The sequence below is a fragment of the Bombina bombina genome, chromosome 1, assembly GCF_027579735.1.
Source record: "Bombina bombina isolate aBomBom1 chromosome 1, aBomBom1.pri, whole genome shotgun sequence".
NCBI classification, from domain to species: Eukaryota; Metazoa; Chordata; class Amphibia; order Anura; family Bombinatoridae; genus Bombina; species Bombina bombina.
Genome location: NC_069499.1, coordinates 1100117196 through 1100261374, shown reverse-complemented (window position 1 = coordinate 1100261374; position 144179 = coordinate 1100117196). Strand labels below are relative to the sequence as shown.

Here is a 144179-nt window from a genome sequence, read left to right as displayed (position 1 = left end):
TACCAGCGTTGTCTTAAGTGAGCGGTGAGAAAAAAAGGCTCATTAGCAACGCAAGCCTTACCGACAGAAACTCGTAATCTAGCCGATTATTTACTCCTCTGATTATATATATCTTTTTTTTATTTTTAAAGATTAAGATCTCAAAGCTTCTTAGTCTACACCTTTGTGCTTCAGAACATGGCTAGCATATGTTTCTTTTTAGTATAAATTTAGACAACAATCATCAAGTGATACACACATGAGAACTTTTAAATGTTCCATGTACTCAGCTTTTAAGAATATTTTAAAAATACAGACACTAAAATGTAATTATTACTCATCGATAATTAGAAATCTTATTTCATTTGTATGCTCCATCAAAATGATGTAATTCCTAACTTTGGTTCAGTATCTCTTTAATGCAACATTGATGTGTGTGCTTGAGCAACAGTAACATATGTTAGAATATAAGATTTTAACGTGTACACAACATATTATGTTTTACAGAGATGGAGGAGGAAGTGGCTCCTTTGGAGTCTAATGGTATGTCAAATATATCTAACATGTATCGAACATGTATTATTGTTTAAAAAAGACATTCTGTTGAAGAAAAAGAAAGCCTACAGCTTTGGCACTTTAAAATTTATTATTCCATTATTTTTCCAATACACTACTGCCCCCCCTTCTATATCATGCAGCATGAACATGTGTTTGTATTTTTCGTAAATTTATGTATGATTTGTCATTAATGACATCATGATTTCACATGCATATTCCATGCAAAACCACAATAATCATCTTCTGATTGTCCAGACAGTCATTGCTATTCATCTGAGTGCATAGATGCAGACCATATCTTTATGTCATCATTGTTTATAAATTGTAAACCACTTCTAGTATACATAAAACATAATCATGTTGAAATTCCTTGATTTAATTTCATGATGTATGAGATGTAAATATATTTAAAATATATTTATGTGTAGACTGTCCATTTCAATCCAACAAACATTAATATTCCATAAAATTAAAGCATGCATTGATGAATGTGTCTATTAATATTGGGATGACATACATTTAATCCTAATGTAAAAGAGAGATTCACAAAATTAATCGGAAATTTGAATCAGATAGAGAAGATTATATTCTTTTTTTTTAACTTTATTTTTTTTATTGAGGTTTAGTAACAAATACAACATTGCATATTGACACTTAAAGATGTAAATTCAGGATATGGCATAAATTCTAGCTGACAATTTCAAGATATGCGGGGTAGCAAACATTGGAGGGTGATTTTACATATCAATTATGTGCGTGGCATACCATCAGAAAGATAGAACAAAAATTTCAATAAATAGTTACAAGAGACAAAAGAGCTAAAACAGTAAAAGACTGCATAAGGCAACAGTAAAGGTAAAATGAGCTATGATGCAGTGACCCTTGCCGGTGAGTGTAAAGGATATAGGGATAGATAAAGAGTTACCTATGAGTTTGCATTCTGTAACTATATCAGCTATTAAGTAATAATTTGATTGGTGAGGAATTACGGTGGTCTGTTGTTGTAGAATAGGATAAGGAAGAGCTTGGCGTGCTATACTAAGTTGATGAGTTAGTAGCAATAAGTGTCAATTAATTCAGGGACCTCATTTTGCAATATATTGGGTCAGGGGTAGGGGTAATCAGCGGTCTAGAGCCGCTCTAGTTTGGGAAAGGGAGTTTTAATGTAAGGATAGTATCTGATCTCAGCAGGGGTGAGTATTTCTGGTGGGGGAGTTTTACTACTTGTTGTAGCGATTTGTAAACTTAAGTAAGGTCTGCTAGAGGTGAGGCATATAGTGAACCAGGTAATCTAGAGTTCCAAAATATTAATGCTATAGGAGGGGGCTAATGGAATAAGAGGAGAGAGGGAAATGTCTTATGAGGGAGTGGCGTGTTCTTGCTATGTAGGGTTGTTATATTAAAAAAAAAAAAAAAAAGGATGGATGGATGGACAAATCTGCTTTTTAGTAACTAATCAACCGAGGGGCATGATGATAACAGCTCGAAAGGGATGGGATTCAGCTTGTCGGTTATATGAGTGGACTTCTCTACCTAGGCTGTACTAGGCGAGAATAACTATCTAAGACAAGTACTAGGGCTAGGCCAAGGGACTATGTTTATAAGGTAGGAGAGGAAAGGTCAATAAAGGAAGGGAATTAGAGAAGGTGTGTACTGACTGCAATAAACGGAATAAACACTAGGGCCAGGGTGTGCATAAAGATTACAGGTAAATACTAACCTAGATGGATCAGTCTATTGTTTAGGTTTCCTAAATGTAATGTTAAGTGGCAGTTATAGAGAAGGTGGGTCTCCCTCTTAACTATTAATGGAGAGGTGGGTCTAATACTGTATGGGTTTCTAGGGAGTTCGCCGAGTTCTGCATCTCTGGGCTGGTTCAAGTATATGCAATATATCAAATCAATGAATATACTGGTGGTAATGCAGGGAATGAAAGGTCTAACTGGTAGCCATGCAAAAATTAAGTAACAAATTTCCAGTGTCCTAACTACCAGCAGCATAAACAACACTATTCCAATAAGTTAGTCCAGAGTCAGAATCTTAATGTGACATACAAAACCCCACACTATATATAAAGAGGAGGATTCTATGCAATTAGAAAAAACAAGGGGAAAAATAAGAAAAAAAAAGAACTATGCAAACAATAACATGAGATACTAAGAGAAAAAGAGGCAACAATACAAATATAACGCCTCAATACAATATGATATCATTAACTTGTATTGAGAGACAATAGTCCCATACAAAGGGCAGCAGACGTCTCTCCTTGGGAGCTTAAGTACCTTTCTCTCTAGCCCACACCACTTCTGTTAAGATTGTTCAATGGAGAGAGAGCCTTGCTTCTGCAGCGGGGCTGCGGCGTGTGCAACATCCGTAGAGAGAGGCCTGCCGTCTCCCGACAGAGATGGTGCTTGGGTGTAAGAGGTATGGGTGAGGAGAGTAAAAGTCTGATGTCGTGGGGAGCTACTGTGGAGTTCTGCAGCTGCACTGTCCACTGTAATTTAAATCCAGAAAGACCGGTAGTTAAACTATTGTCGGCTGGTCGGATCGAGGTTGCTGTGAAGGGATCTGCCATTGTGGATTCCAGTACATTCCGGTACTCAGGAGGAGAGTGGGGGAGCCAGGGGCAATGATCATTCAGGTCGCCCCTCTGGAAGCCGGCCGCATCCTCCCGAGGAACCACCGCTAGTAAGTCCTCTCCCCCAGACCGGGAATTATGTCTGACAGCTGGAGCGGCAGAGTGATCCATGTCAGCAGCTAGTTCCGTGAAGCCTTGGGTATTGAATAGGTGCGGATCAAATGGGCATTGGTTACTTAGCGCTGACACTAGTACTTCGGTCTCTAAGGCAGTGGTCTCGGGTTCCCCCCATCTTGCTATTGCGCTGTCAGGGGTAGAGTGCTTCATCGCTACTGACCGAGGGTATAAGGCCTCCATTTTAGCTTGGGACTGGGTGTCGGGAGGCACAGCGAGGGCTCTGTTAGCAGGCTGCAGTGGTGCCTTTTCACTTGCACTCCCTTTGAGCACTGAAGATAGATCGCTGAAGCAGTTTTCCATTTGTTGTTCGAAACCAGAAAGAAGCATATTTAATGTGGTGTAGAAGTCTTCCCTGCTGAGAGAGGGCATGATGTGCTTGTTTTACCCAGTGCTCCGGGGGGGTTCCATTGTGATGTGAGATAGGCCGCAGGTTGATTTAAGCACCAGGCAAGTGCAGATATGAGGATTCTAGTATGAATCTAATCAGCAAGTCTTTAGAAAGCCGATGATGTGCTTTGTGGTGGGTAATGCTGAGTAAATCATGCGGTATATCTTAAATCCAGAAGATTTTTGTTAGAGGTTTAAAATATGCGACCTATCATGGCCGCTGCTTAGACACGCCCCCAGAAGATTATATTCCTAATCAATAATATGAATGGTAGTATCTACTGTGTATATATTCTGAAGAGTAATTGATTGAAGCATCAAGCTTAAAATTAGACCATTAAAGATTACAAAGGCAATCAGCAAACTATATATGTAAATCAGTGTTTACCTGGTTTAAAACTCTAGGTGGAGTGGCCATTTCAATTTCATAATATTACTCACTCCCATATTAATCAATTTTTTAATATTCTGAAATCAATCCACGGGCATGTGTCTAAAATAACTCTATTGCATTTAAATCTCAAATGCATACATGCATACCGAAATATTATACAAAATATAAATATATTATCAATTCATAAATATTAGCACATAATGTTGACTTTGATAAATATGATTTGTAATCTATTTATGAAATGTTACATGAAAAATAACAGTGAACATTCTGAGTTTAAAGGATCTATTAAATATTCTAAGTAATTATATTTGATTCCAATCAATCAATAACTTAAAACATAGTAATTATTGTGACTTTGTATCAATATTTTATGAGAACAAGAATCCAGACTTTAACTAATGTAGAATCTTTATTTCTTTCAAGATAATAATATTTATTGATATAATATCTGTCTATTTTTTATATATTTCAGATGGACCTTCCACTTCTGGGCATCAGCTTCCTGCCCCTCCCCAGTCAGAAGCACCTCCCCAGTCAGAAGCTCCTCCCCAGTCAGAAGCCCCTCCCGGCCCTTCCCATTCCTCCTGTCCCTCCCAAAAAACACCCCTTTGCCCCCCCTCGCTGCTCTCCCCGTATTGCTGCCCGTACAGCTCCCCCACCTGCCTAGCCCCCAACTCACAGGGCCCCTGACTCCCCAGCTGTACGGGCTATCCCAGAGTGGCAGCCCAATCCCATCCCTCCCCTCTCCCCTCCCGCTCCAGACTTTTACCCCAGTCCCCACCTTCATTGTCCTGGTTGTCGGATTGTCCTTCCCAGCCGCAGATGTATCATTACAAATCCACATTATAACATACTTTCTTAAAGGGACATCATAGTGATATAATTAGACATAAATTGATATTTTAAATCAAAAAAGTTTTGAAAAACCTTTTCTTTATTTGATTAATCTGTTTCTGATCTTCAGTTTTGTGAAATCAACATCCACATTTTCGAATATAGAAATGATATTGCTTAGATGTTGTATATATATTCTGTATATATGACAATATTTTGAATTTGTCATCACTGTCCTTTTCATAGTGTGTCATAAACCAAAGAAATATATTTTTCAAGATTGAGAGGGTTTTGATTTGTGTTAAGATCTTAAAGGGACAGTATACTATAAATTAGTTTTTCCCTTAATGTGTTTACAATTAGTTTTTGTACCAGCTGCAGTATAAAATGTATGCGATTTGCTTGTTAAGGCTTCTTTGTGTATATGAATTAGCTGATTTTGTGTTTTGAAGCCACAACTTAATAAAATGGTTTGAACTTCTAGGTATTATCAGATCTCATTAATTTCTCCGATTTAGAAAATATACATGATTCTTTATCTCATATCACTCCATATACCAATCACCAATACTTGGATAGAACAATTAAAAATTAACTTTTTCTTACCTTATCTCTTCTAAAACCCACTGGTAGTGTAATTTCTTCTGTTTTCTGTGTTTACACAGCTTGGCCTCAAGGCCAAAATATTTAAGGATAGGTGTGGATACCACAGGCTAAATAAACTATTTCAGATGCCAATGTAAGGACAATGGAAATACTTATAAAGAATTTAATACACTCCAGCAAGTAAAGTGGATCATTGTGAAACAATTAAAGGGGAGAACATTTTTGAGTAAACTGTACCTTTAATGGTTTATCTATGAAGAACATATTTAATGTGTAAATATTATATATAGAATATTTAATTATAATAATGATTTGTCTTTTTATTATTACAATGTCTCTTTGCTCTCTTTTTATTATGTGCTTGAATAATTTTCATACTTTATTTTTGTTTAGGTTGTGACTCAGCATGGTTAACGCTAGAGGCTCTAGCACGTATAGAGCAGACCATGCTGAGGAACAGTGTGTTGCTGGGAAGGATGCATGACACCATGCATACCCAGCTGCAGATGCAGCGCTTGACTCTAGAGCACGTTCTGCATCTAGAGTCAATGCATGGATCCGCAGCTGGTAATGCACAGGACGATGAGGGTGATGCTGATGCCCAATAAGTGGAGGATCCGGAGATGCTCCGAGGGCATATATACGAATCTTCCGTCCACATGTTACTTTGTTTGTTTGGTTTTATTGTTGCCATTTGGCCGTTTTGTTTTTTTTGTTGTGCCTGTTGCACTCTTTCACCTTGTCAAACAGCTCCAATGGGTCTGTGTTGACCCTTGTCAACTCCTTCCAAGGACTGTGATACACTATGGCACCTTGTCAGATGGCTCCAATGGGGCTGTGTTGGCCCTTGTCAACTCCCTCCAAGGACTGTGATACACTATGGCACCTTGTCAGATGGCTCCAATGGGGCTGTGTTGGCCCTTGTCAACTCCCTCCAAGGACTGTGATACACTATGGCACCTTGTTAGATGGCTCCAATGGGGCTGTGTTGGCCCTTGTCAACTCCCTACAAGGACTGTGATGCATTCTTTCACCTTTTACAAATAGTAAGTGTAGCGCCCAATGGCTAACCCCTATGCTCCTTTACAAGTGATCTTCCCCAAAATCACTAATAGGTTAAAAGACTAAAAAAGGATATTGGTAGTGCAGGATCGCTAGAAAAGCTCTAAGGTTTATATGGAATAATGAAATGTATCAGTTTTAAATCACAAATATATGTGCAGTTTTATTGTATAAAAGATATATATATGTGTACACACCCTTTCATTTAGGGACGTCTCCCTTTACAGTATAGTATAATTTTCATAACATATTCAAAATAAAAACATAATAATAAAAATTGTATCAATCTTATGTAACAATTAGTTATGTATCTCTAAAAATATTTTCTCAGAATAAAAATGATAGATAATATTACAACAATATATATATATATATGACTGCTATTGCTGATAATTCCACCTTAAACCAGATTTTAGAAACTTGTGTCGGAAATTTTTTTTTAAATTTTTTTTGTGCTTAGATTTGGAGAGTTTCAATGTATCTTTAAAATTGGCGATTTAGATAAAAATTAAAAGTACATAGTTTCCTCTAGGAATCAAATGCCCATATTTTGTATGAATAAAAGTCAGTAAGAGGTTCAATTTAGCTTACCGGTAAAGTGTCAGAAGATCCGGTAAGCTAAATTGAACCTCTTACTGACTTTTATTCATACAAAATATGGGCATTTGATTCCTAGAGGAAACTATGTACTTTTAATTGTATCTAAATCGCCAATTTAAAGATACATTGAAACTCTCCAAATCTAAGCACAAAAAAATTTTTCTGACACAAGTTTCTAAAATCTGATTTAAGGTGGAATTATCAGCAATAGCAGAGTCATATATATATTGTTGTAATATTATCAATGCACTCTTTCACCTTGTCAGATGGCTCCAATGGGGCTGTGTTTGCCCTGTCAATTCCTTACAAGGACTGTGATACACTATGGCACCTTGTCAAATGGCTCCCATGGGGCTGTGTTGGCCCTTGTCAACTCCCTCCAAGGACTGTGATACACTATGGCACCTTGTCAGATGGCTCCAATTGGGCTGTGTTGGCCCTTGTCAACTCGCTCCAAGGACTGTGATACACTATGGCACCTTGTCAGATGGCTCCAATGGGGCTGTGTTGGCCCTTGTCAACTCCCTCCAAGGACTGTGATACACTATGGCACCTTGTTCAGATGGCTCCAATGGGGCTGTGTTGGCCCTTGTCAACTCCCTCCAAAGACTGTGATACACTCTTTCACCTTGTCAGATGGCTCCAATGGGGCTGTGTTGGCCCTTGTCAACTCCCTCCAAGGACTGTTATAAACTATGGCACCTTGTCAGATGGCTCCAATGGGGCTATGTTGGCCCTTGTAAACTTCCTCCAAGGACTGTGATACACTATGGCACCTTGTCAGATGGCTCCAATGGGGCGGTGTTGGCCCTTGTCAACTCCCTCCAAGGACTGTGATAACCTATGGCACCTTGTCAGATGGCTCCAATGGAGCTGTGTTGGACCTTGTCAACTCGCTCCAAGGACTGTGATACACTATGGGCACCTTGTCAGATGGCTCCAATGGGGCTGTGTTGGCCCTTGTCAACTCCCTCCAAGGACTGTGGATACCACTATGGCACCTTGTCAGATGGCTCCAATGGGGATGTGTTGGCCCTTGTCAACTCCCTCCAAGGACTGTGATACACTATGGCACCTTGTCAGATGGCTCCAATGGGGCTGTGTTGGCCCTTGTCAACTCCCTACAAGGACTGTGATGCACTCTTTCACCTTGTCAGATGGCTCCAATGGGGCTGTGTTTGCCCTGTCAATTCCTTCCAAGGACTGTGATACACTATGGCACCTTGTCAAATGGCTCCCATGGGGCTGTGTTGGCCCTTGTCAACTCCCTCCAAGGACTGTGGTGCACTATGGCACCTTGTCAAATGGCTCCCATGGGGCTGTGTTGGCCCTTGTCAACTCCCTCCAAGGACTGTGATATACTCTTATACCTTGTCAAATGGCTCCAATGGGGCTGTGTTGGCCCTTGTCAACTTCCTCCAAAAACTGTGATACACTATGGCACCTTGTCAGATGGCTCCAATGGGGCTGTGTTGGCCCTTGTCAACTCCTTACAAGGACTGTGATACACTATGGCACCTTGTCAGATGGCTCCAATGGGGCTGTGTTGACCCTTTTCAACTCCCTCCAAGGGACTGTTATACACTATGGCACCTTGTCAGATGGCTCCAATGGGGCTGTGTTGGCCCTTGTCAACTCCCTCCAAGGACTGTGATACACTATGGCACCTTGTCAGATGGCTCCAATGGGGCTGATTTATCAATATGACTTTTTGTAACGTTATCTTATTTCTTTATGTTTTATGACATAATAATAAAATAAATGTCATTAATATATTTATGTCCTCTTTATTCATGTCATTTATTAAAATATATATTTTATGTGAGTTAATCCTTAAAGGGACATGAAACCAAAAAAATGGTTTTCATGATTCAGATATATAATCATGAAAACCATATTTTGGTTTCATGATGTATATATATAATATTTACATCTCGTATTTAATTTGCTTCATTTCTTGATATACTTTGCAGAAAGGTTTATCTTTGCAAGATCATAATTAGCAGAGAACTGAGGTTCTAGATGTAGATTGTTGGTTGTATATATATATATATATATTATTAGGGATTTACTGATACTGATACTAGTATCGGTATTGGTACCGATACCAAGTATTTGCATGAGTACTTGTACTCGTGCAAATGCACCGATACTTAAACCGATACCTCTACTTCCTACCCATATGCTATCTTGTGGGCGTTTTTTTCAAACTGCATGTTCTCATTTCATTTTAAACTGGAATGGAGACTAAACTAAAAATTGTTTACTACTGTTCTGACAATACAAATTGTGTTATTTGTATTATTGTAGGAGAGCAGTTAATAAACAGATTTCCATTTCTGGCTAAAATGGGCCAAAAATATATTTCTGCCCCATGCAGAAGTGTGGAAAGTGAAAGACTGTTCAACTTAGAGTCACCTCCATACAAATGTCAGATTGATGTTATATAACAGCCCTACAAGCCAATTGTATCACCCCTTTAAATGTAATATTTTATTGTAATATTTTTTATTTATAAACATGTTCAGTGAACTTTTTTATTATTTCATAATTTCTTTTGAATTACAGCCCTTTATAATTATAAAGAAGGAATCTTAAAAAAATTAGTCTGTATTGTAGTTGGCAAACTGTCACATGACATTAAAAAAAAAGTATCGGTAATTGGTATCGGCGAGTATTTGAAAAACAAGTATCTGTACTTGTACTCAGTCATAAAAAAATGGTATCGGTGCAACCCTAATATATATATATATATATATATATATATATATATGTTGTTTTTGGCACATCCATGTGTTCATTTATAAACTATTCATGAATTGATGCACCTTTAACAAATGATCCCAGGATTATTAAAATGAGATAATCGATGTAAATTATGAATTTGATGGAAATAGTATCCTCTCTGTGAATCCTGAACTTAATTGTTTATATTTCATGTCCCTTTAAGTGATGCTGACCACAATTCTTAAGGAAGTGGATATTCATTTCTAAGGTATTTTTGTCCTTTTTACATCAACATAGACATATAATTGTTTTTAAAAAAAGACTATTTTTTGAATGTTGAACAGCACATGTATTCCAATTTTACTTATATCTTATTGTAGTAGTCTAACAAAAGCAATCACTGTGTGTAATGCACATATTTTAGCTGATTAATATCTTTCTCTTATTATTGTTTCTGTTTAATGATCCAACGATATATTGCTATAGGTAGGCTGACCATATTTCAACTTGAATAAGTGATACATCTGATAAATACATGTGTAATTATTCTTATTCCAAAAAAAATCTTTAAACATATCTAAAAAAACATCCCTGACATATGTATTTCTCATGTGTCCCTTTTAAAGCGTAAAGATGGAACACCATAGCTATAAGTAACATATAATGTATAACCAATCCCTATTTTCATAATGTATCTCGTAACATTTATTTATGATTTAAAGGGACATTGAAACACAATCTATTTTCTCATTTATGTCTAACATATGATTTTTAATTAATTTTCTTTCCATAAATTTCTAGAATATGCTTCAGTCTCTTTGTATCATTTGTTTAAGGAGCAGCAGGGCACTACTGTTTTCTAAATGAACACATAGGTGGGACGAATGACAATCGGTATATATATGTAGCCACCAATCAGCAGTTACCACATCGTATTTTTCTGCTCTTGAGATTACCTCTAAACACATTTCATCAAAAGATTAAAATTAAATTTGAAAATGAAGTTTCAAATTGAAATGTCGTACATAATCGTGTAACATAAAATGCTTGCTAAATAGTTAATAATCCTCCGATTCTAATGAAATATATCCTTATTACCAACAATGGATTCTATTTTCATATATCACAGTATACGTTATCTAGCGTGGACATTCATAGATAACAATATAGTACATACTAGTTTTTAAAATATAAATACATTTCTTATTGACATGCAAAGATGTAAAATTAGTCCTTGGATTGGATACCGTTTTCACGCAATCTTGGATGCGCCTTTGATTGGCTGACGTTGTTACGCAATCTCGGATGCGCCATGTTGGCTTAAGACATCACATGCCACACTGTAAAATTATTCCTTGTATTGTCTGAAGTTTTTACGCGACCTCGGATGCGCCTTTGATTGGCTGACGTTGTTACGCGATCTCGGATGCGCCATGTTGCTTAAGACATCCCATGCCACGCTGTAAAAATGAGTCCTTGTATTGGCTGACGTTTTTACCGCGATCTCGGATGCGCCTTTGATTGGCTGACGTTTTTACGCGATCTCGGATGCGCCATGTTGCTTAAGATGTCACCGCTGTAAAATTAGTCACTTATTGGCTGACGTTTTACGCGATCTCGGATGCGCCTTTGATTGGCTGACGTTTTTACGCAATCTCGGATGCGCCATGTTGCTTAAGGACGTCACATGCCAAGCTGTAAAATGAGTTATTGGATGCCGTTTTTACACGATCTTGGATGCGCCTTTGATTGGATGACGTTTTTACGCGATCTCGGATGCGCCATGTTGCTTAAAGGGACACTAAACCCAACATTTTTATTTCATTATTCAGATAGATAATACAAATTTAAACAACAATCCAATTTAACTTCTTATATTTATTTTGCTTCTTTTTTTGGATATCCTTTGTTGAAGAAAAAGCAATGCACATGGGTGAGCCAATCACATGAAGCTTCTATGTGCAGCAGCCAATCAGCAGCTAATGAGCCTATCTAGATATGCTTGTCAGCAAAGAATATTAAGAGAATAAAACAAATTAGATAATTGAAGTCAATTAGAAAGTTGTTTTAAATTGCATGCTCTTTCTAAATCATGAATGAAAAATTTTGGGTATCATGTCCTTTTAAGACGTCACATGCCAAGGTGTTAAATCCGTCTGATTGGATTATGTTGTCCCGCAATATTTGATTTTGCACGTAACCCACGTTTGTGAATGAGAAGACAAGTTTAAAACCATGACGGAGTATGGATTGTGTCAATCATGTAGCATTGTTGAACCATAGCTGATAAAGAACACAAAAAATCTCTTTTGTTGGCTGACTTGTTGAAGAAACGAATTAAAAAAATATGTTTTTCATGCATAATATATTTTGAGGCAAGTGCAAATCCATGAATATACTCCATCTTGTTTAATATGTTCGTCAACAATATTTTCCTTTTTATAAATAATTACTGTGTTGTGTTGAATTTTCTACATATCTAATTCCTAAAGATGTGCTATTGTATTTGAATCAAGTAAACAATATGCATTGACCTTTATCATATGCTAAATATATGAGATGCCTACTTATTCTAGATGTTATGTCCTGGTCTTTTTTCTTAAAGCGACATTATACACTAATTTTTTCGTAGCATATATGTTTTGTAGATGATCTATCTATATAGGCCATAATGTTTTTAAAATGTATAGTTTTGCTTATTTTTAAATACCATTGCTATGATTTTCTGACTCCTAACCAAGCCCCAAAGTTTGATGTGAATACCATTAGCTACCTTCTCCAGCTTGCTCCTATTTTTGTAAAGAGTATTTTCATATGCAAAAGAAGGGGGAGTGGGGAGTGTCTTATTTCCTGCTCGCAATGGGCTTTCCAGCTAACTTTTCAACATAGCTAAACTGAGAGTTTCTAAGTAACGGCTAGATTTAGAGTTTGGCGTTAGCTGTCAAAACCAGCGTTAGAGGCTTCTAACGCTGGTTTTGGGCTACCGCTGGTATTTAGAGTTTTGTAGGTAAGGGTCTAACTTTCCAGCTGTGACTTTTCCATACCGCAGATCCCCTTACGTCAATTGTGTATCCTATATTTTCAATGGGATCTTTCTAACACTGGTATTTAGAGTCTTGGCTGAAGTGAGCGTTAGAAATCCAACGACAAAACTCCAGCCGCAGAAAAAAGTCAGGAGTTAAGAGCTTTATGGGCTAACGCCGGTTCATAAGCTAAAGATACCCCTTTAAAGCTTGACAATTAGTTAAAAACTAATAATTGACCAGGGACTTGGATAGACTATATATAAATTTTATAAGTATCAGACTAAACAAACACAAAATTAAAAGCAACACACAAAAAATATATTTAAAAGGGACGTCTCCCTATAACTTCACAAATACACTTGTATCAATGAAACAATGTATATAAAGATAGCAGAGTGCAATAGTGGTAGATACTGTAATATTAAAAAAGGTTCACTCCTTAGGACATTGCCGTTTATCGGATAATGTCTATCTTTGGTTTCATATGTCAAGTCTATAAAACTCTTGATAACCAGTCTATAAATTACTTGCAGGTATAAGCCTCTGCACTTTATCTGAGGTTAAGCAAGTTAAAACGTCTTATATTTGTGGTAACACTTTACCGGTAGTCGATCTCTGTTTAGTGTGCTTTGTGGGTGTTCATCGAGATCTCGGCGTCTGACGTCACAGTTCCTGAAACAAGGGCTCGTCTCTCTCAGCCAACCAGAGCCTCCGTGGGTTCCGGTCTATTTATCTTTTGTTGTCCGGTCCGTCTCTTAATGTTTGAATAGTAGTTGGAGATTGCTCTTATTGCTCAGCATGCAACCTCTATTGGTGCTATCCGCCAGGGGATAGAAAAGGGATAGAATTACAACCCGGGTTGATAACTTTTCCTCTGTCTGATGGTGATTCAATATGTGGTACTAGTGTTTTCTACGCGTTTCACTCCTTTCAGAGCAGATTGAGCTCGCATTCTATTGGCTGTTCCGATCAGCCAATAGAATGCGAGCTCAATCTGATTGGCTGATTGGATCAGCCAATCGGATTGAACTTGAATCTGATTGGCTGATTCCATCAGCCAATCAGAATTTTCCTATCTTAATTCCGATTGGCTGATAGAATCCTATCAGCCAATCGGAATTCGAGGGACGCCATCTTGGATGACGTCCCTTAAAGGAGCCTTCATTCGTCGGTAGTCCGTCGGGGAAGAAGGATGTTCCGCGTCGGCGGAATAAAGATGGATCCTGAAGAAAGAAGATTGAAGACCCCGCTTGGAAGATGACATCGTCCTGATGGAAGACTTCTTCAGCGCCGCTTGGAGGATCACTTCATCGGATGGAGACTTCTTCAGCGCCACTTGGAGGATCACTTCATCGGATGGAAGACTTCTTCAGCGCCCCTTGGAGGATCACTTCTGCCGCTCCGGATCTCCTCTTCAGTTCCATCGGGTGGCTCGGCTGAGTGAAGACTGACTCAAGGTAGGATGATCTTCAGGGGGATAGTGTTAGGTTTTTTTAAGGGAGTTTGGGTTAGATTAGGGGTATGTGGATGGTGGGTTTTAATGTTGGGGGGGGGGGGGTTGAATTTTTCTTTTACAGGCAAAAGAGCAGTTTTTCTTTGGGGCATGCTCCGCAAAAAGGCCCTTTTAAGGGCTGGTAAGGTAAACGAGCTATTGAACTTTTTAAATTTAGAATAGGGTAGGGCATTTTTTTATTTTGGGGGGCTTTGTTATTTTATTAGGGGGCTTAGATTAGGTGTAATTAGCTTAAAATTGTTGTAATATTTTTTAAATGTTTGTAACTTTTTTTTTATTTTTTGTAACTTAGCTTTTTTTATTTTTTGTACTTTAGTTAGTTTATGTAATTGTATTTAATTGTAGTTATTTGTAGTTAATTTATTTAATTAATTTAATGATAGTGTAGTGTTAGGTTTAATTGTAACTTAGGTTAGGATTTATTTTACAGGTAATTTTGTATTTCTTTTAGCTAGGTAGTTATTAAATAGTTAATAACTATTTAATAACTATTCTAACTAGCTAAAATAAATACAAAGTTACCTGTAAAATAAATATAAATCCTAAAATAGCTACAATGTAATTATTAATTACATTGTAGCTATCTTTGGGTTTATTTAACAGGTAAGTATTTAGTTTTAAATAGGAATAATTTATTAAAGTATAGTGTAGTGTTAGGTGTAATTGTAACTTAGGTTAGTTTTTATTTTACAGGTACATTTCTCTTTATTTTAGCTAGGTAACTATTAAATAGTTAAAAACTATTTAATAGCTATTGTACCTAGTTAAAATAAATTGAAAGTTGCCTGTAAAAATAAATATAAATCCTAAAATAGCTACAATATAATTATTATTTATATTGTAGCTATATTAGGGTTTATTTTACAGGTAAGTATTTAGCTTTAACATAGGAATAATTTATTTAATAAGAGTTAATTTATTTAGTTAGATTTAAATTATATTTAACTTAGGGGGGTGTTAGTGTTAAGGTTAGACTTAGCTTTAGGGGTTAATAAATTTATTAGAGTAGCGGTGAGGTCCGGTCGGCAGATTAGGGGTTAATACTTGAAGTTAGGTGTCGGCGATGTTAGGGAGGGCAGATTAGGGGTTTATACTATTTATTATAGGGTTATTGAGGCGGATTAGGGGTTAATACATTTATTATAGTAGCGGTGAGGTCCGGTCGGCAGATTAGGGGTTAATAAGTGTAGGTAGGTGGCGGCGACGTTGGGGGCGGCAGATTAGGGGTTAATAAATATAATATAGAGGTCGGCGGTGTTAGGGGGCAGCAGATTAGGGCTACATAGGGATAACGTAGGTTGCGGGCTGTGTACGGAGCGGCAGATTAGGGGTTAAAAGAAATATGCAGGTGTCAGCAATAGCGGGGGCGGCAGATTAGGGTTAATAAGTGTAAGGCTAGGGTGTGTTAGACTCGGGGGTACATGTTAGGGTGTTAGGTGCAGACTTAGGAAGTGTTTCCCCATAGGAAACAATGGGGCGGCGTTAGGAGCTGAACGCTGCTCTTTTTTCAGCTCAAAATGCCCCCATTGTTTTCTATGGGGAAATTGTGCACGAGCACGTTTTTTTAAGCTGGCCGCGTCCGTAAGCACCGCTGGTATTGAGAGTTGCAGTGGCGGTTAAATATGCTATACGCTCCCTTTTTGGAGCCTAACGCAGCCCTTCTGTGAACTCTAAATACCAGCGGTATTTAAAAGGTGATTACCGACAAAACTCTAAATCTAGCCGTAAGTCTTTAAACCATTTTATCCTGGATTTTTATATCAGTATCTGTGCATCTTGTTCTTTATAGTAGTGTCTATTACATGCAGTTCTATGAAAATGAGTGTATACTGTCCCTTTAATGTAAATGCTCAGTATTGTGTCATGTATGACTTCCACATTGTTAATCTCAAAATATATTACTGTGAGCATATATTTGTAATGTAACTCTTAAAAGGACATGAAACCAGATTCCTTCTAAATGAAATGTCTGTTAAATAATTCAAACACTATAATGCATTTGTTAGAAAATAGACTTTATTTAACACGTCTATCGAACTATGGCATACAGGCTTAGTATCCTCTTCAAATATTTTCTTTTTTTGAACAAGTAGGTGTATATATACTAACAAACAATCCATCAGATTTAGTATATGTTAGCATATGTTCTTGTTTGAAGGGACAGTCAAGTCAAGGAAAACAGTAATGATTTAAATCTCAAAATATGCAATTTTTATAAAATATATCTCAAACGTTTATCAACAATTTATCTTAGTTCTCTTGGTATTCTTAGTTGATAGCTAAAACCGAGGAGGCTCATCTGCTCATTTCTTAGACCTTGAAGAGTGCATCTAATCTGAATGCATTTGACCACTAGAGGGCATTATTTTTTGTGTTTCATATCGAAAACATTGAGCTCATGCAGTATAGTTAATATCCCTCGTCCTAAGAAAAGACAAAGAAGAGGCTCTCTGGTGCAGATAATCCTAAAATATGTGAGGACAAACAAATATAATCGCGAACTCAGTACTCACAAGTGTATTTGCACATGCAGTGCAATAATTGGCAAGCTGAAGCTTCAGAGCCCGCTCGGCTGACTCGCTCAGGACCGGTCAGCTGCGTGTAACAGTCACGTTCCAATAAGTGAAGGTATGAACCTGTAATACCAAAGGAAGAAAAATACGCCCCTTGGTGTAGAGTACCCCCGATCACTGCCGGATACACAACAGATAGCGATGAACCTATACTCACAAGTGGAGTTGCACAACCAGTGCAATATCAGGCAAGCCAAATCTTTAAGAGCCGTTCGGCTGACTCCCTTTAAGCAAAACAGATGTTTCCCAGGAAGCCGAATGATTATTCAGGACTGACGACTGCTGCTCTTATAGACAAACCGCTTCTGACAGAGTCAAACACTCTTGCTATTCCAGTTTGAGTTAGCGAACACAAAGGTAATGATTATTATACTCAAAAGCTTTTAGGTGGAGAATAATATCTCAGAGCAAGGTAGAACAGCTAAAAAACTTTTATTAAAAACTTTAAAAAGTTACTTTGCAACGTGTTTCTCGGCTGCAATGCCGTTTCATCAGGCTACATCTGGATTAATCAGTGATTGGCTGAAATGCCGGTCTGTCAAAAGAACAGAAATAAGTGGTAATTTTTCAGAGGCACAGATACAAGGTTAATCACAGAAGTAAAACGTGTATTTCTGTAAGTCTTGTTTTTCCAAACTTGATAATGCGTAATAAAGTGTTTTCTTTGTAACCAACAATAATTAATGTTATGACTGTCCCTTTAAGCTGTGTTGTTGGCATCAAAACAGTGAAATGCCATCATGTATAATTGTAATGGTCATTTTGTTTGAGATTAGGGAAACAGTTTGGACATCACATCACATCACAGAAACCAATCAATGTAATGAACAAGGATAGGTATGTGATGATGTGGTCTCCACACACTTGTAAAACACACTCTGCAAACAATCTGCCTCCATGGACCCGGTCCAATAGAAGCAGATTATATACAGAGTGTGCTCCACAAGTGTAAGAAGACCACATCATCACATACCTATCCATTACAGATTAAATAACTAAATATATATATACTGTGTGCAGAATTATTAGGCAAATGATTATTTTGGACCACATCATCCTCTTCATGCATGTTGTCTTACTCCAAGCTGTATAGGCTCGAAAGCCTACTACCAATTAAGCATATTAGGTGATGTGCATCTCTGTAATTAGAAGGGGTGTGGTCTAATGACATCAACACCCTATATCAGGTGTGCATAATTATTAGGCAACTTCCTTTCCTTTGGCAAAATGGGTCAAAAGAAGGACTTGACAGGCTCAGAAAAGTAAAAAATAGTGAGATATCTTGCAGAGGGATGCAGCACTCTTAAAATTGCAAAGCTTCTGAAGCGTGATCATCGAACAATCAAGCGTTTCATTCAAAATAGTCAACAGGGTCGCAAGAAGAGTGTGGAAAAACCAAGGCGCAAAATAACTGCCCATGAACTGAGAAAAGTCAAGCGTGCAGCTGGCCAAGATGCCACTTGCCACCAGTTTGGCCATATTTCAGAGCTGCAACATCACTGGAGTGCCCAAAAGCACAAGGTGTGCAATACTCAGAGACATGGCCAAGGTAAAGAAAGGCTGAAAGACGACTCCACTGAACAAGACACACAAGCTGAAACGTCAAGACTGGGCGCAAGAATATCTCAAGACTGATTTTTCTAAGGTTTTATGGACTGATGAAATGAGAGTGAGTCTTGATGGGCCAGATGGATGGGCCCGTGGCTGGATTGGTAAAGGGCAGAGAGCTCCAGTCCGACTCAGACGCCAGCAAGGTGGAGGTGGAGTACTGGTTTGGGCTGGTATCATCAAGATGAGCTTGTGGGGCCTTTTCGGGTTGAGGATGGAGTCAAGCTCAACTCCCAGTCCTACTGCCAGTTTCTGGAAGACACCTTCTTCAAGCAGTGGTACAGGAAGAAGTCTGCATCCTTCAAGAAAAACATGATTTTCATGCAGGACAATGCTCCATCACACGCGTCCAAGTACTCCACAGCGTGGCTGGCAAGAAAGGGTATAAAAGAAGAAAATCTAATGACATGGGCCTCCTTGTTCACCTGATCTGAACCCCATTGAGAGCCTGTGATCCATCATCAAATGTGAGATTTACAAGGAGGGAAAACAGTACACCTCTCTGAACAGTGTCTGGGAGGCTGTGGTTGCTGCTGCACGCAATGTTGATGGTGAACAGATCAAAACACTGACAGAATCCATGGATGGCAGGCTTTTGAGTGTCCTTGCAAAGAAAGGTGGCTATATTGGTCACTGATTTGTTTTTGTTTTGTTTTTGAATGTCAGAAATGTATATTTGTGAATGTTGAGATGTTATATTGGTTTCACTGTAAAAATAAATAATTGAAATGGGTTATATATTTGTTTTTTGTTATGTTGCCTAATAATTATGCACAGTAATAGTCACCTGCGCACACAGATATCCCCCTAAAATAGCTATAACTAAAAACAAACTAAAAACTACTTCCAAAACTATTCAGCTTTGATATTAATGAGTTTTTTGGGTTCATTGAGAACATGGTTGTTGTTCAATAATAAAATTAATCCTCAAAAATACAACTTGCCTAATAATTCTGCACTCCCTGTATATATATATATATATTAAAAAAAAAACTTACTTCCTCTTCCTTCCCCTCTTCCCACGAGACTGAGGCTCTGGGGGGGCAACTGCCCCCTCCGACGAGTTCTAATCGGAGATGTTTGGGGAAGAGGGGAAGGAGGGAGTACTGGGATCACCCCGCTGAGGAGGAGATTGAGGATGAGATGGAGGAGGGCAGGAGCAGATAGTCCAGCAGCAGATGGCCCAGGATCAGATGGCCCCAGCAGCAGATGGTGCGTTATGCGCCTCCCGGAGGACCTGCAAAATATCTTTCAGAGTAAGCAAGATCTCTCTTTGGTCTTGGCGAAGCTCTCTTTGGTCTAGTCGAATCTCACCAATTGCTTCCGTCAGATGGATTCTGGTTTCCGCCTGTTCCCTCCGGGAGGCACGCATCTCTTCCAGAAAATCTCTTAATATCTGCAGCTCTGCTATCTCCTCTTGAGGAGCTGCTGGTGCACAGGGGGCTGCTGGTTCACGGCGGGGCTACTGGTGCAGGGAGGGGCTGCTGGTGCAGGAGGGGCTGCTGCAGGGATCTCTTCTGCAGTGGGGGCTTCTTCAGAGGATGAGGATAGAGGGATGTCTTCCATGTCTCCCCGAGGTGGCAAGTCATTCTGCACCACTCTCATACCTGGGTGAAGAAGGAGCCTGTGGGTGGCTGTGCTGCCTCCTCCCCGGGCTCAGACTCTGTATATTGTAAAAAGAAAGAAATCGAGATATTAGCACAGTTCCAAATAAAGATGTAAATGCTTTTGCTTACAATAGAATTACAAAGGCAGCCTCATTAATACACTTTTCAAATAAAACATCAATACGATTTCCGCATTTTCCAAACCGTGTTTCTGATATCTATATGGTCAATCTGAATGTGTTTTTGCGTTTGTTTTCAGTCTGTTTAAATTGCACACCTAACCTGTAGCCTAGATACCAATGTGATGGCTTTTCGTGAAATGCAACTTTCGCAAGGTAATTGTGAATGCCGTTTACGTAATAATGTCTAAAACAGCGTAATTGCGTTAATCATATCCTTAAATTAAATTCTTTATTTTTGATGTAAAGAGATTATTAAATAGCTTACCGGAAGATGAGAAATGGCAGATTCCCAGTATCGACTCCTCCGATACGGACTATGGCCACCTCGGAGATGCTGGGACGCAACATTTCCTCCCATCGGGAATATTCCACAATCATTTCAGACCGCTACTGGTCCCTGCTAGATATTGGTTCTCCCTCGAGAGCTTTCTTTTGAGTTCCATTTTGCAGCGATGCTGTATGGACTTGACATCCCTGTTATGGACCCCCACTGCATTAACGGCATCCCTGATCTCCAACCATAGCTTCCTCTTCTCCCTTCTGAGCCTGCAGCCTCCTAGCCCTCTCCATATAAGCCTCTATGAGGGCCTCCTTCTCATCCATAGTATATCTCGCCTCCCTAGTCAGCTTGGCTTTCCCCTGTGATGTGAGCCTCTGTTTCCCGGACTGTGAAGCTCTACACTGCCCGCCAATGGGCCCAGCCACTTGTTCATCTTGGACAAAGTGGTGGGGTCCACCCACCGCTTCCTCCCCCCCTTCCTCTCCCCCTTCATGTCCTGTGCCTCTTTCTCTCCCTCTCCCCCTCTCCTGCCTAACCTCCTGCCTAACCTCCTCTACAATCTCTTCTCTTAACTCCTGCCTATTCAGCTCTAATAGCTGCGGGCTAATCTGCCCCCTATCCCAACCTCCCGACATACTCAAACAAAAAGTGAATGTGCCCAAATGAAAGTTGGTCAAAATAAATAACAAAAATGAAAAAAAGTGCTCAAAGTGTGAAAGGTATATAAATAAAAGAGGCTAAGAGTATTAAACAGACAAAAATGTAGAAAAAGACTAAAATGAGGATATGTAAACAAAATCTAACTATGGGATGGGTATGGGCTTACAGGGAATGGGGTATGGGCTTAAAGGCAATGGGGTATGGGCTTACAGGGAATGGGGTATGGGATGAAAGGGAATGGGGTATGGAGTGTAGTATGAGAGGGGATTAAGTATGGAGTGTATGTAGTGTTATTGATAAGTGTATATATGTATTGAATGTGTTTGCGTATAAATGTGTTCAGAAAATCCACTCGCACACTCAACCAAACTCTCGCTCACTACCGCTCTCTCACTATCTCACACTACCACTAACTCACTATCTCACATTACCACTAACTAACTCACTAGCATGCATTTAGTGTTTAATGTCCCTTTAACGTGTATACTAAGTAAATGTCAAGCAAGTAATACTGACAGAGGAAGCAGGAGGCATGAGGGCACAGTAACATTGTAAGCAAAATAGGCCACCTTGCACTCAGATTAAACTGTTAAGGTTGACTCCATCATTGACTACACTTGTATCCATCGTGGAACCGCCCACCGAAAGCTCCCATTTCACCAATGACTGAATGACTTGTAATCTAGGACTTTGTATTCAATTCTGATTTGAAGTGTAGTTTTGCCAAGCACCCTATACCCAACTCTTACAGTAGCCAGGTAGATGGTATTTTAACCCCTTAAGGACCGGCAGATCAGGACTAAGACTTCCCCAATAGACCAGAGCCCATCACTACATTTAAACAGAAATAGAGCCTTGTTTTTTTATTTACCTATCAAACTATATATTTTTTTTAGTAGACAACCCAAAGTATTGATCTAGGCCCATTTTGGTATATTTCATGCCACCATTTCATCGCCGAATGGGATTTAAAAAAACAACAACTTTGACTTCCGGTAGGGAGGGGCTAAGCAAGTAGACGCGGTGAGTAGTACGCTGCCTACTTCCAGAGGCCTAAGAAAGAAGCCGCGGCATCGAGTGCCTATAGGCGGGCCAAAATCACCCAGCCCAGGGACCCGTAGCTGCCGTTAAGGAGGCCGACAGCCCTGCAGAATTTGCTGACATCGGCCTATAAGGCCCATCTACAGCGGCTGCCTAAAGAGCCCCCAGTGACACACGCTGCCCGCCAGGACCCAAGGAGCAGTTGGTGAGCGGATACAGCAGTGGGAAAGGTGTCTCATACAGCAGCTTCTTGCCCCAGGGGGAAAGGAGACAAGCGTTCCTTGTCGACCAGCTCAGACAAAGGCTAAAGGGATCCTGAGCACAACATCACCTCGACCATGCCAGTAAGTCCGCATACTTGGAGGAGCAGCAGGAGAGAAAGTCCTGCAGGGCGGTGGAACCACAGATACCAGAAACATCTCCACAGAAAAAGATAAGTTTGGATTTGTCTTTTCTTAATAACTTTGCTGAAACAATGACTGCATACAGTTGGTAGAGGGGGGGGGGGGGGTGTCAGGTGTAAAGCCAGATTGTGAACATATTAGAGCTCCTGCGAGAGTAGGGCCTGACATAGGTTACTCATCCCCCCCTCAACCCTCCTAGTACAGCGCAACCCCCAGAAGAGCAAATGTTCTGAATGAAGAGTTCCAGATTATGAACATTTAATATCTCCCCTATAAGAAAACAGGGTAAAGAGAGCACTCAAAAAGGAAAGCAAAGCAAGCAACTGGTTTAAGGGGGGAAAGAGAGAGGAAAAAAGAAAAGGAGACTTTTTAAGAAGAAGGAAGGAAAAAAAGAAAAAAAGAAAAACATAGACTAATAATTGGGCTAGTTGTTGGAAAGAAAGGAAAGAGAGAGAACAGAAGCGAGAGAGGCGGGAGGAGAGAGAAGGAAAAGAAAGAGAAGAGAAGAAGGAAAAAAAAAAAAGAAAGCCTAGAGAATTGTTTTTCTTTCTCTTCCCACTGTTTACTTACTACAAAAAGATGTGGATTTATAAGCACTTTCAAGCAGCATCTGCCACAATAATAACAGCAGTGGAACAATTAGCCTTCTTGCATAAGGATACTGACTATAGAAACTTTTATTGAATATGACCCGGGGGTAACCCAGGTTTAAAAGAGTTGTATCACTCATGTTCTTTGTTGCTCTCTCTTTCTGATTGATAATGCCGGTATAGGCCTAAAACCCATGATAGAAATGTATATGATTGCAATGCTAAGTGACACCACATGTTTTATATTTAGGCATCTAGGATACTTTGGTATGTTGTACTTTGCAAAATAATATAAGGTTTAAGGCAAAGGTGATAAGTGAACAACTGTGCTAGCTTTATTCCCCAAGGAAGAAAAAAGGAGAAGAGGAGGGAAAGAAAAAGAAAAAAAAAAAAAATCATTTCAGGTTTCAAACTAGCCGGTGCTAGCCCTGCTTCACACTTTATAAGGAGTAGAAATTTACAAGTGTCTCCTTCTTAAGCGATAACATACATGTCTCATATTTAGATATTTCGGTTATTTTGGTGTGCTGTAATTTATAAGACAATATAGGGTACAAAGCAAAAGTGAAAAAATACAATTGAGCTAGCTCTACTCCCCAAGATAGAAGAGAAAGGGGAGGGGGTAGGAAGGAGGAGGGGAGAAGGAAAAGGGGAGAAAAGAAAGGGGAGAGAGAAACCATTTCAGGATTTAAATCAGCAAGTGCTAGCTCTGCCTTACATTTTATAAGGAATTTTTTTTATTTTTCCTCTCCATTTCTGGGCTAAGGTACTACATCCTTATAAGTATTCATATCTTTCAACTGTACACAAAGCCCTGTAAACAAGGCTTAGTAGAAGAGGAGAACCAAAGCAGGGTCATTAAAAACTCTACAAGCTATAAATAGTCTGTAATGATAGAAAACCTTACTTCCAAGTATCAATTTGACAAAATTAATCTAACACTGAACTATTCCTTATGAATTTGCTCTCAAAGGACCTTTCTATAAAAATCAAGTTCTTCTGGTGTCTGATAAGGTGGATAGAGAACTAAAAGCAACCTTAGAGGGTTTTTACATATAACGGTGTGTGGTAAAAGTTAACAAAAATAACGTGGACTAAGCCTGAATGTAAGAAACTAGGGTAAAATTGGTTTGGAACAGATAGTACTTAAATTTTGGAAGGTATAATTTAAACGCATTTATAGATAACCTTCCCATTGAAGTAAGCGTCAAGACTCTGAAGTAGCCTGGTGAAGGCCAGCATACTTGTTAGCTACAAATAAAATCTGAACATCATATACACAACTCAGATAGTTCAAGATAGAAGAGAAAATAGTAAAACACGAATAAGCACGTCTATGCTCACTTAAATGGGTAGTCTACAACTTAATTTAACTTGGAAAAATATTCTGCACCCCTCTAACTAACAGTGGTTGGGCCTAAAAACTCCTCATTATCAAATACATAGTCCGGTATCACTTATTAATTATAGTCTCACTTTTTAAACACAAGAGGATATTACCTAATTCAGGGGTAAAGGAGGAGTTCACATATATATATGGAAAAATACTTAAACAAAAGCAAAATCACTTCACCAGGCATGTCTTCCCGAAGTAAAAATCAAGAAAAAAAAGGGAATAGAATTTCACAAGAAACCACAGGGGGGAATAGGGGAAATAAATCTTTCACAAAGTTCTAACAATGAAGAATTAATTAAGCAGCTTGACGCACTATTTACACCAAGTTTGACTTAATTCAAAATAACATTACCTCACTAACACTTGAAGTAAAACAATTTGCAACCAGACTCACGTATGCAGAACAGAGAATATCAGATATTGAGGATGGGGCCCTACAGAGGGAACAGACACTACGCACTATGTCCACCCAGATTGAAAATATGAAAATAAACTTGAAGACCTAGAAAATAGGGCCAGAAGAAATAATCTGCGTCTTATTGGCCTGACAGAGGATATACAGGAGAAAGATCTTAAGAGATTTGTGGAGGTAGAATTAATGGGTCTATTAAATATCGGAGTAGAAACTCAAAATATAACAATTGAGAGAATACATAGAATAGGCTCAGAGAGACAAGAGGAGGGAAGGAATAAAAACAGGTAGACCGGTTATTATGAAACTGTTGAATTTTCAGGAAAAAATCAAAATTATGAATGCTTATAGGAAAGCAAATGGAGAAATTAACTATAGGGGTAGAAAAACTCTTGTTATTTAATGACTTCTCTTACGAGACATCTAAATAAACGGCGATCTCTTGCGCCAATATGTACCAAACTAATACAAGAAGGGTGGAGAGTCAGACTTTTATACCCAGCTAGACTTAGCATTTGCACTACCACAGGAATAGGATATTTACAGATGTAGAGGAAGTAAACGAGTTTCTTAAAGAGCATAAAGATAGCTTAGTAAGACAACAAGGCCCTGTAACATGAACAGTGTCCCTGTTTTCTTCAAATCTTTACGGTACTGGTTTTATTTTTTAAGGTTAATACATAAAGGAATATAATGTATACTAACTTTGATTTTAGAAAAATGTGTAGAATAAAATTAAGTTACGGGGGAAAATCCCCCTTCAAGGGGAAACTGGAAGGAAAGAGGAAGACCTCCAGCGAAATAAAGGGAACTAATAAAGTCTTGGTAATTTATAGTGTTATTTTACTTTTTTTTTTTTTTTCCTCTCTCTCTCTTCTCTTCAACTTTCTCTTGTGCGCTGTTATGGATGTCCTATCCTGTAAACACTTTATAGTTAGGGACGACTTATCAGTAATAGTTTAACCCACAGATTAGTGAAATGAGTCTTAAAGTAGTTTCGTGGAATATAGGGGGAATAACATCACCCATGAAACGCAAAGCTATTCTGAGATACGCAAAAAAATTGGGTGCTCAGATACTGCTCTTGCAGGAAACACACCTAAAAGGGAAAGAGGCTATTAAAACTAAAAGGGGGATGGGTTAAAGAGGTTATATACACTACAGGGCACCAAAGGAAAAAAGGAGTGGCTATTTTGTTTAGGTAAAACAATAGAATAAAAATTGACAAAATAGTGAGAGACGCTGGAAAGGAAGATATATCCATATTAGAAGCTGAAATTGCGCATAGGAAGATTGTTATTTGCAATGTATACGGCCCAAATGAGGAGGATATAGATTCTGGCAAAGCCTGCGAGATAAGCTGACTAATATACTCCACAAACACAATATTATTGGAGGAGATTTTCAATATTGCTCCCAATACTACAGTAGACAGAAGTAGAGATAATGGTTGAGCATGCAATAAGGCAAAAAGCACTAGATAAATCTACAATAGCGAGAAGAAAAAGAGAGTCTCTTCTTATAAGAGGTTTCACGCAAGATCTAAAACTAATTGATATATATAGAACTAGACATCCTGATGAAAGAGAGTATACATGGCCTCTCGAAATAAAAAAAAAACTCTATCTTGAATAGACTACTTCCTTATTTCAGAAAAAGCTAATAAGATGTATCCAGGGAGACACGTATTGATATAATAACCATATCAGACCATGCCCCTATCTCAATTGCATTAGACCCCAAACAAAAAGACTCGGAAATCTAATCAGTTCTTCTTCCAAAATATCTAGCAAAAAATAGTAAGTTTATAAATTTCTTAAGATCCAAATGGGCTGAATATAAACAGTTTAACAACAGACTCTTTTGACAAAACTCATATATACTGGAACGCTGCAAAAGCCGTACTAAGAGGCGAAATCTTGGCATATCAAATAAAACAAAATAAAAAAACACACGCATACAAAAAGCACGATAACTAACTGTGTGATTAACAAATATTCCAGATATATCCGACAAAAACCGCAGATAAGCTGGCAACAATATATTCAGGCTAAAAAAGATAGAGACACTTACCTTATGCAAAATGAAATTAGAGAAGAAAATACAAAATCTTGCGCACAGTTTTATAGGTACAGCGCAACAAGGTGGGGTAGCTTTCTAGCAAGAATTGACAAAAATCACAAAACCAAAAGTTTGATAAAAAAAATTAAAAATAAAGATCATATTTGGACCCAGACAGAGGACCATACAAAAGGCCTTCCTTGATTACTTCACGGAGCTCTATTCAGCACAGCATATTAATTGTACTACTAAAGGAGTCATTCTGGGAGTCTTTGACAGTCCCAAAGCTAGTAAATAACTGTCTAACAAAAATTAATGAACCCATTACAGCAAATGAAATAAGACAAATAATCAAAACAATGGCAAATATCAAAGGCGGCAGGGCCGGTATGGTCTTCCATCCGAATTTTACAAGATTCTCATAGAGGAAATAACCCCCAACATTAAATGCTATGCTGAATGGGCTCTGGAATGGGACAGTTGGAACCATCAGCTGATTTTAACGAATCCACAATAATAGTCATACCTAAACCGGAAAAGATCCACATTAATTGACTCTTACAGGCCCATCTCATTACTCACACTTGATTATAAAAATCCTGACCAGCATTTTAGCTAAAAGGATTCAGGCCCTAAGTTGGATACAATAATACACTCGGATCAAACAGGTTTCATGAAAGGAAGGGTCTTCAAATGTTAACTTAAGGAAAAGTCTTTTTAATTAATCTCAGACAGTGGTATAAATGACAAATACAATAAAAAGTTAACAAAGAAGACAGTTCAATAGTATCACTGGATGCAAGTAAAGCTTTTGACTCTGTTACATGGGACCACCTTTTACCTCTCTTAGAAAATTTGGATATTCAGGCAATAGTCTTAACTTAATTAAGAAACTTTACAGTGAGTCTAGGGCAGCGATATTATCAATGGTAACAAAACACCCTACTTCCCCCTCTTAAGAGGGACAAGACAGGGATGTCCTTTGTCGCCCTTAATTTTTAATATTGCATTGGAACCTTTATTGATTGCTTTGAGAAATAATATACAGGGGATTGAGTTAGGGTGGCAAGAGAATACAGTTGGCGGTCTATGCAGATGATCTATTGGTATTTTCTAGAAATCAAAGAAAAACTTTAATAAATGTGCCAGATTATAGAAACTAGTGGCTCTTTTTCAGGGTATCATATTAATCAGTCTAAATCTGAAGTGTACTATGGCTTCAAAAAAATCAAGAATCAGAAACTAAAATATTTAAGAAGTAACTAAATATATGACATATTTGGGGGTTAAAATATCCAGCGATCCTTCAGAATGGTACGCTCTTGAACATTGGTAATGGCATTAGGACAATTTTGTGAAACCCTCAAAAGATGGACTCTCTTCCAGCTTTCTCTCTCTGGTAACATTAAACTTACTTAAGATGATAGCACTCCAAGGTTACTGTACCTTTTTCAAGAATATTCCTTTCTTAAAGGATTACTTTCTGTTATAATTTTTAAGCTAAACAACTAACATATTAAAGTTAATAAACATTAATTAAAACTACTGACCTTATATTTTCTCCAAAACGAAGTTTCATAACGTTCTAAAAGTTTATATCTTTTATTCGCAGATGATGTCACGTTATCCTGCCCACTCATTTTCAGCACTGCATGTTCAAAAATACTTAAACCTATAACTTTGTGTTTAAAGCGCCATTTTTGAAACCTAGGTATTGTAAGCGGATTGGTACAGAGCAAAGGATACCCATGGAGTGGGTTTGGAAAACAATTAAAATTTGCAGATGAGATTTCTGATATACGGTAGAGATATGTTAATGAAATGCTATTGATAAAAAGCGTATTTGGGGTAGTAGTTAGTAACAGGCATAGAAAATATTTACTTACAGTGGCCCTTTAATCAAGAAACAGGAGATTAAGACATCTAATCAGGCAATTAAGGAATACTTATGGACGAATAATAGGCCTAGACTTAGCCATCAAAATTTAATACTCAAAAAAGAATATCTGGGCCTGGGCCTCCCTAACTTAATAATATATAACCTGGTGGCAGTGACAAAGATTGCTCTTGATTGGCTCCTAGAGAGCAATCCTTTTTACTTTACCAGAGATAGAAAATGGATTGATAAAACCTTTTTATTTAAAAAATTATCCTCCATCTTGAGGTTAAGAACCTCCCACCATATGTCAAAAAATAGATTTGCTTAGGGACACAGTTGTAGCATGGCACAGAACATGTAAATATTTAGGCATATATCCCTATGCAACATGTTATTTATCTATTAAAGGAAACTTAGAATTCAAACAGGGTCTCTCATCCAAAATATTTTCAGACTGGCAAGAAAGGGATTATCAAATATTATTCAACTAACAAAAAAATAACCAGGTTTATTCAGGTTGAAGATTCAAAACAATTAAAAATAAATATCTCCTCTCTGAGAAACATTTTTTCTCTCGTTCTTACAAATCAGGCATTATTGCCCTTAAACTAATACAAATACAAGGGAATATCTGGGATCTTGCACCATTAGTTCCGGTAATTAAGCTTATTAAAAGTGGTAAATATTCAATATCTCCGTTTATACAATCTAATAAATAATATAAACTACAAACAACATATGAAAGTGGAACTGCAAAATGGAGGGAAGTGTACTTTCCGAATCTAACCACGCAATTAATATTAAAAAAGCGTGGAGAGAGTGGAGGAAGCATCATTAGCTATCCCTATGCGTGAACAGCATGTAAATTAATGTGGATGGTATATATCACACCTGAGAAGATTGCTAAATGGGGTGGCATAGGGAAGGAACGCTCTGCACTAAATGTAGACAATCAAAGACAAACCTAATTCATAGCTTCTGGCTCTGCCCCAAGATACAAGGATTTTGGGGTAAAGATAAATTACTGGCTGAGCAAAGTTTATCAAACTCAAATGCTCTTACAACCAGAACAGATCTTTTTTTTTCCACTATAAAAAAGAACAGCTACCAAATCGGAAAATTTATAACGATGATATTTTGTTAGCTAGAAATCTTATATTAAAAGGATGGAAACAGGTTAAACCACCCTCCCTTTGGAATCTTGGGGAAATTATTCATCACCAATTTTTTATAGAACTACAAGACACTCTATACCACATTGATATCAACATAACACGCTTCTTCTTAGCAAATGGTGAGAATTGATTAAAACTAGGGAGATTGAAGAACAAAAGAAAATAATTGGAAACTTCAAAAATACAACCTATATGGAAAATTGTAGATTGAGAGGGGAATGGCTTTTTGAAGAGCCCCGACTAAGCCTTAGAATACAGAGGGGGGGGGGGAGAGAGGAGAGAGGAAGTTTCTTTTTTTTTTTTTTTTTTTTTAAGACTTAGATATTTTTATGTGGTTTAAGATGTTATAACTTCAAACTGAATATCTCTTACATAGAATCTAGGGGGGGAAAGGTATCAATATAGATAAAAAGATTATTTGTGTTGTTTCTGTGGTTGAAAGGGGAAAGGACAGGAGGTTTGTTAGTTTTTCCTTTTGCTTCTTTTCTTTATGATAATAGAAAAGGGGGAAAAAAGGAATACCTTCCTATATCATTATGATTGTTATGTTTTATGGGACAGGGTATCCTCCCCTATAAGATTTAATTTTCTTTGTTTGTGGGCCAAGATATGGCAAATATATACTGCATTATATATTAGTTGAAACCCCCAGAAAGTAAAAGATTATGAAAATGTTTATACTATGATCTTGTTTAAATTTGGAAAGATTGATTGTTCAGAATTGTAATTGATGTATAAAACCTAATAAACCTTTTGAAAAAAAAAAAAAAACAACAACTTTGGGTTTCTCACTAAAATTATTTACATACTGCTTGTGCATTCATGGCACAAATGATTGTAAAAGCTTCTCTTGGATCCCCCTTTGTTCAGAAATAGCAGACATATATGGCCTTGCCATGGCTTTTTGATAATTAGAAGGCAGCTAATTGCAGCTGCGCACCACTCTTATTATTCCCAGCAGTGAAGGGGTTAATTAGGTAGCTTGTAAGGTTTAATTTTAGCAGAGGTATCAATGGCAGAGAGGGCCACTCTGTGGCCCTCATGTATCAGGGCAGCGGTGGTGCAGATCGTTGGGGGTGTGGGAGGGTTAGGAGGGAGGCGGGGTGGGTGGCCCATCGCTGGAGGGGGCGGGAGCTGGTGGACCGCTACGCTACAGAAAAAAAAATGAGAGCGTCAGTGAGTGGGAAGCAGGGAGGAGGGGTAAGGAGGGAAAGATGGCTCTTATAGTATGTGGGGGATTAGAGAGATGGGAAAGCGATCTGGGAGGGGGGGTAGGGTAATTGAGGGGGGGAATTGATGGATAATAATGGGTACTGGCAGGACAGCTGCCCAGTACCTAATATGGTGGGAATTAGTTAGAAGTGGGAGGGTTAGAGGAGCTTTTTGGGAGGGATCAGGGAAGTGGGAAGGTAAGGGGGTAATCCATGCCGAGTACTTAAGATGGGGGTGACAGTAGGGGGATGGGGAGGGGAAGAGAGCTGTTTGAGAGGGATCAGGAGGTGGAAAGTGTCAGGTGGAAGGCTAACCTCTACACTAAAGCTAAAATTAGCCACTGACACCAATGAGGAGGGAAGAAGGGGGGAAAAAAAGATTAAAACATTTTTAATATAAAAGGATCTGGGAGGGGGATGGGGGTATTGTGGGGGGCTGCTACACTACAGAAAACATTAAAAATTGCAAAAGAAAAAAAAAAAAACTTTTGTTTTTGGGGCAAATTGGGTACTGTCTACCAAGATGGCGGCAATTAGGTAGGGGAGAGGGTTAGGAGAGCTGGGGGGCGGGGGGGGGATCAGGGAGGTTGGGGCTAAGGCAGGGGTCCATCACAGCTAAAATATTTTATTATTTTTTATTAAAAAAAAAAAACTCCTTTTATTTAGTACTGGCAGACTTTCTGCCAAGTACTTAAGATGGCGGGGACAAATGTGGGGTGGGGGGAGGGAAGAGAGCTGTTTGGGAGGGGATCAGGGGTGGGATGTGTCAGGATGGGAGGCTGATCTCTACCCTAAAGCTAAAATTACCCCTGCAAGCTCCCTACAAGCTACCCTAATTAACCCCTTCACTGCTGGGCATAAAACACGTGTGGTGCACAGCGCCATTTAGCGGCCTTCTAATTACCAAAAAAGCAACCCCAAAGCCTATAAGTCTGCTATTTCTGAACAAAGGGGATCCCAGAGAAGCATTTACAACCATTATGCCATAATTGCAGAAGCTGTTTTGTAAATAATTTCAGTGGGAAACCTAAAGTTTGTGACAAAATTTGTGAAAAAGTGAACAATTTTTTTTATTTGATCACATTTGGCGGTGAAATGGTGGCATGAAATATACCAAAATGGGACTAGATCAATACTTTGGGATGTCTTCTAAAAAAAAATATGTACATGTCAATGGATATTCAGGGATTCCTGACAGATATCAGGGTTCCAATGTAACTAGCGCTAATTTTGCAAAAAAGTGGTTTGGAAATAGCAAAGTGCTGCTTGTATTTATTTCCCTATAACTTGCAAAAAAAGCAAAGAACATGTAAACATTGGGTATTTCTAAACTCAGGACAAAATTTAGAAACTATTTAGCATGGGTGATTTTTGGTGATTGTAGATGTGTAACAGATTTTGGGGGTCAAAGTTAGAAAAAGTGTGTTTTTTCCATTTTTTCCTCATATTTTATAATTTTTTTATAGGAAATTATAATATATAATGAAAATAATGGTATCTTGAGAAATGTCCATTTAATGGCGAGAAAAACGGTATATAATATGTGTGGGTACAGTAAATGAGTAAGAGGAAAATTACAGCTAAACACAAACACAGCAGAAATGTAAAAATAGCCCTGGTCTTTAAAGTGAAGGATAAAGTTTTACCTATCTAATAAACACTAAGAATTAGTCATAGTTAAAAAATGCAATCGCTAACTTTTTTTTACACAATGCATTATAAGTGTATATAAAAAATGAAGGTTTATATTCCCCCACTGTTATGTTCATTACTCCTCCCATCAGCCATTTCCTTATCTTGGAGAGAGTGACGTATAGGAGTGGTCCCACCCGCTCTATACGTGTCTCCAAAGCGAGTTCAACAAGGATCCAATAAATTGCGCATCGCGCATTGCATCGGACTACTCTCAGCAATGCGCATGCGGGTGATCTACAATGTTTTTACAATGCCCTGGCGTCTTAAGGCAAATCATTAATGATTGCAATAGCATGCGCAAAACGGAAGCGTGCTTGTCTTACAAGCAGAACAAATAATGCGCAGATAATCCAGGAGGCGGATGACGTAGGATTGACGGCTGCCTAACGGCCAGAATGTCAATTGGGTGCTGAAAAAACGTGACCTGCCATAAAAAAAAAAAAAAGAAGACAGGTTTGTATTTACGGATTGAAAAAAAAGTAAGTATAAAAGGCTAAAACTCGATTTATACTTAGAATTTCAAAAAATTATGAATTAAAGTGCTATTCATTTATGGTAACAAGTTTAATTAGCTACTGCGATAGAGCGCACTAGGGGGCTAGTTATCAAGCCGTCTACTTTTCTGGCTTCGCCGGCCCAATACGTCCGCCTAAGCTCGCCTACCTTCGCCGCCGCGGACCTTGAATACGTTCGCCTAAGTTATCAAATAAAGCTGTCAAAAAGCCGCGGGGCGATGAGCAGCGGACTGTGACAGTTATCACTCATCCGATCTCGCTGCCCTTCGGCTTTTTCCCAGCTTTATTGCTAGCCTGTCACTAAGCACTCACACTAAACTGCACTGTTCTACCCCCTATACCGGCGCCCCCGGAGCCCCCCGCAACTAAATAAAGTTACTAACCCCTAAACCGCCGCTCCTAGACACTGCCGCAACTCTTATAAATGTATTAACCCCTAAACCGCCGCTCCTAGACCCCGCCGCAACTCTTATAAATGTATTAACCCCTAAACCGCCGCTCCTGGACACCGCTGCCACCTACAGTATACCTAGTAACCCCTATCCTGCCCCCCCTACACCGTCGCCCTCTATTATAAAATTATTAACCCCTATCCTGCTGATCCCGCACCTCTCCGCAACTAAATAAATAGTTTAACCCCTAAACCGCCGCTCCATGAACCCGCCGCAACCTATATTAAACCTATTAACCCCTATCCTGCCCCCCCGACACCGTCGCCACCTATAATAAATTTATTAACCCCTATCCTGCCCCCCACTACGCCGCCGCCACTGTAATAAAATTATTAACCCCTAAACCTAAGTCTAACCCTAACCCTAACGCCCCCCTAACTTAAATAATTAATTAAATAAATCTAAATAAATTAACTCTTATTAACTAAATGAATCCTATTTAAAACTAAATACTTACCTTTAAAATAAACCCTAATATAGCTACAATATAATTAATAATTATATTATAGCTATCTTAGGATTTATATTTATTTTACAGGTAACTTTGTATTTATTTTAGCTAGTTAGAATAGTTATTAAATAGTTATTAACTATTTAATAACTACCTAGCTAAAAGAAATACAAAATTACCTGTAAAATAAATCCTAACCTAAGTTACAATTAAACCTAATACTACACTATCATTAAATTAACTAAATAAACTACCTACAAATAACTACAAAATACAATTACATAAACTAACTAAAGTACAAAAAATAAAAAAAGCTAAGTTACAAAAAATAAAAAATTAAGTTACAAACATGTTAAAAATATTACAACAATTTTAAGCTACTTACACCTAATCTAAGCCCCCTAATAAAATAACAAACCCCCCAAAATAAGAAAAATCCCTACCCTATTCTAAATTAAATAAATTTCAAAGCTCTTTTACCTTACCAGCCCTTAAAAGGGCCATTTGTGGGGGCATGCCCCAAAAAGTTCAGCTCTTTTGCCTGTAAAAGAAAAATACAACCCCCCCCAACATTAAAACCCACCACCCACATACCCCTAATCTAACCCAAACCCCCCTTACAAAAACCTAACACTAATCCCCTGAAGATCATCCTACCTTGAGTCGTCTTCACTCAGCCGAGCCACCGATGGAACTGAAGAGGACATCCGGAGCGGAAGAAGTTAATCCACCAAGCGGCGCTGAAGAAATCTTCCATCCTATGAAGTCATCATCCAGGCGGCGCTGAAGAAGGTCTTTGATCCGGCCGATGTCATCTTCCCAAGAGGCGCTGAAGATGTCTTCTATCCGGGTGAAGTCATCTTCCAAGCCGGGTATTGAATCTTCCTTCCGCCGACGCGGAACCACCTTCTTCACCGACGGACTACGACGAATGACGGCTCCTTTAAAGGGACGTCATCAAGATGGCGTCCCCTCAATTCCGATTGGCTGATAGGATTCTATCAGCCAATCGGAATTAAGGTAGGAAAAATCTGATTGGCTGATGGAATCAGCCAATCAGATTGAGCTCGCATTCTATTGGCTGTTCCGATCAGCCATAGAATGCGAGCTCAATCTGATTGGCTGATTGGATCAGCCAATCGGATTGAACTTGAATCTGATTGGCTGATTCCATCAGCCAATCAAGATTTTCCCTACCTTAATTCGATTGGCTTGATAGAATCCTATCAGCCAATCGGAATGAGGGGACGCCATCTTGGATGACGTCCCTTAAAGGAGCCGTCATTCGTCGTAGTCCGTCGGTGAAGAAGGTGGTTCCGCGTCGGCGGAAGGAAGATTCAAGACCCGGCTTGGAAGATGACTTCACCCGGATAGAAGACATCTTCAGCGCCTCTTGGAAGATGACATCGGCCGGATCAAAGACTTCTTCAGCGCCGCCTGGATGATGACTTCATCGGATGGAAGATTTCTTCAGCCGCGCTTGGAGGATTAAACTTCTTCCGCTCCGGATGTCCTCTTCAGCTTCCATCGGTGGCTCGGCTGAGTGAAGACGACTCAAGGGTAGGATGATCTTCAGGGGATTAGTGTTAGGTTTTTGTAAGGGGGGTTTGGGTTAGATTAGGGGTATGTGGGGTGGTGGGTTTTAATGTTGGGGGGGGTTGTATTTTTCTTTTACAGCAAAAGAGCTGAACTTTTTGGGGCATGCCCCCACAAATGGCCCTTTTAAGGGCTGGTAAGGTAAAAGAGCTTTGAAATTTATTTAATTTAGAATAGGGTAGGGATTTTTCTTATTTTGGGGGGTTTGTTATTTTATTAGGGGGCTTAGATTAGGTGTAAGTAGCTTAAAATTGTTGTAATATTTTTAACATGTTTGTAACTTAATTTTTTATTTTTTGTAACTTAGCTTTTTTTATTTTTTGTACTTTAGTTAGTTTATGTAATTGTATTTAATTGTAGTTATTTGTAGGTAGTTTATTTAGTTAATTTAATGATAGTGTAGTATTAGGTTTAATTGTAACTTAGGTTAGGATTTATTTTACAGGTAATTTTGTATTTCTTTTAGCTAGGTAGTTATTAAATAGTTAATAACTATTTAATAACTATTCTAACTAGCTAAAATAAATACAAAGTTACCTGTAAAATAAATATAAATCCTAAGATAGCTATAATATAATTATTAATTATATTGTAGCTATATTAGGGTTTATTTTAAAGGGTAAGTATTTAGTTTTAAATAGGATTCATTTAGTTAATAATGAGTTAATTTATTTAGATTTATTTAATTAATTATTTATTTAAAGTTAGGGGGGCGTGTAGGGTTAGACTTAGGTTTAGGGGTTAATAATTTTATTACAGTGCGGCGGCGTAGTGGGGGGACAGGATAGGGGTTAATAAATTTATTATAGGTGGCGACGGTGTAGGGGGGCAGGATAGGGGTTAATACATTTAATATAGGTTGCGGCGGGTTCAGGGAGCGGCGGGTTTAGGGGTTATACATTTATTATAGTTGCGGTGGGCTCCGGGAGCGGCGGTTTAGGGTGGTAATAACTTTATTTAGTTGCGGCGGTGTAGGGGGGGGTCAGATTAGCGGTGTTTAGACTCGGGGGTACATGCGAGTTAGGGTGTTAGGTGTAGACAGCTCCCATAGGAATCAATGGGATGTCTGTCAGCAGCGAACTTGTACTTTCGCTATGGTCAGACTCCCATTGATTCCTATGGGATCCGCCGCCTCCAGGCTGGCGCTTTGAAAACCAGGTACGCTGGGCCGTAAAAGTGCCGAGCGTACCTGATAGTTTTTTGATAACTGACAAAAGTAGTGAGATTGTGCCGTACTTGTGTGCGGAACATTCTGGATGTGACGTAAGAATCGATCTGTGTCGGAACTGAGTCCGGCGCGGATCGAAGTTTACGTCACAAAATTCTACCTTTTGCGCGGGTCTCGAGCCTTTGATAACTAAGGCGAATCAGCCTCGCCACAAATACGCTGCGGAAATACGCAGCGTATTTGAGGTTGACGGCTTGATAACAGGCCCCTAGACCTTCACTTTAAGGGTAAGAAAATTGAAAAAAAGGTCTGGTCATTAAGGGGTTTAACCCCATTAGCGACCAAGGACGTACGCCATACGTCCTCAAAAAAAATACAGTTAATGACCGAGGACGTATGGCGTACGTCATTGGTCTGGAAAAGCAGCTGGAAGCGATCCTGATCGCTTCCAGCCACTTTCCGGTTATTTGCAGTGATGCCTCGATATCGAGGCATCCTGCAAAAACCCCCTTGGCCATCCGATGCAGAGACGAGCCACTCTGTGGCCCTCTCTGCACCGGACATCGGATGGCCGGTATCGGTTGGTGGGTGGGATGCCAGTCTGGGGGCGGACTGGTGGGCAGGCCATCGATGCGCCTGTGTGGTGTGGAGGGGGGCGGGATCACCGGGGGGCGCGCACGGATGCGCGTGCACAGGGGGCAGGCGCTGATGCAACAGGGGGTGGATGCGGGTGGTGAACGGCTACACTACAGAAAACATAATAATAAAAAATTGGGTAAAAGTTAAAAAAAAAAAATCAAAGTGATCTGGGAGGTGGAGGGGGGTTGTTCTTTGGGGGGAGAAGCTACACCTACAGAAAAAAAAAAGAAAAAATAATAAAAAGGCATTTTTTTGCTTGAAACTGGGTACTGGCAGACAGCTGCCAGTACCCAAGATGGCTCCCAGTAAGGTAGATGGGGAGGGTTAGAGAGCTGTTTGGGGGGGATCAGGGAGGTTGGGGGCTAAGGGGGGAATCCTACACATCAGCATATGTAAATATGCTAAAATATATATATATATATATATATTTTTTTTAAAATACCTTTTATTTTAGTACTGGCAGACTTTCTGCCCAGTACTTAAGATGGCGGGGACAACTGTGGGGTGGGGGAGGGAAGAGCACTGTTTGGGAGGGATCAGGGGGTCTGATTTGTCAGGTGGGAGGCTGATCTCTACATTAAAGCTAAAATTAACCCTGCAAGCTCCCTACAAGCTATCTAATTAACCCCTTCACTGCTAGACATAATACAAGTGTGATGCAGTCAGCGGCATTTCGTGGCCTTCTAATTACCAAAAAGCAATGCCAAAGCCATATATGTCTGCTATTTCTGAACAAAGGGGATCCCCAGAGAAGCATTTTACAACCATTTGTGCCATTATTGCACAGGCTGTTTGTAAATCATTTCAGTGAGAAACCTAAAATTGTGAAAATGTGAACAATTTTTTTATTTTGATCGCATTTGGCGATGAAATGGTGGCATGAAATATACCAAGATGGGCCTAGATCAATCTTGGGGTTGTTTACTACACTAAACTAAAGCTAAATTAACCCTAGAAACTCCCTAACATGCCTCCCTAATTAACCCCTCCACTGCTGGGCTTAATACACGTGTGGTGTGCAGTGGCATTTAGCGGCCCATCTAATAACCAAAAACAAAATGCCAAAGCCATATATGTCTGCTATTTATAAACAAAGGGGATCCCCAGAGAAGCATTTACAACCATTTATGACACAATTGCACAAGTTGTTTTGCAAAATAATTTCAGTGAGAAACCTAAAGTTTGTGAAAATAATTGTGAAAAAGTGAACAATTTTTTTATTTGGCTCTCATTTGCGGTGAAATGGTGGCATGAAATATACCAAATTGAGCCCTAGATCAATACTTTGGGATGTCTTCCTAAAAAAAAATATATACATGTCAAGGGATATTCAGGGATTCCTGACAGATATCAGGGTTCCAATGTAACTAGCGCTCATTTTGAAAAAAAGTGGTTTTGAAATAGCAAAGTGCTACTTGTATTTATTTCCCTATAACTTACAAAAAAAGCAAAGAACATGTAAACATTAAGTACTTCTAAACTCAGGACAAAATTTAGAAACTGTTTAGCATGGGTGATTTTTGGTGGTTGTAGATGTGTAACAGATTTTGGGGGTCAAAAGTTAGAAAAAGTGTGTTTTTTTCCATTGTTTCCTCATATTTTATCATTTTTTTTATAGTAAATTATAAGATATGATGAAAATAATGGTATCTTTAGAAAGTCCATTTATTGGCGAGAAAAACGGTATATAATATATGTGGGTACAGTAAATGAGTAAGAGGAAAATTACAGCTAAACATAAACACAGCAAAAATGTAAAAATAGCCTTGGTCCCAAACGGACAGAAAATGGAAAAGTGCTGTGGTCATTAAGGGGTTAAAGGGAACCCAATGTTTTTTATTTCTTGATTCAGATAGAGCATGCAATTTTAAATAACTTTATAATTTACTGCTATTAGCATTTTGTCTTCATTCTCTCGATATCTTTATTTGAAAGGCAGGGATGTGACCATTTTGGTTGAGCACCTATGTAGTGTAGATAGTCGAGGGAGAAATACAGACAGATGGAATTACCTGCGGCATTCTGACGTGTTGACTAATGGCTACACTTTTTGTTTTTGCCGCCTACTTCCCGCTCCTCCTACTCTAGTACGTCACGCAGCTCTTGCCTAACTGCCCTGGAAACCCCGTACCGGGTGTGTGTGAGAGAGGCGAAAGGTAGCCGCCATTTCAAGGAGTTGTAGGTTTACCATTACGCAGCCCATAATCCTTCCACTCTAAATTTCTACATTCATAGAGGCAGCGCTGTTTTGTATTGCTTTCTCTTTCCTCAGTGATCGGAAGAATTACTAATTTATTTTATAACGACGGATTGTTTGTTTTGTAGATAAAACATTTCTCACCAGCTCGAAGGGAAACAGCTTCCGTGTTTTTTTATTATTCACAAATCGGGGCCTGGTTGAGGCCTGCGTGCTGTTTGCAGAGCGAATCCCCGGGTCTGTTAGGGGGATAGTCAGGTAATTTCGCCACATTATTTATTTTATGATTATGTATATTGATTCGTTTTCATGAAATTATCTTTTTTAGGTTATCTGATTCAAGCTATCCCTTTTGGTAGATTGGCAAGCTTGTTGATTATTGGGGGAATTATCTATGTAACATAGATATTAATGCATAATATCCGGCTTTTCCTATTGTAAATATTTGAGAGTTTGATGAACCTAGAACACAACAGGTGTTTTAGATAATGAAAACAGCAACTTATATTAAATTGGGAGTTGTGATATTAATGTAACCTTTTAATTTAATGATTCCATTTGACCATGTGCTTTCTAATATGCAACCAAAGTATGTTGTATTTGCTGTTTTACTGTCCTACCATTTATTTGGTTGGAGTTACATTTATGCTATTAATAAATATGGTGCAACTATTTTGCGACATATGTTGCAAACTGAAGCTTTATGAGATAGCAACTATTTGAAATGGATATTCTACTGTAAAAATACCCTTTTTTCTTAGATCATCTTATGTTTAAACAAATGCTCTTTTTATTTTCAGCATCACATGATTGAATACACGCACCCAGGGGCAATTAATTTCTGCTCCTGTGTAAGAGATAACCAGTGATCCAATTAGGTTTGGCATACTTATGTATCCACCAGTTGATGTCCACATCCTACTATGGAATTCCAGATGTGTGAATTTACCATTGTGCTTAACATCTTTGCAAGAGTTAAAACGGTTCTAAAACTATTTTAAAAATATCCTAAGTGAAACATTTTAATGTTACACAATGCAAAACGCACATGACACTAGTCCTGGCAATTTTTTTTTTTTTTTTTTGCAGCTTTTGATCAGTAGTTTACCTGTGTTTAACTAATTTGTGGGGGATAAATGCATAATTATCGAGGGCCAGTAATAAAAATTGCATCCGAATGTTCATGTAAAGGGACAGTATTTTTTTAATCCAGTGTGTCTGTGTGTGTATATGTATGTATTTTTTTTTATTTATTTTTTTCTAGGGTAAATATTTTTATTCTTTTAGCTAGCAAATTAGCCAATCAACTGGCTATGTCATAAACATTGGAGGTGCGCACTCCTTTTGAGCTTTCTGTGCGTGCACACAGACACCAAAAGTAAACAGTGGATCATAATGCGATTCACTGTCTACTTGCAAACAGTGGGTAATTTGTGAGTGATTCAAAGCTCCTTGTCAACATCAATGCTGAGTTCATGCTTTGGTTTACTGTGATCATTCATTTACTACGAAATGTCAAGATTATGTTAAACTGAGGAAAAAGTTGCATGCTTCCCTTGCAGTGGATTGGATGCTGTAAAGTTCCTTGGTGTTTGAGAATACATTTCCCATGATGCTCAACTGGCCTTCAGAGTGCCTACGCATTATGGCTAATGTAGTTCTGAAACATCAGGACGACTATGGTTCCTCATCCCTGACTATGGTTCAAATATTTTCTAGTCTATTTTACATATATGCTGCATCACTATCAAATGATGGTTAATATGTCATTTTTAAATGTAATTTTAAACTAAAATTTGGACTAATCTAATAGTTTGAAAATATTTATGTACTTTGCACATTTACATTTTAGCTTTTATTGGGGATACTTTAGGCGGAAAATTCTGAGTTTTGTGATAGTATTTCTAGTAAATATCACAAAACAACTTTTAATATTATGGTAGATTTTGTTGTGAATCTTTCTGTTGGCAAATTTGACTGATCTAAAGTGGCAGTTGAAACACAATGGAATAAGTGTTAAAGGGACACTTTAGTCAAAATTAAAACTCATTATTCAGATAGAACATGCAAATTTAAACAACTTTCCAATTTACTTCCATTAACAAAAATGTGCAGTCTTTTTTTTTTTTTTTTTTTTTTTTTTTTTTTTTATATTTACACTTTTTGAGTCACCAACTCCTACTGAGCGAGCACGTGCAAGAATTCACAGCATATACGTATATGCATTTGTGATTGACTGACTGATGGCTGTCACATGATACAGGGGGAGTGGAAATAGACATAACTTTGCAATTTATTTAACAAAAATCTACTACTCATTTGAAGTTCAGACTAAGTGCTATTGCGTTGTCCTCTTATCATGCATTTGTTGATTATGCAAATTTACTGTATTGATTGGTCCTTAAAGCATCATAATGAAAACAATTCATCTAAGGTAGTCTTAAAGGGACAGTATACACTCATTTTCATATAACTGCATGTAATAGACACTACTATAAAGAATAAGATGCACAGATACCGGTATAAAACTATTTAAAAAAGTGCTTAGAAGCTCTGTTTAGCTCTGCTGGAAAGCCCACTGCAAGTGGTATTTAAGACACTCCCCCCCCCCCCCCCATCCCCTTCTTTTGCATATGAAAAGACCCTTTACACAAACAGGAGCAAGCTTGGAGTAGGTAGCTGACGGTATTCTCATAAAACTTTGGGCTTGGTTAGGAGTCTGAAAATCAGAGCAATGTTTAAAAATAAGCAAAACTACATTTAAAAAAAAACTACTTTGGGCTATATAAATCATCTACAAAACATTTATGCAAAGAAAAAATGAGTATATAATGTCCCTTTAACAATAAAGTGATGGTAAACGTAACATGTTTTAAAATCGGTTCTGAAATCTAAGCAATATTTTAGATGGACTTTAATTGATCATTTCTAATAAAGATGCCACCCAATTCAAAACTCATTTTTTTTGTGAACAAACGGTTTGGACTGTTCTCCAATGTGCACATTTTTTTTTTTTTTTTTTGCATCTTGGTTGCTGATTGGAGAACAATTTTAAACACTCCTACTCCCCCCTACTCAGTTAACAAAGAAGTGTGCTTCTAGTGTCTCTGCTTCAGAAGTTTATTTTATATAATCATACGTAATTGTGTAGAATATTACAGGCGTAGATTTATTAATTCTGGGCTATGTACTTCAAATACTCAGATGATTTGGAGAACTCAATTTTTAGCGTTAAATTACAAAGGAATTGATGCAAAAGTAACTGGTTATAAGTAAACAATTTATATTTAACATCAGTCATAACCTTGGATACCGTTTTAGCCAATATATATATTTTTTTTAAAGTTAGAAACTCTGTTGATCGTTTCCCTCCCTCAGGATTTGCAGTTTTGATCTTACAAGGAATTTTTTCTTCTATAGGTTATGCTGGATTTTAAATGTATTGAATTTTAACCCCTGATGTAGCGGACGTTAGTTGCAGGTGTCAATCATTTGGTAATTCGTTACAAAAACCATATGTCTAGTCTAAAGCAGTGTTTTTCAACCAGTGTGCCGTGGCACACTAGTGTGCCGTGAGAGATCCTCGGGTGTGCCGCAGTGTGACATATTTTTTTTAAAATTTTTGCTTGTTTTTTATTCTGGGCTGTTTTTTTTTTTTTTATTTTTTTTTTTATTTTGAGTGAGATGATGACTGAGGGTAACGTAGTGGCATCTTGCTCCCCCAACCTGTGTTCACACTTGGAAGGAACCCCCACCCACCACAACACGTGTCTAGTGCCGGCTCTACACGCCGCAACACTTCAATCCCCCATGCATGCTGGCGCAGCTTTGCTCCTCCTCCAGAACGGTTCCAGCCAGCGGGCTGTCCCTCTTTCAAATTTTGAAATATTGGGAGGTATGTGACAGGCTCATCAGGCATCATTTACAACCATGACATACTGAGATTCATTCACAGACAATCATGATTGTTTGTGAATGAATGTCAATATGTAATGTATAGTTTGTAGGAGGCATGACAGTACAGTGTATGTGTGTGTATATATATATATATATATATATATATATGTGTATATATATATATATATATATATATATATATATATATATATATATATATATATATATATATATATATATATATATATATATATATATTTATTTATATTATACACACTGTATTAGGCTACAATGTGTGATTTTGGGATGGTGTTGTGCCGCAGGATTTTTTAATGTAAAGTGTGCCACAGCAAAAAAGGTTGAAAATCACTGGTCTAAAGTATGTTTTTAGCTTCTTTTACGGGGTTTTTGCAGGTATTGTGTGTATTCAATGACAAATTCATTCAGCCTGAAATCTGACCTGGCGCAAGATCTCTGATCCCTGGCATTGCTCCAGTTTTCCTACCATTGCACTGCCTGATGTGGTTTTTATATGGAGCTTTCATGCCCGTGACTGCTTGCATCTATTGCAGGGTACATGTGTACAACTTACGGTTGTGATTCAAGCAGCCACAGGGCATTAATGCATTATTTTAAAGTGTCCGACAGTACAGTGATAGGAAAATGGGTCAATACCAGGGATCACAGAGCTCATGCAAAGTCAGATATTTAGTAGTTATGTGTGAATGGAAGGAAATACAGTTAATCTAATATGTAGGGTTGAAAGTGAGATTTTGGTGGCTGTGGGGGCATGGAACAGAACACTGAGGCCACTGCACCACATACAAGGTAAGTTACTCCATGTGTAAATTTTGCAGTCGAGGGGATAAATAAATCACAACTGCAAGTGTAGTGCAGCTTCAGTTTGACGTCAATGAGTTAATTCGCTGCTGCTTGTTTAGTGCTGTTAAACGCACAGTCTACACCTTAGTCATCTTAAAGTCTTACTTTAGATTAAGCTGCAATTATCCTACACCCCTCTCTATATCATGCAGCAGTAAAAGTTATTTTAAAATTATCGTTTCTGGTCACTTTGAAATGCCTGACTCCTGGAAGGTTGCTGTTTCACAATCCATTTCATACCACTTTGAAATGGCTTCCAAGCTCTTCCAACTGATGACATCACAATCTTGGCTGCAATATAGGCTTCACTATTTACAAAAGACTCAATTATTGGAGTCATCACACTGTCAATGCTATTTGTCAGAGTGCATAGATGCAGCCTCGATTGTGAGTGATGTCGTCAGTGGGCAGTGCTAGGTAGCCGTTTCAAAGTGGCCATAAACAATATTAATTTTAAAGTAACTTTTGTACTGTTACTGCTGCACGATTAAGAAAGCGGTGCTGGAGGATATTTTCAGCTTAATCTAGTAAGACTAAGTTGACTAATATGTAGACAGTCCCTTTTTAAAGGGGTACTAAAGTCAAAATTAGATTTTCAGGATTCAGAGAGCATGCAAATAAATAATTACAAAAAACAACTTTCCAATTTACTTGCATTATTTTTATATGTACACATTCTGAGGAATAACCACCTACTGAGTATTTGCAAGAGTTCACAGTATATATGAGTGAGTATGATTGGTTGATGTCTGTCGCATGATACAGGGCTCAGAAATAAACACAAACTTTAAAATTTGTCAGGGAAAAAAATCTCATTTGAAGTAAAGCATTTAACACAATTCTGCTGTTTTTAACCCCTTCCTGTCTGTACTTATTTGTGTGACCCAAAGTTAGATTTAAAAAAAAATTAAATCACGCGTACATGTGATTTCAATGATTGGATCGGGTCTGTGGGGTGCCTATGACACTAGGCATGCCTTCCAGCCCACAATCCCAGTTAGGAAGTAGTTATGGCATCAGGACAGCGAAACGTCCTAACGGGAAGGGGTAAATTATCCTTTTAATTGTGTTTATGGCCACACACTTGCCCAAATCTGAAGAGTAGAAATTTTCTGGCTCCTAAATATTGAATAAGTTTAAGCGTTACCCGTTTTAAACTGTTGAAACAGCTATTAAATTTTTTTCTATGTAAAACGTATTTGTAAATGTTAGCCTGAAAATGGGAAGCTCTGAATATTGCAAAGCATATAATGTCTCTGAGACCCGTGAACAGGATACATTTTGATAACAATTATTTAACAGCTGATATTGTATTGGTGTTTTAGAGGGCCCTGAAGATTGGAGTTAAAAGCCCTTCTATAATTTCCAATGTTACCCCTTCTATTGCTTATACAATTTTTTTTTTTTCTCCCCCATTTGCAATTTGTTTACTTACTTTTAGTATTTGTAATACGTGTCTCTTCCTTTTAGAGCTACAAAATGGCCGATGATATTGATATTGAAGCAATGCTGGAAGAACCTTACAGGAAGGTGAGAAACATATGCCAGTAGATATTATTTTTCAAAGCGTAGTATGTTCATAAAACTACTGCTGAAATGTAAACTAACACCCTGGAGCCCTCGTGACTTAGCCATAATTTGAAAAGTAAATATTTTAATGTTTGTGATTATATTGTGCAGTAGTTTCACTTCAGCGTGATAAATAAATGCCCATCTATCTCTTTTTGTAGACTTGCCTAACGATATATCACCTCTACTCCCATGAATTCACCTTTGATTCCAGTGTGAACTGTCAATCATAAGGTAGTAATTGAGTGACGTATCGCTGTACCGTGGTCCCCTAGGTAAAAAAGACTTTTCTATGAACTGCCGAGCTCCAGTTTGGCTTAGCAACAAGGTGAATGTAGTGGTTTTTGGGAAAAAAAGGGGTTCCAAGAATATCCACTTTCACCAACAGAGCAGAGCGGTTCAGCAGTTTGCTAATCTTAAGAGGAGGTTTTAACCATTTTATGGATTTAAAAAAATGCTGGTGAACCTCACATGAGAAACAGCTTTGAATTAAAAGAAAAATTCTTGGATCCCTCACAAGGTGTAGTCATTTAATCTTGAATGGCTGATATGTGGTCTCCATTCTGTAATATAATTTCAGTTACCTAAATTTACTGTAACTATTTAATAAAAGTTGCAGCTTTGATATGCCAAGTGGACTCCCTTCACTATGCCTAGGGATTTGTTTTACAGTTTGCATGCAAAAGCACAGGACACCACCGGAATAATTCACTTTGTAATTGGTGTCTTAAACCCTTTTAGTTTTTTTTTTTTTGTGGGCTTGCAACCACAGTGCTGGACTAGCCTATTCTGTTATGGCATATTTGTAATATTAATTAACCTTAAAGGAGATGTTAGGAATCATGAAGTTTAATCATTAACATGGATTCTTTCCATGTAAACAGGCATGGCACTATAGAAATGTGTAGGCTGAACAGGTGCATAATTGCTTACTTTTCTTGGGAGTCCCCGTTACTAAAGCAGTGTGAATCCCTGTTTGCTTCAGGGCGAGATGTGTGACAGAGGTGGCATCAAGCTCTTACAGTCCCAACCCTCCAGCGAAAATGGGCGAAGATCACAGGATTGGCATCGGTCACAGGAAATCGATAGTGGCTGGCTGCTAGCATGGCCGATTGGGGCTTAGGCAAACAATAACCTTGGTACAGGTCACAGGGACTACAGCACCAAGTGAAAATTTAAACAGTACTACTTTCCACATATAAACAAATTTAAAGCATTTTACCACTCTGTAAAACAGAACAGCAGAATACTTTAAAGCAAGCCTGAATTAAATGATTTTATTTTTTGCAGTACTGTATATATCCCATATTCCTGTATCAGTTAATTTTAACAAGATTTACATCATAGTGAAGTGCTTAAACAGATTCCCATGTGTGGTATATATTTAATTTTAGTTTCCCCACACACACCCATATATATAGTTTAGTCATTAATTTGTACTTTTATTCTCTTATTCCAATTCCCTTTACCCTTTTGACCACTTGAAATATTTCCACCTCGCCCTCACGATGTTCTTCTATCAACCTTGCTTAGGATGAGAACAAGTTGAGCAGTGCCAATGGACATGAAGAACGGAGCAAGAAGTAAGCTTTAATATAAATTTACACACACACTTTATTCTGTTTTGACTTAAAGGGACATTAAACACTAAATTCAAGAGAGAGATAGAATGAAGCATTAAAAAAAAAAAATAGCCTGAGAATAACATGCAGATGTATTTAAAGTTTCATTAGTTTAAATAGTGACAAAATGATCCTAAATGTTTCAGTGTTTATAAAACTGGGAATTTCCATGTAGCTTATATTGTCTGCTGTGGCCAATTAGGGACAGTTATAAATAGGTCACTAGTGTGCAGCTAATGGCTGTGTGGAATATGTGTTCTGCACTTCCATTTACTAAAAGGAACTGAAAAGCTCACAATTTTAGAATGGTATTACAGGAAAAGGGGACAAAATAAATAATGAACGTAAATTTCAGGGTTTTTTTATCTAATATTTTATATTATCTCAGTGTTTAATGTGCCTTCAAGAATTTAACTTTGTTTTAGAATACAATCTATTAGGCTTTGATAGATTGTACAGGCTATATTAATGCTATGAAATTTACGGAAAAGCTGTATTCACCAAACTACTGAACATGATTGTAGGTTAAGGAAAAGTTATGAGCAGAGACAACCCAAGTTTACCTTGAAAGGCTCCATTAGTATTTTTCAAGTAGGGACAGTAGTCCAAAATCAAAACAATATTTTATTAAAGAAAAATATATATATAAAATATGCCATTGGCATGTATTACATATTTTGTAGCTCAAGCAATTTAAAAACAAGTTTCCTGTTTTCTTGCTCCTAAAATGTTGTTCAGTACGTTCATAGTTTCCATTACCCACAGTTAGGTATTTTCGCTGCATGGGCTACCTAAGTAATAAATTGGGAGCTGCAGAGACACCATTGGAAATTTACACCCTCACTGCTCAGAGAATATAGAGACAGTGAATAACACATTTCTGTTGTGTTGCTATAGAATACCATCAGCCAAGTCTGTTTTAAAACAAATTTACCTCCTTTTCACTGCAATTATTTTTCAGTAGCCAAATTCCACTCACTATTTGCCTTATTTGAAGGTGCCTATGTGGGCTTTAGGCAGCAAGGCTAGCCTTAGCTATGTTAAAGGGACATAATACTCATATGCTAAATCACTTGAAACTGATGCAGTATAACTGTAAAAAGCGGACAGGAAAATATTACCTGAGCATCTCTATGTAAAAAAGGAAGATATTTTACCTCACAATCTCCTCAGCTCAGCAGAGTAAGTTCTGTGTAAAAAGTTATACTCGGCTGCTCCCAGCTGCAGGTAAAAAAATAAAAAAAATGAAGAAATAAACAGCAGCCCATCAGCAGTGCTGAGGTCATGGACTCTTTTATTGTGATCTCATGAGATTTGACTTAACTCTCATGAGATTTCATAGTAAGCTGAATAGGGAAATATGAGAGTGCACGAGGCTCATCCCCTAAGCTGTCCCAGGACAGACATACTAATGTGCTGCTTAGAAATCCTTTACAATGGGAGGTGACTACTGAGAAACTTTTGAGGTAAAATATCTTTTTTACATAGAGATGTTCAGGAGATTTTCTAGTCTGCTTTTTACAGCTATACTGCATCACTTTCAAGTGTTTAAACATTTGGGCATTATGGCCCTTTAAAGTGATTTGTGTTGTAGTTGTTAGACATATGGTCATATGTAGCAGGATTAGCCTCTAAGTCAGCTTGGGTATATTTCAAGTCATGAAAATTAGAAATCCATTTTTACAGCTAAATTGCATGAAAGGTGGCAAATGTGATGCAACATTTTCATTATGCATAAATATTTTCTATGAATCTTGTTTACTGTCCCTTTAAATCTGTGTGCTTTCAAAAAGTGTGCAAAGCGTAGTTAAATTTTCATGAAACCGGTTACAGGTAAATTATTCTGAATAGCATTTTTCTGCCATGATTAGATCAGAATCTGTGTATTGTAAATACCATTAAGTATTTTGCAATATATTTTTTTTTTTTTTAAAAAACACTTCTGTTAATTGATACTGCTCAGATTTAAGTTTTACTGGTATTTGAAACGGACTTCTGCTTTTTATGTAAAGAGCATATATGCATGTTTTTACTTTGTACTGCCCTTACTGAAATGGTGCAGGATCTTGTGCATATTTTCATTGTGTTTTAGTAAAATCTCTAACGGCACATTACAATTTTGACTACCAAATGGAAATAATCAAAACGGACATCTTAATCCCAGTATTTCATTTTTTGATAGAATCATTTTTTCAATATGCTTGTATTAGGAAAAAAAATGCTTCTAGTGCAAGCTATTGATGGTTCAGTGGCATACGCCACTTTTATTTGTCTTCTGCGAGCACCCACATTCGAACCCTGCACCAGTTTAGAGAAAGCTGTGTCATCTGCAATGATCATACAAACCACCGTGGTCTCTGAGCAGCTGTAGTATTCACATAAGTGCACTAGGCATGTGTAGCATGTATATGCCACTTAACAAGTGATCTTTTACTAAAGGCAGTTTTTCCAATACAAATATACTACAAAAAAGTTTCTATTTATAACTTAAATGCATTTATGTACATTTTAATTTTGACTTGGCCTTGTTAAGCTTAAACAAATTGATTTCTACCACATTTATACCAAGTGCTGTCTGAACATATGGCGACTTTTCATTAAAGGGAATCGCCTATCACAACACTGGATTGTCTATTCTTAACTGCAGTCCCAATTGTTGGTAGTATAGTGAGTGGCACTCCCAATGCTACATGGGAGTGCGGCCCACTCCTAGATCTACATGGGTGTGCCAACGTTGTCACCACAAACGTGTGGTGACATTAGAGGAGGCGGAAGCATAGTGACAGTCAGCTAAGTGAGATGGATGAGGGGTAGCTGTTCAAACACCTCAATTTTGTCTCCCTTACAAGCCACAAACATCCAAGACCATCATTTGAAAGATAATTGCCTGGAAATCAACAAAATTCAGATCTATGTACTAAAGTAAAAAGCACAACACATGGGATTTTGCTGAGAGATGATCACTTTAACTGAACATCTTGCAAGAAAAGTGCTTTTATTTCTGTACTCCAGTGAGGGGCCTCTTATCTATACAACCCCCAAATACACACAGGCCCTTATTTCACATGTGGCTGCCCTTGATGACAATTTAGTAAGGTGATCAAGGTAACGGCAAAAATACATTATTCTTTTTATATATATATATATATATATGCAGCTATGTCATGAAATTTAAATATTAGTGCTATATTCTTGATCTGCTGGGCCTCCTGAAAAAAAAAATTGGTCACTCACTGGAATAGTATTTAAATGTAAGCAGAAAAAACTTGAAATTGGCTCAGCACTAGGGTGCAAAAGTAGCTTCGCAGTCAAAGGGTTAAAACGAGAACTTTTTAATCCCATTAATGACCACAACGTACCCTGGTTGTTAATGGCTTTCCGTGCCATAATAGTGTGGGTCTCGCTGCAAGCGGCAGGTCCGCACTATTATGACCTCCCTCCTGTATGCATCCTGGAATAGTGCAATCGCTCCACTGGTGGCTATACTGCATTTTCAAATCAGTCACTTTCAAGACTGGATATGTACAGGGTCCGTTGCTGGTCATTAAGGGGTTAAACATGTTAAAACTAATGGCTTTTTTTTATTTTGAAAAGTAACCTAAAATGTAAGTTTGCTCAATACTAATGTGCAAGGTGGAAGCTAGTTGGCTTATAGGCATAACTCCTCAGCTTTACTGGTGGACAGTAAAACCACAAAATAAAATCTGTTTTTGAAACATCTATCTTACAAACAGGAAACCTTATTCATTTTAAAATACATTTTAAAATGAGTGCTTTATATTCGTTTACGTATATAGAAAATTTTCACTTTTTCCACATTGGAGCTTTCTTTTTTGAGCTAAAAATGGTGATTAGCAAAGGTCATTTTCTTACACTATTTATTTGTTATGAAGGAGAAAAAAAAGTAAAAGCAGGAGTCGAAGTCGGGAGAAAAAGCGCAGCAGGAGTAAGGAACGCAAACGCAGCAAAGATCGGGAAAGGAAATCGAGTAAAAGCCATGAAAGAAAACGCAGCCGCAGTAGAGAGCGGCGCAAGAGCCGCTCAAGAAGCAGAGATAGAAGGTTTAGGGGAAGATACAGAAGCCCTTAGTAAGTATGCAACTAACAGTGGAACTGACAAAGCTACATATCTGAAATAGGTGCAAATGTTTGGATATTGGCATATGTTGAAACAAATCTGTATAGTATGTATAGCATTGGAGAGAAGTTAGAATTTAGACTTGTTTGCAAGTCTGCATTTTACAATGGTTTACCATAGCAAAGCAGCCTAACAAAGGTTTTTCCAATGTGGTCATATAAAAACACAAACCTATGTTGGCAATGTATTCACTTGTTTTTAGACTAATAAGAAATCTACTATGTATATTATAGTGCATATTTTAGTTGTGAACTTTTAACTGCTTAGTTTTCTACCCCCTAACATAGTTAAAATTGAATGGTAAACTGGTACTTAAAGTTTACTCATATGCAAAATATTTTTTGTCATAGTTCTGGTCCAAAGTTTAGTGGATCGATGCGTGGGAAGATGGGAGCACCACACAGCGTAAAAATAAGGTTTGTAAATGTTTTTTTTTTTTTTTTTTTTTTTTACACATAACCTAAATAAAAACAGCAAGAGAGACATGATGAAAAAATAAAATAAAGTTGAATCCATTTGTTTTCTTAATTCTCTAGTGAGTGTATTGATTGTGTATAGCAGTAGAACACAACTAACGTTGGTTCAGTCTATTTTTAATGAAATAACCAAAATAGTTTATTTTAAAATGCCTGCGTTTTTGTTTTTTTCAAATGTAGGAAGCGGTCGAAGAGCAAAAGCCCTCAAAAGAAAGAAAAAAGCCCTGTGAGGTATGTATACAAGGTTAGGTTTGAGAAATTGCACACTTAAAACCATTAAAATGTGTATATATGTATATAAAAATTAGTATGTGTAAAAACCATAGACAGGTCACAGCACTGTTTCATCAAGGTAAGTCCTTTATTTAAAGGGACAGTCCAGGCCAAAATAAACTTTCATGATTCAGATAGGGCATGTCATTTTAAACAATTTTCCAATTTACTTTTATCACCAATTTTGCTTTGTTCTCTTGGTATTCTTAGTTGAAAGCTTAACCTAGGAAGTTCATATGCTAATTTCTTAGACCTTGAAGCCCACCTCTTTCAGATTGCATTTTAACAGTTTTTCACCACTAGAGGGTGTTCACGTATTTCATATAGATAACACTGTGCTCGTGCACATGAAGTTATCTGGGAACAGGCACTGATTGGCTAGACTGCAAGTCTGTCAAAAGAACTGGAAAATGGGCAGTTTGCAGAGGCTTAGATACAAGATAATCACAGAGGTGATTATCTTGCTCTTATGCAATCTATTTCAATGAAACTACTTCCATAGATACCCTACTCCTCTACACACCTGTTTAGTCCTTATTGGTTGAGTGGAGATCATATTTGTCTTAGGTCATTCATTTTACCACCTCCTGGTCTGTCAGTTGCTACCCCAGTGGACTTACAACCAGCAGGTATCTAAGGGAATTACATTTCTACGTCCATCATGGACAATAATTACTACAAGCGTTTGTTTCTTGGGTTTCTGGATCGGTCTGGCGATCCAAGATCGCAGGGAGTTTGACCTTTTCAAAAGGCGAGGTTGCCTATCAATGTTTCTTTCCTATGACATGGAGAGTCAACAACGTCATTCCAATTACTAGTGGGATATTCAACTCCGGGCCAGCAGGAGGAGGCAAAGAGCACCCCAGCAAAGCTGTTAAGTGTAACTGCCTTACCCATAACCCCCAGTCATCCTCTTTGCCTCTGTCAATGGAGGTTGTGCAAAGTTGGTGTCTGAAGATTGTATTCCTTTTATGGGTACTTTTCACTGCCTGCTGTGTCCACGTCAATCTCTTGAGTAAGAGTAGTGGTGGTGAGGAAGTCTTTGCTACCCCTTTGCAGAAAGCCAGAGTTGGTTACTGTTTCTTTTCCTACATGTCTATGACAGCATCATGCAATTGGATCTAAGGTAAGTGCTTTTGCCTTCTAGGTACAGAAGGATTACAGCACTTAGGAGGTAAATCCTCTTCAGATCCTTCATTTGGGACTTAATACTCCTTATTAGTAAGGAGCCATTTTTAGGACATGGCACTTAGATTTATTGTATGAGACACTAATGGGCATTTTTTTTTGCAAGGTAGTTTAAGGGTTAATATAGTTTTCTTTATTGGACATCTTCATTATATTATGCTTCTAGGAGAGGGAGCTAAGGCTTTTATATTTTATTTATTGGGCTTCCGGATGACTTCTGTGTTGATCACTTGTGTAGTTATATATATCTATCCTATCAATCAGTAATTTTTTAGCTCTTTTCAGAGCAGAGTACATTTCTGTGACGTAGCTGTTCGTTCTGATCCTGTGTAGACCGCACTTACGCTTTTACGGAGTGGTGTGTTTATACAATTTTTAGTACAGCTATTTTTGCACTCTGCTTAAGACATGGCAAGGGATTCTCTTTTCTGTTTGTCAGCTTTCAGGAATTCCTCCCAGACAAATTACTTGTGGGACATTCTTTCTGGCCAGTAGGAGCCTCGGGCATCTGAGGCAATTTTTTTTTTTTTTATTAAAGTTTATCTAGATCGACTGCATTTTTCCATATTTGATGGTAAATTTAATTTTTCAATAGAATGTTTTTTTTTTTTTAATTGCATTTCGATTTTTGTGTAATCTTGTGATCCTTTATCTAGACAATACAGGAGATATGGATACAGATCAGGGTCAATCTATCTCCCTGGACAGATGTTTACTTTGTATAGACAACCAAATTGCCCTACCTATGCAATTTTGTTCATATTGTTTAGCAAAGACTTTAAAATGTAAAGAAAAAAAATCTCCTTTCTGAGCCAAGTATCTCTCAGGATTCTGCTGTGTATGATATGCCTCTTTCTCTTCAGACGTCCCAAGCCTTAGTAGTTTCTCATACTGTGTCCTCTCATTCACCTGGGGGTGTTTATTTCCCTGGGAATTTTGCTGCTCTGCAGCCTAGTCCGCTTTCCCTGCGTAATCCTTAACCTACTAAGGTTTCTAAGTCTAGCACTGCATTAGCCAATGTTGCTCAGGTGCCTGAGAAGATAACTTCAGTAGCTTCTGAAGGTGAGATCTGACACTTTAGCAGAAAAATCTTCAGACACTGAAGACTTCAAGTTTAGATTTAAGCTTGAACACCTCCTGTTTCTATTGAAGGAGGTTCTAGCTACCCTTGACTCTTGACCTTTTGGTTGCGGTCAACCCCAAGAAGTCCTCTAAACTTAACGGAAATTATGATTTCTCTACGTCCTGAGGATGGTTTTTCCTGTTCCAGACAAGATGTCTGAAATTATAACTCAGGAATGGGATAAACCAGATGGTTCCTTTTTCCCCTTCCCCTGTTTTTTAAAAAAGTTTCCTATTGCTGACTCAATTTTGTGACTTAAGGCGCACAGTACCTAAAGTAGAGGGAGCTATATCTACTCTGGCAAAAAGAACTAACATTCCTATAGAGAATAGTTGTTCGTTTAAGGATCCAATTGATAAAAAGCTAGAGGCTTACTTAAAAAAAGATGTACATCCATCAAGGATTACAATGGCATCCTGCGGCAAGTATTGCTACCATGGCGGGAGCAGCATCTTATTGGTGCGATGCCTTGTCTGAGCTAATATCAGAGGAAACTTCAATAGAGGATCAGAGCTCTTAAACTGACCAATTCTTTTATCAGCGATGCTAACGTGCAGAAAATTCGACTGGGAGCTAAGATGTCTAGCTTCACTTTTCTAGGTCACAGAGCTCTATGGTTAAAATCTTGGTCGGCTGATGTATCCTCAAAAGCCAAGCTTTTGGCTTTATCTTATAAAGGAAAAACTCTGGGCCTGGTCTGGCGGAAATCATCTCGGAGATTACGGGAGGAAAGGGATCTTTCCTTCCTCAGGACAAGAAGAATAGACCTAGGGTTTGTCATCCTCTTCCAAACCACATCAATCCAGATACACTTGGAAATCCAACCAGTTCTGGAATAAGGGAAAACAAAACAAGAAGCCTTTTGCTGAATCTAAATCACTGATTCTAGTGGGGGGCAGGCTTTTTTTTTTTTTTGTCAAGCCTGGATACGCGATGTCCCAGACCCTTGGGCGGTGGATATAGTATTCCAGGGTTACAGAATTGGGGTTCAATTCTTGCTTTCCAAGGGGCAGATTTCTCCTGTCAAGGCTATCAAACAAAATAAAGGAGCCCTTAAACTGTGTAAAAGATCTATACTCTGGGAATTATTGTTCCTGTCCCTCCTAACAGAACAGGGTCTTGGATTCTATTCAAATCTTTTTGTGGTTCCCAAAAAGGAGGGAACTTGTCGGCCTATTCTAGACCTGAGGTGTCAACAAATTCCTCAGGGTTTCGTCCTTCAAGATGGAAACTATTCGTTCCATTCTTCCTTTGGTTCAGGAAGGTCAGTTTATGACCACCATAGACCTGAAGGACGCATACCTTCATGTTCCCATTCACCATCAGTATCTGAGGTTTTGCCTTTCTGGACAAGCACTTCCAATTTGTTGCACTTCCATTTGGTCTGGCCACGGCTCCCAGAATATTCACAAAGGTTTTGGGGGCACTATTAGCTGTGATCAGATCCCAGAGAATTGCTGTGGTTCCTTATCTAGATGACATCTTGTTTCAGACATCTTTTCAACTAGCCCAATCTCATACAGAGATGGGCCTTTTTCTACGTTCTCATGGGTGGAAGGTGAATTTGGAAAAAAGTTCTCTTGTTCCATCTACCAAGGTGCGTTTCCTAGGGACTATAACAGATTCCCTGTCCATGAAGATTTTCCTGACAGAGGTCAGAAAAAACAAAATTCTTGTTTCCTGCCTTTCTCCCCAGTCTGCCTTCGTGCACGGAGGTGATTGGTCTGAAAGTGGCATCCATGGACATTTATTTTGCTTGGTTTCATCTATGACCACTGCAACTTTTTATGCTCCCGTCAATGGAACAGAGATCATTCGGATTCATCTGAGGATAAAACTGAACCGTCTAACAAGAGACTCTTGTGGTGGGTGTCACAGGAACATCTGTCTTGGGGCACTTGCTTTCTGAGACCTTCCTGGGAAATTTCGACTACAGACATCAGGCTGGGGAGCTGTTTGGGGCCCTCTAAAGCAGTGGTCTCAAAGTACAGGCCCTGGGACCATTTGCGGCCCCCAAGATAGTTTCATATGGCCCTTCCGTGTTAAATAGATAAACCATTCATTTGGACTGTCTTTTTTTTTTTTTTTTTTTTTTAAGGTTCTAAGAAGTGTAACTAGTTGATGTTCTATATAGGCACTCACACGATATAAATACAAGCGTCCAGCGTAGACTTCCACCATGCACTGCTTGGATAAATGTCACTTTTAACATTGTTATACAGTTTCAGAACAATCGCTTCACTTGGCATTCACAAGATAAATGTAGACAATTGTGTGTTGTGGCTACAACTCCCACCATGCACTACTACTTGGGTAAATGTCTCTTCCAGTTCCTTGTATATCTAGCACTCGGTTCAAGCAGCCCCCATGGTTGAAGAACACTTGGCCAGTGGCCCCCAGATGCATTGAGTTTGATACCCCTGCTCTAAAGGCTATGGGCCTCTGATCTTGGGTAGAGTCCTCTCTTCCCATAAACATCTTGGAGTTGAGAGCTATCTACAATACCCTATCAGCGTGGCCTCAACTGTCATTGGTTCGATTTATAAGATTCCAATCCGACATCTCAGTGGCTTACATCAACCACCAGGGAGGGACTTGGCCATGAAGGAGGGTGACTCGCATTCTACAGTGGGTGGAAGCCCACAGTTGTCTTCTATCTGCTATCCACATCCCAGAAGTGCACAACTGGGAAGCAGATTTTCTGAGCAGACAGAACTTTCATCCCGGGGAGTGGGTTCTCCATCCGGAAGTGTTCTCTGATATCCCTCAAGTGGGGGGTTCCAGAGTTGGATCTGATGGCGTCCTGCCAAAGCACCAAGGATTCAAAGTACGGTTCAAGGTCAAGAGATCCGTAGGGAAATTTTTATAGATGCTCTAGTGGTTCCTTGAAGGTTTTCTCTGGCTTATGTTTCCTCCATTTATTCTCCTTCCACGAGTCATTGCTCATATCAAAAAGGAGAGAGAATCGGTGATACTAATAGCTCCTTCATGGCTTCGCAGGATCTGGTTTGCAGATCTAGTAAAGATGTCATCTCTACCTCCTTCGCGGTTACCTCAAAGGAAAGACCTACTTCAGGGTCCTTTCGTCCATCCAAACCGCAATTCTCTAAAGCTAACTGCTTGGAGATTAAGACTACTTTCTAAGCGTGGTTTTTCTGAGGCGGTCATTGAAACTATTATTCAGGCTCAAAAACCGGTTACTCGCAAGATTTGCCATAAAATATGGCAAAAATATGTTTCTTGGTGTGAATCTAAAGGGTTCACCTGGAGCTGGGTGAAGATTCCCCGGATTTTCTTTTCTTCAGGATGGCCTGGATAAGGGTTTATCGGTCAGTACACTTAACGGCCAGATTTCTGCGTTATCTATCCTTTTTTTAAAATTCTAATTCAGCAGTTTTTTTGTGTAAACCTCAGGCACCTTTTTCACCCTTGTGTTTCTTCCTTTTCCATTTCCTTTGGCTGAATGACTGAGGGTTATGGGTAAGGCAGTTACACTTAATAGCTTTGCTGGGGTGCTCCTTGCCTCCTCCTTCAGGCTAGCAGTTGAATATCCCACTAGTAATTGGAATGATGTGGACTCTCCATGTTCGGAAATTTCAGGTAAGCATAAATTTTAGTTTTTAGAACTCTGTGCAATATTCAGAGCTCTTAAGGCTTGTCCCCTTCTCACAATGGAATCTTTTATGTTCGGAGATATTACTGCGGTAGCATACATAAATTGTCAGGGAGGCGATTGAGGTTTTACATATCCTGCGCTGGGCAGAAACATATCACTGCACAACTTCCACAATTAAAATTCTAGGTGTCATCAATTGGGAAGCGGATTAAGTAGTCGGTCTCCATCTGGTGGAGTGGTCTCAATCAGATTTTTTTTAATCAGTATGTCGCTGGGGAATACCAGACACAGACCTAATGGCTGTGTGTCTAAATCACAAACTTCCCACATATGGTGTAAATTCAAGATCCACAAGCAGAAGTCTGATGTGCTAGCAGTTCCTTGGGGGGTTACATCATCTTATTTACATCAATTCCTCTAAGGGTCATTGCAGCAAATGTGATCACTCCTGCATGACAACGCAGAAAGTGGTATGCAGATTTAGTTCAGATGTACACTGCCCCTCCATGGTCTCTGCCACTTCGAGACATTTTGTCCATTTCATCAGAATGTCCAGTCTCTATATTTACAGGCTTCGGTTGATCCTTAATCATATATAAAACTTCCATCTTCCAGTAGTCAGCTACAGAGAAACTGTTTTTGGATAAAGGAAGGGTCCTTCAAATAGAAGGTCCTTCCTCCACGGGATTCCCAGGTGGAGGATGTGAAACGTACACCTGGACTGCATGCCAATGCCGGTGAAAAGAGAATCACCGTTGCCTTCTCCTGCTTAGTTCGAGCCAAGCCTACAGAAGAAAAATTAAATGGAGGAATTAAGTATGCAAGACTGAAATTCCAAGGTAACGAGTCGAGAAGCCATGAGATTCAGTTGGAACTGACCCCATTGAGAATCCAGTTGAGGAAAAAACTCCCGGCTGGACTTCCCCCTCTCCTGGGTAAAAAGTCTGCTTACTTACGAAGACCGCCTCTCAGAAGTCCTATCTGGGATGCAGGTCGTCAACAGATGGCAATTGTGGGTCTCAGCCCACTGAACGATCTTAATTACTTCTGTCATGGCCGAGAAAACGGAGTCCCTAACGGCTGAAGAAAGATCCAACTTAAACCTGATAAACCCGGCTGAGGCCAGGCTAGGAGATTTTCCTTTTTCAAAACGGTTATGGGTAGAACAGACTCCACCCGAGTCCATGTTCCCTGCTCTTAGATGGCCTCAAACAGTTCCCCAGCCCAAAAGGGCCGCATCTGTTGTCACACTCGCCCAAAAGAACTGCAAAATCAGGTTCCCTGGAAGCAAGGATCTTGAGACAACCACCTAAAATGTTGACTAACTGTTGAGAGGTAAGGTGGAAAACGGGCAACTGGAAGGATGTCCATTGTCATTACCATCAGCCCAAATACCTCCATACACTGAACCACTGATAAGACTGAAGTGTTAAGTAAGAACGAAATCATTTAATTCCTGACTACAGTTAGCTTCATTGATGAGTAGATGGAACGGAGGAACTCTACACCAAATTCACTTTCCAACCGGGAGACCGCAGAAAAAAATTGTGCATAATCAGTGTTCCGCAATCGGAGCACCAGTAGCAGTGATCCTGGAACCCTTGAAAAAATTCCGAGAACAGTGACCAGGTCGGATAGAATAACGAGTTGGACTGTTTGTCTAGAAAGACAAACACTAGAAAATTGAGTCTTTGTGGATGGGAAGATTTAAAGGGACATACCACCCACATTTTTTTTTCTTTTATGATTTAGAAAGAGAATGCAATTTTAAACATCTTTCTAATTTACTTATCTAATTTGATTTATTCTCTTGATATTCTTTGATGAAAAGCATATCTAGATATGCTCACTAGCTGCTTATTGGTTTCTGCACAAAGAAGCCTTGTGTGATTGGCTCACCATGTGCATTGCTTTTTTCTTCAACTAAGGATATTTAAAAAATGAAGCAAAATAAATAACGGAAGTAAATTGTAATGTTTAAATTTCTATTCTCTATCTGAATCATGAAAGAAAGATTTTGGGTTTAGTGGCCCTTTAAGTATGAATCCTTCAATTTTTTTCTTTGTTCAACAAGGGTCAATTAGGACCACGGGAGATTTGAACGATAGTTTCCATTTTGGAATACGGTACTCTGCAAACCTATTCTAAAATAGGTCTGAAGGTTCCCTCCTCCTTTGGAACCAGGAACAAATAGGAGTAGCATCCCAGACCTCATTCCTGCATTGGACCAGGAACTATCACTCCCATGACGGAGAGGATCTGTACACGGCGTAAAAGCGTCTATATTTAGTCTGGTCTGCCGATAATCTTGAAAGCAGGCACCTGCCACTGGGAGGAAAGCCTTGAACTCTAGCTTGTATCCCGGGGACACAATGTACACCGCCTAAGGACCATGAGATCACAAAGCCAAACCTGATCGAAAGAAGGAAAACCTGCCCCCTTACAGATCGGGTGCACGCCTTTCATGCTGTCTTTGATTCAACAGCAGGCTTTGTGGACTGACTTCCCCTATTCTAAGACTGATTGGGTCTTCTATGAAAGCTTAGACTGCTCCTGCTTGGGAGAAGGAGGGAAAGGATTTTCCTAGAAATCTCAAAAGAACCTAAAATTTTCTGACGTCCTCTCCCTTATTTCTCTTATCCTGTAGATGAAACAGCCACAGACTAAGATTTTTAACCATACTGCTCTGCGGTCAATATGGCAAAGCCTGAATAATAGCTACCAGCTTAAGAAAACTGTCGTTAAAGCAGTTTACTAACTTAAGGGCAACTATTCTATACCTACGAGAGGGGAGTCTGTCCAATAGAAACGGACAACGCATCAAACAAGTACACCGCCACACTGGCGATAGTAGCCATACCAACCGCAGGTTTTCAATGTAAACCCTCTAACTTTTAATCATACGGTCCATATCCTGCATAGCATCCAAAAGGGACTACTATCCTCTATGGGAATAGTATCTCCCTTTTGCAAAGACTTTGAGAGTCTGCTTTAGAAAGCATGGAACGATAGGGAAGGAGAGAGAAAAAGGGATACCAGGTTTCTCCTATGCCTGAGCACATATCTGTATAACCCTATCTGGTACAGGGCCCATTTAATATAATTTATTGAAATCTCTAGGATAGACTACTCCAGGGTAGTTAAAACCTCCAAGTTATAATTGGAGGTATTCAAGCAAAACTGAAGGAAAACAACCTCTGTATCATATAAAGGTATTACCCAATCTCTGAGAATTCCTTCTCTGATACTGCCTAAGTATTCTCCTCTTCACCAGACTATGCATACACGTATATATATGTATGTATGTATATATATATATATCTATATATATCTGTATATATATATATATATATATATATCTATATATATATATATATATATATATATATATATATCTGTATATATATATCTGTGTATATATATATCTGTATATATCTCTATCTATATATCTATCTATCTATATATCTATATATATCTATCCCTGTTAAAATGTCAGGTTTCTGTGATGTAAAAGAGACAAAGATAATTCAGAACTTTTTTCACCTTTAATGTGACCTATAAACTGTACAACTCAATTGAAAAAACAAACTGAAATCTTTTGGGTAAAGGGAAATAGAAATAAAATATGGTTGCATAACCAGAACTAATACTTTATTGAAGAACCTTTTGATTTTATTACAGCGCTCAGTCTTATTGCGTATGAGTTTTCAGCATGGCACATCTTGACTTGGCAAGATTTGCCCACTCTTCTTTGCAAAAACACTCTAAATCTGTCAGAATGCGAGGGCATCTCCTGTGCACAGCCCTCTTCAGATCACCCCACAGATTTTGAATTGGATTCAGGTTTGGGCCCTGGCTGGGCCATTCCAAAACTTTAATCTTCTGGTGAAGCCATACTTTTGTTGATTTGGATGTATGCTTTGGGTCGTCATGCTGAAATATGAAGTTCCTCTTCATGTTCAGCTTTCTAGCAGAAGCCTGAAGGTTTTGTGCCAATATTGTCTGGTATTTGGAACTGTTCATTATTCCCTCTACCTTGACTAAGGCCCCAGTTTCAGCTGAAGGAAAAACAGCCCCACGCATGATGCTGACACCACCATGCTTTACTGTGGTTATGGTGTTCTTTTGGTGATATGCAGTGTTTTTGTGCCAAACATAACTTTTGGAATTATGGCCAAAAAGTTCAACTTTGGTTTCATCAGACCAGAACACCTTTTGCAACATGCTTTTTGGAAACTTCAGATGTGTTTTTGCAAATTTAGCCGGGCTTGGAATTTTTTTTTGTAAGAAAAGGCTTCCGTCTTGCCACTCTACCCCATAGCCCAGACATATGAAGAATACGGGCTATTGTTGTCACATGTACTATACAGCCAATACTTACCAGATATTCCTGCAGCTTCTTTAATGTTGCTGTAGGCCTCTTGGCAGACTCCCAGACCAGTTTTCTTCTCGTCTTTTCATCAATTTTGGAGGGACGTCCAGTTCTTGGTAATGTCATTGTTGCACCATATTTTCTTCACTTGATGACTGTCTTCACTGTGTTCCATGGTATATCTAATGCCTTGGAAATTCGTTCGTACCCTTCTGACTGATACCTTTTAACAATTAGATCCCTCTGATGCTTTAGAAGCTCTCTGCGGACCATGGCTTTTGCTGTAGGATGCGACTAACAAAATGTCAGGAAAGACCTACTAGAACATCTGAACTTTCTTTGGGGTTAATTAGAGGCACTTTAAATGACAGGTGTGTACTGACTCCTATTTAACATGATTTTGAATGTGATTGCTTAATTCTGAACACAGCTACATCCCCAGTTATAAAAGGGTGTTCACACTTATGCAACCATATTTTAGTTTTTTATTTTTATTTCCCTTTACCTAAAAGATTTCAGTTTGTTTTTCAATCAAGTTGTACAGTTTATAGGTCACATTAAAGGTGGAAAAAGTTCTGAAATGATTTATCTGTCTCTTTTTTTTATATCACAGAAACCTGACTTTTTAACAGGGGTGTGTAGACTTTTTTCTATCGTATGTTTTTTTTTTTTTTTTTTTTTTTTTTTTACTGGCTTCATTTTTATTTATAAAAGGATCCGTAACGCAGCTGTGGCGCTGTCCGGTCCCACATATGCGACAGCACTAACAACTGTGCTTGCAACTAAACAAAGACTTTCCTTTCCGAATCGGAAATGAAATAGGTAGTGCACAGTCCAAAACGGCGCCAAACGTAGCTCCTCCACTCGTGGGCGTGATAAAAATCACTCTGCCAGTCGCCACTATCAATGTACTAGAAGCGGCAGCGTGCGCTCAAATCTGCGCTAACCAATCTCTGTGTATCGTGGGCATTACCACTATCAACCTCCCGGTCGCTATTATCATAGTATTTATAAATAGCCACCGGGAGTAACTGAGCCTCTTGTTCAAACCTGAGGGAAAATAGTGCTACCGCTTGATAGGTAGCATCTTAGCCCAAATATGTGAAACTAACTGAACCTCTTGTCACCAAAAACAATCACCTCCTACAGAGTTCTTCCTATACTCGGCTATAGAGATTAAGCCCTTCTAGTCTCCTCAGCCCCAGTGCCTGCTTACAACTAGCTGTCACAGGGTCCCCTGTGCTCCACTTCCTCTGGGATCCTCTCCCAGACCCAGAATAAAAAGTCAGCACTTACCTTTAAAATCTGCCCAACAGCAGGGTAACTCAGCAGGTTTGAGAGGTCCTCTCCCTCACATAGCCCTGTGGAAAAAGGATAAAGCCTGAGTAATCTTGCTTAGGCTATCAGGATTAGGGCAGCATAAATGTATGGGAGGTGCAGTGAGAATTATGTCCCATAAGTTTCCATTGCTCGAAAGCCACCACTGCTCTACTGAAGAGACTGATGTGGACTACGGCTACACCCTAGAACAAAGCAGCACAATCTTGTACTACTTGAAAAATAATAAACTCTTGATTGAAGAATCTTTTCGAACACCTCACTTTACCACTTCCTATCACTAACGTAGGCAAAGACTGGGTGGGAGTGAAGGGTTGGGAGTGAAGGGAGGTGATATTTAACAGCTTTGCTGTGGTGCTCTTTGCCGCCTCCTGCTGACCAGGAGGTGAATATCCCTTTAGGAATTAAGATGATCTGTTGACTCATCGTGTCATTAAAAAGAAACATAATTTATTATTACCTGGTAAATTGTTTTTTTTTTTTGTTTTTTTTTTGAGTGCGAGTCCACAAGACCCAACAGTTTATTTTTCTTATAATTGGTAGCAATTTTAGTTTGCACCTCATTTACCCTGCTTTTCTTTTCTTCTGTTAGCCTATACTTTTAGACTAGAAGGTACAGGGAAGTGGGAGGGATTAAAAGCTGTTGGTGGCCAGGTGTTAAATTCCCATACATAAGGAGCTCGTGCACTCTTGCCACCAAGAAAGAATTTTCAGGTAAGCATAAATTGTTCAAATTAAAACTAGAATTTGAACCTTTCTACATATCTTTCACTAACTGTCTTTAACGTCTGCAAAACAATTTACTTTATTCTAACTTAACTGACAAATTACCTTTTCTGCTGACGTTAGCCCAGATTGCCTCCTTCAAATAAGGCAAGTAGTGGGTGGAATTTGGCTATTGACATATGCTGTAAACAAGGTGTTTATAACCTCTTAATGCCAGGGGCAATTGTTAAACGTATTTGTTTAAAAAAGCATATCACGTGTTCGTGTTCCTTGATGCAGTCACTGGCTAGGAATGCTCCAGTTCGATTTTTCGTTCCTGGAAATCAGGAAGCTGCTGGATACTCTATATAGTTGGACTTTCCATACCGGCCTTATGGCAGCACAGTTAGGACAGCATGGAATGTCCCCTAACGATAAGTGGTTAATTTAACCCATTCAGTGCAGGTATAATTTTAATGTGAATATCATAATCCTGAGATTTTACTGCAGTAAGACACCCATATTTGTGTTCAGTGATGTTCCACAAGTACAATACTCCCATGTACATTTTTTTTTTTTTTTTTGGTTTTGGGAATTTATAGGGCCAAACATGGGGCTTGCCCTATGTCACCTTTCAGATGTTAGGGCAGCCCATCTTGGCAAGCTATTTGCAAAAGTAGACACCCCAGGGTATTCCAAAAGCACTATGTCCAGTCCTTTTTTCTTCTGTTATGTGTGATCAGTCCACGGGTCATCATTACTTCTGGGATATAACTCCTCCCCAACAGGAAATGCAAGAGGATTCACCCAGCAGAGCTGCATATAGCTCCTCCCCTCTACGTCAGTCCCAGTCATTCTCTTGCACCCAACGACTAGAAATAGGATGTGTGAGAGGACTATGGTGATTATACTTAGTTTTTATGACTTCAATCAAAAGTTTGTTATTTTAAAATAGCACCGGAGCGTGTTATTACTTCTCTGGCAGAGTTTGAGGAAGAATCTGACAGAGATTTTTTACTATGATTTTAACCGGAGTCGTTAAGATCATATTGCTGTTCTCGACCATCTGAGGGAGGTAAAGGCTTCAGATCAGGGGACAGCGGGCAGATGAATCTGCATTGAGGTATGTGGCAGTTTTTATTTTCTGAATGGAATTGATGAGAAAAGCCTGCCATACCGTTAAAATGACATGTATGTATACACTTCAGTATTCTGGGGATGGTATTTCACCGGAACTACTGTGTTAAGGTCACTAATCCTTTTAATAACTATTCTCATGTTAAACGTTTTTGCTGGAATGTAGAATCGTTTACATTGCTGAGGTACTGTGTGAATAAATGTTTGGGCATTATTTTCCACTTGGCAGTTTTTTGCTTTAATTGTGACAGTTTCGTTTCTCTTCACTGCTGTGTGGGAGAGGGAGGGGCCGTTTTTGGCGCTCTTTGCTACGCATCAAAAAATTCCAGTCAGCTACTTTTATATGTCCTGCATGATCCGGTTCATTTCTGACAGATCTCAGGGGTCTTCAAACTTCTTTGAAGGGAGGTAAATTCTCTCAGCAGAGCTGTGAGAATTCTTATAGTGACTGTGTATAAAAAAAAAAAAAAAAAAAAAAAAAAAAAAAAAAAAAAACGTTGTTTTGTTTTCTTATGTACAAATTTAATTAGTGTTGTTTTTTACTAATGGGAACAAACCTTTGCTAAAAGTTGTGTTGTTTTAAAATTTGATGCAATAACTGTTTTTCAGTTCATTATTTCAACTGTCATTTAATCGTTAGTACCTCTTTGAGGCACAGTACGTTTTTTGCTAAAAAAGATTATAACCAAGTTGTAAGTTTTTTGCTAGTGTGTTAAACATGTCTGACTCAAAGGAAGATATCTGTGTCATTTGTTCCAATGCCAAGGTGGAGCCCAATAGAAATTTATGTACTAACTGTATTGATGCTACTTTAAATAAAAGTCAATCTGTACAATGTGAACAAATTTCACCAAACAGCGAGGGGAGAGTTATGCCGACTAACTCGCCTCACGCGACAGTACCTGCATCTCCCGCCCGGGAGGTGCGTGATATTTTGGCGCCTAGTACATCTGGGCGGCCATTACAGATAACATTACAAGATATGGCTACTGTTATGACTGAAGTTTTGTCTAAATTACCTGAACTAAGAGGCAAGCGTGATCACTCTGGGGTGAGAACAGAGTGCGCTGACAATGCTAGGGCCATGTCTGATACTGCGTCACAGCTCGCAGAGCATGAGGACGGAGAGCTTCATTCTGTGGGTGACGGTTCTGATCCAAACAGATTGGACTCAGATATTTCAAATTTTAAATTTAAATTGGAGAACCTCCGTGTACTACTAGGGGAGGTCTTAGCAGCTCTCAACGATTGTAACACTGTTGCAATACCAGAGAAACTGTGTAGGTTGGATAAATACTTTGCGGTACCGGCGAGTACTGACGTTTTTCCTATACCTAAGAGACTAACTGAAATTGTTACTAAGGAGTGGGATAGACCCGGTGTGCCGTTCTCACCCCCTCCAATATTTAGAAAGATGTTTCCAATAGACGCCACCACTCGGGACTTATGGCAAACGGTCCCCAAGGTGGAGGGAGCAGTTTCTACTTTAGCTAAGCGTACCACTATCCCGGTGGAGGATAGCTGTGCTTTCTCAGATCCAATGGATAAAAGATTAGAGGGTTACCTTAAGAAAATGTTTGTTCAACAAGGTTTTATATTACAACCCCTTGCATGTATCGCGCCGATTACGGCTGCGGCAGCATTTTGGATTGAGTCGCTTGAAGAGAACCTTAGTTCCTCTACGCTAGACGACATTACGGACAGGCTTAGAGTCCTTAAACTAGCTAATTCTTTCATTTCGGAGGCCGTAGTACATTTAACCAAACTTACGGCTAAGAACTCAGGATTCGCCATACAGGCACGCAGGGCACTGTGGCTAAAATCCTGGTCAGCTGATGTTACTTCTAAGTCCAAATTACTTAATATACCTTTCAAGGGGCAGTCCTTATTCGGGCCCGGTTTGAAAGAAATTATCGCTGACATTACGGGAGGTAAGGGCCACGCCCTACCTCAAGACAAGGCCAAAGCTAAGGCTAGACAGTCTAATTTTCGTCCCTTTCGGAATTTCAAAACAGGAGCAGCATCAACCTCCACTGCACCAAAACAGGAAGGAGCTGTTGCTCGTTACAGGCAAGGCTGGAAGCCTAACCAGTCCTGGAACAAAAGCAAGCAGGCCAGGAAACCTGCTGCTGCCCCAAAGACAGCATGAACCGAGAGCCCCCGATCCGGGACCGGATCTAGTAGGGGGCAGACTCTCTCTCTTCGCCCAGGCCTGGGCAAGAGATGTTCAGGATCCCTGGGCACTAGAGATCATATCTCAGGGATACCTTCTAGACTTCAAATTATCTCCCCCAAGAGGGAGATTTCATCTGTCAAGGTTGTCAACAAACCAGATAAAGAAAGAAGCGTTTCTACGCTGCGTACAAGATCTGTTAACAATGGGAGTGATCCATCCGGTTCCGTGGTCGGAACAAGGACAAGGGTTCTACTCAAACCTGTTTGTGGTTCCCAAAAAAGAGGGAACTTTCAGGCCAATCTTAGATTTAAAGACTCTAAACAAATTACTAAGAGTTCCATCGTTCAAAATGGAAACTATTCGGACTATTTTACCCATGATCCAAGAGGGTCAGTACATGACCACAGTGGATTTAAAGGATGCTTACCTTCACATACCGATCCACAAAGATCATCACCGGTATCTAAGGTTTGCCTTCTTAGACAGGCACTACCAGTTTGTAGCTCTTCCATTCGGATTGGCTACGGCTCCAAGAATCTTCACAAAGGTTCTGGGTGCCCTTCTAGCGGTACTAAGACCGCGAGGGATTTCGGTAGCTCCGTACCTAGACGACATTCTAATACAAGCTTCAAGCTTTCAAACTGCCAAGTCTCATACAGAGTTAGTTCTGGCATTTCTAAGGTCGCATGGATGGAAAGTGAACGAAAAGAAGAGTTCTCTCTTTCCTCTCACAAGAGTTCCATTCTTGGGGACTCTTATAGATTCTGTAGAAATGAAGATTTACCTGACAGAAGACAGGTTAACAAAACTTCAAAATGCATGCCGCGTCCTTCATTCCATTCAACACCCGTCAGTAGCTCAATGCATGGAGGTGATCGGCTTAATGGTAGCGGCAATGGACATAGTACCTTTTGCACGCCTACACCTCAGACCGCTGCAACTATGCATGCTAAGTCAGTGGAATGGGGATTACTCAGATTTGTCCCCTACTCTGAATCTGAATCAAGAGACCAGAAATTCTCTTCTATGGTGGCTTCATCGGCCACACCTGTCCAGGGGAATGCCATTCAGCAGGCCAGACTGGACAATTGTAACAACAGACGCCAGCCTACTAGGTTGGGGCGCTGTCTGGAATTCTCTGAAGGCTCAGGGACTATGGAATCAGGAGGAGAGTCTCCTTCCAATAAACATTCTGGAATTGAGAGCAGTTCTCAATGCCCTTCTGGCTTGGCCCCAGTTAATAACTCGGGGGTTCATCAGGTTTCAGTCGGACAACATCACGACTGTAGCTTACATCAACCATCAGGGAGGGACAAGAAGCTCCCTAGCAATGATGGAAGTATCAAAGATAATTCGCTGGGCAGAGTCTCACTCTTGCCACCTGTCAGCAATCCACATCCCGGGAGTGGAGAACTGGGAGGCGGATTTCTTGAGTCGCCAGACTCTTCATCCGGGGGAGTGGGAACTTCATCCGGAGGTCTTTGCCCAAATACTTCGACGTTGGGGCAAACCAGAGATAGATCTCATGGCGTCTCGCCAGAACGCCAAACTTCCTCGCTACGGGTCCAGATCCAGGGATCCGGGAGCAGTTCTGATAGATGCTTTGACAGCACCTTGGAACTTCAGGATGGCTTATGTGTTTCCACCCTTCCCGCTGCTTCCTCGATTGATTGCCAAAATCAAACAGGAGAGAGCATCAGTAATTCTAATAGCACCTGCTTGGCCACGCAGGACTTGGTATGCAGATCTAGTGGACATGTCATCCTGTCCGCCTTGGTCTCTACCTCTGAGACAGGACCTTCTGATACAGGGTCCATTCAAACATCAAAATCTAACTTCTCTGAAGCTGACTGCTTGGAAATTGAACGCTTGATTTTATCAAAACGTGGTTTTTCTGAGTCGGTCATTGATACCCTGATTCAGGCTAGGAAGCCTGTTACCAGAAGGATTTACCATAAAATATGGCGGAAATACCTATACTGGTGCGAATCCAAAGGTTACTCCTGGAGTAAGGTTAGGATCGCTAGGATATTGTCTTTTCTACAAGAAGGTTTAGAAAAGGGTTTATCAGCTAGTTCATTAAAGGGACAGATTTCAGCTCTGTCCATCTTGTTACACAGACGTCTGTCAGAAAATCCAGACGTCCAGTCCTTTTGTCAGGCTTTAGCTAGGATCAAGCCTGTGTTTAAAGCTGTTGCTCCACCATGGAGTTTAAACTTAGTTCTTAACGTTTTACAGGGTGTTCCGTTTGAACCCCTTCATTCCATTGATATAAAAATGTTATCTTGGAAAGTTCTGTTTTTAATGGCTATTTCCTCGGCTCGAAGAGTCTCTGAGTTATCAGCCTTACATTGTGATTCCCCTTATCTGATTTTTCACTCAGACAAGGTAGTTCTGCGTACTAAACCTGGGTTCTTACCTAAGGTAGTCACTAACAGGAACATCAATCAAGAGATTGTTGTCCCATCCTTGTGTCCAAATCCTTCTTCAAAGAAGGAACGTCTTTTACACAATCTGGATGTAGTTCGTGCCCTCAAGTTCTACTTGCAGGCAACTAAAGATTTTCGCCAAACTTCTTCCTTGTTTGTCGTTTACTCTGGACAGAGGAGAGGTCAAAAAGCTTCTGCTACCTCTCTCTCTTTTTGGCTTCGTAGCATAATACGTTTAGCCTATGAGACTGCTGGACAGCAGCCTCCTGAAAGAATTACAGCTCACTCCACTAGAGCTGTGGCTTCCACTTGGGCCTTTAAGAATGAGGCCTCTGTTGAACAGATTTGCAAGGCTGCAACTTGGTCTTCGCTTCATACTTTTTCCAAATTTTACAAATTTGACACTTTTGCTTCTTCGGAGGCTATTTTTGGGAGAAAGGTTCTTCAGGCAGTGGTTCCTTCTGTATAATGAGCCTGCCTATCCCTCCCGTCATCCGTGTACTTTTGCTTTGGTATTGGTATCCCAGAAGTAATGATGACCCGTGGACTGATCACACATAACAGAAGAAAACATAATTTATGCTTACCTGATAAATTCCTTTCTTCTGTTGTGTGATCAGTCCACGGCCCGCCCTGTTTTAAGGCAGGTAAATATCTTTTAAATTATACTCCAGTCACCACTTCACCCTTGGTTACTCCTTTCTCGTTGTTTCTTGGTCGAATGACTGGGACTGACGTAGAGGGGAGGAGCTATATGCAGCTCTGCTGGGTGAATCCTCTTGCATTTCCTGTTGGGGAGGAGTTATATCCCAGAAGTAATGATGACCCGTGGACTGATCACACAACAGAAGAAAGGAATTTATCAGGTAAGCATAAATTATGTTTTTTTTTTTTTTTTTGCCACTCCGTCCTGGCCAAATTTAGTGGTCATTTCCCTCCCCCCCCCCTAAACACTGAACTTGGACTATTTTGATCATCCTCGTGTTTTACTGCTATAAAAACCCATATTTGTGTTCAGTAATGTCTTATAAGTACAACAGTACCCACCATGTATAAGTTTTATTGGGTTTCAGGAAGTAACAGGGCCCAATATGGAGCCTGCCCATTTCAGTTTCCATACATGGAAATTTGGCGCATGGATTTTCTGGGCCTATGTTGTCTTTGAGACAGTATGGCAACCCAGGATTGAAAGTTACTCCCATCATGACATACCATTTACAAAAGTAGATAACTCAGGATATTTTAAAAGGGCTATTTGAGAAGTTTCTTAAAGGGACAGTCTACACCAAAATTTTTCTTATCTAAAAAGATAGATAATACCTTTATTACCCATTCCCCGTTTTTGCATAACCAACAGTTATATTAATATACTTTTTACCTCTGTGATTACCTTGTATCTAAGCTTTTGCAGACAGCCTCCTTATCTAAGTGCCTTTGACAGACATGCAGTGTAGTCAATCAGTGAAGACTCCTAAATAACTTCACGGGAGTGAGCACAATGTTATCTATATGACACATGTGAACTAGCACAGTCTAACTGTGAAAAACTTTCAAAATGCTCTGAGCTAGGAGGCGGTTTTCAACTGTTTAGAAATCAGTTTGAGCCTAGCTAGGTTTAGTTTTTCAAAAATACCACCAAGGGAACAAAGCAAATTTGATGATAAAAGTAAATTGGAAAGTTGTTTAAAATTGAATGCCCTATCTGAATCATGAAACTTTAGTTTTGACTTTACTGTCCCTTTAATGTGGCTGGTTTTAACATAAAAAGGACCACAGGACAAGGTTAGGAATACAGAAACTGAATAAATCATGAACAGTCATTTTAATCAAGTTTAAAGGGACACTCTAGTAGAAATTAAACTTTCATTATTCAGATAGGACTTTTAATCAACTTTCCAATTTACTTTTATCATCAAATTTGCTTTTTTCTCTTGGTATTCTTAGTTTAAACTAAACATAGGTATGCTAATTTCTAAGCCTTTGAGGGCTGCCTCTTATCACATGCATTTTAAATCTCTTTTCAACACAAAGTACACGTGGGCCATATAGATAACACTGTTCAGGCACAGGGCGTTATTTAAGATTTAGCACAACACAATGCTAAATGCAAGTCAATAGATAATAAACAGTCAGTCATGTGATCAGTGGGCTGGAAGAAGGTTCCTAGATACAAGGTAATTAGAGGTAAAAAGTATATTAATATAACAGTGTTGGTTATGCAAAACTGGGATATGGGTAATAAAGGGATTATCTATCTTTTAAAACAATAACAATTCTATGGTAGACTGTCCCTTTAACTCTGGTAGATTCTGAAGCAGTCTTATACAGAGGCCAGATAGTTGGGCAATAGTCCTTCCTCAATCATGTTTTATAGCAGACTTGCTGCAAAGTCTCTGGACATTTTCTGCCTGAAATGTTAGTAGTGTTATCTGGTTAAATAAATATTTAACAAATTCCTGAAAAGTTTATGGTTTCCCTGTACCTGCTTTTTTTGTACAGCACATGCATTATACACTTTGACCTGCATTATATAAATTACTTTATATAAATGGCCAGTCGTTCACCTCAGTGTAAAGCTGACAACGTGCCCCTATGTTTTTTGCCATGTTGGCTTCTGGGGGAAACTTGTTTGATTTTTGTGCACTAGTCCAGGGTATAAAAAAAAAATACTTTTTTAAACAACCCTATGCTTGTATAATTATCCAGCCATAGATGGTACCCTTTATTCAGCAAGGGTAGGAGGAGATCCCACACAATTCTGCCATTTGTGCCAATTGATTCTGGGCAGCCAGGTGGACCGAGGTGGCTCCCCCCCCCCCTCATAAATGCAAAATGCCCAGGTATAACCTGTACAGCATTCACACAAATTATAAAACTTTATTTCATAGTGTGGCTGCTTGAATGGAATATGTTGCTTGAATAGCAGTCTGCCCTTCAATTACATAAGGGATTAATCTATGCAGATGTTTTGGCTAGGGGTATAATTTTCTGAAAACTTCAGAGGTAGTTTATCTGGGGCACTGGGCATTATTGTTCAAATGAAGAAACCACAGCAGTGGTTCATATGTATCCCTCTTCATAATCCCTGGGAAAATAAGGGTAAGGCAGGATGGGGTTCTGGTTCCAGTAGGGTTTCTGCACTATGTCCATTAACAATATCAGTGCCTAAACGTTTTAATTTTAGAATAGGTCAGTGAGGTGCCAGGTATATTTTCTGACATATTAAGTTTTAGGGATTTTCTGAAGATACTGGCTGGCATATAAATTTGCCAGGAGTTTTAAATGGGGGATATTTCAGGGGCAGTTAAATTTGGGGGTAGACTATTTTCATTAGATATTGTTGGATGCCTCCTTTTTGTTGGTGATAGTCGGGGAGCACCATCACTAGATGTGTCACTCAGGGGACTCTATATGATGCCTTAAAATTACATTCAAGTCAAAATAAACTTATTATTCTGTAAGAACATGCAGTTTTAAGACTTTCCAATTTACTTCCATTATCAAATTTTGCAGTGTCTTTATGTTCACACTTTCTGGGGAATAGGATCCTACTGAGCATGTGCACAATTATCAGGGTATATGTATACTAGTCTGTAATTGGCTGTCTGTCACATGATACAGAGGGCCAGAAAAAGGGAGACAAAATAAATGTCAAAATAAATCACTGTGACTAACGTGCGCGGGAACATTGTGCTGGGGGGTGTGAGAATACCTGTACTCCAAGATGGCATCACCCAGTAACAAGAGACCGAGCATCACCATGTGGCACCTTTAAGATCCAGATGGTCCCTGATCATCCTGATAACGCCTTGGAAGAATTGAACGCCTGGAACGATGCATAGCTGCACAGCCAAATTGGAAAAAACTGCCTCAGCCAGGATCCGATGGAGAAGAGAAAGTTGCTTGGGAGGAATCAACTTTTCTACTGGGTCTAATCCTTTGAATATTAAGATATCTGTGACTCATCAATACAATATTTTCTACTACTACCAGTCTGGAGTCTGTTATGCAACAGACCCACAGCTTGACCTAAACTCTCTTTATAGACAACGAGGCTAATCTTGCGGCCTGGACTACCGAAGCCACTAGCTCTAGCATTTGAGAAGGAGCCATCTAAGTGGTGCACGTAAGCTGATCCGACATACAATTCTAACCTCAAAATGGAAGCTGCTGTCAGAGCGATACATATCATATTCTCAGAATTTGAAGCATCGCTCCTACGAGAACCGATTTCCTTATCGCAGATAGCCCGCACTGATCGTGCAATGATCTCGGAGGTAACAGAGGACGCAAGCCCTATGGTCGGTACTAACAATAAGCAGCAGCAGCCGCCGGACTATATACTTACCCCAGATGATCTTAGGGATTTGTCGCGTGAGCCTGGCAGTAAGGTGAAGGTCGGTCCTTTCACTTTAATCTACCCGCAGAGAGAGAGTGCTGAGACCCAGAAACGGAACTATCCTCCTTTGTGGAACCGCTGGCTACGTCTGCTGAGGGCGGCTGAAGAAGTGAGACACCGGAAACAGGTACTTGTGACAAGATATGTGGAGATGACCGTTATGCATTGACAGCTGGAGTACTGCAGAGACGGGTAAAGTAGACAGGTTCGTTTGGCGGACCGAAGTGCTGTGGGGATCAGATTGTATCCTGGCTGGCCTTGGAGATACAACAGCTGCTTTACACTGAGCCATTTCTTGCCGACAGTTTGGGAGCTTGGGACAGAAGTCATGATGCGATAAGGAGATATATCCTGACTTCAGTTGTAGTTGTGTTCCCTGAAAAGGACAGACATGCGGTATGGAAGGTATTAATAGTAATGTGGTTACAACAAACTGCCCGAAAAGACGGAGTGGATTAAAATGCTAAGCCCCTGGCAGAGACTCTGTGGATTAATGTGACAATACTCTTAACTATGGACTGTAAATAGGTTATTCAGCAGTTGTATTGTAAGTTAAACATGTTAAGTAGCATTTTAAATTATGTTTTGCTAGCTAGCAATTTATAATATGTACTCAGTTTTCCATCCTGATTAGACTTGGGCTAATCAGAATCAAGTTATGGAGCCTAGCAATAAGTAATGAGTCTAATGTCATTTATATTGCAATTATAAGTCAGAGGATAGGTCAAGAAATTTTTGTCTAAGCAGTCTAATGTCCTATATGCGCATTGAGGAGTAATTAACGTTGAGCTGATGACAAGCTTTGTCTCCTTACTACAGTATACCATATGTTTCCTGTAATGCCTTATTGTCCTACTATATTATTGAGGACACTTTTTTTATACTGTTGATGTTAGTGTTGCGTGTTGGAGTGTGTAACTATCTTCCTCTCCATTACCCTACTTTCTTTGCAGTTGATTGAAACTATCTACCCAGTAACATTTCTAATATGTCTATCTGCCCTCTCCCATTCAAACCCTTGACCTATACCAAGTGGCATGCCTCCAGCGGCCGGGGCGGCATGTCTACATAATTTATTTTTTATTTGCAGAAATGCATGTAACCGAGGTCTCATTGCATCAAGACCATAAGGAGAGGTCTGATCTACATACATACATATGGGGATATATATAGTGAGGTACATATTATCCAGGGGATATCACAATTACTTAATCCTTTTTGAGTAGATTTAGTTTACACACACGTAAGTTTAGTTCCTGAAATTTAGTACCAGGCTCCCCCCTGTATATAGCCCCCCACAGGGGATCTCTTGTATAGGCTTAAGGCCTTTGATTTAATTAAATGTAGCAACATGCTCTTAACTTTTTATCTTTCTATAGTACTATACAAATCATACTGTTTGCACCATAAAAGCTACCTAAACTACATTCATAAGTAATCTATTTTTATATAAGTCCCCGTGCTGTATAGCTCTCAAATGTTAGTATTCTATCCCTATAACCTACTCTACATCTTGGTTTTAATATATTCTGGAGACCCTAAGAGTCAGGATATATTATCTGTGAGCCATGCTATATGTCTAGACTCAGATTCCACTGTAACACCTACTATTGACATTGCATATTTCCTGTTGGTGATTTATCTCAAAGTTTTAATGTGATAGGATATATATTACTCATACATTTATCGGACACAAAACTCTTACTTTATTGGATCTAGTTTTTAGTAATTCACGATCAACAACATTTATATTTGATCAGTTTACCCCCCCCCCATATACTCCAATGAGCTCACGTTGTGAGCATAGGAAAATAAGTCCTATAGCAATCCCATCCATTACTACATATAATATAGTTATATTTATTGTTCTTATATATAATTTCACGTGACACAGTATTCTCTAATTAATCTACCGTTGTTCCTTGTCACATTTAAAGTTGATTAAAGAGCTTGCTCTATAGTACAAAACAAACTGTTGATTCATAATCTGAGATCCAAAAGTGGTCTCTACCTGATCCTGTTTGCCTTCTATACGCTTGTATTTTCTTTTTATAAAAATGTGAGGTCCAAGAGTGGCCTATAGTTTAAAGGGTATATACTATACATATTTAGCTTGTTGATGTCTGATCTTCATGCTTTGTGATAATTGGATGCATAACAATTGTTCTCATGTTCCTATCTATTTCTATGTAACATTCATAGACATGTTTGTATATCCTTTTTGAATCTCAATAAATAAAATTAAAAAAAAAAATCACTGCTTATTTTAAATTCAGAGTAAGTGCTATTACAATGTCTTTTTATCATGTACTTGTTAATTATGTAATTCTACTGCATTGAGTGGTCCTTTAAGAGTTTTGCTATCGGATAAGGTTTCACTCCCTGAATATTGGTCAAGATTGGCGTAAGCCTCTTCTGCTGTATAGTGTGATGCCATAGTAACACTAAATCCCTTAACACCCCCAAGTCTTTAATTTTTTTGTTTATTTTATAAACAAAAAAGTAAAAAAAAAAATCTCACAAAGGACGGTTATCAGCAACAGCAAGAAAGGGTTAAACTTGAAAGTTGAAGGGAAGGGTTTAACTGCAACTTAAAAAAAAATAAAATGTAACATACATCCAGAGACCTGGGGCTTCAAGTCTCCCTAAGTGTGATGGGGACACTCCTTGCCTAAAGTGCTTAGAGGGATATGGCTGCACCTCACTAGCAGATCTTTTAGATTTCAGTGCTTGATTGCAGCTACATTCTATGCTTATTTGTTAAAGGTATTGGCATATTTTTTTTTTTTTTTTTAAATCTGAACATTGCAGAAGTCGGGAGTTCCACACAAGTTTTCTCAATTTTCAGCGTTGTTTGTATGTTGTATTTTTAAATGTGTTGAAATAATGTTGGTAATACATTTTTATATAAAAGCTCAATTAAAATTAAATTCTCACATCCTGGTTTTTTTTTTTTTTTCAGGGAACCAATAGATAACCTGACTCCTGAAGAAAGGGATGCACGCACAGTATTTTGTATGCAACTTGCTGCAAGAATAAGGCCAAGAGACTTGGAAGAATTCTTTTCAACAGTCGGCAAGGTAAACTGCCAAATGTGTGAATGTAATTGTACATATTGCCATGGCTTTACTTACTGCATCAGAACATTTGCTTGCTTAATGTTGGCTATATATAGTAACCTGTTTCATTTTCAGGTTCGTGATGTGAGAATGATTTCAGATAGGAATTCCAGGCGATCAAAAGGGATTGCCTATGTGGAATTTGTGGATGTGAGTTCTGTCCCTTTAGCAATTGGTCTTACTGGGCAGAGAGTTCTTGGAGTTCCTATCATAGTTCAGGCTTCTCAGGTATGTTAGTTATTCAACTAAAATGTGTTATTTTAATGTGACATCCTGCTGAATAAATTAAATACTTTGTGTTTTTTGTTTTTTTATTTTTACCTCCACTACTCCTTTAGGCAGAGAAAAATAGGGCAGCAGCAATGGCCAATAACCTTCAAAAGGGTAGTGCTGGGCCAATGAGACTGTATGTGGGATCTTTACACTTCAACATAACAGAGGATATGCTACGTGGGATTTTTGAACCTTTTGGTAGAGTGAGTATGAAGAAAGTTTTATATGTAGTAATCCAGGCTCTTAAAAAAGCCTAACTTTTTAGACACCCTCTGTGTCCATTTGTGGGTGATGCATCCAAAAGAAAAATAAACTGTAGATTCTTAGTGACGCTAAATTAAAAATCAATTTTGTTTCAGAGCGTGCAAAAAACCCTCAAATATACTTCCATTATCATGTTTTTGTATCACTTTCATGCACCAGCTCCTACTGAGCATGTGCAAGAGGTGTATATGTGCATATATATTTTTTTTGTGTGTATCTGTTGCATTGATACAGGGAGAGGGAAAATGGAATTAACAACATAATTTGAAATTCAAAGTGCAAATGTTCAAGGTTTGGGGGAAAGTTGATTTCCTTAATCATCCATTGAAAATGTTCACATGTCCCGGACTAGTGGAAATTTCCATCTGTGCGTGCTTCTATAATGTTTTTGACCAAATGGTGATAAGCCCGGGAACCAATTATGATTAACTATGAAATAATTAAAGATAAATTATTGCAATATATGGAACAGAATGCCAGTTTATTTTCAATTCCAGAGAACAGCACACCAAGTAAAGATGTCAAATGGTTTAAACATTTTTATTTTCAAATTTTTGCAGTTACATTTCTTTTTCTTTAGTTAACTTTTGAATAAATCATGCCATATTTAAACTCATACACCTATTGTATAACTTTTTTACTATGCTTGTGAGCTGTTGGTGTGCACAGCACTCTGCATATTTAAATTAACTATTTTTTTTTCCATAGATTGAAAGCATCCAGTTGATGATGGACAGTGAAACTGGCCGCTCTAAGGGCTATGGTTTTATTACTGTAAGTTTATATTGTAAACTTGTCACATTTTAATACTGCTGTTGTAGTAAACTGTCTAAAGCAGGCTTTATTCGTATTTTTATAATCTACATGAATGCGTAACTTAGTAGTGCTTATAATTGAGAAGTTATTTGCTCGTAAACCATAAACAAGCATTAAAATCTTGTATATTGAGTGACATTAAAAAATTGTATTTACAAGTATTAAAATAACTTTGTAGAATACTTGTACTGTATTAATTTTGCCCCCAAAGTCATTGGTGAAATTGTGATAACTTAATTTTACTTGTACAATATACACACTGTAACTGCCTGTACACCAGTATTTAAACACCACAGGCAACAAGGCTAGCCACTGTCGTAAACTTATTATAAAGTGAGTGTTTTACTACTGTTTGATAAAGCCAATTAGGGATAGATGTGTAACAGATTCAGCAGGGTGCATTTAAAGTTCTGAGAATTAGAAATTTCTCAAACTAAATTACATGAAAAGGGGACAAACCTAATAAATATTTTGCAACGTTTCCTTACATATAGCTAAACATTTATTATAAAAGTATCAAGGTTTTTACTGTCCATTTAATGGGGGTTTTTTGTACAAAGAATCTGAATACATTATGTGGAATACTGCAATGTTTATTGAATGTCACTTATTAGTGTTACTTTAGTTTTCAGATTCTGAATGTGCCAAAAAAGCCTTGGAGCAATTAAATGGCTTTGAGCTTGCTGGCAGGCCAATGAAGGTTGGTCATGTTACTGAACGTACAGATGCTTCCAATGCTAGCTCCTTTCTAGATAGTGATGAACTAGAGAGGACAGGAATTGACCTTGGAACAACTGGCAGGCTTCAGTTAATGGCCAGACTTGCTGAAGGTGAGTAACTTTTGCACTTTCCTGTAGTGATAAAGTATTAAGATATAAGTGTGTATAATTGCCTTCTGCTTTCTTGGCATAGGGTACATATCTCCTATAAGCAAGCTGGATACTGCTAATATTGGTTTGACGACTAATAAGAAATTTTGCTGACAAAAATGACCGCTTAAAAGGGATATGAAACTCTTTCCTATGGCATGGAGAGTCCACAATATCATTCCAATTACTAGTGGGATATTCAACTCCTGGCCAGCAGGAGGTGGCAAAGAGCAGAGCTGTTATGGGTCACTTTCCTTACCCATAATCCCGTCATTCTTTGCCTCTCATCACTCATGAGTGTCTGAGAAGATTTAATCATTTAATGGGTACTTTTCCCTGCAAGCAAGGATTGTGACTATGCTGTGTTCATGTCAATCTCTTTTTAGTAAGAGTAATGGTGGCTTTTAGCAGTTAGAAGGCGGCAAGGTGGTCCTTGCTTTTGTTTTCTAACAACAATGCTACCCCTTTATATAAAACAAGAGTTGGTTACTCTTTTCTTTTTCTACAAGTCACTGTCAGATGTGGAGTAATCTTTCACATCTAAGAAACTGTTCCCTGCCTGGCAGCCACTTCCACTGGTAAGTGCTTTCCCTTCTAGGTTAGAAGGTACCAGCACTCAAGAGTTAATCAAGGAGATTTCTGTGGCTTTTAATTATGGGTCTAATTTATGTCTATATAAAGACCTATATTTCTCCAACATTGGTGTGTCCGGTCCACGGCGTCATCCATAACTTGTGGGAATATCTCTTCCCCAACAGGAAATGGCAAAGAGTACAGCAAAAGCTGTCCATATAGTCCCTCCTAGGCTCCGCCCACTCCAGTCATTCTCTTTGCCGTTGCACAGGCAACATCTCCACGGAGATGGTGAAGATGGGGTTTTACTCAAATCTGTTTGTGGTTCCCAAAAAAGAGGGAACTTTCAGACCAATTCTGGATTTAAAGATCCTAAACAAATTTCTCAGGGTGCCATCGTTCAAGATGGAAACCATTCGAACGATTTTACCTTCAATCCAGGAGGGTCAATTTATGACTACCGTGGATCTAAAGGATGCGTATCTACATATTCCTATCCACAAAGATCATCATCAGTTCCTAAGGTTCGCCTTTCTGGACAAACATTACCAGTTTGTGGCTCTCCCATTCGGGCTAGCCACTGCTCCAAGGATTTTCACAAAGGTACTCGGGTCCCTTCTAGCGGTTCTAAGACCAAGGGGCATTGCAGTGGCACCTTACTTGGACGACATTCTGATACAAGCGTCGTCTTTCAAAGGCAAAGGCTCACACAGAACATCGTTCTGGCCTTTCTCAGATCTCACGGATGGAAAGTGAACATAGAAAAAAGTTCCCTGTCTCCGTCGACAAGAGTTCCTTTCTTGGGGACAATAATAGATTCTTTAGAAATGAAGATTTTCCTGACAGATGTCAGAAAGTCAAAGCTTCTAAACGCTTGTCAAGTTCTTCACTCTATTCTACGGCCTTCCATAGCTCAGTGCATGGAAGTAGTAGGGTTGATGGTTGCAGCAATGGACATAGTTCCTTTTGCTCGAATTCATCTAAGACCATTACAACTGTGCATGCTCAAACAGTGGAATGGGGACTATACAGACTTGTCCCCAGTGATTCAAGTAGATCAGAAGACCAGAGACTCACTCCGTTGGTGGCTGACCCAGGATCACCTGTCCCAAGGAATGAGCTTCCGCAGACCAGAGTGGGTCATCGTCACGACCGACGCCAGTCTATTATGCTGGGGCGCGGTCTGGGACTCCCTGAAAGCTCAGGGCCTATGGTCTCGGGAAGAGTCTCTTCTCCCGATAAACATTCTGGAACTGAGAGCGATATTAAATGCTCTCCAGGCTTGGCCTCAACTAGCAAAGGCCAGATTCATAAGATTCCAATCACACAACATGACTGTTGCTTACATCAATCATCAGGGGGGCAACAAAAGGAGTTCCCTGGCGATGAGAGAAGTGACCAAAATCATAAAATGGGCGGAGGATCACTCCTGCCACCTATCTGCGATCCACATCCCAGGAGTGGAAAACTGGGAGGCGGATTATCTGAGTCGTCAGACATTCCATCCGGGGGAGTGGGAACTCCACCCGGAGATCTTTGCCCAGTTGACTCAATTATGGGGCATTCCAGACATGGATCTAATGGCGTCTCGTCAGAACTTCAAGGTTCCTTGCTACGGGTCCAGATCCAGGGATCCCAAGGCGACTCTAGTAGACGCATTAGTAGCGCCTTGGACCTTCAACCTAGCTTATGTGTTTCCGTTTCCTCTCATTCCCAGGCTGGTAGCCAGGATCAAGCAGGAGAGGGCCTCGGTGATCTTGATAGCTCCTGCGTGGCCACGCAGGACTTGGTATGCAGACCTGGTGAATATGTCATTGGCTCCACCATGGAAGCTACCTTTGAGACAGGATCTTCTAGTACAAGGTCCATTCGAACATCCAAATCTAGTTTCCTTTCAGCTAACGGCTTGGAAATTGAACGCTTGATTTTATCTAAGCGTGGGTTTTCGGATTCTGTAATAGATACTCTGATACAAGCCAGAAAACCTGTAACTAGGAAGATTTACCATAAAATATGGAAAAGATATATCTGTTGGTGTGAATCCAAGGGATTCTCATGGAGTAGGATCAAAATTCCAAGATCCTTTCTTTTCTCCAAGAAGGTTTGGATAAGGGATTATCAGCAAGTTCTCTAAAGGGACAGATTTCTGCTTTATCTGTCTTATTACACAAACGACTGGCAGCTGTGCCTGATCAAGCTTTTGTTCAGGCTTTGGTCAGGATCAAGCCTGTTTACAGACCTTTGACTCCTCCCTGGAGTCTGAATTTAGTTCTTTCAGTTCTTCAAGGGGTTCCGTTTGAACCTCTACATTCCATAGATATCAAGATGTTATCTTGGAAAGTTCTGTTTTTGGTTGCTATCTTTTCTGCTAGAGTTTCTGAGTTATCTGCTCTGCAGTGTACTCCGCCCTATCTGGTGTTCCATTCAGATAAGGTTGTTTTGCGTACTAAACCTTGTTTCCTTCCAAAGGTTGTTTCCAACAAGAATATTAACCAGGAAATAGTTGTGCCGCCTTTGTGTCCGAATCCAGTTTCAAAGAAGGAATGTTTGTTACACAATCTAGATGTAGTTCGTGCTTTAAAGTTCTATTTAGAAGCTACAAAGGATTTCAGACAAACGTCTTCTCTGTTTGTCGTTTATTCTGGCAAGAGGAGAGGTCAAAAAGCTACTGCTACCTCTTTCCTTTTGGCTGAAAATCATCATCCGATTGGCTTACGAGACTGCCGGACGGCAGCCTCCTGAACGCATCACAGCTCACTCTACTAGGGCTGTGGCTTCCACATGGGCCTTCAAGAACGAGGCTTCTGTTGATCAGATATGTAAGGTAGCGACTTGGTCTTCCCTGCACACCTTTGCCAAATTCTACAAATTTGATACTTTTGCTTCTTCAGAGGCTATTTTTGGGAGAAAGGTGTTTTGCAAGCCGTGGTGCCTTCCGTTTAGGCAACCTGATTGGCTCCCTCCCTTCATCCGTGTCCTAAAGCTTTGGTATTGGTTCCCATAAGTTATGGATGACGCCGTGGACCGGACACACCAATGTTGGAGAAAACAACAGAATTTATGCTTACCTGATAAATTACTTTCTCCAACGGTGTGTCCGGTCCACGGCCCGCCCTGGTTTTTTAATCAGGTTTGATGAATTTATTTCTTTAACTACAGTCACCACGGCACCTTAGTTTCTCCTTTTTTTTCTCCTGTCGGTCGAATGACTGGGGTGGGCGGAGCCTCGGAGGGACTATATGGACAGCTTTTGCTGTACTCTTTGCCTTTTTCTGTTGGGGAAGAGATATTCCCACAAGTTATGGATGACGCCGTGGACCGGACACACCGTTGGAGAAAGTAATTTATCAGGTAAGCATAAATTCTGTTATTTAAGAGGGCAGATTTTGGGCTCTGCTTTACTGTAGGTGAGATTTTATGAGGCTGGCAGAAAGAAAGGACAACTTGTATAACTTTTTTATAAGATTGTCTGGGCTCAGTGATAATTTATAGTATATACAACTGTATTGGGAGAATTATTAGAAGTGGATTCGATTGTTTTGGATATTGTATGCGAGGTAACACGATATGGGAGTTATTTCGCACCGTTTTTTTACTTTGGTGGCGCCGTTCATTTTAGTTGTCATGTGACCGCTTTTCTCCGCGGCTTCTGTCAGATCGGCGTTTTGCAGCGGTGTATGTCTTGATCTCCTTTTAAAGGGACATTAAACACTTTATTTTCTTTTTTTTTTCTTTTTTTTTAAATGTATAATTTTGCTTATTTTTAAATAACATTTTGCTCTGATTTTCAGTCTCCTAATCATTCCCCAACGTTTTAGGAGAATACAGTCAGATACCTCTTCCAGCTTGCTCCTTTTTGTGTAAAGGGTCTTTTCATATGCAAAAGGGGGAGGGGGGAGTGTCTTATTTCCCACTTGCAGTGGGCTTTCCAGCTACCTTATTAACAGAAGCTCTTAGTTTAGCTCTAAGTCTTTATTGTTTTAGTTTTTTTATACTGGATTTTTATCAGTATTTGCATTTTATTCTTTATAGTAGTGTCGATTTACATGCAGTTATATGAAAATTGGTGTATACTGTCCCTTTTAATCTGCGTCTAGAAGAGAGTAAAAAATTCTTTAGTGGGACTTTCTCTGCTGGTCCAAAGAGCGGTAAACCCTCAGAAGAGCTAAGATTTAACTGTTTTTATATTAATATTTTGTTTACTACGTTAATTTGTTTGTTTTTTTTGCCACTTCTATAGCTAACAAAGTGGTGCATTAGACTGAGAACCAAAGACTTTAGTTTTTTTTTTTCTTTCTCTCAGGATAATGTTGTTCTAGCAATGCCTCAGCTTTTCCCTAAAACGTCCCAAGTAGGGCTGCAACAACTAATCAGTAAGATTGATCATAAAAATAGTTGTAAAAGATTCTCATTATCAATTAGGTGGTCAGCGATTAGTTGGTTAATTGCACAGCACCAGCTGCTTCAATCCGATGAACTCCTGCACATGGTATTGTGCAAAGATTTTGATTTATATTTTTTTTCTATCCGATTAATCGGATAGAAAAAAGAATAAAAATCTTCAATTTTTTTTTTGCACAATCTTAGTTGTAGATTAAAGCAGCTGGTACTGTGCAACTGACCAACTAATCGCTGACCACCTAATTGATGATGAGATTTGTTGACAACTATTTTTATGATCAAACTTACCGATTAGTTGTTGCAGCCTTAGTCCCAAGCTTTAAGTTTCACATGCAGTGCCCTGCTGCTCCTCAACCTCCTAGGGGTGTTTATTTACCAGGAGATTTTGCTGCGCAAATAACGTCTGGTTTCTGCAGCTTTATCAGCTTTCCCTGTTACTGGTAAGAGGAAATCTAAAAATATTTGTTAGCAAGGGTTCTGACTCCGCTAAGATTGCGTTAGTCAGTATCAATTGTCTGAAGATACCTCAGCTTCTGAGGGCGAGATCTCAGATTCTGACTATAGTGGAACGTTCTACAGATTCAGAGGAGGTTAACTTTAGATTTAAGCTTTAATAACTCTGGTTACTTTTGAAGGAGGTCCTTGCTACTTTAGAAGACTGACTCATCTGTTGCTGAGAACCCAAAAAAATCTAAACTTTAGAGTATATAATGTACCTTCATACGTGGAAGTGTTCCAGACTGTATGTCTGAAATTATAGCTCAGGGATTAATTTTTTTTCCCAGTCTCCTTTTTATAAAAATAAGTCTCCTGTTGCTGACTATACGTGACTCGTGGCGCACAGTGTCCAAGGGTAGATGGAGCTGTCTCTACTCTAACCAAGAGAACTACTATTCCAATTGAGGATAGTTGTTGTTTCAAGGATCCCATGGATAAGCTTGAGGCTTACTTAAGAAAGCTGTACATTCATCAGGGAATGCAGTGGCAGCCAGTTGTGAAAGTATTGCTACAGTTGTGGGGGCAGCATCTTATTGCTGATATACCTTGCCTGACCTGATTTTAGAAGACTACTATAGAGGAGATCCAGGATAGGATCAAGGCTCTTAAGCTGGCCAATACTTTAATCTGTGATGCCAACATGCAAGTGGTTAGACTGGGAGCCAAGATTTCTAGCTTCACTGTTCTAACTCGCAGACCTCTGGTTAAAATCTTGGTCTGCAGATTTATCATCCAAGTCAAAACGTCTGTTTTTACCTTATTATAAGGGCAATACTTTTTTGGTCCTGGTCTGGCCGAGATCATTTCCAAAATTACAGATGGAAAGGGATTTTTCCTACCTCAGAACAAGAAGAAAATACCTAAGGGTCGTCAGAATTCTAATTTTTGTTCCTTTCATAACTTCAAAGGACAGAAGTCTTCTTCCTCCTCTTCAAGGCCGGAGCAATCCAGGACTTCATGGAGGCCCAGTCAGCGATGGAATAAGGGGAAGCAAGCCAAGATGCCTTTTGCAGATTCTAAATAGTCTGCAAGGGACAGCCCCCAATCCAGTCTTGGATCAAGGGGGGGGGCAGGCCTTCCTTTTTTCGGCAGGCTTGGATACGCAATGCCCCAGATCCTTGAGCCATGGACATAGTATCCCAGGGTTACAGAATAGGATTCAAGTTGCTTCCATGGACATCATTCCCTTTGCTCAGTTCCATCTGAGACCTCTACAGCTATGCATGCTCAGTCAATGGAACAGAGACCACTCGGATCTATAGCAGAAGATGGCTCTGGATCCCCTAACAAGAGACTCTTGTGGTGGATTTCGCAGGACCATCTGTCTTGTGGTACATGCTTCCTGAGACCTTCCTGGCTGTTTGTGACCACGGGCACCAGCCTGTTAGGCTAGGGAGCAGTTTGGGGCTCTCTAAGACGTTTATGGGAAGAGAAGGCTCTTCCGAATCCACAGGTTAGCTTTTAGAGTTGAGAGCAGTTTTCAATGCCTTGTCAGCTTGGCCTCAATTAGCCTTGGTCCGTGTTTATCAGTTTCCAATCGGACAACATCACCTCAGTGGCATACATTAACCACCAGGGAGGGACTCTGAGTTTGTCAGCAATGAAGTAGGTGACCTGCATTCTACAGTGGGCAGAATCTCCTATCTACCATCCACATTCCAGGGGTGGACAACTGGGAAGCAAATTATCTGAGCATTGTCTATTTCCACTCCCCCTGTACCATGTGACATCTATCAGCCAATCACAAATGCATACATGTACCATGTGACAGCCATCAGCCAATCACAAATGCATATACGCTTATTCTGTGAATTCTTGCACATGCTCAGTAGTAGCTGGTGACTCAGTTTAAATATAAAAAGGCACTGCACTTTTTTTTTGATGAAGTAAATTGGAAAGTTGTTAAAAATTGCATTCTCTATCTGAATAATGAAAGTTTAATTTTGACTTGTGTCCCTTTAAAGTTTTACAGCAGGCTCCGTTTGAGCCGATGCATTTGGTTGAAATTAAATTTATATTGGAAGGTTTTGTTTCTTCTTGCTATTTCTTCTGCTCGCGCTTTCCAAGCTTTCGGCTTTGCAGTGATCCCCCTTACTTTATTTTTCATGCGGATAAGGCGGTCCTTCGTACTAAGCTGGGATTTCTTCCCAAGGTAGTGTCGGATCTCAAAATTAATCAGGAAATTGTTACTACTTTTTTCCCAATTCTTCCAAGAAGGAACGTCTTTTGCGTAACCTGGATGTTGTGCATGCTCTAAAATTTTACCCATAAGTAACTAAAGATTTTCGGTAATCTTCTGCCCTGTTTTCTCTGCTAAGGGTCAAAAGGCCACTTCTGCTACTCTTTCTCTCTGGTTGAGTGTTACCCGGTTAGCTTATGAGACGGCTGGACAACAGCCTCCTGAGAGAATTACAGCTCATTCCACTAGGACTGTCTACTTCCTAGGCTTTCAAAAATTAAAGCTTCTGTGGAGCAAATTTGCAAGGTGGATACATGGTCCTCTTTGCATTTTTGTACAGACCTCAGGCACCTCTCTACCCTTATCTTTTTTCATTTCCTTTGGCCGAATGACTTGGGCTTATGGGTAAGGGAAGTGACACTTAACAGCTCTGCTGGGGTGCTCTGTGCTTCTTCCTGCTGAGTTGAATATCCCACTAGTAATTGAAATGAAATTGTGGAGACTCCATGCCCGGAAAGAGAAATTTTTCAGGTAAGCATAAATGTGTTTTTATGATTCGGATAGGGAAAACAATTTAAAGTTTCCAAATTACATCTATTATAAAATTTGTGTCTCAAGTTCTATGTTAAAGAAATATCTAGCTAGGTAACGTGCACATGTGTGGAACACTAATTGACAGGAAATAGTGCTGCCATATAGTGCTTTTGCTATTTTATAACATTGTTTCAAAACTGCGCCCATATAGTGCTTCATATGTGTACACTCTGTAACTTACCTTCCTGCTTTACAACAAAGCATAACAAAAAACCAAAACATTTGATAATAAAAGTAAATTGAAAATGGAATCTTGAAATATAAAGTTTGGGTTATAGGTTCCTTTAAAAATGCTTTTCAGCACTTATGTACATAGCATATACCAACAGTTAACAGACCTTTTTAATGCTTATTAATTAATAAAAAAATAAATATATATATATATATATATATATATATATATACTCTGAAGGTTACTGTCCCTTTAAATAGAAAATACAATTTTTAAAGTTTACATTTTACTTCTATTAAATTTGTTTCATTCTCATGTTCTTTGTTGAAGGGAAACCTAGGTAGGTAGAGTGCACATGCCTGAAGCACTCCATGACAGGAAATAGTGCTGCCATCTAGTGCTCCTGCTGATGTATAACATTGTTGCAAAACTGCCATATAGTGTTGTGGACACATGCACACTTATGAGTTTACATACCAGCTTTTCAACAAACAAGAAAACAAAGAAAATTGATAACAGAAGTAAATTGGAAAGTTGTTTAAAATTGTAAGCAGCTATCTGAATCATGAGAGAAAAAAATGGGTTTTATATCCCTTAACTACTCCAAAACAAAAGGCGTATCTCGCTAGTACACACATACTGTCACTACTTTTTGTGTAGTTTAGTCAAAGTATAACACTGTATGTGTATACAACTGTTAAAGCAATTTTTTTTTGTTTTAGGCACAGGATTACAGATCCCACCAGCAGCTCAGCAAGCACTACAGATGAGTGGGTCTCTAGCATTTGGTGCTGTAGCTGGTAAGTCGCAAACATGCATGCAAACAATTATTGCAAGATTAGGAATATTGATTCTTCTAGTAACAAATTACCTTTTGGGAAATGTTTTTGCTTTTAGTAAGTTGTTTGTGTTTTTTTTCCTGCGGCATGCGCACGTGTAACACACACACACGCACACCCACCATCATTGTACGTTGCACTTTCACAATAAGAAATTTGGCTCTATAAACAAGCCAAATGCTGCTGTCAGCAGTCCTATTGGTTATTCATTGTAGCATGAGTTACACTAATGGACATTCCTAATTTGTCTATGCTGCTGAAATCGTGACATTCACTAGAAGCATTTTTGCTAAGTATATTGCAAAAAATGCATACATTTCAATTTTGACCTTTTATCCCTTTTTTAATAGTTCATTGCATGAAATTTAGTTTGCACTATTTTTTTGTTTATTCTCGTTTCAGATCTGCAAACCAGGATTTCACAACAAAGTGAAGGTAAAGGCCATAAAACCTCTAATTTTAATATTTTGTTAAATAAGTAGTCGGCATTATCTAGAATTGTTAGGTTTTCTTTTACGTATACAAAAGATTTTGATACTTTGAAAAGTTTATCAGCATTTCTTTCCTAAGATATGGTGAGTCCATGGCTTGAGTAATTACTGTTGGGAATATCACTCCTGGCCAGCAGGAGGCAAAGAGCACCACAGTTAAACCTAAGTATCACTCCCTTGCCCACAATCCCCAGTCATTCTCTTTGCCTTTGGTGCATGGAGGAGGTGAAGTTTAGGTGTCTGAAGAAAAAATTTGATTTCATCTACAAGTAAGTTTTGGGGTATAGCCGTATTTCACGTCATTCCTTGCAGTCGGGTAGTGGTGGCTTTAAAGCGGTTAGGAACTTTGAAATAGGTACTTACTGTGTTTTCCTAACAATTGCTGCCCTAGTTTAGAAAGCCAGAGTTGGCTGCTCTGTTTCTTTTTTTAAAGGTCTCTGTGAGGAACTGTGTCCCCTCATACCTTGTAACTGTCTACATGCTGGACTGCGGAGCGGGTAAGTGCTTTTTCTTCCAGTTGGGGAGACCATTCACTTAACAAATTAAAAACACTGCTTTTTTATTGGGCTATAGATAATCCTGTTGTATGAGTTACACTGGGGCATGAAGCAGGCACTGTATCATGTGTGGGACTAACATTTAAACTTTTAAAAAGAGAGGGTAAAATTGTTTTTATGACACATTTACTTGACAAAACAATACAAGTTTAAACTGAAAGCAAGGCTGCATTTTCTATTTCAGCAGCTTATTCATTTCCCCTTTGCTTTAAATAAGATGCAACATTTTAAACTCGGGTTTGAAAAGCCGGTTATTTCTGGTACTAGGTGTACCAGGAAGAAGTGCCTCTGTGTCCCAGCAGTAATTTGAGCTCGGCAGTTGTGGTCATATGACAGGCTTTACTTAACGTTTCTGAGGGAAGTTGTTTTTCTCCATTTCTGAGTGATCCGGAATTGGTAGCGGTAAGGCACCTCCGGAATTGAGGTGTAGGGGTTGCATGAGGGGTATTTTAGAAGTTTATTTGTTTATTAAATGCTTTTTCTTAACTTTTCTCACATAATTTTAGCTGGGGATCGATTTTTAATTTGGGATCAAATTTAAAGTTTATTTTTTCCTTGGCGTATTTTAATTGAATATTAAAAACTTTTAAACTTATCTGTACAAGTTTATTTACTGTTTCACAACATGTCTGATATGGAGCAAGAGCCTGCTCTCATGAATTCATGCTTATGTTTAGATGAATAATAAAATTGCATAGGAGCTGCAATTTATGCATGTGTCAAGAAAACCTTGCAAAATAAAGGTAAAATTTTTGAGCCTAATATCTCTCAGGATGATGCTGTTAAAATAATACCTCCGCTTTCTCCTGCTACATCCCAAGCCTCAATGGCGTCACATGCAGTGTTTTGTGGTTCCTCTAACTCCTAGTGGAGTTTATTTAAAAGCATAAATTGCTGCCCAGTTATCTTCAGCAGTATCTGCCATTCCCAGATTAAAGGGAAAGCGCAAGAGGAAATCTAGAAATTCAGAAAGTAAGGTGCCTGTCCTCAGTTCTGCTTACCAAGTTGTCCTTTCTCATAAGTCTGAGGAAGATACATACGGACTTTCTGAGGGTGAAATATCAGATTCGCAAAACGCTGTTGTATATGTAACTATCTTTATTTTACATTGTATGTACTGGTTATACATTCTTCAGAGTTTTTTGAAACCAAAAAAACAACCTAAAAAAAATAAATATCAGATTCGGATAGTATAATTCCTTCTGAGACTGAAGTGGCATCCTTCAGATTTAAGCTGAACACCTTTTTGTGTATTGTTAAATGAGGTTTTAGCTACTTTAGATGACACCGATACCCCTGTCGTCACTCCTTAGAAATCTAGTAAACTTAATAGTTTCTTTGATGAACCTTCCACTTCTGAGGTTTTTCCTGTGCTAGGGAGATTATCTCACAGGAATGGGAGAAACCAGGGGTGTCTTTTTTTTTTTTTTTTTAAAGATACGATGACTCCACGGATTTCATCCTTGTGGGATTACGCCTCCTGGTCAGCAGGAGGAGGCAAAGAGCACCACTGTAGAGCTGTATAAATAGCTCCTCCCTTCCCTCCCCCTCCAGTCATTCTCTTTGCCTGTGTTAGTGATAGGAAGAGGTAAAGTGAGGTGTTAGTTGAGGGTCTTCAATCAAGAGTTTATTATTTTTAAAATGGTACCAGTGAGTGCTATTTTATTCAGGGTGTAGCCGTATTCCTTGTCAGCCTCTGGAGCAGAGCTACAGGTGGCTTTAAAGCAATGGGAACTGGAGGGATTTCAATTCTCTCTGCGCCTCCCATACTTTGTGCTGCTCTGTATATCATGGTCTTAGCAGATATTATCTAAGTCCCTGTTCCCACAGAAATCCAGGAGGAGAAGAAAAAGGACCTCTTTATCGTGTGGGGCAAGTCATGCTATTGCTAAGCATAGAGGTATGTGCAGCTCTTTATATTTCTGGGACATTTTTTTACCTCAAACAGCTGTTTGTATTATCTCATAGTGGGGTTATGGACCCTTGGTGACAAGGCTTCCCTCATTTCTATGTAACACTCAGCTTGCACATAACATTTACAGATTGTGGATGCGGTGGCTGAGAGTCACGACTAGGGGTTATAATATTGTTTAGGACTCCTACTGTGACATATTGCTGTTTGTTGGGACATGTTTCTCCTGTATAAGAATAGGAGGATTCTCTGACGGCACGTTTTATTGCAGGCACTGGGGCTGAAGAGTGGCTTTTGGGGACACTTTAACCAGGCTAGATACCATGAGGGAAATGCCCTATTACAGTGGGGGATTAAACATTTGGTATATTAGCTTTACATATGTGTGTGTTTTATACCTTGCTCCGGTATTATATTTTGTCCCAGACTCCAGAGGGTTTCAGTGCATACTCCCGGTAACCTATCTTTAGCAAAATAATGGCGTCCGGGAGAGTTTGTATGTTCCGCCCACGATGGGCGGGGTTTCGTTTTGGCGCCTTATCTTTTCAGTTGCATATTCCATTATATCTATGCAGTCTCTGAGGGGAGTGTCACACCCACAAAGGGCGGAGCTTGGTGCCGGCTTAAGACCGCACTTGCTCTTTGGTTGTATCGCACAGAGCTGTTCTGAAACGGACTCCGATTTTAACTTTCTGTGTCTTGTCCTAGGGGCTCCGGATAGCGCTACAGCTGCGCTCCGGATAGCGCTACAACTTGTTATATTTTTATATCGGTCATGTGGTATAGGTACATGACAACGTAGACATGCAAAGTATCTGGAGGGCACCTCAGCAACTTTTATCTAAGGTTTCTGCCAGTGTCTACGTTTGTCACAGTTTAAGCACTTTCTGCTCACACAAATATAAAGTTACTGTTTAACATTTAAAGAGACGGTAACGTTTTCCTCTGTTCCTTTTGACATCATTTCTCTGTTTGTTTAATCCATCCTTGGGTTGTAGATTGGATCAAATACACTGTCAATGGGTTGATTTTTACATTTAAAGAGTTATCTGTTAATCTTAAAGGAATTTTACGGTTTATTGTTTAACTCCATCCTTTGTCTTAGGATGGAATAAGATCACACAAAAATGAGTTACTTTTGAATCTTAAGGAGACAGTAACATTTGTGTTAATTTAAAAAAAAGTTTCTTTTTTGACCTACTACTATGGGAGTCTGTTGACTGTGGTCAACCTGTGCCACGATTTTCTCAGTGTCTCTCAATTTATGGCCCACATAGTGCCCTGCGCTTCCTCAAACATTTCAAACATTACTAGAGGAATTCATTTCAATCAGGAAGATTGATTTAATAGTTGATGTCCCTGCTATTTCTTCCAGAGGAAAGATACTTCGGGATGTTTCTGATAATGAATTCTCAGGAACAGATGGTATAGTCTTTTTTTTTTTTTTTTTTTTTTTTTTTTTATTGATCCTGAGGTTGTTTTTCTTTGTTCTTTAGCTTGTTTACCTCCTTTTACTACTTATGTTTTAGCTATCCTGGGCGACTCCGTCGCTACGGATGTTATCTAGGGCATCCAGTAAGTTAAAGAATGGAAGAACCACATTTCCTTTCATCAAAAGGTTTTCCGATGGTTGACTTAGCTAAAGAGGCTAGGTTCACTTTCTCTAGTGGAAGGAGTAGTTTCCAGCCTAGCTAAGAGGACTAAGATTCCCTTAGAGGATAGTTGGGTTTGGAGTTCCTATGGATCATACATCAAGGCTTATGACAACCAGTTGTACAGCCGTCAATAGTGCGACGGCATATGGTCTGATGCGTTTTCTGATACTACTAAATCAGAATCTTCCCTGGGTAAAGAACCAGGTTAGGATATAAGCATTTGATTTGGCCAATTCCTTTCTTTAGCATTTTTTCCCCCCTTTCATTTTTCAAATTGAAATTATAGGATTCTGGTTTCTCTGTTCCAGCTCATCAAGCCTTATGGCTGGAGCCTTGTTCTACAGATGTAGGCTCCAAATCTAAGCTTTTTAGCGATTCCTTGCAAGGGGAAGACCTTGTTGGGCTCTGGCTGGACGAAAGTAATACTTTTTTATTTAAAACAAAAATTTAAACATTCATAATTCAATTGAAAGTGGTCTGCTGTTGAATCAGACACGGTGTGGAGGACATGCCCCCGATCGGGACCGGATCTTGTAGAGGGCAATATTCTGTCTTCGCTCAGGCTTGGGTTCGAGATGTTCAGGATCCCTAGACAATAGTGTCCCAGGGAACCAAGTCTGAGTTCAAGGTGTTTTCTCCTAGTGGCAGGTTTCTGTTTTTCAGAATTATCAGCTCAAGTTCATAGGAGAGGTATTCTTGCTTCCCTGGGAGTATTTGTTCCTGTTCCATTACTGGAACAGGAGCAGGATTTGTTGTTCAAATCCGTTTGTGGTTCCCAAAAATAATAGAGCAGGGAACCTTCAGACCTTTTTATTAAACCTTAGAGTCTAAATAAGTTTCTCATAGTTCCTCGCATGATGGAGACTATTCGTGCCGCTCTTACTTTGATCCGGAGGGTCAATTTAGCGACAGTAGAATTTAAGGATGCATATCTTCATGTTCCTATCTACAGATATCATCACAAGTTCCTAAGTTTTACCGTTCTGGACAAACACTTTCTGTTCGTGGCTTTTTCTGTCCACGACACTCAGAATTTTCATAAGGGTTCTGGGGTTTTTGCTGGCGGTTCTTCAACCACGGGGCATTGCGGTGGCGCCTTATCTGGACGATGTTCTAATCCAGGCGTCCTTTTCTAAACTAGCAATATCCGGTACTGACATTGTGTTATCCTTCCTGACTACTCACGGGTGGAAGGTAAATCTGGAAAAGAGTTTGTTCATTCTGCAGACAAGGGTACCCTTTTTGGGAACTCGGATCGACTATCCTTGAAAAATTTTCTGACAAGGTCAGAGGGTTAAGGATCCTGAATACATGTCGAGCCCTTCAGTCCAATCCTCGGCCGTCAGTGGCTCAGTGCATGGAGGTACTTGGATTGATGGTAGCGGCAATGGACATTCAGTTTGCTCGGTTTCACCTCAGGCCTCTGCAAATGAGCATGTTCAGGCAGTGGAATGGAGATTATATAGATTTGTCTCCTCAAAACAACCCTAGATCAGAAGACAAGGGACTCTCTTCTGTGGTGGTTGTCTCTGGATCTTCTATCACAGGGGACAGGCTTTTGCAGTCTTTCATTGGTGATTGTGACAACGGACACCAGCCTTTTGAGATGGGGGCAGTTAAGGGCTCGGAGTATGGCCTCAGGCAGTGTCCTTCCTTTAAACAATCTAGTGCTGAGGGCGATATTCAATGCGCTTCTGGTCTGGCCTCAGTTGGTCTCGGCACACTTTTTTTTTAGATTTCAATCGGATGACATAACGACAGTGGCTTACATCAATCATCAGGGAGGAACAAGGAGTTCCTTAGCGATGTTTGAAGTAGCCAAGATATTGCAGTGAGCTGAGTCTCAGTCCTGTCATCTGTCAGCGATTCACATCCCAGGGGTGGAAAACTGAAGCAGATTTTCTGGGCAGGCAGGCATTTTATCCGGGAGAGTGGGAACTTTATCCGGAATTATTTTCCAGCCTGATTCTTATGTCAGAATGCCAAGCTTGAGAGATACGGGTCCAGGGACCCCCAGGCCGAGTTGATAGATGCTTTGGCAGTTCCTTGGTCTTTCAACCTAGCTTATGTATTCCCTAAGTGTGATGCGGGAATCCAGACGTGGACCCGTTGCTCAGTGTGCCTAGAGGGATATGGTTGCACCTCACTGACGAGAACCACAATAGGCTGAAACGTACGTCTGGGGTTTTGCCGTTTCTCTCGTTCAGAGAGGGATTGCCTGGTATTTCGGGCTGGACTGCACTGTTAAGTCAGGATCAGACTGATATGCTACAGGAAAGTTCTTCTCTGTGAAAGGCACACATTGAGCAAAAAGAGGCTGCTTCTAGGGTGGTAACTAGCCATAGAACAAGCTATTATGCTATTGTTCGTTCCCAGGTTTAGCGCTTCTCTCTTTATTTTATCTAGCTTATGTATTCCCCTGGTTGCTCTCCTTCCCCGGGTGATTGCTTGAATCCAACAGTAGAGGGCTTCAGTGATCCTTGTTACTGTGTGGCCTTGCAGGATTTGGTATTCCAATCTGGTAGACATGTCATCTGTTACCATGGAAGTTTCCATTGTGGAGGGACCTTCTCATTCAGGGTTCCTTCCATCCCTCAAATCTAGTTTCTCTGCAGTTGACTGCTTGGAGATTAAACGCTTTTATCTAAGCGAGGTTTTTCTGATTCGGTCATGGATACTTTAATTCAGGCACATAAGACTGTTACTAGGAATATTTACCATTAGATATGGCGTAAATATCTTTATTGGTGTGAATCCAAGGGCTACTCATGGAGTAGGGTAGGGATTCCCAGGCATTTGTCTTTTCTCCAAGAAGGATTGGAGAATGGGTTATCAGCTAGTTCCTTAAATGGACAGATTTCTGCTTTATCTATTTTGCTACATAAGCATCTGGCAGATGTTCCAGATGTGCAATGTTTTTGTCAGGCTCTGACGAATCTGGCCTGTATTTAGACCTATTGCTCCTCCTTGGAGTTTAACTTTAGTTCTTAGATTGAACCTATGCATTCTATAGATACAATCTTGGAAAGTTTTATTTTTGGTTATTTCTTCTGCTCGAAGAGTATTTGAGTTTTCAGCATTACAATATCATTCTCTTTTTTTTTTTTTTTTTTTTTTTTTTTTTTTTTTTTTTTCTATGCGTATAAGGTGGTTTTACGTACTAAACCTGGCTTTTTTCCTAAGGTTGTTTCAGACAAGGACATTAGTCAGGAAATTGTTGTTCCATCTTTGTGTCCTAATCCTTTTCAGAAGGAACGTCTGCTACATAATTTAGATGTAGTCCGTGTTTTAAAGTTCTACTTACAAAGCTTCCTTCGGACTTTCGTCGATCTTCTTCTCTGTCATTTTTTCAGGGGTCTGAAAGCTACGGCTACCTTTTTTTCTTTTTGGCTGAAGAGTATCATCCGTTTTGCAGATGAGACTGCTGGACAACAGCATCCTGAAAGGATTACAGTTCATTCCACTAGGGATGTTGCTTCCTCATGGGCATTTGAAAATGATGCTTCTGTTGAACAGATTTGTGAAGCTGCAACTTGGTCTTTTCTTCACACTTTTGTTCTAAATTTTACAAATTTTTGATACCTTTGCCTCAGCTGAGGCTGTTTTTTTGGGACTAAGGTTCTTCAATCAGTGGTGCCTTTCGTTTAGGTTCCCTGTCTTGCCCCTCCCTTTTCATCCGTATACTATAGCTTTGGTATTGTATCCAACTAGTAAGGATGAAATCCGTGGACTCATCGTATCTTTAAAAAGAAAATTTATGCTTACCTGATGAATTTGTTTCTTTTTAGATGAGTCCACGGCCCGCCCTGTTCTTTTAACACAGGTGGTTAATTTTTGTAAACTTCAGGCACCTGCTCCTTGGCTTTTCCTTTCTCTTCGTAACTTTGGTCGAATGACTGGAGTGGGATGGAAGGGAGGAGCTATTTATACAGCTCTGCTGTGGTGCTCTTTCCCCCCCCCCCCCCCATTTTAAAGAAAAGGTTTCCTGTCGGACTTCATTAAAGACCCTTGGTATACTGTACCCAAAGTTGAAGGGGCCATTTCCACTCTGGCTAAGAGAACCACTATTCCTATTGAGGATAGCTGCTCTTTTAAGGATCCAATGGACAAGAAGCTGGAGGCTTATTTGAAAAATTTATGTTCAAGGTCTCCAATAGAAACCTGCGGTGTGTATTGCCACCGTGACTAGTGTGGCATCTTATTGGTTCAACACCTTGTCTGATTCTCTTCAAGTAGAGAGATTTCCTTGGATGGAATTTAAGATAGGATTAAAGCTCTTAAATTGGCCAATTCCTTTATTGCAGATGCCAGTTTACAGGTTGTTGGACTAGGAGCTAAAACTTCTAGTTTTGCTGTCCTAGCCCGCAGGGCGTTATGGTTGAAATCCGGGTCTGCGGACGTATCCTCTAAAGTCAAGCTTCTGGCTATTCCTTACAAGGGCAAGACCTTGTTTGGACCCGGTTTGGCAAAAATTTCCGATATTCCCTCAAGATAAGAATAGGCCTAAAGGACATCAGAGTAATTTTCGTTCCTTTTGTAACTTCAGAGGAAAGCCTTCCCCTTCTTCCAAACAGGAACAATCCAAGTCTTCTTGGAAACCCAATCAGTCTTGGAACAAGGGGAAACAATCAAAGAACCTGCAGCTGATTCCAAATCAGCATGAAGGGGTTGCCCCCAATTGGATCAGGTGGGGGGCAGACTTTCTCAGTTCTCTCAAGCCTAGATACGAGATGTCCCAGATCCATGGACTGTGGACATAGTATCCCAGGGTTACATATTGGAATTGAAGACTCTTCCTCCCAGCGGCAGATTCCTTTTTCAAGATTATCTGCAGACCAGATAGAGAGGTGTTCTTAAAATGTGTGCAACATCTTTCCTTCCTTGGGAGTGATAGTTCCAGTGCAGGAACAGGGTCTTGGGTTCTACTCCAACCTATTTGTGGTTCCCAAAAAAGAGGGAACTTTCCGTCCCATTCTAGACTTGAAGTGTTGAAACAGGTTTCTCAACGTTTCTTCCTTCTAGATGAAGACTATATACGCTCCATTCTTCCTTTAATACAAGAGGGTCAGTTCATGACAACCATTGACCTAAAGGATGCGTATCATCATGTTCCTTTTCACAGGGACCATCACAGATTCCTGAGATTTGCCTTTCTGGACACATTTCCAGTTCATGGCTCTTCCATTTGGTCTAGCCAATTTTTTTTCAAAGGTTCTGGGGGGCTCTTTTGGCAGTGATCCGTTCTCGTGGAATTGCTGTGGCACCCTACCTGGAAGAAATATTGGTTCAGGCACCATCTTTTCAACAAGCAGAATTTTACACTTTGTCTTTTCTTCGTTCCCACGGATGGAATGTGAATCTGGAAAAAAAAAGCTCCCTTTCCCTTTTTTAGGGACCATAATAGATTCTCTATTGATGAAGTTTTTTTCTGACACAGGTCAGGAAAAAACATAATTTCCTCTTGCCTCTCTTCAGGCTGCTGCTTATCCTTCAGTGGCTCACAGTATGGAGGTAATAGGTCTGATGGTGGCTTCCATGGACATCATTCCTTTTGCTTAATTCCATTTGAGAGCTCTCCAGTTGTGCATGCTCAGACAATGGAATGGCGACCATGCGGATCTATCTCAGAATAGTTAGAGCAGTCGTCAAGGGACTCTCTCCCGTGGTGGATTTCTCAGGAACATCTGTCTCAGGGCACATGCTTTCAGGGACCTTCCTTGGTGATTGTGATCATGGATGCTGGGCTGGGGAGCAGTCTGGAACTCGTTAAAAGCTCAGAGCCTTTGGACTTAGGAGGAGTCTGCTCTTCCCATCAACATCTTGGAGTTGAGGGCGATTTACAATGCTCTATTGGCTTGGCCTCAGTTGTCCTCAGCCCAGTTTATCAGGTTCAGTCAGACAACATAACCTCTGACTTACATCAATCACCAGGGAGGAACTTAGAGTTCCTTAGCCATGGAGGAGGTAACTCAGGAAGCAATTGTGGGCGTCTGCCCACTGAAGAACCAATCTGCCATCCACATTCCAGGAGTAGACAACTGGAAGGTTTTTTCGGAGCAGACAAACTTCCCATTCAGGGGAGTGGCAACTTCATCCGTAGGTGTTTTCCAGCTTAGTTCTCCAATGGGGGTGCCGGAGTTAGATCTGATGACGTCCTGTCAGAACGCCAAGGTACAGTTCAAGGTCAAGAGATCCGCAGGCCGTTCTGCTTGATGCTCTGGTGGTTCCTTGGAGGAAACAGGTATGCCAACCTGAAAACCCGTTTGCTCTCCTTCCACGAGTCATTGTGCGTATCAAACAGGAATGGGCAGCAGTGATGGCCTTGCAGGATCTGGTTTGCAGGCCTAGTAGAGATGTCATCTCTCCCACCTTGGAGACTACCTCTTAGGTACATCTGAGTCAGTAATTGAGACCATGATTCAGGCTCACAAGCCTCTTACTAGAAAGATTTACCATAAGATATAGCGTAAATATCTTTATTGGTGTGAATCCTAGAATTGTATCTTTTCTTCAGGAAGGCCTGGAGAAGGGATTGTCAGTCAGTACCCTGAAGGTTCAGATTTCTGCTTGATCAGTTTTACTACAAAAAAGTTTGGCGTATGTGCAATCTTTTTGTCAGGCCTTGGTCAAAATCAGGCCTGTCTTTAAGTCTGTTGCTCCTCCTTGGAGCCTTTACCGTGTTAAAGTTTTACAGCTGGCTCCGTTTGAGCCGTTGTATTCCATAGACATTAAGTTATCTTGGAAAGTTTTGTTTCTTATCTCTTCTGTTCGAAGAGTCTTGGAACTCTCAGGTCTGCAGTGTGATTCCCCTTATCTTTTTCATGCCGATAAGGCGGTTCTTCGTACTAAGTTAGGTTTCCTTCCTAAGGTTGTTTCTAATAGAAATATCAATCAGGAAATTGTTGTTCCCTCTGTCCTAATCCTCCTCCTCCTCCTGCCAAAGAACGTTTTACACAATTTGGATGTTGTACGTGCTCTTGAAGTCTACTTACAGGCGACTAAGGAGTTTCGCCAGTCCTCTGCGCTCTCTCTCTGTTTCTCTGGGAAATGTAAAGGTCAGAAAGATTGGTTTCCTCCTCTTGGGCTTTCAAAAATGAAGCTTCTGTGGAACATATTTGCAAGGCTGCAACTTGGTCTTCTCTACATACTTTTTCCAAATTTGATTTTTTTTTTTTTTGCCTCGGCTGAGGCTTCTTTTGGGAGATAGTTTTTTCAAGCTCTGGTGCCTTCTTTTTAAGACTGCCTGTCTTGTCCCTCCTATTTATCCGTGTCCTCTAGCTTGGGTATTGGTTCCCAACAGTAATTACTCAAGCCATGGACTCACCATATCTTAGGAAAGAAAAACAAAATGTTATGCTTACCTGAAAAATCTCTATCCAGATATGGTGAGTCCACAGCCCCACCCTTTATTTTAAGACAGTTGTTCTTTTGACTATAACCTCAGGCACCTCTTAGCCTTGTGTTACTCCCTTTTTCTCCATTTGCCTTCGGTCAAATGACTGGGGGTTGTGGGTAAGGGAGTGATACTTAAGAGTTTAACTGGTGCTCTTTGCTGCCTCCTACTGGCCAGGAGTGATATTCCCAAAAGTAATTACTCAAGCCGTGGACTAACCATATCCGGAAAGAAAGACATTTATCAGGTAAGCATAAATTGGTTTTTCTCCAACATAGGTGTGTCCGGTCCACGGCGTCATCCTTACTTGTGGGATATTCTCTTCCCCAACAGGAAATGGCAAAGAGCCCAGCAAAGCTGGTCACATGATCCCTCCTAGGCTCCGCCTACCCCAGTCATTCTCTTTGCCGTTGTACAGGCAACATCTCCACGGAGATGGCTTAGAGTTTTTTAGTGTTTAACTGTAGTTTTTTTTATTCAATCAAGAGTTTGTTATTTTAAAATAGTGCTGGTATGTACTATTTACTCTGAAACAGAAAAGAGATGAAGATTTCTGTTTGTAAGAGGAAAATGATTTTAGCAACCGTTACTAAAATCCATGGCTGTTCAACACAGGACTGTTGAGAGGAATTAACTTCAGTTGGGGGAACAGTGAGCAGTCTTTTGCTGCTTGAGGTATGACACATTCTAACAAGACGATGTAATGCTGGAAGCTGTCATTTTCCCTATGGGATCCGGTAAGCCATTTTTATTCAGACAGTAAATAAGGGCTTCACAAGGGCTTATTAAGACTGTAGACATTTTCTGGGCTAAATCGATTCATATATACACATATTTAGCCTTGAGGAATCATTTAATCTGGGTATTTTTGTAAAATAATATCGGCAGGCACTGTTTTAGACACCTTATTCTCTAGGGGCTTTCCCTAATCATAGGCAGAGCCTCATTTTCGCGCCGGTATTGCGCACTTGTTTTTGAGAAGCATGACATGCAGTCGCATGTGTGAGGAGCTCTGATACATAGAAAAGACTTTCTGAAGGCGTCATTTGGTATCGTATTCCCCTTTGGGCTTGGTTGGGTCTCAGCAAAGCAGATACCAGGGACTGTAAAGGGGTTAAAGATAAAAACGGCTCCGGTTCCGTTATTTTAAGGGTTAAAGCTTCCAAATTTGGTGTGCAATACTTTTAAGGCTTTAAGACACTGTGGTGAAATTTAGGTGAATTTTGAACAATTCCTTCATACTTTTTCGCAATTGCAGTAATAAAGTGTGTTCAGTTTAAAATTTAAAGTGACAGTAACGGTTTTATTTTAAAACGTTTTTTGTACTTTGTTATCAAGTTGATGCCTGTTTAACATGTCTGAACTACCAGATAGACTGTGTTCTGAATGTGGGGAAGCCAAGGTTCCTTCTCATTTAAATAGATGTGATTTATGTGACACTGAAAATGATGCCCAAGATGATTCCTCAAGTGAGGGGAGTAAGCATGGTACTGCATCATTCCCTCCTTCGTCTACACCAGTGTTGCCCACTCAGGAGGCCCCTAGTACATCTAGCGCGCCAATACTCCTTACTATGCAACAATTAACGGCTGTAATGGATAATTCTATCAAAAACATTTTAGCCAAAATGTCCACTTATCAGCGCAAGCGCGACTGCTCTGTTTTAGATACTGAAGAGCATGGGGACGCTGATGATAATGGTTCTGAAATGCCCCTACACCAGTCTGAGGGGGCCAGGGAGGTTTTGTCTGAGGGAGAAATTTCAGATTCAGGGAAAATTTCTCAACAAGCTGAACCCGATGTGATTACATTTAAATTTAAGTTGGAACATCTCCGCGCTCTGCTTAAGGAGGTATTATCCACTCTGGATGATTGTGAGAATTTGATCATCCCAGAGAAACTATGTAAAATGGACAAGTTCCTAGAGGTCCCGGGGCTCCCAGAAGCTTTTCCTATACCCAAGCGGGTGGCGGACATTGTAAATAAAGAATGGGAAAGGCCCGGTATACCTTTCGTCCCTCCCCCCATATTTAAAAAATTGTTTCCTATGGTCGACCCCAGAAAGGACTTATGGCAGACAGTCCCCAAGGTCGAGGGAGCGGTTTCTACTTTAAACAAACGCACCACTATACCCATAGAAGATAGTTGTGCTTTCAAAGATCCTATGGATAAAAAATTAGGTTTGCTTAAAAAGATGTTTGTTCAGCAAGGTTACCTTCTACAACCAATTTCATGCATTGTCCCTGTCACTACAGCCGCGTGTTTCTGGTTCGATGAGCTAGTAAAGGCGATCGATAGTGATTCTCCTCCTTATGAGGAGATTATGGACAGAATCCGTGCTCTCAAATTGGCCAATTCTTTCACCCTAGACGCCACTTTGCAATTGGCTAGGTTAGCGGCGAAAAATTCTGGGTTTGCTATTGTGGCGCGCAGAGCGCTTTGGTTGAAATCTTGGTCAGCGGATGCGTCTTCCAAGAACAAACTACTTAACATTCCTTTCAAGGGGAAAACGCTGTTTGGCCCTGACTTGAAAGAGATTATCTCTGATATCACTGGGGGTAAGGGCCACGCCCTTCCTCAGGATAGGTCTTTCAAGGCCAAAAATAAACCTAATTTCCGTCCCTTTCGTAGAAACGGACCAGCCCCAAGTGCTACGTCCTCTAAGCAAGAGGGTAATGCTTCTCAAGCCAAGCCAGCCTGGAGACCAATGCAAGGCTGGAACAAGGGAAAGCAGGCCAAGAAACCTGCCACTGCTACCAAGACAGCATGAAATGTTGGCCCCCGATCCGGGACCGGATCTGGTGGGGGGCAGACTCTCTCTCTTTGCTCAGGCTTGGGCAAGAGATGTTCTGGATCCTTGGGCACTAGAAATAGTCTCCCAAGGTTATCTTCTGGAATTCAAGGGGCTTCCCCCAAGGGGGAGGTTCCACAGGTCTCAATTGTCTTCAGACCATATAAAGAGACAGGCATTCTTACATTGTGTAGAAGACCTGTTAAAAATGGGAGTGATTCATCCTGTTCCATTAGGAGAACAAGGGATGGGGTTCTACTCCAATCTGTTCATAGTTCCCAAAAAAGAGGGAACGTTCAGACCAATCTTAGATCTCAAGATCTTAAACAAGTTTCTCAAGGTTCCATCGTTCAAAATGGAAACCATTCGAACAATTCTTCCTTCCATCCAGGAAGGTCAATTCATGACCACGGTGGATTTAAAGGATGCGTATCTACATATTCCTATCCACAAGGAACATCATCGGTTCCTAAGGTTCGCATTCCTGGACAAGCATTACCAGTTCGTGGCGCTTCCTTTCGGATTAGCCACTGCTCCAAGGATTTTCACAAAGGTACTAGGGTCCCTTCTAGCGGTACTAAGACCAAGGGGCATTGCAGTAGTTCCTTACTTGGACGACATTCTGATTCAAGCGTCGTCCTTTCCTCAAGCAAAGGCTCACACGGACATAGTCCTGGCCTTTCTCAGATCTCACGGATGGAAAGTGAACGTGGAAAAGAGTTCTCTATCTCCGTCGACAAGGGTTCCCTTCTTGGGAACAATAATAGACTCCTTAGAAATGAGGATTTTTCTGACAGAGGCCAGAAAAACAAAACTTCTAAACTCTTGTCAAACACTTCATGGAACACACGATGGAAGAAGTGACCAAAATCATTCTATGGGCGGAGACTCACTCCTGCCACCTATCTGCAATCCACATCCCAGGAGTGGAAAATTGGGAAGCGGATTTTCTGAGTCGTCAGACATTACATCCGGGGGAGTGGGAACTCCATCCGGAAATCTTTGCCCAAATTACTCAACTGTGGGGCATTCCAGACATGGATCTGATGGCCTCTCGTCAGAACTTCAAGGTTCCTTGCTACGGGTCCAGATCCAGGGATCCCAAGGCGACTCTAGTAGATGCACTAGTAGCACCTTGGACCTTCAAACTAGCTTATGTATTCCCGCCGTTTCCTCTCATCCCCAGGCTGGTAGCCAGGATCAATCAAGAGAGGGCGTCGGTGATCTTGATAGCTCCTGCGTGGCCACGCAGGACTTGGTATGCAGATCTGGTGAATATGTCATCGGCTCCACCATGGAAGCTACCTTTGAGACGAGACCTTCTTGTTCAAGGTCCGTTCGAACATCCGAATCTGATCTCACTCCAGCTGACTGCTTGGAGATTGAACGCTTGATCTTATCAAAACGAGGGTTCTCAGATTCTGTTATTGATACTCTTGTTCAGGCCAGAAAGCCTGTAACTAGAAAAATTTACCACAAAATATGGAAAAAATATATCTGTTGGTGTGAATCTAAAGGATTCCCTTGGGACAAGGTAAAGATTCCTAAGATTCTATCCTTTCTTCAAGAAGGATTGGAGAAAGGATTATCTGCAAGTTCCTTGAAGGGACAGATTTCTGCCTTGTCTGTGTTACTTCACAAAAAGCTGGCAGCTGTGCCAGATGTTCAAGCCTTTGTTCAGGCTCTGGTTAGAATCAAGCCTGTTTACAAACCTTTGACTCCTCCTTGGAGTCTCAACTTAGTTCTTTCAGTTCTTCAGGGGGTTCCGTTTGAACCCTTACATTCCGTTGATATTAAGTTATTATCTTGGAAAGTTTTGTTTTTGGTTGCAATTTCTTCTGCTAGAAGAGTTTCAGAATTATCTGCTCTGCAGTGTTCTCCTCCTTATCTGGTGTTCCATGCAGATAAGGTGGTTTTACGTACTAAACCTGGTTTTCTTCCAAAAGTTGTTTCTAACAAAAACATTAACCAGGAGATAGTCGTACCTTCTTTGTGTCCGAAACCAGTTTCGAAGAAGGAACGTTTGTTGCACAATTTGGATGTTGTTCGCGCTCTAAAATTCTATTTAGATGCTACAAAGGATTTTAGACAAACATCTTCCTTGTTTGTTGTTTATTCTGGTAAAAGGAGAGGTCAAAAAGCAACTTCTACCTCTCTCTCTTTTTGGATTAAAAGCATCATCAGATTGGCTTATGTGACTGCCGGACGGCAGCCTCCTGAAAGAATCACAGCTCATTCCACTAGGGCTGTGGCTTCCACATGGGCCTTCAAGAACGAGGCTTCTGTTGATCAGATATGTAGGGCAGCGACTTGGTCTTCACTGCACACTTTTACCAAATTTTACAAGTTTGATACTTTTGCTTCTTCTGAGGCTATTTTTGGGAGAGAGGTTTTGCAAGCCGTGGTGCCTTCCATTTAGGTGACCTGATTTGCTCCCTCCCTTCATCCGTGTCCTAAAGCTTTGGTATTGGTTCCCACAAGTAAGGATGACGCCGTGGACCGGACACACCTATGTTGGAGAAAACAGAATTTATGTTTACCTGATAAATTACTTTCTCCAACGGTGTGTCCGGTCCACGGCCCGCCCTGGTTTTTTAATCAGGTCTGATAATTTATTTTCTTTAACTACAGTCACCACGGTATCATATGGTTTCTCCTATGCAAATATTCCTCCTTAACGTCGGTCGAATGACTGGGGTAGGCGGAGCCTAGGAGGGATCATGTGACCAGCTTTGCTGGGCTCTTTGCCATTTCCTGTTGGGGAAGAGAATATCCCACAAGTAAGGATGACGCCGTGGACCGGACACCGTTGGAGAAAGTAATTTATCAGGTAAACATAAATTCTGTTTTTTTAAGATTATTGGCCTTTAAATTACATCATGCGTTATCTAAATTTTTTTTTTCTAGCTCTTGCAGCAGCTGCTGCCTCTGCTGCTGCCATTTCTTTAGCACCTTCTCTACAGATACCTAATCCACCCACAACTCAACCTCTTGCCACTCAGTGCTTCCAGCTGTCCAATATGTTCAACCCTCAAACGTAAGCAAATACTCATGTCGAATAAGACTTGTTTTCTGTGGAAATTTGTGAAATAGCATCAGTTAATTTCTGTGGCTAAAAACTGCATTTGATCAAAAGCATACACTAAATATTGTTTTAGTTTTTTCTTTGGGCTATGCCCAAGGTTTGATTAGATTGATGTTTATTTTGCAGTTGGTTTGACGCTGTTATTTTTTTTTTTTCTAAGGAGGGTGACAGGATTTAAATATTATAGCTGCATACAGATAAAGTTGACCGGTGGAACTTCACACCACATTTAGCAGCTCATGTTTGTCCTCAAATGCATCTTAAAGGGACACTCAAGTCAAATTCAATTTTCATAATTCAGATACAGCATGTAATTTTAAACCACTTTCCAATTTACTTCTATTAACCCTTTGAGCGCTAAGCACTTTCCCACCTGGGTGCTAAGATTTTTTTAAATGTTTTTTTATTTTTTTTGAACAATAATTTTTTTTACTTTTTTTTTCAGACCCCCAAGACTTACACTGTTGGAAAGGTTAGGTGATTACCTTTCCGATGGTCTTGGGGGTCTGTAGCTGCTTAGATGCCTGAGATACAGGCTTCTAAGCAGCTTGCCTCCTGCTCCTATAATTAACACTAAGTATAAATAAAGTTGTGAGTTGACATCACGTTATTGCGCATGACGTCACCACGCAAAACGGAAGCCTGGGCGATGCCTGTCACTCTGCAGGCACGATCGCCGGGGTAGGAGCGGGTGGGAGCCCCCAGATCTCCCTCAAGATGGGAAAGTGCTAGTGACGGCTCAAACGTCATTAGCACCAGAGTGGGAAACTCTGACGGCTCAGAGCCGTCATTAGCACTCAAAGGGTTAAGAAAAATATGCAAAGTATTTTATATTTACACTTTTTGAATCACCAGCTCCTTCTGAGCACGTGCAAGAATTCAAACTATACGTATATGCATTTGTGATTGGCTGATTGTTATCACATGGTACAGGGGGAGTGGAAATGTACATAACTTTGAAATTAGTTAAAAAAAAATTACTCATTTGAAATTGAGTAAATGCTATTGTATTGTCTTGTCTTGAATTTGATTATTCAAATCTACTATTTACTGATCCTTTAAATGGACATAAAACCCAAATTTTTTCTTTCATGATTTAGATAGAACATAACATTTTAAACAACTTTCTAATTTTCTTCTATTATCAATTTTTCTTCATTTACTTGTTATCCTTTGTTAAAAAGCAGAAATGTAAGCTCAAGAGTGTGCACGTTTCTGCAGCAGTTTTGCAACAATGTTATACTTTAGCAGGAGCATTAGATGGCAGCACTATTTCCTGTCATGTAGTGCTTCAGGCATGTGCACGCTACCCTACCTAGGTATCTCTTCAGGCATGTGCACGCTACCCTACCTAGGTATCTCTTCAACAAAGAACATAAGAATTAAATACATTTGATAATAAAAGTAAATTGGAAACTTTTTAATAATGGTATTCTCTCTGAATCATGAGAGAATTTTTTGTTTAATGTCCCTTTAACGACTTATATTCTAAATGTAGACTGTCATTCTATATTTTTGTGTGTTTTGAGCTTACCTACAAGTTTATTAGATGATGCTATAACTGGTCTGCTTATTAAAATGCTTAATATAACTCCTCTAAATTCTATTTTTACAGAGAAGAGGAGCTAGGGTGGGACACAGAGATTAAGGATGATGTTATTGAAGAATGCAACAAACATGGTGGAGTTGTTCACCTTTATGTAGATAAAAGTTCACCTCAGGTATGTTCTGATTTATGCTTGAATACTATAACATTTTTGCTTTATTTAGTGTTGGTGCCAGAGTGCATTTTAAATCACTAGTCGGTAAGATGGATTTAAATTGGGTTTTTATTTTTTGAATAACTTTTCAGATTATTTTTCCAGTTATATCAGGCCATTACTGATTTGGTTATATTAAATATGTATAGATAGATCATTGAAGTTTAATGAAATTGTGAGGTGAACAACCTCCAGTTTAATAGGCTAATCATTCCGATTTGATTAACTTTGTTTTCTTTGTTGGAAGGAGAAAAATGACTAATTGTTTTAATTAAAGAAAAATGACTACCTTAACAGTTTAAAATAGTTTTATTTGAACTAAACATTTCATTTTTATTGCGTGCCCCTCCCTACTCAAACTTAAGTCCTTGTGCAGATCTAGTCCACACAATCTTCTATTCAGTGAGCTTCTTGAAACATAGTATGGGTTGATTCTGTGTATATAGATTTCCAGGGTAGCAATTTCATTAAAGGGACAGCCAAGTCTAATTTAAACTTTCATAAGTCAATAAACATGCAATTAACAATTTACGTTTCTAATTTGCGTTCTCTTGTGATCCATTGTTGAAAAGCATGCATAAGCAGCTAGCTCACAGTAGTGCATTGCTCACTCTCACCCAATGTGTTCAGCTAGGCCCCAATAGAGCATTGATCTCTTTCAACAAAGCATACCTCAACTTTTTTGCAGTGAATGGGCATGTTATTTCTCCAGGCACAAATTCACATGTTTGAGAACTACAAAACCATTGTAAATGAATAGAATTGAGCAAAAATGTAAACATTACATCAATGAATTATACAGCATCTTGCTATATAGTTAAAAACTAATCTCATACGTTATCTAAAAGATTAGTCTATATAAACTCTTTAGATGAAGATTTTTCATCAAAGAACATTTTATTTAAAACAAATTCCTGTTAAAGGGACACTGAACCCAAATGTTTTCTTTCGTGATTCAGAGCATGCAATTTTAAGCAACTTTCTAATTTACTTCTATTAATTTTTCTTTGTTCTCTTGCTATCTTCACTTGAAAAAGGCATCCAAGCTTTATTAGTTCAGGGCTCTGGACAGCACTTTTTTTTATCGGTGGATGAATTTATCCACCAATCAGCAATAACAACCCAGGTTGTTCACCAAAAATGTGCTGGCATCTAAACTTTCTTGCATTTCAAATAAAGATACCAAGAGAATGAAGAAAATTTAATAGGAGTAAATTAGAAAGTTGCTTAAAATGTCATGCTCTATCTGAATCACAAAAGAAAAAAAATTAGGGTTCAGTTTCCCTTTAAGTCTAAATCTTTCTTTCTCTTACTTGGTGTATCCAGTCCACGGATTCATCCTTACTTGTGGGATATTCTCAATCCCTACAGGAAGTGGCAAAGAGCACACAGCAAAGCTGTCCATATAGCTCCCTTCAGGCTCCGCCCCCCCAGTCATTCTCTTTGCCGCTCTAACAAGTAGCATCTCCACGGGAGGGTAAAGTTTGTGGTGTTAGATTTGTAGTTTTTATTTCTTCAATCAAGAGTTTATTTTAAAATAGTGCCGGTTTGTACTATTTACTCTGAGGCAGAAAGTGATTATTTCTGCTGAGAGGAAAAAGATTTTAGCATGTTGTAACTAAAATCCATTGCTGTGCAGGACTGTTAAGTACCGGAGAACTTCAGTTGGGGGGAACAGTTTGCAGGCTTAACTGCTTATGGTATGCTCAGTCATTTTTTTCTAACAAGACTTGGTAGTGCTAGAAGACTGACTGAAATCCCATGAGGGAAGGTAAGCCATTTTCTGAGACACAGTATAGAAGGATGGCTTCAGTTAAGGGCTTAAATACTGGTAGACACTGTGATGGGCTAAATCGATTACTTTATTAGCGTAATCTTATATTTGTTCAAGCGTTTTAGATGTTGGAAACACTTTTGGGGTTTTTATTACGCCTGGCATATTGTAAGACACCTAATCTGACTCAGGAAGGCCCCATAACTCTGGAGTGAAGAGGGAGGGGGCCTCATTTTCGCGCCTCAGTTGCGCAGTTGATTTGCAGCTTCACATGTAGAGTCCTGAGAGTACAGGAGGACTTCAGGGAGGCTTATTTTTCTTCTACAAATAACCCTAAAGGAAGGTAAAGCCACAGCAAAGACACTGGCATTGTACTGTAGTGGGTTAAACCAGTTGTTTACTTCAATTTGCTCCGGTTTGGGCAATAAGGGGTTAATTGATAATTTGTGTGCAATCATTTCATAGCATTAGGATCATGTGGTGAAAATTTCATAAAGATTGGATGTTTTTTGATTTGGTAAAAAGTGTGTGCTTTTTATTTAAAGACACGGTAACGTTTTTTCAAAGAGTGATTTTTTCAATATTGTAGTGCTGTCTAAGTCTGTCAAACATGTCTGAGCCTTCAGATAGACCTTGTTCTTTATGTTTAAAAGTCATGGCGGTACCCCCCATTGCATTTATGTTTAAAGTGTGCTAAAACATCTAAGCATTTTAAAGACCATCCAATGACACTTAAAAATGCAGCCCAAGAAGACTCCTTAAAGGGACAGTATACACTCATTTTCATATAACTGCATGTAATAGACACTACTATAAAGAATAATATGCACAGATACTGATATAAAAATCCAGTATAAAACTTTAAAAACTTACTTAGAAGCTGTCACTTTGGCTCTGTTGAAAAGGTAGCTGGAAAGCCCACTGCAAGTGGTAAATAAGACACTCCCCCCCTCCCCCTTCTTTTGCATATGAAAAGGCCCTTTACACAAACAGGAGCAAGCTGGAGTAGGTAGTCGCGCGTATTCACATAAAACTTTGGGGCTTGGTTAGGAGTCTGAAAATCAGAGCAATGTTGTTTAAAAATAAGCAAAACTATACATTAATTAAAAAAAAAAACTTTAAGGGCTATATAGATTATCTACAAAACATTTATGCAAAGAAAAAATGAGTGTATAATGTCCCTTTAACAGAGGGTAATGAGGATAGTCCTTCTTCCTCTCCCCATGTGTCTACACCAGTTACGCCCACGCAAGCGATGCCTAGTACCTCTAGCGCATTGGCCCCTATTACTTTACAACAATTAGCAGCAGTAATGGATAATTCCCTTGCAGCATTTTTATCCAAACTGCCAGTTTTTCCAAAAAAGCACGATATCTCAGTTTTAAATAGAGGATGAGCAATCAGAAGCTTTGGATAATTTATCTGTAGTACCCTCACAAAACTCAGAAGTAGCAGTGAGGGACTGTCTGTCTGAGGGAGAAATTTCTGATACAGGAAAAGTTTCTCAGCAGGCAGAGTCAGATTCCTTAGCGTTTAAATTTAAGCTGGAACACCTCCGCGTCCTGCTTAAGGAGGTTTTAGCTACGCTGGATGATTGTGACCCCATGGTGGTCCCAGAAAAATTGTGTAAAATGGACAGGTTTTTAGAGGTCCCTGTATACACAGGCATTTCCGATCCCAAAGAGGGTGGGGGATATTGTGACCAAGGAGTGGGAGAGACCAGGTGTACCCTTTGTTCCCCCCTTATCTTTAAGAAAATGTTCCCCATAAACGACCCCAGGCGGGACGTGTGGCAGACGGTCCCCAAGGAGAGGGGGCTGTTTCAACACTTGCTAAGCGTACAACTTTACCAATAGAGGACAGTTGTGCTTTCAAAGATCCTATGGATAAAAAATTGGAAGGATTGCTGAAGAAAATTTTTGTTCAGCAAGGTTTTCTTCAACCAATTGCCTGCATTATTCCGCTAACTACTGCAGCGGCTTTTTGGTTCGAGGCCCTGGAGGAGTCGCTCCAGAGGGAAACTTCATACGATGAGGTCATGGATAGAATTCATGCTCTAAAGCTGGCTAATTCTTTTATCACTGATGCCGCTCTCCAATTAGCTAAGCTAGCGGCGAAAAACTCAGGCTTTGCCATCATGGCGCGAAGAGCGCTTTGGCTCAAATCGTGGTCGGCTGATGTGTCGTCCAAAACGAAACTGTTAAATATTCCCTTCAAGGGGAAAACCCTATTTGGCCCAGAGCTGAAAGAAATTATTTCAGATATCACTGGGGGCAAGGGCCATGCCCTTCCACAAGATAGGCCGTTTAAGGCCAAAAACAAGGCTAATTTTCACTCCTTTCGCAACTTCAGGAGCGGAACTGCCACAACCTCTGCTGCCGCAAAGCAAGATAACGCTTCCCAGCCCAAAGCAACCTTGAAACCCTTGCAGGGCTGAAATAAGGGTAAACAGGCCAAGAAGCCTGCTCCTGCTACCAAGACAGCATGAAGGTGTAGCCCCCGATCCGGGATCGGATCTAGTAGGGGGCAGACTTTTCTCTTCGCTCTGGCTTGGGCAAGAGATGTTCCAGATCCCTGGGCATTAGAAATAGTTGCTCAGGGGTACCTTCTAGAATTCAAGGATTCTCCCCCAAGGGGAAGGTTCCACATTTCTCGTTTGTCTTCAGACCAAACAAGAAACAGGCGTTCTTACGCTGTGTAGAAGATCTTCTAAAAATGGGAGTGATACACCCAGTTCCAATTGCAGAACAAGGACTGGGCTTTTACTCAAACCTGTTCGTAGTTCCCAAAAAGGAAGGAACTTTTCAGGCCAATCCTGGATCTAAAAATTCTAAACAAATTCCTCTGTTCCGTCTTTCAAGATGGAAACCATTCGGACAATCTTACCGATGATCCAGGAGGGTCAATATATGACTACCGTGGATCTAAAGGATGCGTATCTACATATTCCTATCCACAAAGATCACCATCGGTTCCTAAGGTTTGCCTTTCTGGACAAACATTACCAGTTCGTGGCCCTTCCTTTCGGGTTGGCCACCGCTCCCAGAATTTTCACAAAGGTGCTAGGGTCCCTTCTAGCGGTACTAAGACCGCGGGGCAATGCAGTAGCACCTTACCTAGACGACATAATAATACAGGTGTCGTCTTTTCACAGAGCCAAGGCTCATACGGACATTTTTCTGGCCTTTCTAAGGTCTCACGGGTGGAAGGTGAACGTAGAAAAAAAATGTTCTCTGTCCCCGCTCACAAGGGTTCCCTTCCTGGGAACACTAATAGACTCGGTAGAAATGAAAATCTTTCTGACAAAGGTCAGGAAGTCAAAACTGTTGAATACTTGCCGAGTTCTTCATTCCATTCCTCGGCCTTCTGTGGCTCAGTGCATGGAGGTAATTGGTTTAATGGTTGCGGCAATGGACATCACGTAGTCCCTTTTGCCCGATTTTCATCTCAGACCACTGCAACTGTCCATGCTCAAACAGTGTAATGAGGATTACGCCGATTTGTCTCCTCAAATGGACCAGAAAACCAGGGACTCTCTTCTCTGGTGGTTGTCTCAAGATCACCTGTCTCAGGGAATGAGTTTCCGCAGACCAGAGTGGATCATTGTCACGACCGATGTTAGGCTGGGGTGCGGTTTGGAACTCCCTGAAGGCTCAGGGTCTATGGTCTCGGGAAGAATCTCTTCTCCCGATAAACATTTTGGAGCTGAGAGCGATATTCAATACGCTCCAGGCGTGGCCTCAACTAGCGGAGGCCAAATTCATCAGATTTCAGTAGGACAACATCACGACTGTAGCGTACATCAATCATCAGGGAGGAACAAAGAGTTCCCTAGCGATGAAAGAAGTATCCAAGATCATCACATGGGCGGAGGATCACTCCTGCCATCTATCTGCAATTCACTTCCCAGGGGTAGACAACTGGGAGGCGGATTTTCTAAGTCGTCAGACTTTCCATCCAGGGGAGTGGGAACTCCACCCGGAGGTTTTTGCTCAGCTGACCCAGCTATGGGGAATTCCAGAGTTGGACCTGATGGCGTCCCGTCAGAACACCAAACTTCCCCTTTACGGATCCAGATCCAGGGATCCCAAGGCGGCATTGATAGATGCATTAATAGCGCCTTGGTCATTCAGTCTAGCTTATGTCTTTCCACTGTTTCCTCTTCTCCCTCGGCTAGTAGCCAGAATCAAACAGGAGAAGGCTTCAGTAATTCTGATAGCGCCTGCGTGGCCACGCAGGACTTGGTATGCAGACCTAGTGGACATGTCATCGGTCCCACCATGGAAACTGCCATCGAGGCAGGATCTTCTAATTCAAGGTCCTTTCAAGCATCCAAATCTAGTTTCTCTGCAACTGACTGCTTGGAGATTGAACGCTTAATTCTAGCTAAGCGTGGGTTCTCTGAATCAGTTATAGACACTCTGATACAGGCCAGACAGCCTGTCACCAGGAAAATTTACCATAAGATATGGCGGAAATATCTTTGTTGGTGTGAATCCAGGGGTTACTCGTGGAGTAAGGTTAGGATTCCAAGGATATTGTCTTTTCTCTAAGAAGGATTGGAGAAAGGCCTGTTAGCTAGTTCCTTAAAGGGACAGATATCTGCTCTGTCTATCCTGTTACATAAGCGTCTGGCAGCTGTACCAGACGTCCAGGTGTTTGCACAGGCCCTAGTTAGAATCAAGCCTGTTTACAAGCCTGTGGCTCCTCCATGGAGTCTAAATTTAGTTCTTTCAGTTCTTCAAGGGGTTCCGTTTGAACCTTTTACATTCCGTAGATATTAAGTTATTATCTTGGAAAGTTTTGTTTTTGGTAGCTATTTCTTCTGCTCGAAGAGTTTCTGAATTGTCTGCTTTGCAGTGTAATTCACCCTATCTGGTGTTCCATGCAGGTAAGGTTGTTTTTTGCGTACCAAACCTGGTTTCCTTCCAAAAGTAATTTCTAATAAGAATATTAACCAGGAAATCATTGTTCCTTCTCTGTGTCCTAATCCAGTTTCTAGGAAGGAACGACTTTTACACAATCTTGATGTTCGTGCTTTAAAATTCTATTTAATAGCAACTAAAGATTTCAGACAAACATCATCCTTGTTTGTTGCCTATTCTGGTAAGAGGAGAGGTCAGAAAGCGACTGCTACCTCTTTCCTTCTGGCTGAAAGGCATCATCCGATTGGCTTATGAGACTGCTGGACAGCAGCCTCCTGAACGAATTACAGCTCATTCCACCAGAGCTGTGGCTTCCACATGGGCTTTCAAGAACGAGGCTTCTGTTGAACAGATTTGTAAGGCAGCGACTTGGTCTTCACTGCATACATTTGCCAAATTTTACAAATTCGATACTTTTGCTTCTTCGGAGGCTATTTTTGGGAGAGGTTTTGCAAGCAGTGGTGCCTTCCGTTTAGGTTACCTGACTTGTTCCCTCCCTTCATCCGTATCCTAAAGCTTTGGTATTGGTATCCCACAAGTAAGGATGAATCCGTGGACTGGATACACCAAGTAAGAGAAAACAGAATTTATGCTTACCTGATAAATTACTTTCTCTTACGGTGTATCCAGTCCACGGCCCGCCCTGACAATTAAGCCAGGTTCAAATGTAATTTTTAAAATAACTAGTGTCACCACTGCACCCTATGGTTCTCCTTTTTCTCCTAACCGTCTGTCGAATGACTGGGGGGCGGAGCCTGAGGGGAGCTATATGGACAGCTTTGCTGTGTGCTCTTTGCCACTTCCTGTAGGGATTGAGAATATCCCACAAGTAAGGATGAATCCGTGGACTGGATACACCATAAGAGAAAGTAATTTATCAGGTAAGCATAAATTCTGTTTTTTTTTTTAAATGATTTTTATCCACACTAGTTTGTGTTAGGATTTCATCCCTGATAATTGTAATGCAAAAAAAAGTCCAGTCCTAAATTTTATTCAGTGTAGGAGCCAATACTTTTTGTATTATAATTAGAAGGGTGACAACGTAAAATCTGATTCTTCTAACCTAGGCTACTTGTTCATGATTAAGAGATTATACTTGACTATTCAAACAGCTTGGTTACATGACTTCTAAATTTCTTTTTTAAAAAGCTTGCACTTGATTTTTACCTTGTTTCTATTCCTTTGTAAATATTTGGAAAAGTTACTATAGTTTTTGTTTTGTTTTCCCCCTCCATACAGGGCAATGTATATGTGAAATGTCCGTCCATTGCATCGGCAATAGCAGCTGTTAATGCTCTCCATGGGAGGTGGTTTGCAGGTGTGTTGTTTTTCATTATTTTTGTAATTGCTCACATTTTATTTATTTTTTTGTTAACTTTTTTTTTTCTATATCTTTTTCCTACTAGGAAAAATGATCACAGCTGCCTATGTTCCTCTCCCTACTTACCACAGCCTATTCCCAGATTCTATGACTTCAACTCAGCTTCTTGTTCCTGTTCGCCGGTGAATCAAACAAAAAGGGAATCTGACTACCAGAAAAACTGATTTCTATAGTGTGCAGCAAGTACTTTGGATTCTATCAGTTAATGGCTTTCAATAAAGCCCTCTCTTCATTGGCACAATCTAGTTAATTCAGTATGCTTTTTACACCGTTGTTGGAATATAGGAACACAGTTTGAAGGGAGCTAAGTTCTGCTCCACACTACAGAAAATGTTGTTCTAGTTGTTAGAATTCCTTTTAAAACATTTTTGTACATAGCCTTTTTTATTTTTGAGAGAACTGTTCTGATGTTTTATTAAGACCCAGGTGATGATGGAAGGGTGTGATGTCAATTTATGTATACTTCAAATATTTTCAAAATAAAGAGTGAATGCCATCTTTCATCTGACAAGTGTTCCACCAATTATTTAATTACTGCCTTACTATTCATGAAGACACAACTGTAAGGATTTAACATGCTGTAATTGCCACCCGTAAAGATGGGTGGAGCAAATTTATTTTGTTTCTTTCCAATCTGCAGACGTCTCGTGGTGTGATCTTTACTCTGGACTTAATTTAGAATTTGCTTTCCTCCAGACTTGAGAGAATTTGGAATTACTGGAATAGCAGTATGTGTATCAAGTTGTCTGTGTACATAGTTCTGTGTTTCTAAAGCACCATACAATATCTGCATTTCCAAGCCAACCTGCTGGTTTGTGGGAAAGCTAATTTTGGCATTTGGAATAATGTTTAAGAACCAGAGGACTCCTGGGGCATGCAAGGATCTTTTGACTAGTTGCATAAAATGGTTTTGCTCTCTAAGCTCTGTGAGCTCTGAAAGACATTTTTCATTTTGATTAATTTTACGTTTGGATACATCTCCATATTTCTATTAAACAGATTTCATATTTTAAACAGTCTTTGTAAAATATACTCTAAAATAAAAATTTCTTTTGAAAAAATGTGGTTAAGCTTCAACTTTTGGTTATACATTTGTGACAAAAGGTGTCAAAGTTCTTTAAGTGATTTTATTACAGGACAGACTCATATTTTGCATAACTTTTCCTTTTACTGCTGAAATAGCATTTAAGTAAAGAACAGTTTAAAGGGACTGTATACACCAATTTTTTTAACTGCATGTAATAGACACCACTATAAAGAATATGCACCGACAGATTTAAAAATCCAGTATAAAACCGTTAAAAAAAACAACAAAAACGCTTAGAAGCTCCCAGTTTAGCACTGTTAAAGGTTAGCTGGAACACCCACTGAGAGTGGTTCTATAGCAAAAAAGCACACTTCTCCCCCCCCCCCCTTCTTCCTCTGCATATAAAGACTCTATACACAAAAAGGAACAAGCTGGACTCTCCTAAAACTTTAGGGCATCATTAGAAGTCTCAAAATCCGAGCAATGTTTTTTTAAAAATAAGCAAAACTATCCCTTTTTTTTATTTTTTAAAAGCTCTATAGGTTATATAAATGGATCATCTACAAAACATTTATGCAAAGAAAACATCTAGTGTATAATGTCCCTTTAACGGTAAAAAATGAAAAATTTAAACATAATCAATAACAGTTAATATCGTAAGGTAATGTCCATCAGGTCACACCAGAGTACGTGTGTGTATGTATGTGTGTGTGTGTATGTATGTATATGTATATATATGTATGTATATGTATGTGTGTGTGTACTACAAAGTCTACACACCCCTGTTAAAATGTCAGGTTTCTGTGATGTAAAAAAGAGACAAAGATAAATCATTTCAGAACTTTTTCCGCCTTTAATGTGACCTATAAACTATACAACTTGATTGAAGAGCAAACTTCAAGGTGGAGGGAAGTAACTATAAAAAAAAAATATGGTTGCATAACTTATAACTGGGGATGTAGCTGTGTTTAGAATTGAGCAATCTATTGGGATTGGGATAAACTGGCACTACACTAATATTTAGTAAGAAAAAGAATCCGTGGATTCCGGTGCTACCCCTTAGTAACAATTAGTTATCAAAGAAAAAGAAAAGAAAGATAGGGGCTATTATAGCACTCATACTTACTTATATGGGTATGAAGTTAGTTAAAAAACTATACTTTAATTATTTAAAAGACATGGGGTAAATACCCCTACCGTTAAACACAAACCACTACCAAACATCAGAGAAACTAAAAACAAGCCAACAGTCACTTCTCTGTTTCCTGGCCGATAGCAGGAAACGTCGGCATCAGGTGACTGAACGGCAAGATTCAAAATATTAAGAGCAAACGCGTTTCGGCTATGACCTAGCCTTTCTCAATGCTATATTTTTTCTGACAGTTAGTAAACCCGAGGCTGATGGATGCGTGGACATTTATATACATTACCAAACCGAAAGTTAGCCAATTGCATGGGTTTCCAGGAAAACACCTTCTTAGTATCCAATGGTTGCGCTGGGTGGAAGACGCCTACTAACCGGATTGGGCTATGTGGCTGAGAAGTGCAATTGATGTGTCGCGCATGCGCATTAATCCACAGATAGCATATAGAGAGAATCACTTGTGAGACAACTGCTATGTTAAAATATATATCTATCAATTGAACGGATAAATATCCTATCCAATTGTGGACTCTTCAAAACGTGGATACCATAAAGTTATGAGATATTGCACTCGATCGGTTCGAATATATAACGATTATTCATATACCAATGCTCAATAGTGTTGTAACGTTATTAAACATTCACCGCACCAATATTATTTACAACCATATATCAAACCAAATTACGCTAAACACTGCACAAAGGAAGCTGTACTATTGTGATTAAGGATTTTCACATAAGTATCTAACACAACTTCTATCTTTGTTATCATCATTATGTTTTGTTACGCACTGGATTATTATGGATCCCAAAAGAAAAGCCTATTTAAATGGTGCTAGAATATTAGACAATTCCTGTTGATTACATTACCACTTTAAATAGTATATATGTGTGGTCTGTCCCAATCATATAAGCATAATATTAAGTCTGAATCCTAATCAGATTGGATTCGTTATTCAACATATATTAAATAATAATGGGCATGAATATACATACACATACATACATGCTGGTAAAAATCTTTAAAACATCATGTCTAAAACTCTAGGATAAAAAGCTAAAGAAATCCCCATGTAATTCTAAAAAATGTATATGCTAAAAGTTTGTTTATACACCATTCACAAAAAAATGTCCCATCACTGCAGAAAAACTTATATTACAGATATGGGGCTATCATTAGATTTATTAGGATTTCTATGGATATGATCCAATGTATAACTCTCCATGTGTAGCGATACTGATTAGTGTAAAAGGTAAGTCTTAAGCTTAACCCTCACTAATAATGTGTCTACCTTATAAGTCACATATTGTCTGCTTAAAAATGTACAAATGACGCATTGGTATTAAATCTATGGTTATAATAAAGGTTTTCAATTCTACTATTAACAGCATCAATATAATACTTAGTAAATCGATGACTTTGAATCCAACGGAAAATACCTTTTCTCCAACATTGGTGTGTCCGGTCCACGGCGTCATCCTTACTTGTGGGATATTCTCTTCCCCAACAGGAAATGGCAGAGTCCCAGCAAAGCTGGCCATATAGTCCCTCCTAGGCTCCGCCCACCCCAGTCATTCTCTTTGCCGTTGCACAGGCAACATCTCCACGGAGATGGTTAAGAGTTTTTTGGTGTTTAAATGTAGTTTTATTCTTCTATCAAGTGTTTGTTATTTTAAAATAGTGCTGGTATGTACTATTTACTCTGAAACAGAAAAGGATGAAGATTTCTGTTTGTAAGAGGAAGATGATTTTAGCAGACAGTAACTAAAATCGATTGCTGTTTCCACATAGGACTGTTGAGATGAAGTAACTTCAGTTGGGGGAAACAGTTAGCAGACTTTTCTGCTTAAGGTATGACTAGCCATATTTCTAACAAGACTGTGTAATGCTGGAAGGCTGTCATTTCCCCTCATGGGGACCGGTAAGCCATTTTCTTAGTCAAATATACAGAATAAAGGGCTTAATAAGGGCTAAAAAACTGGTAGACATTTTTATGGGCTAAATCGATTGCTTTATTTGGGCATATTATTCAGATTTAGGCTAACAATTGGCATTTATAATCTTTGGGAACGTTTATAAAACGGCAGGCACTGTGTTGGACACCTTTTTCAGTCAGGGGGCCTTTCTAGTTATAGACTGAGCCTCATTTTCGCGCCATTACTGCGCAGTTGTTTTTTGAGAGCAGGGCATGCAGATGCATGTGTGAGGATCTAAGAATCACTGAAAAAGCTTCTAGAAGGCGTCATTTGGTATCGTATTCCCCTCTGGGCTTGGTTGGGTCTCAGCAAAGACTATAGCTGGGACTGTATAGGGGTTAAATTTTAAAACGGCTCCGGTTCCGTTATTTTAAGGGTTAAAGCTCTGAAATTTGGTGTGCAATACTTTTAATGCTTTAAGACACTGTGGTGAAATTTTTGAACAATTCCTTCATACTTTTTCACATATTCAGTAATAAAGTGTTTTCTGTTTGAAATTTAAAGAGACAGTAACGGTTTTATTTTAAAACGTTTTTTGTGCTTTGTTGACAAGTTTAAGCCTGTTTAACATGTCTGTACCTTCAGATAAGCTATGTTCTATATGTATGAAAGCCAATGTGTCTCCCCATCTAAATTTGTGATAATTGTGCCATAGCGTCCAAACAAAGTAAGGACAGTACTGCCACAGATAATGATATTGTCCAAGATGATTCCTCAAATGAGGGGAGTAAACATGATACTACATCATCTCCTACTGTGTCTACACCAGTTTTGCCCATGCAGGAGGCCCCTAGTACATCTAGTGCGCCAATACTTATTACCATGCAACAATTAACGGCTGTAATGGATAACTCCATAGCAAATCTTTTATCCAAAATGCCTACTTATCAGAGAAAGCGCGATTGCTCTGTTTTAAACACTGAAGAGCAAGAGGGCGCTGATGATAATTGTTCTATCATACCCTCACACCAATCTGAAGGGGCCATGAGGGAGGTTTTGTCTGATGGAGAAATCTCAGATTCAGGAAAAATTTCTCATCAAGCTGAACCTGATGTTGTGACATTTAAATTTAAATTAGAACATCTCCGCGCACTGCTTAAGGAGGTGTTATCTACTCTGGATGATTGTGACAACTTGGTCATTCCAGAGAAATTATGCAAGATGGACAAGTTCCTAGAGGTTCCGGTGCCCCCCGACGCTTTTCCTATACCCAAGCGAGTGGCGGACATAGTAAATAAGGAGTGGGAAAAGCCCGGCATACCTTTTGTTCCCCCCCCCCCTATATTTAAGAAATTATTTCCTATGGTCGACCCCAGAAAGGACTTATGGCAGACAGTCCCCAAGGTCGAGGGGGCAGTTTCTACTCTAAACAAACGCACTACTATTCCTATCGAAGATAGTTGTGCTTTCAAAGATCCTATGGATAAAAAATTGGAAGGTTTGCTTAAAAAGATTTTTGTACAGCAAGGCTACCTTCTACAACCAATTTCATGCATTGTTCCTGTCACTACGGCAGCGTGGTTCTGGTTCGAGGAACTAGAAAAGTCGCTCAGTAGAGAAACTCCATATGAGGAGGTTATGGACAGTTAACACACTTAAATTGGCTAACTCTTTTATTTTAGATGCCGCTTTGCAATTAGCTAGATTAGCAGGGAAAAATTCAGGGTTTGCTATCGTGGCGCGCAGAGCGCTTTGGCTAAAGTCTTGGTCAGCGGATGTGTCATCCAAGACAAAATTGCTTAACATCCCTTTCAAAGGTAAAACTTTATTTGGACCAGAATTGAAAGAGATTATTTCAGACATCACTGGGGGAAAGGGCCACGCCCTTCCACAGGATAGGTCTTTTAAGGCTAAAAATAAGCCTAATTTTCATCCTTTTCGCAGAAACGGACCAGCCTCTAATTCTGCATCCTCTAAGCAAGAGGGTAATGCCTCACAACCCAAACCAGCCTGGAAACCAATGCAAGGCTGGAACAAGGGTAAGCAGGCCAAGAAGCCTGCCACTGCTAACAAAACAGCATGAAGGAGTAGCCCCCGATCCGGGACCGGATCTAGTGGGGGGCAGACTCTCTCTCTTTGCTCAGGCTTGGGAAAGAGATGTTCAGGATCCTTGGGCGCTAGAAATAGTTTCTCAAGGTTATCTCCTGGAATTCAAGGAACTACCCCCAAGGGGAAGGTTCCACAGGTCTCACTTATCCTCAAACCAAATAAAGAGACAGGCATTCTTACATTGTGTAGAAGACCTGTTAAAAATGGGAGTGATACACCCAGTTCCAATAAAGGAACAAGGAATGGGATTTTATTCCAATCTGTTCGTAGTTCCCAAAAAAGAGGGAACGTTCAGACCAATTTTGGATTTGAAGATCCTAAACAAATTTCTCAGGGTACCATCGTTCAAAATGGAAACTATTCGAACGATTCTACCCACCATCCAGGAAAGTCAATTTATGACTACCGTGAATCTAAAGGATGCGTACCTACATATTCCTATCCACAAGGAACATCATCAGTTCCTAAGGTTCGCTTTTCTGGACAAGCATTACCAGTTTGTGGCCCTCCCATTCGGGTTGGCCACTGCTCCAAGGATTTTCACAAAGGTGCTAGGGTCCCTTCTAGCGGTTCTAAGACCAAGGGGCATTGCAGTAGTACCTTACTTGGACGACATTCTAATACAAGCGTCGTCTCTGTCAAAAGCAAAGGCTCATACGGAGATCGTTCTAGCCTTTCTCAGATCTCACGGATGGAAGGTGAACAAAGAAAAAAGTTCTCTGTCCCCGTCAACAAGAGTTCCCTTCTTGGGAACAATAATAGATTCCTTAGAAATGAAGATTTTTCTGACAGAGGTCAGAAAATCAAAACTTCTAAGCTCTTGTCAAGTGCTTCATTCTGTTCCTCGTCCTTCCATAGCGCAGTGCATGGAAGTAGTAGGATTGATGGTTGCAACAATGGACATAGTTCCTTTCGCACAAATTCATCTAAGACCATTACAACTGTGCATGCTCAAACAGTGGAATGGGGATTATACAGACTTGTCTCCAATGATTCAAGTAGATCAAAAGATCAGAGATTCACTCCGTTGGTGGCTGACCATGGACAATCTATCCCAGGGAATGAGCTTCCGCAGACCAGAGTGGGTCATTGTCACGACCGACGCCAGTCTGGTGGGCTGGGGCGCGGTCTGGGAATCCCTGAAAGCTCAGGGACTATGGTCTCGGGAAGAGTCTCTTCTCCCGATAAACATTCTGGAACTGAGAGCGATATTCAATGCTCTCAGAGCTTGGCCTCAACTAGCAAAGGCCAAATTCATAAGGTTTCAATCAGACAACATGACGACCGTTGCATATATCAATCATCAGGGGGGAACAAAGAGTTCCCTGGCGATGAAAGAAGTGACCAAAATAATTCAATGGGCGGAGGATCACTCCTGCCACTTGTCTGCGATCCACATCCCAGGAGTGGAAAATTGGGAAGCGGATTTTCTGAGTCGTCAGACATTCCATCCGGGGGAGTGGGAACTCCATCCGGAAATCTTTGCCCAAATAACTCAATTATGGGGCATTCCAGACATGGATCTGATGGCGTCTCGTCAGAACTTCAAGGTCCCTTGCTACGGGTCCAGATCCAGGGATCCCAAGGCGACTCTAGTGGATGCACTAGTAGCACCTTGGACCTTCAACCTAGCTTATGTATTCCCACCGTTTCCTCTCATTCCCAGGCTGGTAGCCAGGATCAATCAGGAGAGGGCCTCAGTGATCTTGATAGCTCCTGCGTGGCCACGCAGGACTTGGTATGCAGACCTGGTGAATATGTCATCGGCTCCACCATGGAAGCTACCTTTGAGACAGGACCTTCTTGTTCAGGGTCCATTCGAACATCCAAATCTGGTCTTCAACTGACGGCTTGGAGATTGAACGCTTGATTCTATCAAAGCGTGGGTTTTCAGATTCTGTTATAGATACTCTGGTTCAGGCCAGAAAACCTGTAACTAGAAAAATTTACTATAAGATATGGAAAAAATATATCTGTTGGTGTGAATCCAAAGGATTTCCATGGAATAAGATAAAAATTCCTAAGATTCTCTCCTTTCTACAAGAAGGTTTGGAGAAAGGGTTATCTGCAAGTTCTCTAAAGGGACAGATCTCTGCTTTATCTGTCTTACTACACAAGACTGGCAGCTGTGCCAGATGTTCAAGCATTTGTTCAGGCTTTGGTTCGGATCAAGCCTGTTTACAGACCTTTGACTCCTCCCTGGAGTCTAAATCTAGTTCTTTCAGTTCTTCAAGGGGTTCCGTTTGAACCTTTACATTCCATAGATATTAAGTTACTATCTTGGAAAGTTTTGTTTTTGGTTGCAATTTCTTCTGCTAGAAGAGTTTCAGAGTTATCTACTCTGCAGTGTTCTCCTCCTTATCTGGTGTTCCATGCAGATAAGGTGGTTTTGCGTACTAAGCCTGGTTTTCTTCCTAAAGTTGTTTCTAACAAAAATATTAACCAGGAGATAGTTGTACCTTCTTTGTGTCCGAATCCAGTTTCAAAGAAGGAACGTTTGTTACACAATTTGGACGTTGTCCGTGCTCTAAAGTTCTATTTAGAGGCTACTAAAGATTTCAGACAAACATCTTCCTTGTTCGTCGTTTATTCTGGTAAAAGGAGAGGTCAAAAAGCGACTTTACCTCTTTCCTTTTGGCTTAAAAGCATTATCCGATTGGCTTACGAGACTGCCGGACGGCAGCCTCCTGAAAGAATCGCAGCTCACTCCACTAGGGCTGTGGCTTCCACATGGGCCTTCAAGAACGAGGCTTCTGTTGACCAGATATGTAAGGCAGCAACTTGGTCTTCACTGCACACTTTTGCTAAATTTTACAAATTTGATACTTTTGCTTCTTCGGAGGCTATTTTTGGGAGAGAGGTTTTGCAAGCTGTGGTGCCTTCCGTTTAGGTAACCTGATTTGCTCCCTCCCTTCATCCGTGTCCTAAAGCTTTGGTATTGGTTCCCACAAGTAAGGATGACGCCGTGGACCGGACACACCAATGTTGGAGAAAACAGAATTTATGCTTACCTGATAAATTACTTTCTCCAACGGTGTGTCCGGTCCACGGCCCGCCCTGGTTTTTTAATCGGGTCTGATGAATTATTTTCTCTAACTACAGTCACCACGGTACCATATGGTTTCTCCTATATATATTTCCTCCTGTCCGTCGGTCGAATGACTGGGGTGGGCGGAGCCTAGGAGGGACTATATGGCCAGCTTTGCTGGGACTCTTTGCCATTTCCTGTTGGGGAAGAGAATATCCCACAAGTAAGGATGACGCCGTGGACCGGACACACCGTTGGAGAAAGTAATTTATCAGGTAAGCATAAATTCTGTTTTTAATAATTGTTAAATGTTAAATTTATGGTCTAAAAAGAAAAGTATTACTTAAATATATATTTTTTCTGGGTCCCAATCTACAAACATATGATATTGACCAGAAATCCTAGAGCATATGGATCCTGGTTAGACATATATTATATGAAGGCTGGGACCAGTAAGCAGTGCTATATACCACATCTGTATATACTCATATAGATGAAAGTGTTACTAGTATCTTTATATATTAACACCAATTCACCAAATTATAAGATTAAATACAGTTGGTTATGTCACTTCATACAAGGAATGATCTCTTGCTGCTCATATCACATCAGATATATACCCAGTAATTGTTATATTCATTCATACCATGAGGCATGACGGTATTCAGATTGAAAACCCATTTGGTTTCCATCTGTAACAATTTATCCTCAGTGTTACCCCCTCTTATTCCGGGCCTCAATTTCTCTAGACCCCAACATTTTAGGGCACTGGTTTTCCCATTGTGACATTGTAGGAAATGCCTAGCGACACTGGTAATTTGTTTAGATTTGTCTACGTCTCTTTGAGCTGTTCTAATATTACTAAGATGTTCAGTTATGCGTGTGCCCATGCTCCTTGTTGTCATTCCTATGTAATATAAGTTACAGCTACAAGATATACAGTAGATAACATTTGTACTTTGACAATTTATATGTTGTTTGATGTTCCAAATTTTTCCAAATCTGTCAACTATTCTTTGTTTTTTAAGCATGTGTTGACATACTGAACAGTGTCCACATGATATAGAGCCCTCATATATAGGCAATTTCTTAGCATTTGTATCATAATGGCTCGTAACCAGTGTATCCTTACTATTTCTAGCACGTCTGTATGTCACTAGCGGCTTCTCTGTTATTAATGGTTTTAATAGGTCATCCCTAGTTAAGACATGCCAATGTTTAGTCAGAATTTGGATGATTTGATCACTTTGTGCGGAATAAGTGGTAATACATCTCAAGGGGGTATTTTTCTCCTTAATCTTAGGGGTGAGTAATTCAGCCCTATCTTTCAGTAATGCTTTATTATATGCTCTAGCAAGCAATTTTTTTGAATAGCCTCTTTCAAGTAACCTTTGTCTTAGTTCTCTAGCAGCTATTTTAAAATTCTCAATGGTGCTACAATTTCTCCTTAAGCGTATATATTCACCCATAGGTAGTCCTCTAATAGTAGCAGGGTGATAACTGCTTGCATGCAAAATATTATTAGTGGACGTGGGATTCCTATATGCTTCTGTCACAATTGAGCTGTCAGTCTTTCCAATTGTGAGATCCAAAAACTCCACTTTAGACTTTTGTATGTTGGATGTAAGATATAGTCCAAATGGGTTTTCATTTAATGTTGTAATGAGATCATGCAGGAGATTCTCAGGACCATTCCATATAAATAGAATGTCATCTATATATCTGGACCAGTGGGAGATGTGTTTGGTAAGATGTTTGAGATTATCATTAAACACCACAGTTTCCTCCCACCAGCCCAGATATATATTAGTGTAAGTTGGGGCACACGCAGTACCCATCGCTGTCCCACAGGTCTGTAAATAGAATTGATCATCGAATACGGAAAAATTATGAGTCAAAATAAATTCTATCATATTCAATAAAAATTGTTTGACCTCCTCACTCATACTGGTATTTTGATTAAGATAGTATGACACCGCTCTACATCCCCAATGTGTTTTTATACTAGTGTAGAGTGATTCCACGTCACAAGTTACCAGTACTGAGTTACTGTCAATATTGATCTCATTAAGTTTGTTCAATAAATGCATCGTATCTTTGGTGTACGATGGAAGTGATTCAACAATATATCTTAATCTTGCATCTATGTATTTGCTGGCCTTTTCAGTAAGGGAGCCTATTCCAGACACTATTGGTCTGCCTGGTGGCTTACGTGCATCCTTATGTATCTTGGGCAGCAAATACAAAGTGGCTGTTTTTGGTTCTTTTACTTCTAGAAATTTAAATTCCTTCTGATCTATAACACCATTGTCAAAGGCTGAACGAATAAGTTTATTATAGCTGTTGAGAAACATCTCTATAGGGTTACATAGAAGTGACTTATAGTTAGAATAATTGTTAAGCTGACGTAATGCTTCCTCCCTATACATAGTATCAGGCCAGACAACAATGTTGCCGCCTTTGTCACTGCTTTTTATTTGTATACCTTTCATACTTTTCAATTGTTTCAGGGCTATAGTTTCTTCATTAGATAGATTATGATTAGTAATGCCACTGTTATCCTGTATGTCTAAAATATCTTGACATACAAGATTAAGAAAGGTCATTACAACATTTAATGAAAACCCATTTGGACTATATCTTACATCCAACATACAAAAGTCTAAAGTGGAGTTTTTGGATCTCACAATTGGAAAGACTGACAGCTCAATTGTGACAGAAGCATATAGGAAACCCACGTCCACTAATAATATTTTGCATGCAAGCAGTTATCATCACCCTGCTACTATTAGAGGACTACCTATGGGTGAATATATACGCTTAAGGAGAAATTGTAGCACCATTGAGAATTTTAAAATAGCTGCTAGAGAACTGAGACAAAGGTTACTTGAAAGAGGCTATTCAAAAAAATTGCTTGCTAGAGCATATAATAAAGCATTACTGAAAGATAGGGCTGAATTACTCACCCCTAAGATTAAGGAGAAAAATACCCCCTTGAGATGTATTACCACTTATTCCGCACAAAGTGATCAAATCATCCAAATTCTGACTAAACATTGGCATGTCTTAACTAGGGATGACCTATTAAAACCATTAATAACAGAGAAGCCGCTAGTGACATACAGACGTGCTAGAAATATTAAGGATACACTGGTTACGAGCCATTATGATAGAAATGCTAAGAAATTGCCTATATATGAGGGCTCTGTTTCTCCTGTTAAGTGTGGTCAGTCCACGGGTCATCATTACTTCTGGGATATTATCTCCTCCCCTACAGGAAGTGCAAGAGGATTCACCCAGCAGAGCTGCTATATAGCTCCTCCCCTCTACGTCACCTCCAGTCATTCTCTTGCACCCAACGAATAGATAGGATGTGTGAGAGGACTGTGGTGATTTTAATTAGTTTATTACCTTCAATCTAAAGTTTGTTATTTTATAATAGCACCGGAGTGTGTTATTTATTCTCTGGTAGAATTTGAAGAAGAATCTACCTGAGTTTTTTCTATGATTTTAGCCGGAGTAGTTAAGATCATATTGCTGTTTCTCGGCCATCTGAGGAGAGGTAAACTTCAGATCAGGGGACAGCGGGCAGATTAATCTGCAAAGAGGTATGTAGCAGTTTATTATTTTCTGACATGGAATTGATGAGAAAATCCTGCCATACCGTTATAATGTAAACTCAGCCTTAAATGCAGTAGATGTAGCTGGTATCAGGCTGTCATGTATGTATATTTTACACTTCAGTATTCTGGGGAATGGTACTTCACTGGATTTATACTGTATGCATAGACTTAACCTAATTTGCAGGGACTTGCAATAGGTTTTAAATAACAATTTTTTTGCTGGCATGTAAAATCGTTTATTTCTCTGAGGTACTGGGTGAAAAAATGTTTTGGGCACTATTTTTTCCACTTGGCAATAGTTTTGTTTAAATTAAAGCAGTTTTCTGATCTCTCTCACTGTTATGTGTGAGGGGGAGGGGCCATTTTTGGCGCTTTTACTACGCATAAAAAAAAACTCAGTCAGAAGTTCATTTTCTTCCTGCATGATCCGGTTCATCTCTACAGAACTCAGGGATCTCCAAAGCTTGTTTTGAGGGAGGTAATCATTCACAGCAGAGCTGTGAAGATTGTAGTTGACTGTGATAAAAAACGTTTATTTGTGTATTTTTTCTGCTGTCAGGGTTAGTTATCCTTTGCTAATGGGAACAATCCTTTGCTAAAATTGTATATTTTTTACAAAGATTTGATGCTATAACTTATTTATTTTCAACTGTCATATTTTTTTCTGTGCTTCTTATAGGCACAGTTCGTTTTCATATTATTGTAAATTACTTGAAAAGCATTTCCAAGTTGCTAGTTTATTGCTAGTGTGTTAAACATGTCTGATTCAGAGGAAGATACATGTGCTATATGTGCTAATGCCAAAGTGGAGCCCAATAGAAATTTATGTACTAATTGTATTGATGTTACTTTAAATAAAAGTCAATCTGTACAAACTGAACATATTTCACCTAACAACGAGGGGAGAGTTATGCCGACTAACTCGCCTCACGTGTCAGTACCTGCATCTCCCGCTCGGGAGGTGCGTGATATTGTAGCGCCGAGTACATCTGGGCGGCCATTTCAAATCACATTACAGGATATGGCTACTGTTATGACTGAAGTTTTGGCTAAATTACCAGAACTTAGAGGCAAGCGTGATCACTCTGGGGTGAGAACAGAGTGCGCTGATAATATTAGGGCCATGTCAGACACTGCGTCACAGGTGGCAGAACATGAGGACGGAGAACTTCATTCTGTGGGTGATGGTTCTGATCCAAACAGACTGGATTCAGATATTTCAAATTTTAAATTTAAGCTGGAAAACCTCCGTGTATTACTAGGGGAGGTGTTAGCGGCTCTGAATGATTGTAACACAGTTGCAATACCAGAGAAAATGTGTAGGTTGGATAAATATTTTGCGGTACCGGCGAGTACTGATGTTTTTCCTATACCTAAGAGACTTACTGAAATTGTTACTAAGGAGTGGGATAGGCCCGGTGTGCCGTTCTCACCTCCTCCGATATTTAGAAAAATGTTTCCAATAGACGCCACCACACGGGACTTATGGCAAACGGTCCCTAAGGTGGAGGGAGCAGTTTCTACTTTAGCTAAGCGTACCACTATCCCGGTGGAGGATAGCTGTGCTTTTTCAGATCCAATGGATAAAAAATTAGAGGGTTACCTTAAGAAAATGTTTGTTCAACAAGGTTTTATATTGCAACCTCTTGCATGTATTGCGCCTGTCACGGCTGCAGCAGCATTTTGGTTTGAGTCTCTGGAAGAGACACTTCAATCATCTACACTAGATGAGATTACACACAAACTTAAAGCCCTTAAGTTAGCTAACTCATTTATTTCAGATGCCGTAGTACATTTAACTAAACTTACGGCTAAGAATTCCGGATTTGCCATTCAGGCACGCAGAGCACTGTGGCTAAAATCCTGGTCAGCTGATGTTACTTCTAAATCTAAATTGCTTAATATACTTTTCAAAGGGCAAACCTTATTCGGGCCCGGGTTGAAAGAGATTATCGCTGACATTACAGGAGGTAAAGGCCATGCCCTGCCTCAGGACAAAGCCAAACCTAGGGCTAGACAGTCTAATTTTCGTTCCTTTTGTAATTTCAAAGCAGGAACAGCATCAACTTCCTCTGCACCAAAACAGGAAGGAGCTGTTGCTCGCTACAGACAAGGCTGGAAACCTAACCAGTCCTGGAACAAGGGCAAGCAGGCCAGGAAACCTGCTGCTGCCCCTAAGACAGCATGAATCGAGGGCCCCCGATCCGGGACCGGATCTAGTAGGGGGCAGACTTTCTCTCTTCGCCCAGGCTTGGGCAAGAGATGTTCAGGATCCCTGGGCGTTAGAGATCATATCTCAGGGATACCTTCTGGACTTCAAATCCTCTCCCCCAAGAGGGAGATTTCATCTGTCAAGGTTATCAACAAACCAAATAAAGAAAGAAGCGTTCCTACGCTGCGTACAAGATCTTTTATTAATGGGAGTGATCCATCCGGTTCCGCGGTCGGAACAAGGACAAGGGTTTTACTCAAATCTGTTTGTAGTTCCCAAAAAAGAGGGAACTTTCAGGCCAATCTTGGATTTAAAGATCCTAAACAAATTCCTAAGAGTTCCATCGTTCAAGATGGAAACTATTCGAACAATTTTGCCCATGATCCAAGAGGGTCAGTACATGACCACAGTGGATTTAAAGGATGCTTACCTTCACATACCGATTCACAGAAATCATTACCGGTATCTAAGGTTTGCCTTTCTAGACAGGCATTACCAGTTTGTAGCTCTTCCATTCGGATTGGCTACGGCTCCAAGAATCTTCACAAAGGTTCTGGGTACTCTTCTGGCGGTACTAAGACCGCAAGGAATTTCGGTAGCTCCGTACCTAGACGACATTCTGATACAAGCTTCAAGCTTTCAAACTGCCAAGTCTCATACAGAGTTAGTACTAGCATTTCTAAGGTCGCATGGATGGAAGGTGAACGAAAAAGAAGAGTTCTCTCTTTCCACTCACAAGAGTTCCCTTCTTGGGGACTCTGATAGATTCTGTAGAAATGAAGATTTACCTGACAGAAGACAGGTTAACAAAGCTTCAAAATGCATGCCGTGTCCTTCATTCCATTCAACACCCGTCAGTAGCTCAATGCATGGAGGTGATCGGCTTAATGGTAGCGGCAATGGACGTAGTACCTTTTGCACGCCTACATCTCAGACCGCTGCAATTGTGCATGCTAAGTCAGTGGAATGGGGATTACTCAGATTTGTCCCCCACTCTGAATCTGAATCAAGAGACCAGAAATTCTCTTCTATGGTGGCTTTATCGGCCACACCTGTCCAGGGGGATGCCATTCAGCAGGCCAGACTGGACAATTGTAACAACAGACGCCAGCCTACTAGGTTGGGGCGCTGTCTGGAATTCTCTGAAGGCTCAGGGACTATGGAATCAGGAGGAGAGTCTCCTTCCAATAAACATTCTGGAATTGAGAGCAGTTCTCAATGCCCTTCTGGCTTGGCCCCAGTTAACAACTCGGGGGTTCATCAGGTTTCAGTCGGACAACATCACGACTGTAGCTTACATCAACCATCAGGGAGGGACAAGAAGCTCCCTAGCAATGATGGAAGTATCAAAGATAATTCGCTGGGCAGAGTCTCACTCTTGCCACCTGTCTGCAATCCACATCCCGGGAGTGGAGAACTGGGAGGCGGATTTCTTAAGTCGTCAGACTTTTCATCCGGGGGAGTGGGAACTTCATCCGGAGGTCTTTGCCCAGATACTTCGACGTTGGGGCAAACCAGAGATAGATCTCATGGCGTCTCGTCAGAACGCCAAGCTTCCTCGCTACGGGTCCAGATCCAGGGATCCGGGAGCGGTTCTGATAGATGCTTTGACAGCACCTTGGACCTTCGGGATGGCTTATGTGTTTCCACCCTTCCCGATGCTTCCTCGATTGATTGCCAGAATCAAACAGGAGAGAGCATCAGTGATTCTAATAGCACCTGCATGGCCACGCAGGACTTGGTATGCAGATCTAGTGGACATGTCATCCTGTCCGCCTTGGTCTCTACCTCTGAAACAGGACCTTCTGATCCAGGGTCCATTCAAACATCAAAATCTAACTTCTCTGAAGCTGACTGCTTGGAAATTGAACGCTTGATTTTATCAAAACGTGGGTTTTCTGAGCCAGTTATTGATACCTTAATACAGGCTAGGAAGCCTGTTACCAGAAGGATTTACCATAAAATATGGCGTAAATACTTATATTGGTGCGAATCCAAGAGTTACTCATGGAGTAAGGTTAGGATTCCAAGGATATTGTCTTTTCTACAAGAAGGTTTAGAAAAGGGGTTATCCGCTAGTTCTTTAAAGGGACAGATTTCAGCTCTGTCCATTCTTTTACACAAACGTATGTCAGAAGTTCCGGATGTTCAAGCTTTTTGTCAGGCTTTAGCTAGGATCAAGCCTGTGTTTAAAACTGTTGCTCCGCCATGGAGTTTGAACTTAGTTTTTAATGTTTTACAGGGTGTTCCGTTTGAACCCCTTCATTCCATTGATATCAAGTTGTTATCTTGGAAAGTTCTGTTTTTAATGGCTATTTCCTCGGCTCGAAGAGTCTCTGAGTTATCTGCCTTACATTGTGATTCTCCTTATCTGATTTTTCATTCAGACAAGGTAGTTCTGCGTACTAAACCTGGGTTCCTACCTAAGGTGGTCACTAACAGGAATATCAATCAAGAGATTGTTGTTCCATCTTTGTGTCCTAATCCTTCCTCGAAGGAACGTCTGCTACACAATCTAGATGTAGTCCGTGCCCTGAAATTTTATCTACAGGCAACTAAGGATTTTCGTCAAACGTCTTCCCTGTTTGTCATTTATTCTGGTCAGAGGAGAGGTCAAAAAGCTTCGGCTACCTCTCTCTCTTTTTGGCTTCGTAGCATAATACGATTAGCCTATGAGACTGCTGGACAGCAGCCTCCTGAAAGAATTACAGCTCATTCTACTAGAGCTGTGGCTTCCACTTGGGCCTTTAAGAATGAGGCTTCTGTTGAACAGATTTGCAAAGCTGCAACTTGGTCTTCTCTTCATACTTTTTCCAAATTTTACAAATTTGACACTTTTGCTTCTTCGGAGGCTGTTTTTGGGAGAAAGGTTCTTCAGGCAGTGGTTCCCTCCGTATAAAGAGCCTGCCTGTCCCTCCCGTCATCCGTGTACTTTTGCTTTGGTATTGGTATCCCAGAAGTAATGATGACCCGTGGACTGACCACACTTAACAGGAGAAAACAAAATTTATGTTTACCTGATAAATTCATTTCTCCTGTAGTGTGGTCAGTCCACGGCCCGCCCTGTTTTTTATGGCAGGCTAAAAAATTTTTTGGATTATACTCCAGTCACCACTACACCCTTGGGTTTCTCCTTTCTCGTTGGTCCTTTGGTCGAATGACTGGAGGTGACGTAGAGGGGAGGAGCTATATAGCAGCTCTGCTGGGTGAATCCTCTTGCACTTCCTGTAGGGGAGGAGATAATATCCCAGAAGTAATGATGACCCGTGGACTGACCACACTACAGGAGAAATGAATTTATCAGGTAAGCATAAATTTTGTTATCATGTGGACACTGTTCAGTATGTCAACACATGCTTAAAAAACAAAGAATAGTTGACAGATTTGGAAAAATTTGGAACATCAAACAACATATAAATTGTCAAAGTACAAATGTTATCTACTGTATATCTTGTAGCTGTAACTTATATTACATAGGAATGACAACAAGGAGCATGGGCACACGCATAACTGAACATCTTAGTAATATTAGAACAGCTCAAAGAGACGTAGACAAATCTAAACAAATTACCAGTGTCGCTAGGCATTTCCTACAATGTCACAATGGGAAAACCAGTGCCCTAAAATGTTGGGGTCTAGAGAAATTGAGGCCCGGAATAAGAGGGGGTAACACTGAGGATAATTTGTTACAGATGGAAACCAAATGCCTCATGGTATGAATGAATATAACAATTACTGGGTATATATCTGATGTGATATGAGCAGCAAGAGATCATTCCTTGTATGAAGTGACATAACCAACTGTATTTAATCTTATAATTTGGTGAATTGGTGTTAATATATAAAGATACTAGTAACACTTTCATCTATATGAGTATATACAGATGTGGTTTATAGCACTGCTTACTGGTCCCAGCCTTCATATAATATGTCTAACCAGGATCCATATGCTCTAGGATTTCTGGTCAATATCATATGTTTGTAGATTGGGACCCAGAAAAAATATATATTTAAGTAATACTTTTCTTTTTAGACCATAAATTTAACATTTAACAATTATTAAAAAGGTATTTTCCGTTGGATTCAAAGTCATCGATTTACTAAGTATTATATTGATGCTGTTAATAGTAGAATTGAAAACCTATATTATAACCATAGATTTAATACCAATGCGTCATTTGTACATTTTTAAGCAGACAATATGTGACATAAGGTAGACACATTATTAGTGAGGGTTAAGCTTAAGACTTACCTTTTACACTAATCAGTATCGCTACACATGGAGAGTTATACATTGGATCATATCCATAGAAATCCTAATAAATCTAATGATAGCCCCATATCTGTAATATAAGTTTTTCTGCAGTTATAGGACATTTTTTTGTCCATGGTGTATAAACAAACTTCTAGCATATACATTTTTTAGAATTACATGGGGATTTCTTTAGCTTTTTATCCTAGAGTTTTAGACATGATGTTTTAAAGATTTTTACCAGCATGTATGTATGTGTATGTATATTCGTGCCCATTATTATTTAATATATGTTGAATAACGAATCCAATCTGATTAGGATTCAGACTTAATATTATGCTTATATGATTGGGACAGACCACACATATATACTATTTAAAGTGGTAATGTAATCAACAGGAATTGTCTAATATTCTAGCACCATTTAACCTCTTAAGGACATATGACAGAATTTTTCCGTCATAAAACAATTGAGCAAACTGAAAGCTGTGTCCTTAAAGGGTTAAATAGGCTTTTCTTTTGGGATCCATTATAATCCAGTGCGTAACAAAACATAATGATGATAACAAAGATAGAAGTTGTGTTAGATACTTATGTGAAAATCCTTAATCACAATAGTACAGCTTCCTTTGTGCAGTGTTTAGCGTAATTTGGTTTGATATATGGTTGTAAATAATATTGGTGCGGTGAATGTTTAATAACGTTACAACACTATTGAGCATTGGTATATGAATAATCGTTATATATTCGAACCGATCGAGTGCAATATCTCATAACTTTATGGTATCCACGTTTTGAAGAGTCCACAATTGGATAGGATATTTATCCGTTCAATTGATAGATATATATTTTAACATAGCAGTTGTCTCACAAGTGATTCTCTCTATATGCTATCTGTGGATTAATGCGCATGCGCGACACATCAATTGCACTTCTCAGCCACATAGCCCAATCCGGTTAGTAGGCGTCTTCCACCCAGCGCAACCATTGGATACTAAGAAGGTGTTTTCCTGGAAACCCATGCAATTGGCTAACTTTCGGTTTGGTAATGTATATAAATGTCCACGCATCCATCGGCCTCGGGTTTACTAACTGTCAGAAAAAATATAGCATTGAGAAAGGCTAGGTCATAGCCGAAACGCGTTTGCTCTTAATATTTTGAATCTTGCCGTTCAGTCACTTCAGCCACCTGATGCCGACGTTTCCTGCTATCGGCCAGGAAACAGAGAAGTGACTGTTGGATTGTTTTTAGTTTCTCTGATGTTTGGTAGTGGTTTGTGTTTAACGGTAGGGGTATTTACCCCATGTCTTTTAAATAATTAATTAAAGTATAGTTTTTTAACTAACTTCATACCCATATAAGTATGAGTGCTATAATAGCCCCTATTTAGAATTGAGCAATCACATTCAAAATCATGTTAAATAGGAGTCAGTACACATCTGCCATCATGTAAAATGCCTCTGATTAACCCCAAATAAAGTTCAGCTGTTCTAGTAGATCTTTCCTGACATTTTCTTAGTCGCAACCTACAGCAAAAGCCATGGTTTGCAGAGAGCTTCCAAAGCATCAGAGGGATCTCATTGTTAAAAGGTATCACTGAGGAGAATGGTACAAAAGAATTTCCAAGGCATTAGATATACCATGGAACACAGTGAAGACAGTCATCATCAAGTGGAGAAAATATGGCACAACAGTGACATTACCAAGAACTGGATGTCCCTCCAAAATTGATGAAAAGGCGAGAAGAAAACTGGTCTGGGAGGCTGCCAAGAGGCCTACAGCACCATTAAAGGAGCTGCAGGAATATCTGGCTGTGTGGTGCATGTGACAACAATCGCCTGTATTCTTCATATGTCTGGGCTATGGGGTAGGGTGGCAAGATGGAAACCTTTGCTTACAAAAATAAACACCCAAGCCCAGCTAAATTTTGCAAAAACACATCTGAAGTCTCCCAAAAGCATGTCGCAAAAGGTATTCTGGTTTGATGAAACCAAGATTAAACTTTTTGGCCATAATTCCAAGATATGTTCGGCGCAAAAACACTGCATATAACCAAAAGAACACCATACCCACAGAGAAGCATTTTGGTGGCAGCATCATGCTTTGGGTCTGTTTCTTCAGCTGGAACTGGGGCCTTAGTGAAGGTAGAGGGAATTATGAACAGTTCCAAATACCAGACAATATTGGCACAAAACCTTCAGGCTTCTGCTAGAAAGCTGAACATTAAGAGGAACTTAATATTTCAGCATGACACCAAAGCGTACATCTAAATCAACAAAGGAATGGCTTCACCAGAAGAATATTAAAGTTTTGGAATGGCCCAGACCTGAATCCAATGGAAATTCCTTGGGTGGTCTTAAGTGGGCTGTGCACAAGAGAAGCCCTCACAATCTGATTTGGAGTGTTTTTGCAAAGAGTGGGCAAATCTTGCCAAGTCAAGATGTGCCATGCTGAAAAACTCATACCCAAAAAGACTGAGCTGTAATAAAATCAAAGGGTGCTTCAACAAAGTATTAGTTTAAGGGTGTGCACACTTATGCAACCATATTTTAGTTTTTTTATATCTACTTCCCTCCACCTAAAAGATTTTAGTTTGTTTTTTAATTGAGTTGTACAGTTTATAGGTCACATTAAAAGTGGAAAAAGTTCTGAAATGATTCATCTCATTTTTTTACATCACAGAAACAACATTTTAACAGGGGTGTGTAGACTTTTTATATCCACTGTTTGTGTGTGTGTTATATATGTGTGTGTATATATATGTGTATATATATATATATATGTGTGTATATATATATATATATATATATATATATATATAGTATATTTCTTTATTGTGTTTACTTAATTTATTATTTATGCTCATTCTGATTGCACTTTTATTTCTAATGACACGGTGAGTCCACGGATTATCAAGTACTGTTGGGAATATCACTCCTGGCCAGCAGGAGGAGGCAAAGAACACCACAGCAAAGCTGTTAAATATCACTCCCCTACCCACAATCCCCAAGTCATTCTCTTTGCCTACAGTGCAAGGAGGAGGTGTTTAGGTGTCTGACAAAGTTTTTCTTCAATCAAGATTTTATTTTAAAGCAGAGTAGGTTTGCTCTGATCTTTTCTGTGGTCTAGCCGTAGTCCACGTCAGTCTCTTCAGTAGGGCAGTGGTGGCTTTTGAGCTCTTGGGCACTTGTGAGGTACAATCCTCACTGTGCTTTCTCAAAAATTGCTGTCCTATCCAGAAAACCTGAGTAAGCCTTCTCAGAATCATTCTTTTTCCACAGGTCCATGGGAGGTAGGAGAGCCTCTCAAACCAGGTGAGCTGCCCTGCTGCCGGTTAAATTATTTTAAAGGGACAGTTAAGTCCAAAAAAAATCTTAAATTTTTCAAATAGGGCATGTCATTTTAAACCACTTTAAAGTTTACTTTTATCAACAATTTTGCTTTGTTCTCTTGGTATTCTAGTTGAAAGCAAACCTAGGAAGGCACATATAATTTCTAAGCCCTTGAAGGCCGCCTCTATTTTATTTACTTTTCACAGCAGGGGAGGGCAAGCTCATGTAGGCCATATAGATGATAGCATTGTGATCACGCTTGTGGTTAGTGGCAGACACTGCACTAATTGGCTAAAATGCAAGTCAATAGATAATAACTAAGTTGTGTGATTAGGGGCAGTCAGAAAATGCTTAGATACAAGTTAGTCACAGAAGTAAAGTGTATTAATATAACAGTGTTGGTTTTGCAAAACTAGGGAATGGGTAATAAAGGGATTATCTATCTATTTAAACAACAAAAATTCTGGTGTTGACTGTCCCTTTAAGGTAAGTACTATACTTATTTTCTTAGCTGCAGAAGTACCAATATTCTCCCAACTAAGTGCTGCTTATATAAAATGAAGCGACGTTTAATTTTACCCTGTGTTGAAAAGGTTATTATCTGGCCGTTTGACAGGGCCCTGTGGACTGTACTGGGGAGAAACTTTATTTTTATTGTTGGCTCTTTAAATGCAAACTCTGGTTAAGAGATCCGGACTGTATTTCTTTTACAAGATACGAGTCCACGGATTTCATCCTTATGGGATTACGCCTCCTGGTCAGCAGGAAGTGGCAAAGAGCACCACAGTAGAGCTGTATATATATATAGCTCCTCCCTTCCCTCCCACCCCCAGTCATTCTCTTTGCCTGTGTTAGTGATAGGAAGATGTAAAGTGAGGTGTTTAGTTTCTTCAATCAAGAGTTTATTTTTAAGTAGTGCCAGTGAGTGCTATTTTTCTCAGGGATGGAACATCAGTTGTTTCAACAAGGGGAACTGAGGAGTTTTTCTATATTCTCACTCACTCCCCATGCTGGTGCTGCCCTGCTAATGGTCTTATAGGAATATCACATAAGGCCCTCTTTGTCCCCACAGATCTACAGGAGGTGATGTAGAGTCCTCTTAATCGTGTGGGGCGGATTCGGATCAGCACTACAGTATGTACAGTCTTTAATTTCTGGGAGAGTTGTAACTCAGAACAGGCGGACGTTAGCTGCCGCAACACGTAGTAGGGGTAACTAACTTGAACAAAATATTAATTTCCCTGTATGTATTCCTTTCTCACACTATTTCAATACACAGTGAGTAAGGAAGGCGGGTGTTATGTGACCCGTTTGCAGAAAATTTTTAGGTGTGCATTGCATAAGGGTCAAATGTTTTTTAAGGCTGACGCTGGGGAACTATGTGGCAATAAAGGATCCTTTAATGTGTGGATGGATTGAGGGTCACATTGGCGAAGTCGGGTCTGTCCGACGTATTTTCTATACGGCACTTTTTTTTTTTTTTACTATCCGCCCACTATGGGCGGGGCTTCCGTTTTGCGCTTCTTGTTGCGCACTTGCTATTCCATTCCTGCACGGAAGGTTCCTGTTCCTAGGTCTGATTGGTCTAAGTGCTTGAAATATAGCAAGCGGACCTAGGCTGTGATTGTTGCATATCCTGTCTGGTATGAGGTAGGCGCCACAGCGGAGCTGTGGTTTGATGCAGGGGTTTATATAATCGCCACTCTAAGGGTTAAATTCTCCTGGGATACGACTTATTTTTGTTATTGGCAGCTAAGTAGTGATTGTTTTTCAAAAAGCCTCAATCGTTCAAGCTGCAGGAAAATTTTAGGTCATTTTAAAATGTAAAGGCACAGTACCGTTTTTTAGAATTAAAGTAACAGTACTTGTTTTTGTTATCTCATATATCTGACACGACCAATATTGCTCTTGTTTTTCTTTTTATCATGACTGATCTACTGGAACACACTTGTTCTATGTGCTTAAATGCCAATGTGGAACCTCCTCTTACATTTTGTCCCTCTTGTACTGAGAGGGCTTTAGAGTTTAAAGAACAAATTTTCTTTCATGCAAATAACCCTAAGGATGTTTCTCAGCTTGAAGAGACTCGGGGTATGCCACTACTTTCTCACCAAGCGTCAGTCTTTAACACCTGCTCAAGCGCCATCAACTGCGTCCACTTCATTTACTATGCAGGATTTGGCGGCAGTTATGTCATCTACTCTTACAGAGGTTTTGTCCAAGTTGCCAGTGTTACAAGGCAAACGTAGTAGAAGGGCGGACCAGATGGTCCAGGCGACTTCTGATTCTTTGATGGCGTTCTCTGACATGCACTCCCAGAGCGCTGAAGTGGGAGATAGAGAGATTCTATCTGAAGGGGAATTGTCTGATTCAGGAAGTGCATTGCCCCAGACAGATTCGGATGTAATGTCCTTTAGATTTAAGCTTGAACACCTCCGTCTGTTGCTAGAGGTTTTGCTGACTCTGGACGACTGTGACTCAATCGTAGTACCCCCAGAGAAATTGTGTAAGATGGACAAATATTTAGAGGTTCCTTCTTCTGATCTTTTCCCATTTCCTAAGAGAATTTCGGAAATTATTACAAGGGAATAGGAAAGACCGGGTATCCCATTTTCTCCTTCCCCATACTTTTAAGAAAATGTACCCTATAGCTGACAACGTTCGGGATTCTTGGCAATTAATTTCGAAATTTCAAGGGAGTTCCCTCTGCCGCTTCCGCTAAGCAGGAAGGGAATTTTGCTCAAGTTAAGGCCATCTGGCGACCCAACCAGGCTTGGAACAAGGGTAAACAATCCAAGAAGCCCGCTGCTGCTACCAGGACTGCATGAAGGGGCGCCCCCGATCCGGATCTGGTAGAGGGCAGACTTTCTCTTTGTCCAGGCTTGGATGAGAGACGTTCAGGATCCCTGGATACTGGAAATTGTGTCTCAAGGGTATCAGCTAGAGTTCAAAAATTCCTTCCCAAGGGGAAGGTTCCTTCTTGCACGATTGTATGTAGACCAGATAAAGAGGCGTTCTTAAGTTGTGTAAACGACCTCTCTACTATGGGATTAATTTGTCCCGTCCCGATACAAGAACAGGGGCAGGGATTTTACTCAAATCTTTTCGGAGTTTCAAAAAAAAGACCGAACGTTTCAAACCATTTTAGATCTCAAGAGTCTAAACAAGTTTTTCAGAGTCCCATCCTTAAAGATGGAGACTATTCGGACAATTCTTCCATTGATCCAGGAGGGTCAATATATGACTACCATGGACTTAAAGGAAGCATACCTTCACATTCCTATCCACAAAGATCATCACCAGTTCCTAAGATTTGCCTTTCTGGACAAGCATTTTCAGTTTGTGGCTCTTCACAAAGGTTCTAGGGTTTCTGCTGGCGGTTCTCAGACCGTGGGGTATTGCAGTGACGCCTTATCTGGACGATATTCGGATCCAGGCATCGTCTTATCAACTGAGTCGCATACCGACATGGTTCTGGCCTTTCTAAGGACTCACGGGTGGAAGGTGAATCTAGGAAAGAGTTCACTAGTTCCACAGACAAGGGTTCCCTTCCTGGGAACTCTAATAGATTCTGTGTCCATGAAAATTTTCTTGACGGAGGTCAGAAAGTTAAAGATTCTGAATGCATGCCCCGCTCT

General features: G+C 39.8%; 1 protein-coding gene across 5 annotated transcripts; it reads left to right on the top strand.

The window, feature by feature from the left end:
- The first annotated feature begins 40134 nt into the window (after positions 1–40134).
- Positions 40135–118407, top strand: RBM39 (RNA binding motif protein 39). Of its 5 annotated transcripts, none has more exons than XM_053696232.1 (18): positions 40135–40217; positions 40365–40494; positions 46486–46545; positions 48118–48167; positions 52100–52294; positions 52694–52759; positions 53000–53050; positions 78538–78655; positions 78770–78922; positions 79033–79170; positions 79940–80005; positions 80673–80877; positions 90056–90133; positions 90575–90607; positions 107879–108008; positions 109672–109777; positions 117755–117833; positions 117922–118407. In XM_053696232.1, the coding sequence occupies exons 3-18, from the start codon at positions 46495–46497 to the stop codon at positions 118020–118022; spliced, it is 1620 nt and encodes a 539-aa protein (XP_053552207.1). In that variant the 5' UTR covers positions 40135–40217; positions 40365–40494; positions 46486–46494; the 3' UTR covers positions 118023–118407. The 5 variants fall into 5 exon arrangements, with proteins under 5 accessions (XP_053552207.1, XP_053552315.1, XP_053552238.1 ...); XM_053696340.1 differs by adding an exon at positions 46746–46818 and having other exon boundaries at positions 40187–40494; XM_053696263.1 differs by adding an exon at positions 46746–46818 and having other exon boundaries at positions 40187–40494; positions 47570–48167.
- The last annotated feature ends 25772 nt before the right edge of the window (positions 118408–144179 follow it).

Bases quoted from the DNA above. Each gene is read 5' to 3' on its own strand.
- RBM39 (XM_053696232.1), top strand. From the start codon at position 46,495: ATGGCCGATGATATTGATATTGAAGCAATGCTGGAAGAACCTTACAGG. The intron at 48,168-52,099 runs GTAAGCTTTAAT...TTTGTTATGAAG, and splicing joins CATGAAGAACGGAGCAAGAA to GAGAAAAAAAAGTAAAAGCA. The intron at 108,009-109,671 runs GTAAGCAAATAC...CTATTTTTACAG, and splicing joins AATATGTTCAACCCTCAAAC to AGAAGAGGAGCTAGGGTGGG.